Here is a 139,150-nt window from a genome sequence, read left to right as displayed (position 1 = left end):
ATAATATATATTGGGTTTCTCGTATCCACACGGACCGCTACATCGGAGTAATTTAGTAAATTAAAATATTTAGGCAATCTCCCTTTCTTCTTTTGGGAAGATAGCCCGATTATGTTCATCTTTATTAGTCTGATAGGCATGAAATATTATTTTTTTTTTTTTGACTTTTCCCACTCCTCCTCTCTGTACTTGATTAATTTCGTTTTTTTCGTTTCTTTTTTGAACGTCATTCATGCATCGCATTTCCCCCTATTTCTAATAAATTATCTTCTTGGACTTGCTTATCCATTTTACCGTTCTCTACAATATTTTCTGGGATGGAGGGATGTTTTTCTGAGTTGTCTTCTTCCATAAAGAGGACTGATTTATTCATATCTTTCCCTTCTACTGGAGTAGGTACATCGTTATTTTCTTCCTTCTGTTTCTTTTCACTAACTACTTCTTCTGTAATTGGGATCGATTTTCCATTGGTATCTTTTCTATTCATTCTTCTCCCTAGCAATCTTCTACATTCTGATGGACTTTTCGATTTATTATTGCATTCTTTTGTAATATGTCCGAAGTTGAAGCATCTGCTACATTGCGTTTCTCCGTCTCCCACTCTTGATAAAAATAGAGGTATCATGTACCAAAAATTTTCGTTATTAACTTCGTCCTCCTCTTTTGGGTTTCTGTTTTCCAAAATGAGAGGATTCCATTCAGGAATACCCTTCTCAATGACCTTAGTAAAACTTAATTTATCCATTTCGTTAGAAACTTTTTTCACTTCTCGTGAAATTTTCCAACAATGTGCCTTTATTGACATTGCTGCTGGATATTTATACATTGGATTCACGGTTATATACATTGGTTGTTACCTAAGTTTTGTCCACTTGCCAAGCGAACCCCAATTAATCCAACATGTATGTCGATTATATTGCGGCAACCTAAGACAAGTTCCAACCTCATGTGGATTATTGAAAGACTATATTCAATAAGTGTTGCCAAATTTAATTGGATAAATGTTTTTTCAATAACATTTTTCATTATACTTTTCTAATATAAAGTTATGAGGTTATGGGTTTTCTTCTTGATCGCCAAAAATTTAAACGTTAACCCAAAAATTAAGCAAATTTTATTTCTTCATACCCAGTTGACATAAACTCAAAATTACGTTAATTAATTATAACAACATTAGATCTGGGGATCAACAAGATATAGTTTATGAATATTATAGTTGAAATATTATAATCTCATTTTCGATATCAGTTATTAAAAAATATTAATTACTTTTAACGAAGTTTTGTTACTAAATATAAACTCCTGAACTTTGATGAGATTAAGTGTGATATATAGGTTAAAGCTGATATTACATTGGTAGAAATGCAAATACTTTAAATTAATAAAAGGGAAATAAACAAATTAATTAAATTCCCCCTACCTTGATTAAAAATTAAAAATAATTTCAAGAAAATACATTTTTACAACTAAAAAAGCTGTATTTATTCTGAAATATGGATCAGGAGCATATTAATGTTATTTCCACCATTAAATGAGTTTTTAACAGATTAAAGCAGTTTAATCAAATTTGGAGTACAGAAAATCACACTTTTTTAACGAATGGTTAAGGAAGTTTTAAATGTATAGCAAATACTTGTCGTATGTGTATGTAATTTAAATTTATTGCCCTTAGCCTTTTGTTTTTACTAGTATTTTCCCTTAGCTTTTAAATATAATACTTGAACAAATATTAAATGAACTTTCATTCCTATATCCCAATTATGTACTCCGATATAGAACTATTATTGAATAAAAAATATGTTCAAACATATTTAATTTTTTTAGATCTTGCTTGTCTAAAATAGATTACAATTTGACAAGTAATAAAATAAGAAATAAATTGTCAATAGTATATAAATATTCAATGATCTCATAAAACAATTTATTAACGAAATATTGATGAAAGTTTTTCTTTCTTTATGTTGATCACGTAAAAGCTCCAAACCACAATTTTTTATAATATGGAAATGGCTTTTCAAATCGAAGTGAATCTTAGTTAATCTGTGAATTGGGTTGCGTATCGAGTAGTGACAGGAACACTAGAGGTATCAGAATAACTATGAGATAACCCTAATTGCTCTACATGTAATTAAGAAAGTGAAACAGCTTCACACCTTCTTTGGGAGTAGTACTCAGTTTTAAAACCTGGTAATCTAATCTTGGAGAGCTGGTAAAGGAACGCTTCAGAGACTCAGTAAGCAGAAAGGATTTTTTCCTACAAACTTCCTATGATAAAATATATCGTCACGTAGTGATCATGAAAATTCAATTCTGTATCTACTCTATGAAAGCATCCAACTCCAAGTGGATAAATATTTTAATAAACTATATTGGCATTTTAAATACAATTCAGGTAAGGATAAATATTTATATATTTTAATTGTCAGATTTTGTAATATGTTTCCAGTATTTTAAAATCTTTAAAATAAATTTTGGTCATCAAAAAAAGAATTATAATATGGAGAGAACTTTGCAAATCGAAGCAAACACGCTGTTGAGAAAGGGCCTGGGGAGATCAAAGACGCAAAGGGACTCTGGATTGGCTCCAAGAGCACGACTACGACTGGATGTCCAATAATTGACCTCCTAGCTCCCTAAACATGAATCAGATGAATTATTTTGCCTTGATTTACCAGGAGTCACAGGTCAGCAAAGGTTTTTGCACTACCCAGAAGTCCCTGATCAATTCCATGGTTCTGGAATACCAGAACTTAGATACATCTCAAGAAAAAGGAGTTTGAGTTACAATAAGCACACGATATTTCTAAGTTACAAAAATTTTTATTTTATATAAAGTGTAGTGCTGAATTATTACTAAATGTTTGTAAAATTTTAATACAAATTTTATTTAAGTTTTTGTATGTATTTTCGAAGTAAAATTATTTAATTGTGTTGAGAAGTAACTTTTTTTATGAAATACATTGAAGTCGATTGAAATTGTTTGAAAAATATATTTAGAACAACAGAAAATCTGTCATTAACATATTTTATCATGTCCCACAAAAAATGTTCCGTCCTACTAAAAAATGATAATAAATATGCAAACCTTGTACGTATACTGCGTATAGCCAACCCCTTTTTAAATACTACTTTTATATAACAGCATAATTTTAGAATTAGTTTACCCCTTTTTGGTGAACTGGGATATTATATACCTCGAGATTTATAGAAATATTTTTTTATTTTATTGAATCGCAATAATTTTTCAATATGTATCTAAACATTATATCTGATTATATGCAATTATTTCTTAACATTGAAGATGCGTTGTGTAGGATTTAGCAATTTTTGATTGGGGTTCTTTAATTAATTGTTTGGCTAAAAGTGTTTCATTTAATTGCACTTTTGTTCAATTTAATGTTTTTATTATAAGAGAACAAATTATATTTTGTTGAAACCCCAAACTAATGTTGGAATTTTTTTTTTTTTGAAAAAGTATTACTATCAATCTCTTACCCCGAGGTGACACATGATTCTACCACTCATTAATGGCATTGAACAATGAGGCATCAGTGCCCCAAGCAGAAGTTTTTGCAATCGCAAAATCAGTGGAGACTCTTATCATACAAGAAAATCTATCACAAAATGTGATCATTCGACCAGATTCTCAATCAAATAATGAATTAGGGTCCAATAAATACAAAAAAGAACCGAAATCAAAGGCTATCCAATTTGGAGTAGACAGCATTAGAATAATGGTTCAAGCTTACGCTTGTTTTTGGCTTACCTTATCAATTTGAAGAATACAAGTTCGACATGCAATTTGTGTCTCGAAGAGCCACAAATGGCAGACTACCTCATCAATAGATGTCCTGCTCTCTCAAATGAGGGACATAAAACAACGCAAAAAGAAAACAAAGAACTTTGTATTTTAAAATTTATGAAATGTACTATGATGAAAAAAATTGAAAGTAACATTGAAATCAAATATGTTAAAGGAACGGCTGTAGTAGCACAAATACCCCTTTTGTGTGGTCGAGTTATCCACCGTATGTTTGTATTGTTATATAGCAAAAGATGCTAGAGATACATGAATATCTATACAACGACAGACAGTTCTTATTTCAACATGCAGAACCTTTCAAATCAGTCTAATACAAATGTGTAATTTTCAAGTTTCCACCTATTCAGTTTACAAATATTAAAAGTATCTCATTTTTCTAAGTTTATTTTTGTTACAACTATAGTGAATGAACAATTTTTTGCTTCCTTCTATTAATGTTTATATATACTTTACAATTCAATAAAAATGTTTCTATTCAAACTGTAGTATTTCTTCAAATGAAAAGAGCTAACAAACACAACGATTGTTTTTAAAAGAATACAAATAATATATTTATATTTGTATATGTTTTCATGTAAATATAACATAAATCACTGAGAGAAAGAGTTCAGTTTATGTTACATCTTTTTCTTACTTTTTGATTTATGATTAAAAACAAAAATTGTATCTTTCAATACAGTATTGGCCCCTCAATAGGAAAGAATATCTTTCAAATCTTTTTTTAAGATCTATAAAAGTTCAAGTATCTGAAGCCCGTTTGAATCTTGGATCCTTTTGTACATATAATAAAAGTGTACAACTTAACTCATATGTCATGTGGTAAAATCTTGAATAGGCAAAATTACCAGAGTCGAATATGTTGGATGCAAAATTTCCCGTCAAGTTTTTCAAGAAAATAATATAAGCAAGACTGATTGTTTAGTGATGTCCTCCCCTTCCTATAAGGACTTCTACAAGATCAAACTCATGATTTCAAAAGTACGGTTGATTTTCTACTCCGCACATTCAAATAAGGGGTCACGTCCAGTTAAGAGGGTAGGGTATTGAATATTTCGGTGTACAGTACGTAGAGAACTGATAAATTATTTACTGATCAAGAAAAACCTTCCAATATGAAGTTTTTCAGCTGGGCATCTGCAAGGTGGAGGGACTGGAGGGCCTGACAGTTTTTTTCGGAACGTTATCAGTTGATGACTCCTAAGACCATGATTCTTACAGGCCTAGATAAGTTTGTCAGAAAATAACTTTATTTTTTGGAGAAGTTTGGGGTAAAGGAAACCCTTGTATTACCTAGGGATAGACTCAATAATCAACCTGTTTCATATTCCTTGCTCCTACTTAGGGTCGGAGGTTTTAGCTTGTGTTTATGCGTTATCTACTACTAATCAAGTGCTCATTATTATTATTATTATTATATCATTTATTTTATACAATAACTGTCCTCATATACAAATATATATATACCCTACCACAACCTATCCTAAAGCTTGATTAAATTATCATTTACATATTACGTACAATAATCAATTCATTTCCACTACTCGTGAAAGAATAAGATAATAGAAAAAAGAACGAACAAAAAAACTATGGGAAAAACTGAAGAACCTGTAGATCCAGAGAGGATCACGAGCCAGTTTTCAAGAAAATATGCATATAAACATTATTATTTATTCCTTTACATCTCCAAACCCACCGTTGCTCCTCTCTCGTCAAAAACCCAGGAATTCTTATGTTCATCTTCACCAGCTCTTTCAAACCTCTAGGCATAGCTGACTCGGATGCCCCCACCCCATACGTTATAAAGAACACCTTCGGTATGATTGCTTCAATCTTAAATCCTTCCATGGCCCTTAATTTGTGGCCACCAGCCAAGCGGATTTTTTTGGCACAATCCAGTATGCCACACGGATCAGTGCATTAATCACAGTCCTTACTAGTGTAACGTATTTGCAATAATAGAATAGATGTCCTGAATTTTCCCTCTCATTTTTCCATGCCCTTTCAATATTCGAGAGATCCAAACCCCACTTTCCTATGGGAGTCTCCATTCTGGAATTTGAAATAAATGACCTTTTTTGAGTGCCACAAAAGTTTGGTTCCGTGCAATGATACTTTTAAGTATGTACAGTTGGAAAATGTCCAAGCAGTTTTCCTTTCAAATCTTACGTTATCTTTTTGTATTAAGATTTATAGCGGATTCTTGTGCATTTTTGGAGATATAAATCCCTGGAAGAGTTGTATGAAGTTTTATCATCATATCTGAGAAGTTTTTGTTTTTTTTACCACGGATTCCATAGAATTTATCACCTTAGTCTTTTCTATGTTTATTCAGAGTCCAGATTTGACCTCAAATTCTTTTAAATATATGGATATTCTATTCATATACTTTGTGATTTCTTGTTCATTACCTGAGCAGATAATGGAAAGGTCGTCAGCGTATAAAAGAGCCTTCAGGACCTTGTCCTTGTCGATTATAATGCCTCTAACACTTCTATCTTCCTGGATCCGATCCCATAACACATTTATTGACATGATAGACAATGATGGCGAAATAACCACTCCTTGTTTACAAGCCCTTAATATATTGAATTCTCCTTGTAGACCAAGTACGTTTAATTTGGAATTCCATAATGTAATTGCTATTTTTTAAATCAAATCCCTAGGACTTTTGTAACTTTGGAGTTGATTTATTAGAAATTTGTGAGATATGGAGGCAAAGGCTTTTTCGAAATCAACGAGCAACATCATCTCCCTTTTCTTTTATGCTATACATGGCATATTGGATAGAACGAGGAATGTCTTACGCGTATCTTCGTTTCATAAATCTTTTCTGCTCAATTGGTATGTTGAATTCCAATTAGTCCTCATTATTTAGTTTTTTTTTAAATAACGATGTTAGGTCCTATGTTTTTAAGCTTTGATTTCGAGAGTATGAGACTTTATAAGTGTTGAAATAAATTGCTGTTCCTTGAAAAAAATGATAAAGGGAAGAATCATCATGATGTTGATCCTCAATTCCACACCGAGTCCAACAAAGACTCACACTTATAACTCCTGAGTAAAAAGTCAGTGTTACTTTCCATCTTTCATGAGCACTCCAACATGTGGTTACTGTTATAGGTTTGATAATTGTAAATAGAGCAACACTCGACTATGTTAATTGTGTCATTAAATATCTAAATAATAACAGTGATATTCAGTAATATATAATATACCACATGGTGCAGTTAAAAAGGAAGAAACTTATTAACTAAAATTCTGAAAATTTGTATTATTATTTAATTATAAATTAAATAATAATGATAGTATTTGGAGAAGAAGAGAAAAAGTCAAGGATAGACGACCAAAGGTGCAAATCTATCAGGACTCTTCGTCGGAAGATTGGACAAGCATATCATCAGATTGCAATATCCATAGTGAGTCTTCATGAAACTAGTAGTGAGGTTACAAGTATCCCAATAAAAAATGAGGTAATTCTTTCTAAATTTGCTGTTTTTGAGCAAGGACTTTGTGAGGCTGACTTTAAATTTAATAAATGCAAGGAACTGATGGAGGAGTGTGCAGAATGGGAGGATATGTCAATATAAAATCTTTTAGAATCTCAAAATTGCTGAGTTGAATTAGAAAATAATTCAAATTCATCGGGGAACTTGTTAGAGTTGAACCATATAACTTTATTTATTTTAGATCTGCCTCTACTTTTACTCAGAGTATCCAAAATTAATGTCTCAATGAAAGATTGAGAAATTTCAATTTTTTTTTTTTTTTTGAATGAGCCAATGGGGGCCAATATAAGTTCCCTAAATCAAAGAAAATTGCTCAACTATAGAAAAAATAATTTGCTATCTCAACTCATTCTACACATTTGAATAATAATCTTAGCATTTACTACAATTATGTCTATGAAACATTATTTCCAAACTATACAGTATGAAGAACAACCCCTACATTATGATTTTTCTCCTCTTCTTCATTTTTGTTCAAAATTATTATAATTTATATCACCCCCTTCGTGGACCAATGTGAGTATTCTCCTTCTCACACTTGCCCAAGGTCATAATAGTTAGTACAATGTTTTTTTCGTTAATACTATTGTATTTTCTTTTTTTTAAATTGAATTTTATTGAAAAGTCCTACTTTTATTTCTAAAGCGAGCTTTTTTTTTTAAAAGATGTGAAGGTATAGAACAGTTTGACTTACGAATTGAATCATCAAATTAGATGTAATTCATACAACATTTTCTGGCGGAGTGAAAAAATAAAAGTTCCGGAAAATTGAAGTTGATAGTCCTGATAATTTACAGAGTGTTGGGGAGGAGAACAGCTAAGCTGTCATGACGTTCTAGTACATCACCTGGGAGAAAACAGAAATTTAGACATATCCGACACATAGTACATAAAGAATGAATTTACTCTGATGTCAATCCTCCATTCTATTCTGAGTCAAACAATAACTCTCACTTATAGCTCTCACTATTACTCTCTGTCAAACGCACTAGTTGTCCCTTTATTGTTAGATTTTCCGTTCTTAAGAAATTAAATAGTAATGATTTAACAAATTTAGAAAGTAAAAAATCCCTGTTCCTGTTGTAACTCCAAAAAGTATCACACGTTTTCTAAAAAAAAAGAGATTAATTGAGTAAACTACTTATAATTTGTATGTAGTTAAATATTTATGAAAATGAGTGTTGAGTGTCAGACTGAAAATCCTAGATCGTTTTGAGACAGTTGTAATTTTTTAATAGATCGAACTGATTTGAGCTTTTAAATAAGGTCAGTTCGGGCCCGTCTCAAAGCAATTCAAAACCTCAATTAAATTTAAAAACTTCATATGGGGGTCAAAACTGTAAATATCGATCTACCATGACGTCATATGGAGTTAAATTTGTTGCATAAATCATATTTCTATGACTTATATATCAGAAGAAGGTAGAAAATCCCAATATAGATTGAGACCAATAAAATTGTTCCAAATATTGAGACCAAAACAATCGTTCTACGATTTGAAAACAATTCAATTTCGGTCGAGGGCCGAATTAGGGCCGAGATTGCTGTCTGGGCCGATATATCCGTCTAAATCGCTGTAGAAAAAAAAATCACTTAAACCAAACCGAACCAAAAAATCGGTATTGAACCGAGTATCAATACTAATAACTAGTAAAAAAACGTTCTTAGATCATATTCATACGAGAAATAAAATTTTTTCAACGTATTCCTTTTACAAGGATTTTTATACATGGCTACCCTAGGATTTCAATCAAACTCTCATTATTTTGAAACCACACTTTTTGGCCTTATTTTATTTCCTATAAAATTAATTTTTAATTCATGATGGATGGGATGAAAGAACAGGAAAGGATCTAGAAAAGTGAAAAACTAAGTTACTTTATGGAAGCAATTTGTTTTTTAAGCTTGTAAATATTTTCCATATTTGATTTTCATTTTATTGCTCTTTACGTGTTTTTAAACCATTCAACTTATAAAGGCGAATGAAAAAAATCCAAAAATTATGACAAATGAGATTTGTGATCTTGGTTTTGGTTGAGTGAAGGAATATGGATCCACATCCATCCCTCCCGTTGGTAGGAATAATATCCCATTCACACACACCTTCTAAACTCGACTCTTAAGGGGAGATCTCTTGACTGAACAAGTGATTCACTCTTTGGATCTCATCTCCTTTAATGGAAGGATTGTTAATTGTGCATGTGCCTCTCAAGGTCAATGATAGTGAGTTCTAATCTCATTAATCATTGTATTTATACATAAATTACTCAAGATCTTCTATGGAATCCTCGTATGCTTCTACAAATAAGAACTAAGGATTTCCATAAAACGACAGAAAGACGACCCAGTGAGGAACAGAGAGAGTTATCTTCTAACATCCACAGTTCAATCTTTGAAATTCTTGAAAGTCAACCCTGCTTCGTCTCTTACTCTAGAAAAAAAACATTATTTCATTACAAAGAATCCTTCAGTATTTTTGATTTATGTACAGGAGAAATCACTCATCATATTTATATCAATTCCATTTATAAGTTGGACTTTGTGATATACGGTCCATACGGATAATTATACAAGAAAGACACTTCAATCTCACCCCTGATTTCTTTATTACTACTGAGTCTCTTTTGTCATTGGAAAACAAGTGCAAGATGATTGTAAACCCGTCAAGAATATGTGCTTCTCTTTTCTCGGTATTTCGGTCTACAATGTATATTTCATTCTGATATTACATATAAATAGTTCTTTTTCCACAAAAAGAAATAATTCCCGAATGAATTAATCAGTGATGAACAAAGAGTTTTATTTCTCAACCACATTTCCTTCATTGAAACTCTTGAAGTCTTTTCCTTCGAAAGCCGACATTTTTTCTTGTGCTATTCTGAGAAAAATATTTCATTGTTAAGAATCCTTCAGTTTCCTTGATATATATAAGACAGAAATCCCTTGGAAAAAGTAGAAGTCAATCTTAGAATTTTAATGAATATGGACCCTTTTTTCTCGATACTTTTGTCTGCAATGCATATTATATTTTGCTGTTATCTGCATAAATGGATGTTGTAAATTGTTGAATGCTAAGTGATTATGTGATAACAAATTATGAGTGACCTCTTAACTTTTGTAGACTTATATTGGAAAACCTTCATATAATTTCAATTTTGAAACTTAGTTAGTCTTAATCATCTTATAAAAAGATTAATTGCTAATCACCATATTGGAATATTACCATTAAGATTTAGGATCTCTACAATAATAGAGATTATTAACCAATGGTTACCATAACAGCTCTTATCTTTCATTATCAGATACTTTAAAAATACTCATTGATGACATAGAAACTGACTTTTAAAATTAAAAACTAAATATTTATCACGCTTTTCTTTTATTTACACCTAAATATATATTTTGAAAATGTATTATTATTTTAAGATTGGAATAACAAACTTTTTTTTTTCAATAGTAAATCCTTTATTAAACGAAACAAAAAGAAAATTCAAGATTTAGAAGATAACTTAATAATTTTTCTGGAACTTGCACCAACACATTTCTACCTTCTTTAACCCGGGGGTATGCTACTATTAGCTTCATTTATGAGATTTTTGCCGGATATATTTAATTCTAACTTGAGCAATAACATTGTCAAAATGATGTTGTTTCTGACATTTCAACCCAATAGGAATCACCTGTTTCTAATAAATCGACAAATAGCTTGGTCAAACATCGTCTTAGATTTGTCGAGTTTTGGTCGCTGAGAATATCATATTGTAAAGCTAACTAACATGTAACGTAGTTAAATTTAATAAATCTGAAACCCTTTTCAGATCACCGTTATTAACACTGTCTTTAAAAGTTTCAATGAGATTTCGATCTTTGCCAGAAAATTCAACAGCATGAGTTATTGATTTCTCACAAAACAAAAAGTTCGTGCATTGTAATCCTTAATTTTGAAAAACTTAATGATATAAGAGGCTATCTATTCCAATATATAAAAAAATAAATTGGCTTGAGATTCTTCCATAGTAAAATTAGAATTAGAAACACCGAAAATAAACTTGGAATAATTAGATCAGTGCTTGCAAATTATATGATGTTTTTATTTTCACATTCATACTTGATGTGAAAAAAATTAGATTTTTATTTAATATTTTTCAGTTTTTTGTATAAAATCATTTCTTTATGTATTAAAAATATGAACGTAACATTAACACTATGATATTTGCTCTCTTAATTAAAATAAATGTATTGAAAAGTGTTTATAAATGACTGAATATATCCCTTCAATGCTACGGTATAACTCCGTAATGATTTTCCTACTTCTTTCATCTTCTTCTTTTTCTTCTATACCTAGTAAGGTATCGAAGAAAATAAGATGTAAGTCCGCCTTGATGTAGGCCCAGATTATAATACTTTTACTTCGTTTCCAAAAATACAGGAATATAATTTATTGTCGAACCCTCGTCATAATATATAATATATATATTGGCCATTTTATATATTATTTATAGATTTTATTATAGATATGAAATTTTTTGCCCATCAAATGTATAGCCAAACTATTACATATATAACGTAGTTATTAACTATGTCCTTTTAGCTGCTCAACATTACTTCTTTCATATTTATAGACGGAGGTGCTTGGCTATAACTTATTATTTTACATTCTAGCTATCATTGTCTTTGTTTTTTATTAATCAATCATAGTTATGGGTGAATAATAGCCCGTAATGAATAAATAAATAATAGGATCGTAGGACTGAGGGACTAGGATATTGGTCTTTAGGACTGTTAGATATTTAAAAAGATCAGGCCAATAAAAAAAGACCCACAGAAGACTAATGAGGCAATACATCCTAGTACTGATCAAACACTACGGGTGGAGATAAATAACAGATGGTGTGATTAAATGATTTGGCGAACTACCAGATGGTTTCGATCCGTTTTTCAGTTTCTTTTCGAAAAAAAAAAAAGTTGCGTGATACAGTCAAGGTAACAATGTGGACATGATGAACCCAATGTAGGCACAGAAAAATGATCCATAGGTTGAGACCCCAAAAAATAGGTTTATAGTTTGAAAATGATCAAATTTCGCTCTTCAGTCTGAGATCGCGGCCAAGACCAAAAAAATTGGTGAATATGACTCCAGAAAAAATCACTCAACACCGAACCTGATTAAAAGTCAGTCATTGACCCAGTCTCAATACTAATACATTCGTAAACGATCCTTTGATAAGATAATGATTAATATTGACGTGACCGTACCGCACACTATTACTCTCTACCAATCCATTCTTATCTATCTAAGATCTACACTGATTCAATAGATTAACTGTTTATGACGTTAGTTGTGTTTTAAAACTGTGATTACCGATTAGATTTAGCTCAACAATCTGAAATCGCAGTCTGGACACAAAAAATAACGGTCAATATTGGTCTAGAGAAAAAAAACACTCAGTACTGGAAAAGGGAAAAAAGTTAATCATGGACCAAGGCTGAACAGATATGAATTCATAAATGATCCTTTGATAAAATGGACAAAAAGTGAGTATGTACCTATTAATTTAAAACTTGTCAACAGATATATTTGATGAAAAATAAAAGAACAAAAAATGTTCATGAAAGGGATTTTAGGATGATATGGGTTTTTTATAGATTATTTATATAGGATATATTAGGAGATTTACATGTCTTCTGCCTAAGGATAATGTTCTGTAGGTGTCATTTCCTTGGTTCTCATTAATATTTTATTAAATATTTTTTTTCTTATTCAGAGACATCCATCATCCAAAGAAATGTTTAATCATAAAGACAACGACAGTTTATTGTAGACTACAATAATATATGTAGGCACGTTATTACATTTGCAATAAACTATTAATATGGTCTTTTGTCTACTTTATATTCTATATGAAGAAGAGATTTTGTTTTTTGTTCCTTCTTTTGTGCCTTTATTATTTCGATTTGTTTTTTCTATATACGAGTATAGTAATGTTATTTATGAAATATTTTCCTGCTGCTGTTATTGTAAATGGATCTAAAAGATATAAAGGTAGTGTTGTGCCTGTCCAATCAGTCCTTGGAACTGCACTTTAGGACTCCCAGTACTAGAAATGATTAAAAAAAAAAGGAGAAAAAGAGTTGAATTACGTCATAGAAATCAAAACTTTATTAGTTTTTAGGGCTGAACTGGATGGGACCGATCACGAAATGTGAAGAAACGCAGGCTTCAGTTATAAATAAGCACTTTACTGTATGTTTAAAGAATTCAAATAAACCGATAACTACCAAAGTATTAAGGGGCGTCATTAGTTCTTATTTCGGAGGGCTTAAGCCTCTTCAAACAGTTTCAAAAGACCCGACCCTCAGAAGAAAAAAAAACTATATTAAAGGTTAGGGAAAAAATTATTTTGTATTTTTCGTTTTATTTTAATGCATTGTAGGAAGTGTTCCAATCATCCGATTTGAGCCTAGTATGCCTCGTTCTGTTATATAACTTGTTACCTACAAGAGCCCAACTTCAGTAGCCCCTTGTCATAGAAGCCCTTGCCCCTATTGGCAAAAGACAGAGACAGGTGGTAATCTGTACAAGCAAATTGTACAATTTTTAATTTTTCGACTTGAAATACATCATTTAATTATAAAATTATTCATTTTAATTATCAGCTCTACACTGATACTATAATTTCATTTTGATCACAAAAAATTAGATGGTTATAATGGATATTTATGTAATATAATGGTAGGTATTTGAAGTTTATAATGTCCCAAAGAATAGTTAAATTTTAATAATCAATTATTGTATAATCATCATCCCATGTACTGTCAACCCTTCATTTAAAAGTATTCATCTCACTTTTTGTTTGCCATCATAATCATATATTCTGGGCTCAGTAATTGTCCTTCTTCTCCATTCCAGCGAGAGATTACCCTACATGTTTACAATTTTTTACTGTATATTCACAAAAGGATAATTGATAAGTGAGCTAAAGTCTACCTAGTCAAACATCTTCCTCCATTATCGTCTTTTTTTGCAACTAAAGAACTTTCTGTTGCTTTTACTCCAGGAAAAACACGAGTATTGTATAGGTCTATTCTTTTTTGTATATTTAATCTCCTCTGGAAGTTAATTTTTGGATCTACTTTTGAATTAATTTGGTTCTAGTTATATTTATGGATAGCAATACTCTCCCATGTGATGTCTAATATACCAAACGTAATTTTTATATTGCAGCTCCTAACTTTGAGATTTCGACTAGAATTCCATGAACCGATACGCATAGTAGCTGTTTTGCTCATATTTAACTCCAAACTGGAGCTCTTCTTAATTTTTCCATAGAAATTGAATATAATTTCTAGTCTCTTTATTAATTGAGCCTCTGAATTTGCTTCCACTATCATAGTAATATCATCTACAAATATGCCGTTGAGATGTTTATCCCCCTCAAAATATACCCCAAACCTGCTATACTTTTTTGATATCTCTATTAAAGCTCCTCAATCGAAGCAATAAAAAGAAATGGAACCGATGGACATTTCTATCTACAGCTTTTATTAATTTAACTTGTGTTCTCCATTCCATCTTTAGAAATTGTTGACGTCCCAATATATAGCAGTGCCCAAACTGGATTAAACCCCGTTATGGTAGCAACACCATGACTACTCCTCTAAGAATTTGCCAATGAGAAATTGAATCGAAAGCTTGATAAAAATCAACAGCTAATACTCTACTAAATTGATCTCTTTTCCTTACATAACCAAAAACTGGCAGAACATTGCGAGAAACATACTATATTTTCCTGCACTTTAAAACATTTTTATTCAAAATTTGTTCCATTTGACGAGTTAATACTCCTGAGATAATTTTATAGGATTAGTTGAAAGCTTGAATAGGCCTCCAGTTATGAAAACCTGTTCCTTTTTTTTTTTTTTTTTTTTTTTTGTATGAGACCAATCCTTCAAGTTGTCTGCGTTTTTGGTATTTTCCTGAATCTCTCCATGAAGTATCCAATTGTTTGTAGATAAAGTGAAACCTCATGCAAAATTTCAGCCTCCTAGGTTCAACAGTCTGGGAACCCATAAAGGACAATACAAACTCTATTTCATATATATATATATATTTACAGGTATTACACTTTCGGAGCTACGGCTCTACACTACAGTCAAAGAGAATATATAGAGATACAATTTTTTTTATTGAGGAGGTTATTATGGACTCATAGGGTTAATTTGAAGAATATACACTCAGCTTGTTTTTACATGAATGAATAAATGTGAAGAAACCCAGGATTAATGAAATTGCAATAATATAAAATCGACACCAATGCAACGTAGGTGAATAAAAAAACCATTTATATACATTGTTCATTCAATTATTAAATACATGTTACTAATATGTAATTGAAGAAATAACCAATGTCCAGTATGCGTTTACCTTAGCCAAAAATTTGAAAAAAAAAAGTTATATGACAACAGCAAAGTCATCTAACAATAATAAAGAAACCTTAAAGGCCCTGACTTTGTATTCAATAACTATTAGATTTAATTGAGCATAGTAAATGTCCATTAATTATATGTATTAATTTTTTTTTTTTTTTTAATCTCTATAAAAGTAGATTTTTTAATATATTTTATCCTTTCAATTACTTATCCAGTTAAAAAAGAAATAGAGTTAAGTAAAAATTAAAAAAATAAGGAAAATGTTATTTAAAATTACATGTAGAAACTAAAATATAATTATTTAAAAAAATCCTCAGCATGTAGTAATTTATTGGAATAAATTAAACTTACTCCATAGAGTTTTAGAAAAAATAACTTTTAAATCTTTTATGTAATAACATAAATACATATGGGACATTAACAATTCTAACCATTTTGAAAATAAGAAGTTGAGAAGTGAAAACTGTCGAAATCCTCATGAGAATTCATTTTTTTCTGAGGAAACGTTTGTTACCTTGATGATATTAATGATTATATGAATAACTTCTCAATATTTAAAGAAATTCAAACGTTTTAGCGAACAAGGAGTAGTGTATGAGATGTATTCCAAAAATAAGATGACTCTTCAAATTTCACATTTGATATGATCGATTTTTATGATAGTCAACTTGCCCCGAACATATTTTTACTGTTTCAGCTATATGATATGTTTAGTTTCTTTTGTGAAAGGCATAATGGTTAAAAGTATTTTACTTGTTCGGCGTTTTTTTAAATTGAAAATATTATATCAAAGAATTTGCATAAAATTTTGGTTAACAAATGAAATTAAGTGCTCCAAAACAATTGAAATGTTGACGGTGACATACGGTAAAACTGTTCTGAGTAACAATAAAAAAGTGTACAAATGTTACAAACTCTTCCATGATGGCCGTGAATATTTGCCAAAGACAATCCTCGCTCAAGACGCCCAAGCACGTCAACAACAGTTGAAAGCCTTGAATAAGTGAAAAAAATTATTATCAGAGAAGTTGCTGAGGATATGAACATATCGATTAGCTTGTGCCATATTTTTTTCCCCAAGCGTTTTGTGCATGAAACGAGTGTCAAATAAGTTTGTTCCAAAACTCCTTAAACTTTGACCAAAAAGAATCATTGCATTTTTGGCTGAAAAAACATTAAAATCATGCCTCAGCCACCATATTCACCGGATTTGCCCCCATGTGAGTTTTTCTTGTTCCCAAAAATGAAAAGAACTATGAAAGGACGGAGATTTGCAACACTTGGGGAGATAAAGACTGCATCGCTAGAATAGCTTTACCGAAAAGTGCTCATAGGAAGTGCTTGGAGGATTGGAAAATATTTGGCACATGTATATTGTATCTGAGGGTGGATTACTTTGAAGGGAACAACACAAGTATTGAGGAATAAATATATATTTTTTCTAAAAATACGAAGTACAGAATAAAAAGATATATTAGCAACCTTGATAGACAACATATCAGGATCATGAGGGATGCACAAACATGTCCTGCCATATGTAAAAATAAAAGAATCCAAAAATATACCTGGTAATCCTGATAATTTTAAGTCTGTTTGGGAGGGAACAGCTTGGCTCACATGAAGTTTCATTAGATCTGCTGTAAGGAGCTATAAGAGGAATTAAATATACTAAATCCCACTCTGTATGTAGCAAATGCAATGGAGCAGTCCTCAATTCTACTCCAAGTCCAACAAGGACTGATTCATGCAACTTCTGCGCAAACTTTAATTCTTACTTCCCGTCTCTTATGAGCATCGGCAGAGATTCAGACTATATGAAACGGAGTTATGTTAAAAAAAAAGTGAGAATAAATTATGATAATCATAACAATTTGTAGAATTTTTAAAAGGAGAGGAACTTAGAAACCATGAAGTTTCCCCACTCCACTCCGTATCTAGCAATGGTATACGTCTCAACTACGGCGAAGTCAATCCTCTATTCTACTCCAAGTCCAACAAATACTTACACTTATACCTCCACAATAAATCATCATTGCAATTCTTCGTCTTTCACGCACGAGTAGTGATTTAATATGTATTGTTCCTCTTTAAAATAAAGGAATAATTATGAGAGCTTTCGTAAATAAAAAATATAATAGGGTAGAATTTACAAGAAAGCCGTATCTTCAAATTGCATTTGAGCACAATCATTAGTTATTATTTTAGACTAAGACGTTTTCCCTATAAGAATTGAATCTCTATGATTACAGTTTTGTAAAATAAATAATCTCTTCGGATTGCCAAATAGAAAAAGCCGAGTCTACCATTCAGGACATATTTTATACAACTCTACAGATAACCATAAGTAATATGGTGCTTGATAGTTTCTTATACATTTGCATGTTCAAAAAGAGAAAAATAATAAATAGGAGCACTAATATCTTGTAGATTAAAAGTTTATACTTTATTTAAAATGTATGTTGACGAAAATTTCGATAATTTTTAAATAGATAGTAGTGATCTCTACAGGGTTGATCATATCTGGTGGAAACCATAATTGAAATTTTAAAGCATCCGAAATATAATCATCGGTTTTGTGACCCAAGATTTCATATTTAAGTTTCAACTCAATTAAAAAAACAAAAACACATGTGAGAACGAGTAAAAAAGAACAACAAAAAAGCAACATGTATCTCATGGCCATATTCGTGGAGCTAGTGTCAGCTTCAGTAAGGCATGTCTTCAGAACAATAAATCCAACTGAATATTGATATTGGGTGTTGTGGCCAGCGTAGGCGAAGTCTTCCCTCCGATTTTTGTGGAGAGGAAGGAGCGGCTCAATGCAAATGATTAAATCAAACTTTTCAATAATAAAATGCTACCTTGGCCCAGAGAAAAGTAGACAAAGCTCTGTATCATTGCACTGCTAAAACGAAGGCCTTCCTGAGAGACAATCTTCTGGACTTTTGGAACCTCAACATGTGACCACCCTCCTCTCCAAACGCAATCCCCTTTGACTTGTATATCTAGGTGCGTCTGGAGGAGAGGGTGTGTGTTTCTCATCACAGGATTGACTAGCCTCTAGAGGCCTCCATAAAGAAGGAGTGAACCAGCTCGAGTTTGACTACATATCCAACGTCTACAAGGGATTTAGGTCATATACTAAGGAAATAATTAGAGTTGACATCTCACATATTGAATAAAAATTGTAGCAAACGTTATTTTCAAATTATTTTCTAAAGTAAGTTCCCTCACTAAACCTCTCGTTTAAATTTGACTCTCGGAAAATTGAAAATAATGAAATATGTACCGCTAGTAGTTATTGAATATATGACAAGCCGGTATGCTAAATAATAAATGCAAAAAGGACATGGTTACCATGAGAGTTTGAATAATAATGGGGGGATAAACAGCGTAGTTGTCTTAACGTTTCATTAGATTAGATCCAATTAGCTATTAGAGGGTGGTAATAAACACATTCCCACTCTGGTTCTATGAAGCACATAGATGTTTCAACACACCTCTAGTAAAAAGTGTTAAAGCAGGTTACCACAACGACAATTGTAAATAAATTCCACGTTTTTTAGAAGAGTAACTAAAGTCACGAAGTTTCGTTAACCATATTCGTTGACCCATTGATTGTGTAAATACACAATGATATAACTAGCCAAAATGGTACTTTTATACAAAATTAAGCCCAAATAAAATAAATTAAAGTATGCTACTTTTATCAATGGAGTATCCACATATGTAGCCTGTCAACAAACAAGCAAGTATTCTTTGTATTCTTCGACAAAATCAATCGTTACAATAAGAAAATTACAAATTAATTGATTTTATTTAAAAGGGCTCATATCCGGGTTAACATAAGTATCTTATATCAACCAAAGGGTTTAAACTACAGACAAAACTCTTTGGTATCTTAATTCATCCAATAAATATGAATACAAAGCCTAAATTGACTCAAATTTGTTCATGACGTATTTGTATGTACACTATACTTCAACTAATACTAATATCATAAATTACAGATTAATTGAAGGTGACACCATTTTGTGGGCTCATAGTTGGTATTTTTAATATATAAAATATACACATTTCCAATAAATATTGATAAAGATTCATAAAATTGATTTAAGAATAATAAAATACTTATTACTTTAATTGAATACTACGTTATACTTTTAATACACAATGACATTTGAATTAAATCAAAGTATTTTCTTCTAAAAATCCATAAAATTAGCCTCATTTGGACAATATTTTCAAATAGATAAAAGCTATGTTTTTTTGTAATTTTATTAGGGCTAAATAATGAAGTGCCTCATTTCTTATCAATTCCGTGAAATATAATTAACTTTATGTAGACGGGCATTTTGCCGTACAAATTTCAGATATTATATAAGAAACAGCTACTGGTTGTATGAAAAGAACAGCTTTTAATTGTATTTAATTTTAAAAATTGTTGTTTATTTGAGAAATGTTATAATTAAATTCATAATAATTAAATGTATTAAATTAAATCCTATTGGACGTTCATCCCCCCCTCTCAGTTGAAATAGAAAAAAGGATTAGAAATAAAAAACTACCTCATAGGCTCTGAATACGTAACTCTCTACATCTGCAGATGGGAAAACTATCAGCAAATCCTTAGATGGGTCAAACGGTATGAATCGGTAAATTCTCCATCAATTCAATAATTTGATGGATAAAATATCTGATTATACTATGTATAATAGTATAACAATAATCACGAACTAACCTTATTCTGCCATAATAGGGTTGTTCTATTAGATTAAGTAAATATATTTTTCTTAATTTTTATTAATGAATGGTTTTTTGTCTTCGTTATATAAAAACATGACATTATAAAATAGAAACAATAGAAAGTATATTCAATAATATATGTATAATCAAATCAATAATGAATATATAGCTATGGCGTAGGTCTAACCATTGTTTAAAAAATCTTTTTTTTTCTAAAATGGAAAATGGAGTTATGCACTTACGTAAAGGTGCAAAATTAAAAATTGCAATGTTTGCATTCCTATGTAAAATAATACAATTTGTGACCTGTCAACCCAAAAGTAACCTAGAATGATTTTTTTTTTAAACTGAATGTGAATTTCATTTGTATTCTTTGATGAGTTTATAAATACAAATAATTTGTTAAAGGACGTGCAAGTTGTACTTTAACTAAAGAAAAAAATTGTCCAATTAAAAGAATAACAAATGGATGGATTTTTCTTGATAGGGCCCATATTGGGGTAATATAAGAAAGGCTATATCAAAACAAAACTCTTAACTAGACTGGCATTTCAAAAAGAGAAGCCCCAACTCCCTCATCTGAATTTAAAAAGGGCTTTCAAAAAATACGAGCTAGAGAACAGAAACAAAAAGTGTCGGGAGGGCCATCAAATATTAGAGTGGGGACACAAAACTAGAAATAGATAGCATCACTTATTTACCAAAAAAGTGATCTTTATGGAATGAAGAAATCAAAACTTAAAACCAATTTGTGATTCTGTTTAAATACTCTTTTTAACAGTAATTTTTAAATATATGTATGTTCTTCTTCACAAGCAAGAACTGCCTCGACACACCGGCGATAAAATTGGCAGCTTCAACCATGAAGGGCTTGTCCCTGGACGTGTTACTAGACTGTCATGATGGCAGCCCTGAACGAATCCAAATTTGTATGAGTAATGCAACGGAAAGTCTTCTTCAACACACCCCAAACTGCAAAGTACAGGGGGTTAATGTCATGGGTGGAAGAGGGGCACATAAAGACAGGTCAGTCATATTATTGCGGCAGAAGTTTTGGTTTCTTCTTGGCTGTAAGGACTTTAATTGACTTATTGATGTTTTACGGAGTCCAGATTGAAATGAAAACAGTTTGTAATGCCTTCCCAGCATTGACACCGGCACTAAGAAGATCACACACGCGTTGATATTTGTTGCTGTTGCTCTGACAACTTTAGACTTTGAGACACGAAATAAAAAAAACTTGTTCATATCTGGTTAGCTGTTGTTTGTTTGTGTAATAAATATGATAACTTAAATCATAAAAGGGATAAAATCCTAAATATATGCTACTGAATGTTTTGGGTCCCCACTCTTAATGAAATCACCACACTATGATCTGAGGTATGGTGATGGACATATCAGCAACAATCATGAGTAGGATCACAAAAGTAGACTTTGAATTTACAGCAAGAGAGGGCTTTGTCAAAACAAAGAAGAAAAGGGCTGGCCAGATCAAAATGTCTCATCAACGTAATGAAAGAAAGTGATTATTAATTCTGAAGAGAAGTTATTAAGGGTTTACAAAATCTGCTCCAGCTGGACAGATGGCTATATAAAGACTAAGAAGCCAAATGAGGTACCTGACAAAATAAAATTCAAACATTAAGTTTTAATCATGGTGTTTGGGAGATATTCATGTTTAAATTTCTTGTGGAAAGACATTTCGACCAAATATTTTTTTTTGCTTCCATTTTGACCATGTCCTCGATAGAAAAACTGAAAACTAAAAAGGCAATTACTTCTAGGTACGTCTTTATCAAGCAATAACAAACCCTGTTTCACCTTCCTTGGGCACTCATGAAATTCAATCAGATTATAAAAAAATAACAGAATGATATTTTTTTATATCATAATTTCTTTATATTGGCTGTAATTGTCTAATTATGAAGCTACCAAAAGCACTCCATTTCATGAAAGGGGACCAGCAATCTTCTCTTTATAAGCATCCATTCATTCTCGAGGTAGTGGCCAACATGTACAATGAGTTTCTCATCAAGGGCTGTGCAATATTCAGGGCTAAATGGGGAACTTTGATCAAAGCTGGAGGTTGTGTGTGCAAGTGATATACTTCACTATAATGGGTTCCTACATGTAAGAGCAAAAGATTTTTGAATTGCAAAATAAGTTATTGAAAATATATTACAATATACAACGTCTTAAATTTACTTTGTATACCTCATTCTACAGTAATATAAATATTTCGAAAGTACTGGAATATAGTCATAATTTATTGAAGATTACAATACTGGTATTCTAGAAGGTCTGTGACCTTCATATCGGCTTTATTGAATATTTCTTCCCCTTTAATTATCTTTCAATCTTAGGATGTCACTTATATATTAAAAGAATATTAAAATAAAATGTTCAGGTACTCAATAAAATGTTTTTTGATTCGCTAAACGTGCATCACTGGGTTCTTGACTTAGTATATTGATGTTATTAAAATATCTTTTTTAGAATTTTAAAGTTTCCCAAAAATATTCAGTTCACCGATCAAAGAGTTAAATTATTTACTTTTACGAGGTGGTTCATTGAAATCTGAACACTTGCCAATTCAATATTTAATTTGGGTTTAGTGGTTGGAATTAGTTCAAACTTCGATATTTTAATGTAAAAACAATTAGTTACAAAAAAATGGCCTGAAAAAGTGTTACAGAAAAAAGCCCAGCCCAATACCCTCAAGTACATAAGGGCCCATGAAAGAGATTTTGGTGTTTCACATCTGACTGTCCATAGAGCTATAGAAAAATTTCGGTGGAAGGAGCTTTGTAAGGGTAGAGGGGCCACTTTTGACACCAGCAATGAAAAAACCCATGTCCTTCGTTGCAAGACTCTTTTGAATCCATTTTTTTTTAGTTCTTTTGCACTCTTTTTTCGCACTTTCGCCCCCCCCGCCCACAGTGCTAAAGCAATCCCCCTAGACTGCACTTGTTTAGACACACCTGCTAATAGTATAAAAATTGTTAAAGTTCTATTGGTCATTAATAAATTATATATCTTGTTGAAGTTTAAAATTCAAAGTGTTCATATTTTAATGGACCACCCAGAAATATGTGTTGCTTTAAAATATGGAAAATGTTGAGATTGATGTTCGATGTATTTCTTATAAAACAATGGAATTAATACCGACTTAAAACCAACAGACATAAAACAGAAAATAAACGTATATAGAAAGTATATCACAGACTGTCTTTTGTCATAACTATGATGATGATTGATGATGCACGAGGCATGGCCAAGAAAAATAATAAATGAAAAGTAAAAATAAGTAACAGGGAAAGAAAATAAAAATAGATAATCATATAATCAACTTAAGAATTGGAAAGGTTGTCCAAACCTTTTTATATATTTAGTGGCTATAACATTTCATCTAGTCTGCTTCTCAAAATTTGGCTTTATGTTGAACATTCTTTTTATAACGTGGTTACTGAACTGCGTAAAAAAGAAACCCCAAAAATAAAAATATATTGCATTACATTACAAACAGTTTAACACTTAAAATAATTACGTCATATATATTTTGAATATTTTTTTAAATATTTCATTCATTTTGCATTGGTAAATATCATTTAAAAATTCTAAACAATACTTGTATGAATATAAGACATGTATAATGAACTCTTATACTTTATATAAAACAAAAAGTAATGACCTTAAAATTTTAAGAATAATTCTCATGTAGGTTTTATGAGTATGAGACATAGACGGATTAATATTTTATTAGCACTCTTCTTTTGGGCTACGAAGAAGAGGCTGCTTAATTCTTGGGCACGTAACAAACTCATAGTCTTGCAGACGCTTCCCTGAGCATCAAGGAAACCTCCATATATCCCAAAATACAACCCACCTTACAAGTTGTACTGGTGAAGCACTGGGCCAAAATGCAGTTTGAACTCTACTGTCGCTGTGTTTCTAGGCACCAAGGAAACCTTCTAATATGCTATAATACACTCCAGCGCACGGGCTGTGCAGGTGAACTTCTGGGCCAAGGCAAGTTAAATTGCTCCACTGCTGATTCTTGACCATCAGAAAACTCTCCTAATATCCATAAATGTACCACGGCTCTCAGGTTATAAAGGTGAAGTGCTGGGCCGAAAAATAGTTAAAACTCTAACACCTTTGTGTTTTTAGAGGTCAAGAACCCGTTCTAATATTTTTTTGATACACCCCAGCCCACGGATTCTGAAGGTGGCTCCAGAAGGAGTACATTAAGGTCATGGAGTGGGCTAACTAGTCTCATGGCTTCAATCTTTATCAGTTGGCCAACTTACAAAACATAGCAAGGGTTAAATACTTAGTTCCTTTACTGAGTCAGCATAAAAACTATCTTGAACAAAAATCAAGTAAAGAAAAAATCCACCGGTCCGTATTAAATAAAATCTAATTCATATTTTTATTGTAACAATCAGTTTTGGCTAATTTCTATGCAATTTGCAAAGCTTACAAAGGGTGAATCAAAATAATTTGGAAGTGCAAAAATAAATAAGGAAATTTTTATTTAATTTTGTTCCTGATTGTTTTTAAATTAGCATAATGCATATTTCGAATAATTTCTACAGAAATGCTAAAAATATAGTGCTTACTTCAACTTTTACATCCAAATTACAACTTCATTATGCATAGTTACAAAATTTCCCTGACAATTATCCATTTCTGTATAACTTGTTAGTTGTGAAACTCCTATTTGACAAAAAGTAAGAGCATTTAAAATGAAAACATATTTTAATGACGTTGAAACGATACTGAGGCTAAAAAGAAGCAAGGTGAATAATCAGGAGTGAAAAGAGCCCTGCTGAAAAGATCCACTCCAAAAAAGAAGCGTAGTAATTCATAATAATTAATTTTTGTTATGCAAAGATAACGTGAAGAGTGATTTTTGTTTTATACGTTTGGGTAATGAAGTAATACCTTGATAAACTTTTATATTAATAAGAACGTTGATACAAATTTGAGGGCGATATTTTCAGGTTACAAAGACTCATATACAAATATAGGAAACTACATATATCATGATACTATATTACAAACATGAATATTTACTAAATATTTTTGGTCAGCTAATTCTCTACTATTAGTCTTACCTCTCATTAATGTAATAAACGTTTCTCGTTTATTACGAATTATAATTTATTATATTGCTGTGAACAATTGGAAAAAATAGTATGTATCTCTACGGCCGATAGGGGTCTCTTTCCATTCATTATTAGAGTAGGGGAAAATGTGGTATCATTCGTAAATCTTTGATTACTTTCAGAGTGACTTTTATAACAGTTTAAATGAATGCATACTTTTATTACAAAAGAACTTTTCAAAAATAGGTAGATAAAAGTATATTTTATACATAAAAAACATTTATAAATAAATAACAAAACAGTTTAAGAAAAGGGACCCAAAAAGGTTTTATTTATGAGCAAACTCAAATGGTCTATAATTTACTTTTAAAAATAAATAACTAAGTCACCATATTTTGTCGTCAGAAAAATGAGTTGTTTTTTGGAAAATTTCAGGAAAAAATATTTCGTAAATTTTTTTATTTCATAGGATCTGAGTTATCATTTTAAAAAGTTACAGCCCCCCTTTGTCCTCTAGGTTTGAAACCACAACTACATTATTTCCAATTGGCATTGAAAAATAGTTAAGTTGAGTGTAAATCAATTTCTACCTCTATGGATATTTTTCAAATACCTAATGCTATAAATATATTTTTTATTTTTTTTCTAAATAGCGTTATGAATAAACAAAGTGTCCATCATAACCTCATAGCCTTACCCATCCAAACCTCAGAAGGTCTACGAGTATCTACTGAGTGCTGAATAACCCTTATATCCTTTGGGGAGGCTCCAGCCTTGAGTGGAAATGCAGATACGTCCCTACCTGAGGATATAACGGAGTGACGACGCGTAGAGCCTTTACGTCCAGTACGGTTGAGTGGAACAATGAGACCAGCTCTACTTTGACTTGTTCGATACACAGGACCTGAAAAATTATGATAAATACAATTAATTGGAATGTTATGTAATTATATATAGAGGTATTTATCTTCTTTATGATACTTTTCACAAAAAAAAAAGAAGCAAATTACGTTAATTTAATTTCACTGGGGTAGGAGCATTGTTTACTTATTGGTAGTTTTTTGTGGTGCCATCTTGGATTTGTTATTGTGTATTAGTAGTTTATTGCTTATTGGCTATTACGACAAAATTAGTATATGTATTTGTGCCATCTTGTGAATCTATGTGTAAGTATTTTAAATCTCCTCAATCCCTATTGGGCCTTCTTGCAACTCTCTCTCTCTATCTATCTCACTCCCTTTGTTTATTTCAAAAAGCTAGTCACCAGAACTAGCTTTTTAAAATAAACAAATATTCGGTGTATTTTATAAGATTTGGATGCTTACATTAATTTATACCATTCAAGAGCCTTCGTTTAAAAACTCGTTTTATTTCCAACTCAAATTTGAAAAAGAGTTGCCGCAGACATTCTTCTATAACACACCTCAAACTACTAAGTATAGGGGGATTAAGTGCCGCCTAGAAGAGGGCCACAAGGAGGTAAAAATAAATTAATAGAGGGATCCACCTCCGAGCCACACAAACAACAATTTTCTATATCCTTCTCTTACAATGAAATATTCGTAAATAATAAATTTCTAATATTGACTCTTAAATGGGTTTTTGAAGAGTTTGCTCGAGCCCTCTACAACATTTTATGAGCAAGACATTGGAGCCTCTCTTGACTAAGTTAGTTTGCTAGGGTATCCTTTATAAGGATTCCATTGATAGAATAAAATATTCGTTTCAAAGGCACAATGTCTAAATAATATTTCAAATTGTCAAGCTTACCATATTGAGTATCAGTTTGTTATTTTAACATAACTGATGATGAATCACTATTTATTAGATAAATAACTCTTCACGTAAGTAAAAGTGTACTTATATAAAATGATATAAAAGTCCACAGAGCTGTTAGTAACAGAACCCGAAAGAGAGAGAGAAAAATGTCGTATCAGAAGTTTGTTTATATATATGCCATTCTCTTTACCCGGTGTCATTTGTAAATACTACCCAATGCATTTTAAATGAATATATATGGTATTTATACGTACATACAATAAGAACTAATTTTGAGCCAAGAAATCGTTCTCAGAATATTAATTTTCATACGAGGATCAAAGAAATAGATAATATCACAACTATCAGATTCTAAAAGTACAACCTTACCTAATTTATCTTTTTATAACAGCAGTAGTGTTGTGTCAAGTAGAAAAATCTTCGATTCGGTTAGAACACAAATAGAGTTGTTAATTTTTTGACAAGAATCAAATAGGAATGGGCTGATATCAAGTCTAGGACACTTTACCGACTGGGCTCATTGCCAAATGACCATTATGTATGTCGAACGGACACTTTGTCCAAAAAAAATAATAAATATATATTTTATGATGATTATATTATTATTTATCAATTAGACTACTCCAATTATAAACAGATGTTCATTATAAAGTCAGAAACGATCTTGAGATTAAGAAATGCCGATCAGACCTTAACCAGTTACAGAGGAGCTCCTACACATTCGATAAAAACGATTGATCTGTTCATATTGTCCATTGAATCCTATTCATTTATTGGTGGACTCCTATAATTCTAAAATCATATTTTCTCTTTCTAATTTATTTGTTGGGAGGTTGTCATGATTTTTGGAACAAGGGTTCTAAAAGCGGTCTGTGACAACTTTTCATGGATATTAATAAATAAATTAAACATTTATTAATCAATCGACACTTAATCATTGGAGTTAGTGGCAAAATATTTATCTTTTAACATTGGAGTAACATGACTAAGAATCATACCGAGGTGTCCATTAATTTTAAACACTTTTAATTTTATACTTCAACAAGATAAAATTTACTCATTAACAATAGAATTTCAACAAAATTAATAATAGTAATGTGTGTGCCTAAAATTCTTAATCATTAACATAGCCCCTCTAGAGGCAATGATAGCTTACAGCCGGCCTTAAAAGAACTTGAACCCACTGCAGATGTAGTACTTCGTCATGGCGCCCCAGTGCTGGCTGACAGTAGCTTTGAGGGTCTAGGTGTTTGGATGACAGACACTGAAGACCTTCTCCTAGACATGTCCTCAAAAGGTGTACTCGAGAGGGTTAGCATCAGGGCTGTAGGGGGGCAAAAGTGTCAAAAAAAGAGTTCAAAAGAACTGAAAGGAGTCTTGCAACGAAGGAGATGAGTTTCTTTTATTGCTAGTGTCAAAAGTAACCTCTACGCCCTCATAAGGCACTCTTTCGTCACATCATGGATTTTATCAATGACTTATGGAGTAGTAACCACAACCAGGCGTGCAGAACGTTCAGCGTCACTTGTGCCCATATGGGCACTCTGAAAATTTTTAAACCAATTATTAACTGTTCGGTTGCTTGTGGCGGTTTGTCTTTCATAAAGTAATGTTTAATCAACATACAAAATTTTTTTTTTACCTGTTTTGAAAAAAAAAAAAAAAAAAAAAATCAACTCCCATTAGAAGAAATGGCGAACAGAAAGAAATGGACAAATCTGGCTTAAACATGGTTTGTGTTCTTCCAAGAGATGCTAAGAACTAAGCATAATCTCAATACACACCAGTATTACCTTCTCTTGGACTTTGCACGAACTTTTTGTACGACTCTCGTATCTGTATATATATGTATGAAAAAAAAAATCAAGAATCAAAACATTATGTAATTTTTGTAATGTAAAAAATAAGCAAACATATTGTTTATTTCCTCAAAATTTTACTAATTTTTAACCATCACTAATATAGGCATAATGAATAATATTGACTGCATAGTTTCTGTCGTATTTGAATCTAAATTTAGTGAATCATAAATGATAAAAAGTTCATCTTTATGTAAAGTTTAAACATTTGCTTATTTTCACATTATTTTTTTTTTCATTCCCACGATATTTTCATCAATTTATAAGTCTTTTCAAAAAAATAATAAGTTTCTAGAAATAATTATTCATATACATACTTTATGGGGAAAAAATCATACAAAAGTAATTTTTATTACTTAAATTTTTTTTTTCTTTACATTACCATTTTAAACATTATTTGAATTACTCATAGCTCTAAAACCACTTTTAACATATTTTTGAAAGGTTAGTGCCACTAAAATTTTAATCAAGAGAACGAAAAAAGTCGACTTGAAAAAGACAAAAATGCTTCCCTGAAATAACACAATCTCCTTTGTGTAAGACACAATACTTATAGAAAATGTAAAGAAATTATATTTCACAAGGCATCGTCAAATTAAGAAAATTTAATTCATAACTACAACCCAGATACAATTTCAATCAATATATCCCCCTTTTCCTTAATAAGCAGCTCCAGCCTGGTGCAGAATTTTGCACAGCAGTTCTTTACAATGCTTAGTTCTAAGGGGTCATCACTCAAGCAGTAATGACGATGGTCCACAGTTAATCCTTCTTGGGGGTTCAGACTCTTATTAGCTTCCCTTGAGGTTCCTGGAAATACTTAAGTCCAGGAGGGAACAATCGGGGCAGCGGGGAGGCCAAGAGTTTGCTTTTCAAGCTTTTTAAGGAGGTCCTTGCACCGGGTGACACGTTTAACTCAATCCATTGGTTTCAAGCATTTACAAAGAAATCTCTTGAAGGCACTAAGGTTTAATCTTGCTTCACCAAGCAGTGCATGATGGTCTGGCTGATTTCAACTTCACGAGAAATATAATTGACCGTCATCTTTAGCCTTGGTCTGACCTTGTGGAATCTTTTGGTCTGCCTCTTGGGGTAACCAGGTACACAGTAGAACGATTTCATCCCAGCACATTAAAGATATCTGTAGGTGATTTTTCATGCACGGTTAACTCTATAATTGCAGTTCTGCATTGCTCCATGGTTTTGGTGAATGCACTTTTATTTCTCGGTTGACTTATTGTATGCAATTGTCTAAAAAATTGTAAAGAAAAAAATTGCAAAGTTATAATTGCTTAGCTTCAACGGTTTTCTTTCCCATCAAAAAGTAGTGTAAAATTAAAACAAAACTGTTTTGTAAATCACAAAAGTAACGCCTCAATTGGCACAATCACTCACAAACTTAAATACAGATCATATTGAAATTTTGAGAGCTGTCTTTTCAAGGTTGGTACAAACCAAAAATGAAGTGAATTAAAATATAAATTGTGCCATATATGTGTTCAGATCCAGACTTTTCATTCCATGTTTATCGTAAAGAAAAACTGACAAGAGACTAAAAAAACTACTTTTCTTCTGTAATAATCTTTATTAGAATATATTTATATATAACAATGTTTAAATATGTAACAAGGAGTCAAAAATATTGTATAAAAGATTTATAATTATAATCGTGGAATGTATATTCTATAAAGTTTTTAAATCATAACACAAAAAAACGATATCCGTATGATACTAACAAAGGTGCACCATTCAAATAAGTACTGCATTTTAGCCGCAGGGGCCTGTATGATGTATTATTATGCTTTAAAAAAATTATAACTAGAACTTCAATATTTGTCAGTAGATCTAAATTTTCAAGTTCCACTAATTCTTAAGTATCTTGTACACCTAGTACAAAGATTTAGGAATGGTGTACCATTTACTCCTCCTTATCAACAAGATTATCGAATCTTTTGTACTATATATGTACCTATTACTATCTTTATATTTGCTTAATTTATACTCAAACAAGAAACATTTAATAAAAAGATTATTTTGAGATTTCTTTATTTTATTTTTTCCACGTAGCAACTAAATCCCAGATAATTAATCTCCTTCCAAAATTACATTAAATCAATTATCTCTTTATCTTTAAAGCGATATGCATCTTTTAAGGATGAAACATACGAAATCTGTTCATTATATGATGTGTAAACAAAAAGAAAAGAAAAGAAAATCCCTTTGTATCTGTTCATGTACGAGGTTGTTCTGAAAAAAAAGGTAGTCGCATTCATTTAGTTTTTAATGACAGTTACCTACCAAAGTTTCACCCATTTTGTATAAAATATATATGAGTAAAATTTTGTGTATGCGGACTTTGCACCATCATTTATTAAAGATAAATTTTGGGGAGCTGAATTTTCCATAAAATTGTCATACAGCATTTGAAGTATATAATCACATCTTTACATGTGACCAATATTCTATAAAATATGGTTTGTTATACAAAAATACAAAAAAACTTTTTCCCCAAACCAGATATTTATATATTAGCCTGATCCAAAATGATATAGACAGACTGTTTGAAGGGGAAGGAGAAAGTTAACAACAAAATTCTACCAGTATCGATTTTCTCATGAACTTTATGGTGAGATCATTTCATAGTTATTAGAGACTAAATAGTCAATGTCTACATACAAAAAATATGAAAAAATTGTATAAATATTCTATTACTAGAAAAAAAACAAAATAGTAATTGCAAATGAACACTTTTGATTTGTTTTTAAATAAAAAATTTTTAATGAAATTTAAAACAATCCAATATTACTTATTAACATAAAAAAATATATTTCTAATGTTAACTCCTTCCTTGTTCTCGGCCTCAAACTACCTTGGTGCTCATTTTTTTTTTTTTTTTTTTTTTTTTGTAAAATTAGTTCTTAATAAATGTTTATTGTCATATGTTTTTATTACATAATTTTTTTGATTTATTCAACTAAAACAAAGTTATACAGGTTTTTTCTCAAAAAAGGTCAACAAGTTTAAAGTCAACCAAATTTTCACATTTTCTTGTTAATCTAAGTGAAAAAACAATTTTGCCAATTTTTGATAGTAATCAATAGCCGCTTACTAGCTGTGATTCGCAGAGGAACAGACAGAATAGGCACATTTAATTTAAATAGTTTTATATTTCTTTTAGAGACGTAAAATTGATCTATCACAAACTTTTTATAGAAGGTTAACTCAAAAAATATGTTAATTTTACAAACAAGATAGTTTGTGTAATATACAGATGATATTAAAACAAGGTCACGTTTTTTCCAAAAATATAAAAATTTCAAACTTTATGAATATTTTTGGAAATTTTTCAAACTTTCAAAATATCGTATATTTTTTGAGCTCTCAATTTGTTTTACTTTTTCACATTTTTTTGGCACCCTAATGTTTATCCCGCATTGACCAATCTCATCTTAGAAAAGGGCCACAACTACCAAATTTTGAACTCATGACCCGAGATTAAAATAAAGATTAGATTTTGGACTAGACATAAAGTCAAATTTTTTACCTTCCCTAGTTTTTTCCCCTTCTTTTTGAACCTTTTAACCCTTTAAGTAATTATTTATGATTAAGTACCTTCAAAAATAGAAGGATTTACTTATTTAAATTATATACATAAATAAAAATTCTTCGTAATTTCAACATAAATATTTGGTTATTATTATTAAATACGCTTTGAACTATTATTTTTATGTGTCATAGAAAACTTTTCAGGGGTAACTTTTGGTTTATATAATTACTAATTGGTTAATTAGAAAAAAAACACATCTAAAAGGGTCTTTTTTACATTCAAGGAACTTAAAAATAAAATATGAGAATATTTAGTTTGAAAGTTCAGAGTATAAACAAACGTATTTCAGATATATTTTGTTGTATAAGAAAGAAGTCAACAAAATTTTAAAACAAATTTGAATTCTGTACTCAATGATTGAACAATATTGATTTAAATATTTTTTGGAAGTCGACATTTATTGAGGTGAAGTGTTTCAATTGACAAATCTTTTTACAAAGAATTCTGAATTAGTATGCCCTAATTTCATTATGGGATTCAGGTCTAAAAAATATAGAAACCGTATGGAAATTGTTAAACTTTACATGGCTGATTAAACTCAGAAGCTGTTTGGATTTCTAGTCAAAATGCTTGAAAGACAATTTTAAAAGGAATACGGGATATCTATTCAACGAAAGAATTTTCATGGCTCCTGCTGAGCTGTTCAAATCTTCAAGTATGGTTAGTGCTTACTAGAAGAAAATGACCAATTAATGGAAAGTAATTGTCGACTCCGTTCTTTGTATGCTGGGCGTAGACGAACCATTAAACTTTAACCACAGGTTGAACACAAGAGATGAATTCACCACCTAAACATAGATTTCACTTCAAAATAGAATGCTAAATAACGGAGGTACTATTTATTCTCCATGTCGTAAGAAGTAAAAACTCTTGCATACCTACTAGTCTGGACAGACTCCTTTTAAGATCTCACGAAGGGCTGGAGAGGTCCGATATGAATGGAAATGGAATTGCCTAATAGTTTGGATTTTTAATTTAATGGTTTAGTAGATTTTCGATTTACGTTAAGATCTTATTTTTATTCTTTTTTATTGTCATATTCATTTATTAATATTTATTTTGAAGTTGCTATGTGGTTTTTTGGAATATATATACAAATTAAATTAATATACAGAGAAAAAAGAAAATAATTTAATAAAATTAAATTAATATTTAATAAAGTTTTTATAGAAGGTCGTGCAGTACAATTGGAACAAACTTGGACCTCATCCAGATTCTGAACAAATGTATTTTGGATAATTATTTGGATTTACTTTATAACATATATGTCTAAATTCTCCAACGGAGTGACCAAATAAAGAAAAGTATTAATCTTCCCAGAGTTGGTAATAATAGGTTTACGGCCAAACCATGGTTATTGCATTAGTAGATCCTTTGAACCCTACTTAGGGTTGTTTAAAAATCCGTGCAAAGTCCGAGAGATGGCACTACTGGCGTGTTTATTTTTTGTGAGTAGTAATTCCCATGGAAGAACACACACCAACTTTCAGCCAGAGCAGTTTATTTATTTATGTTGGGAATTCGTTTGAATCGAGGAACTGGAGTAATTTTTAAAACAAGCAGAAAGAAATAGACCAATATGGTTAAAATTTGGTGTGCGTTATTCGAAAAAATGCTACAACTTAAAAATAACCTCCATACGCGCCAGTAATTCACTTTGCACGACTTTTCAAACGACTCTCCAGCATAGTTTTGAATAGAAATAAGATTTCCACTGTCTAGCCTAGACTTCCATTTTTCTCTGTGTTGCATGGATACATATTGAAAAAATTTCTTATAGAAAAAAATTAGGACGTGTAGTAAATTTTGAAAATATTCGTATTTTGTCATTTTATCCAATTTCAACGAGTCTTATTGGTCAATATTTGCATTTATATGTAATATTGAGTACAAACGCTCGCAACCATTTTTTTAATTTACTAACTAGCTAATTTTAAATTCTTGAAATTACAGGTCATCACATGAAGTCCATAATAACATGATTAATTGGCATCCGCAGGGTTAAGAATAAGGGGCCCCCCCAAAAAAAAGTAAGCAATTTTAAGGTTTCTACTAGATAATTTAATATTTGCATTAAATTTTATATTTCGAATTTGTTTTCCAAATATTTGTTTATTATATCTCGAAATTTTTCTCATATCAATTTCATATTGAAAAATCAATTTTTGAAAATATTTGCCAAAAAAAAGTAATTTTTTTAGTAGGTGTAGATTGTCAAAATTTGTGTCCAGAAAATATATATTTTTGAGAATAGGTGTGGATTTTTAAAATTTTGTTAAAAAAAAAAATTAAACTTCTTTGACCAGGTATGGTTTTTGCAAAAATTTCCACAAAAAAATTAAATTTTTATAATGAGCTGTAGATTTTTGAATTTTTTTCCCAAAAAATTCAATTTTTGAATTATTTTCCCAAAAGATTCAATTTTTGAAATTTTCTTCCCAAATATTTAATATTTGAATTTTTTTCGAAAAAATTTAACATTTCTTTCCAAAATATAATTCTGGAGATGCCCCTATGATGAGCGTTTTTCCATTTTGACAAATTACTAAAAATGCAAAAAATGGAAAATATATTTTATTATATACTATTAGTGAAACTTCGACTATGATGTACTTATAGAGGGTATAAAATAGGTCAATCCTATAAAAGATTTAAAAAAACTCCTTAAACTTAAAACAAAAATACTCAACAACCAAATTTATACGAAAAATATGAATTAAATTTATAATCAACGCACTATTCGAATTGAACTTTGAATTCAAAGATTTTTGAGAGAAGTATTTATTTTTTTAAATTTTGTAATTTGACTGTAGATTTTATAAATTTTGACACTCTTTAGTCATAATTAGGGAGATCATATTTTGATTTTCCAAAAAAAGGACATTATAATTAATATTTTTAATGATGATTCATGCTGAATTACACGTAATAATTTAATTATTAGTCAAGAATTTCAATGATTAAATTAAATTTATAAGCGATGTATTTATGCAATTAGTTACCACTTATACCAAGTATTGCAGAAAGAATCATCAAGAAACATATATATATATTATTATTTTGGCAAAGTGTCTTTAAGCAAAAAGATGTTCGGTCAAGTCTCCGCACACGTCCTTAGATATTATTATTCTTAAATGTCTATAACTTTATTATAGTTAGACGGAGGAGCCCTGCCCCATACTTATGGCCTAATTATATAAGGTTTTTTTAGTTTTGTTTTTAATGAAAACAAAGATTTTGTGAGACGATATGTATTTATATTAACATTGCTTCATAAATAAAGTCAATATTATAGTTCAAACAAGCCATGTAAATAAATAAAATGCTCTCATGAGAATGATAAAAAGAAAGTTGTAGATCAAAAAACCCCAAAAACAATCAAATCAACAAAGAAAGAAAAAATGTGAAAATTACATAAAAGCTTTATGATGACATTACTGAAGGTCCAATCTTTTTATGACATCTATATGTATGTAGGTGCTTAAAGTAAACGAATTCTGCCATTGACTCAAATAACAGTTGGATAAAAAAATTGTGTGTAATAACAAAAAACACCAAATTTGATAAGATATTTTATACATTATATATATGGTGCGTCAATCTAAAAGTAATATTAAACGCAACTTAAGAAAATGAGAAAATTCCAATAGGTGTTTACGTTCATACAGACTGTAGAAAATGTATTTAGACCTGCTTCTAAGTAATTATTAAAATACTCATAATTGATCTGGATGATGTTGTACATAGAAATTTTTGTTTATATTGTTTACTATAACAATGCACATCAATTATAAATATGGCCATCATCCACCTCAATGACAGCCATTTAAATGACCCCCTTGCACACATTGGCAACGTAGTCTTTTTTCATGATCCTATACTGCTGGTTAACGGAGGTCTTCAAGGCATCAATATTCGGGTGCCGGACTTTGCAGACCTTCTTCTCAATTTGACACCAAATGAAGTAATCTAGTGGATCCAGATCTGGGCTCTGAGGGGGCCAAAGGTTCTTGGAACAGAAGTTCATGTTGCTACCCATCCAGTATTGTACTATATTAGCTGTATGGACCGGAGCCCCGTCCTGGTGAAATACGTATGTAACCTTGTTGTACTTTTTCTTGATCTTGGTGATCTATGGGACCATATTTTCCATAAACACCATCAAGTAGTCGGCCACGTGTATCTGGTATCCATTAGGAAACCTAATTGGAGGTACTTCTTCTCAAGTTGATGCCACAACCCCCAGCATCATCTCAGAGGACGGATGTTTGGTCTTGGTGACTGTCCTGATACTGTTGTCAGCCTTGCAAAGGATACAACACAATCATTTTGCTTGTTGTAGACGGAGTCAACGGTAAATGTCTTCTCATCAGAGAAAAAAATTTCCGGTTGCTTTTGTGCTTCAGATCATTCAAGAGTTGTTGACATCGTTAAAAAGACGGAGATCTTTTTGACATTTGGACAAGAGTGGATTCTCAATTCTTCAAAGCAACCTTTGTGCAGCCTTTCGGATGACCTTGCCCACAGTAGACCTATCTCCCCTCTTCTTCTTAGCGTACTCTGCCATATTCATCTTTTGTTGGCGGGTCCCATATATTTAATAATATTATCATTAAGCACGTGTGTCACCTCGCTAAAAAAATAACCTATTTATTTCGTTGTCTACTGTCCATTGCCTTTTCTGTCTTGATATATCATGGCTAAATCTTAATTTATTATTTTTGATAATTAAACAAAGTAATTAGATGCAACAATTATCCAAAATGACAGAATTGCAATGTCCTGTTGATACATATACCGTTTATATATTTATAAGCCATCGTACTATTTTATGAATAATTCTGAATATCATAGAGGAATACGAAGCTAAGCTTTTAATAAAATATTACAATGCAATATTATACAGTATCGAATAAAATCGATTTTGAAAAATATTCTGTAGGAATTTAATATTATGAAATAGAATTTTATGTGAAAAAAAATCATCATGGATGGATTTGTTCAATATATTTTTTTATAGTGACGTAAACAAGTCGAGTTATTTGGTAATAAAAAAAGCAAAAAGATCTCCCCTATCCTGGATACTAAATAAAAGCTATCTGTTTCACAAACGACACTCTCCACTGAAAACACCATCTACCTACCAAAACTAAAGAATGACCTTTTTAAGTATAGTTTCTATTACAGATATATTATTCTTTGACCACAAGCGATTTTCAGTAAATTCTTTTTTTGGGTGACACTTGCTTTCTTTTTTTTCCTCTGCAATGACACGTTTTTTTATGTTTTTGTCTTTTATATTTTAATATCTGTATTAGAAATTAATCACTATTATTAAGAAGAATAATTTTTATACTTTAAAAAATAATACGACCTTTATAAGTTTTTTTTATTGCTGCTGGTCGAAATAAATCAATTAAAGAATAGAATAATTAGAGTCATTTTTATTGTAGACAATTTTCTCTGTATAAAAAAAAAAGATCTTCAAATTTTCGAAAGACAATATTTCTATGGCAATCTTCCTAGAACCGACATCAAGGCAGTAAAAATCATGTTTGGATTTAAATAACAGAGCAAAACGAATAGATTTTCCAAGTGTATTGAAAAAATCAACAACATACATCACTTGTATAAATCTTTGCAATTTAAAATTAAATTGCTCCAAAACTAACAACAGGGAATAATAATATATATTTTAACATTATGTTATGATTGAAAAAAGAAAGAAAAAAGAAAAAATGAAGAAACAATTGGGTCATTTTAACATCATTATGGTAAATGAGAGTTAAAGATACACTATTTCATCCAAGACAATTAAATAGTAGTATTTATAGAAAAGTTTACCGAATAACAACAAATATTAAACATATCAATTTATAAAAGCTTTAAATATATTTAAAATAGCAATAACTTTGTTTTTATACAGTCCATATAATCGGTTGAAATAATTAAAAATAATTTTGAGGTCAATTTTGTTTTGTATATATGGTATGTGGAGGATCAACACAATAGCAAAATTGAGTGTAAATTAAATTTGTATTCTTTGACAAATAATTATTGTCAATTTCTAGTAAGAAAATATTTTTATTACCCCTTTAATAGCACCACAAATAGCACTTGGACAATAAAGATATATTATCTAATATAACGGGTGGGACAAAAGTCCCGCTACCATTTTGATTGATTGTGATCATGTTTATGGGACGTTTAGCTCAGTTTTGCTTTAACCATTGTGTTGTGTAGATGCCCAAATTTAACCATGGATATACATACGTCACAAGAACGAGCAGAAATAAAGACAATATTTATTGAAAGTAATTGTTCCATTATTGCCACTCAGCAGAAATTTCGTCAAAAATATCCTAATCGTACAGTGCCTCACAAAACCAGAATTTATTGTTTACATGCGAATTTTCGACAGTGTACGATAGCAGACAGACCTCGTTCTGGAAAACAACAGATAATTGGTAACGGTGAAATGTTCAACAATTCAATTATTGAATGACGTCTTTCCATTGAGACTAATTTCGCGAAATGGCGATTTATCATGGACAGCCAGATCTCCAGATTTAACAGCACCATACTTTTTCTTATAAGGTTTTAGTTTTTCAATTCAAAAGCTTATGTGAATAAGCCCTAGAAAATTTGACATCTTTACGACAACATTCGTAACAAAATTGAAGAAATTTAGCCTGAGATGTTGCAGGATGTCATAAAAAATGTTCTTTTCAACTCAGCCTTGCGAGTCAATTTTCTTTGAGATGAATATGATAAAAAATAAATATAGTACTAAACTCCCGCATGAACACTTAGATCAGATATAGAGGAATGTCACCATCAGTCTGGATTAGAACTTTAAAAAGACAGGTAAGAAGTATATAAATATATTCTATTTCTAATCAAATCAAAGCCAATTAGTAATACCGCGAGACGAGCTTTTAATCTCATTTTGGCTAACACTTAAATACTTTTGAAATCCCTGAAATTAACCTTACTGTCTATCAAAAATATGATCCTTCATATTAGACATATAACTTAGACTTTTCTTATGGATTGATTTTACTACATAGTACTTTGATTATATTCAAATATCAGTGTTTATCGTAAGCAACAAAGTGAAAAAAAAAAGTGTTAAGCATTTTTTTATTCATTAAACCATTTGTTGGAGCATAATTCAGATTTATAGGAAATTTATGAATTTTATGTAGTAAATATATTGACTTTGAGCCCCCAAAATGCCATCTCCTTCAATGATGATACAATTCATGACGTCAGTGAAACGACTCTATAAAAGGTGATATCAAAGTAAAAGATTCCAATTTTCTAATCTTTGTAAGTAAGAACCATCCAAAAATTTTGTTCCCACTTATAAAGGTTTTCCCCATATGCTTATATGCCTCCGTATTGATCAGATAAATATAAAAAACAGATAGTTCAGCAGCACACCTCCATTTATCAACACAGATACAAGATCAAAATCAGAATAGAGATATGGAACATTTTTGGTGAGGCTCTTTTTTTATAATTAAAATTCAGACTTTCAGCTATTATATGAGATATTTATAAACTTTATGAATATATTTGGCTTGAAGTTATGTGTCTCTGGATAAAAAGGACCTATTTTGAACTTTAAACAAAAACAACTCGAGTTATAAAGATGATACAGAGATAAAAAATAACAAAAAATGTATGGTTTTTTTCTGAAGGCCACGAGGCTAAAAGAGAAAAAATTCTGCCATATTTGGAATCATGGATCAAATTATACTTGATCCATTTTGCTGTTGAGCAGTGTTACTGATCATATCCAAGCAACCTAGATGTATTTCAATAGTACTTCAAGCCTTTTAACATAATAGCAATCTGGGCCTTTTTTTTGTTGGTGAAACAAGTTTTTTATTTCAATGAAAAAAAGCGAAGATTATTTTTTTAAGGAGTAAAATACAATATTAAACCACTGAAAAACAGTCCCACAAGCTAGTAATATGATTGATATTTGTTTAAATTTTTAGATAAACATATTATATACAAGCTCATTCAATTTGATTGTGCTGTATTTGAAATTTAAACCTAATTTTGATATCATCAATTTAATCAATTTCAGTTGGTGATTCTTGTTCTTAACCAACTAATCCTTTTTTTTTTTTTTTTTTGTTATTCTCGCAACCTGAATACTTATACACTCTAGTTAAAAATAATTTTCAGGTCATGACGTCTCAGTATCTTTTATGATAGGTTTTTATTAGGTTAAATTACCCTTAAAGACTGCGGCTCCTAAGAACTTTATCACTTTTTTTTAACTAATATAAATTATAGTACTCATATCCAAATAATCAAGAGAGGAGAAAATCCACATATTTTTTTTTTTTTTTTCACCTGTTCGTCAACTATAGTCTCTGTATTCTAATTTATGGGATGAGTGTAGATACCCAATAATTTTAGCTATAGTTAAGAACACTTATTTGAAGAGACCAGAGTCTTTAAAAAAAAAACTGAACGGAGACTATGTTTTCTTCACTCACTCCTGGAGAAAAATGACTTTTCAATACCGTCGCCCGTTCCAGATAATCTACTTGACGGAGGCCTTTAGGGCAACTATGTTTGTAAGGTAGATAGAGCAGACCCTTCACTCTACGTGCATCAAGAACGCAAAGTCAAGTGGCTAAAGTCAGGGTTGTAGGAGGGCCACATCGACATGGGTCCGTAGTTTATTTCACTTCCCCTATCAGAATTGACATTTGAGAGCTTCCTCTTCAATTTCACTCTTGGCAAGCCGCTGTTTAGACTGTGTTTGTTGACACTTCAAGCTGGTCAGAAATGTTTGTTTCTGAACTCAGTTTACCATGAGAGTGATGTGAAAAATAAATATAGACTCAGCAGTTCCTGTGGTAATTTCAAACTTTGAAATTGGTTTACACGACCTCGTCTTATAAGAGTTAATATGAGTGTCCTATATTCCAAGCCACGCCCCGTACATATAACCCAATATTAAATAAACATATTTGAGTCAAATATAAAACAATTACAATAGAGTTATTTATATTTTGACAGACCGCATATTTTAAATTGTGGTGCATCAGCATAAAAACAATCATTTATAAAAATCAAGGATAAGAAAAACTTCAAATTTATTATTTAATCTCAATTATACATATACAGGGTGAGGACTCAAAAATAGAAAGTTTTAAAAGCCTTTTCACTTCTACATATTTTCATTTAGTACCATTTTTATTGCAAACTTTATGAGGCAAAGTTGGTATTTCAACAATTTTCTACAATTTTTATTCAATTTTTTCCCCCTTCATTCTGAATTATAGCTTCAATACGAGGACGAACAGAAGCAAACCTGGCCTTGATGGAGTCCAAGGACAAATTGTTCCCGTCCTTATTGAGCACAACCTTCAGAGCATCGACATTCGGGTGAGAAGTTTTGTTCATCTTGTTCAACCCTCCAACTTATCAATATTATACAAAGATTTTAAAAGTAGTTTTATAATTTTTAAACGTTAGGCTTTCAAATACATTATCCCTATCTTCAACACCAAAGGGTTAAAACTGCTTTGGACCTTAAAAGTAGCCAAAAATAACAAGAAATGAATGTCTTTTTCTGAAGCCCACAAGGCTAAAAGAGAAAAAGTAAAGTCATATTTGCAATCACTTATTTTTTTGCATCAAATCCATTTTTTAATCATTTAAGATTTGAATTTTTTGATATCTTTACTGTTGATAGATTCAAACAACTTTTAAGGAAGAAAAAAAGTCAATTTGACACTTAAAAAAATTGATATATATTTGAAACGCACCACCATACATAAATATATCCCTTACTGGATATATTTCCTTTTAGAATATTCTAGGTACCTAAACTTAGAAATTGAATCATATGTAAATGTTATTTACGAGTTAATGTAGTTATTTGCATTTTGAACTACTTTACTTAATTCAATTCAATGCCTTTTCTGCAAACGGTATTAGGAAATACGCTCCTAAAAAATGTAATGTCTCTTTTTTATTCCCAATATAATTTACTTGGATTTTAGAAGATATTTTTGTAATATACTATGCAGAGTTGACAGTTGAGTTGATTCTCATTGTTATAATATTTTGAAAAATAAATACAAAACCATCAAAAACAACAACAGCCAAACAATCTATTCAGAGAGTTGTGGAAAATATGATATTTTTATAAAATAAGTTTTTACTCTGGTAACTAATTCAGCCCTTTCAGTTGTGGTCTATAGTTTGAACGTCATATTGATCTCCTCATCATCCTCAGTTATCAGTTTTACTTCCAAGAACTTTCGAAATTGATCAACACCTGAGCAATTTTGGCATTGATGCATTAAACACTCGTCGTAATTTCTACTGCAAACCATTTCTTTATAAGATTACCATCAATATTCTCTATATTTGCAGATTTAATTTAAAAAAATCGTTAGGGGATGTTGCTTATACGCATATAAAATTGTTCCAATTTTCTTCATGCACTTATGACAATAGAGCATGGATTTGGAGTTATTACCGATGAAGACAACAAAAACAAAGAAGATGATATAAATTTTTTTCTATCCTTATTTTCTATCTCCCTTTTATCATTGGCCCCTAGAGGTTATGTCTGTTGAGTTCCCAAAATACATTGTGTAAATGTGTTAATAGCACGAACAAGAGCAACAAGGCGTCAGTTCCAAGTCTAAAAAACAAATGAACATACTATTTTAAAATTATGTCCAGTTTTATATACAAGGGATATTTTATAATCTATTAATATTTTTTTGAAATTTGTCAACTTCTAATCATTATTATGAATTACTGTAGATCCGTTTTCTTTTGTAAGTCTATTTAGATTATAAAATAAGGATAAAATATAAACACACACGTAAAATTGCCCAAATTTCTGGAGAAAAGTAACCAAACTTTGAGATCCCAGTCTGAGAGCTATGATAAAAAACCTAGGCTAATTTTTGGCACAGTAATACCCCTACATAATTAAAAAAAAATGTTAGCAAACTTTCAGTTTCATAAGGGTTGGGCAGTTTTTATATTCTTGATCAAGTACTTTTTTGCTTCTACTTATATCAAATTTGATGTAATCAAATTAAGACAGTTAATTATTATACCTATGACTTCATTTTTGGAATCCTCACACTTCAAAATAGTTCATTATTTTCAAAATAATATTTAATCATATTCTTTTATTTTCAATCAACTTCTGCTCAAACGAGCAAAAAAATAATTCAAGTAAAAGCTTAATATTGTAAATTAATCATTTTAATTATAAAAGTAAACGAGGAAAATAAATTTTAAAAAACTATGTCAGTAATATATCATATAATATATTATATGGCCAATATAAGTAGGCATTGCATGTTGACTTTTTTTATTGAGTGTTACTATTGATTAAAGAATTGAATTATGTGAAAGGAATTTCGAATGTACCTTTCAAGGTACTTCATAGAGAAATGATACAGTGATCCCTCGAAAAATGTACTAAAAACTAGTGTTGATACTCAGACCGAGACCTTTTTTTTCGATTTGGCCCTTACACTTTACGTGCAAGAGCCACTAGGTACATATTTACTGCGTTGCAGGATTTTATAGGTTCCACCATGTTAGTACTCGTAACACAATTGAGTTGGGAGGTTGTGTGAATCATATCCTTGGTAAGTATTAGTGCTATACAATGTTTTTTTGAAGTTACTTAAATTTTTTGACAATCTAAACTACAATCTCAGACCATAAACCGAAATCTGATACTTTTCGAATATTTAACTGATTTGTTTGGTCTCAATATACTGCATCGTTACCTATATTGTAGCCTACAATCTTTCATCTGAAACGAAACTAAACTAGGACAAAAATTGTCTGATAGTTAGCCAATGAAAAAGTGACAGTTGAGAACAAAAACACTGAAGGCATATTTTTGTGTTACTAAAGTAACACCGTGATGTAGACATATTTATTTCGGTCTCAAACTATGGACCATTTTATCCTCTATCTGCATGATTAGTACAACACAACGTCGATGTTCACAATTTAGAATCATATTTGACGTCAACAACAATTCACCTATAGAATGGATCTAGACCGGATGGAACTACGTAGCTTAATGTATAACGTGCTCTGGATAATTTATCCTCTTGAACTCAATGTGAGTACTTTCGCGCACACGTCATTCCTAGAGAAGGAAGTATACTTCATTTATATGGAATTCAATGAAGATTCCGAATTCCGATGGTGTAAATGTAATACTATAATGTTTAATTATTCTTAATCCGTGAAACTACATCCTACCAATTTAAAGAAGTGGTAACCTTGACAAATTGAAGAATGTTTTGATGGAGAGCAGCTTAACTGGCATAACGTTTTATTAGATTAGCTGCAGTCAGTTTGTGAGCAGAAGTAATCAAACACCAATCCATCTTATATATAAAGCAAGGACAATAGGCTTGGATTACTCTGATGTTGATCCTCAATATTACAATTTTTCTAGCAAAGACTGACACTTATAACTTTCAAATAGACCCTCATTATTACTCTCCGTCATTAATGACTCCACACACTAGTTTTTTTTTTTTTTTTTGTGTATTTGATATTCCATCTACACAAATTAGCTAATGATGATAACAGCATTGAAAGATAAAAAAACCTTTAAAGATTACCAACTAGTAAAAACCATTTCTACTTTCCAGAATATATTCTACGCATCTCTAAATATTGGTATGTATGTACCTTGTTTGGGATTTTCTCATTTCCTGGATTTTTGTGGAAGATTGTTCTTGTAATCTTGACAATTTGAAGAATTTTCGCCAGGAAAGCAGCTTAGCAATTAAACTCATGACGTTTTATTAGATTTGCTATGAGAAATCATAAAAGAAAGGAAATAAACTCTTTAGCAAATAAATGTTTTTGATTTACAATCTCTGTAATTGATATTCGCATTTGAGAGAGCTTACATATTTGATTTATTTAGTGGCTTTCGGAGGAATGTATTGAGTCAATTGTTTGTATACAAATAAACAACATTACCCGTCATTGTAAGTCTTATAATTCTATTTACTTATACCACTGAATAAATACACATGCATATGAATATTTTCACATAGTTTACACAGCCAATTTTATTTGTTATGCAATGCTTGTACATACTACTTATAATGTATATGTATTTTCAATGTGCACAGGTAGAAAATGATATAATATACAATCATATATATTTGTATATTCAAAATTGTGAAACTTACTTTTAAATCAATCAACTCTTTCAAATAAATAAAAAGCAAATACAAAGTTTTTAAATAAAAAAAAAGTAGATAGGTGGTGTGTCAACATAAAACCAATATTCAATAAGTATCAAAAAATGAAAAAATCCTAATTTATGCATTTAAGTAATAATAAATCAGCCTGTATTTTTATATGTATTTTTTGCAAATGATACAGTATGTATATGCATCGATACTAAATTATGGGCCAACAAAGTATCTTTTTTTTCTTTTCTTTTTCCTGACTTTAGTTCGAGATGTTTTTTATGCTAACGAACTAAATGTGGTCCTCGACTGACAATAAATAATAACTGATAGTCCTTTTATGATTCATGACTTCAAATAGTTCTATTTTTATAGTACAAAAGCTGTTAATATGTTCACCAAAATGCAATATGTTGGTTGTACTTGTAAAGGAGAACAAATTCCATACAAAATATAGCTAAATATTATATTTAAAAAACTAACTCTTTTTTTTTTAGCTGTCCTTTATTAATTCCATAGAAATGACGTTTTTCGTCATTTAGTCATACCACTGCAAGGTTAACGTCCCCACCTTGTACACACGATCATTATTTTTCTTAAATTGGAATTAATGGCTAATTACAAAGAATAGCTAAATCCTTTACTACTCTTTCTAAACAAAATACTTTCAAGATCCTTTAAATATTAATATATAACAATTTTAAACCAATCAGAAACAAGAAATAAATTCGTTTGTTCCCCATCTTCTGAGTGTTTACTCTTTTCTTTGAGTCTTTTCAATTGTACTGTGTATTTTGTTGTCAACTGCGGAGTTTTGACTTCTTTCCCCTTATCAGAATTAAAATGTGATTAGTTGAATTCCAATTAGTTATCGATAACCTGTGAACCATTCCCAAAAACTAATAAAAAATAATTTTATAAAGTAGGAGACGAATAGACTAACTACAAAAAGTATTTTTTCAAGTATATATTTTGTAGGAAAGGATTCTAGATACAATAAAGGAATAACGACGTGTTAGTATGAAGTTTAATCACGATTATTGGTGCTCATAAATAACAAACACTTATGCTAATGTTTTGTTGGTGAGTTATAAGCCTAAGTCCCTCATAGACTCAGGGTAGAATTAAAAATTAGAGTATTTTGCTTCAAAAAAATTATAAAAAAAGTGTTTATCAATATTGAAGCTGAACTTAACATTATATAACTATTTACTCTTTTTGAAGTAAAATCTTATTGAATCACACTTTAAATAAGTTCATGTGACGCAAAAATAAATGAAAAACTAAGGTAATTTCTTTTCAAACAAAATCTTTAAAATATAATGGTTATCCAAAATTTAAATTACATTGTTTCAGGATTTGAGGATTGTATATCAAAAAATGCTTATATTTGAAGTTAATATAAAATTTTGCAAATTTGAAGTAATGTTATGACGATATCAACATAATTGTACCACTTATAGTCTGGGAAATTTGGAGTAACGAGTCTATTGTAACTTTATTACATACTAACGGCAGTACCCGGCATTGCTCGGAGTTATGAGGCGTTGATAAACATACAAATGTTGCTTTAATAACACTAAGGAACAAAATGCAAGTCTTGGAGCCCTCGCAGGATGAAACCCATATTTATCATTTTATTTAAGCCGTAGAATACGAAAATGACCATTAAAACTTTCAACTTCGACAGGTTTTCAAATCCAGTTTTTAACATAAAACTATGATTCTGTGCAATTGTTTGACATGACAGAACTATATAAACGCAGTTGAAATTAAATCACACATTGATACAAACATTTCAGCATTTGAAAAATAAATTATTTATTACTTTATATTTATTAAAAATAATAAAAAATGTATATAATCACAAAAAAAGTCGAGTAAAATGAAGGACTTTACTTAGAAGATATTATATTTTTGATTTTTTCTTCATTTCATTAAAAAATGCCTCTAAAATAGGTTGATTTTAATTCATGATTGCTCAATTTAGTTTTTAATATTTATTAAGATATTTAAAAAAATAAGGTGGTCAGTTTTCGTTGAATAATGTATAATGTTTACAATAATATTCGGGGGGAGTTGAACTACTTATGAATTGATAGTTTTCACCCACTTATAAATTACCTAGTTAGTTATAAGCTCATAAGTGGCTCAATTTTGCTGTAGCTTGGTTTAATATAGAAGATTAACACCCCTACAAATCCTTGGTGCTACTCTTCATTTTTTATGAGCACACTCACACGGAGCCACTCACTCAATATTTATCTCCTTAAAAATAAAAAAATAATAATAATAGATTGGGGGGGAAAATAATAATAATAATATTATTTGAGGAACCAGGGAGTACTTTAACTCGTTTCTACCGAGAATCCTTAATAGTTTATATTGAAAGGGCCTTATTAAATTCATTTCACAAAGTTTTTTAAAGAACTTCAAGTGATGGAAGAAAAAAAAAAGTATACATTGATAAAAGTATGTAGCTACCTGAGGTTGGAATGGTGTCTGGAGGTCGATGCATTTGTTCCCATTGTCGAAGAACCGACTCTTCTTTTAAAATTTCCTTCAGCATTCTTCAACAAAATGGTTTGAATCGATGATGAGTACTTCTAAAATAAACTATTTCTTCTTATATAACGTTTAGTCGATGAGTGCCTTCTGAAATAAATTGAACAAAATGTGTCAAAAATATGTAAAAGGTATAAGAAATACGTGGTGTATATAAATACAAATAATAAAACAATAAAAGGATTTGAGGAATTCAGGATTTTTAATTAAGATTTCCAAAATATAAAAATAATATATGTTTTACGTATAATGAACATTTATATAATATGATTTATACATAATAGAAACAACGAATAGGTAATACCAAATAAAATAAAGAAACTTTTGAATGGTGAATGTCTAAATATGCTTATATTAGGAAAAATTATTTTTTTGTGTTTTAAACTTTGACGAAAACCAAATTGTGTATCCAATATGAGCCAATATTTGAATTTTTATGTAAGGTTTCTCATTGGTTATTAGAATATATCTACATGAATATATTATTCTTTTATAAATTCATATGTTCAGGAGAGATATAAAAATGAAAGCTTATTATGCATACTTAAATAAATGAGTTTGAAAAACAAAAGTACATATTTTATCTTTGGTAAGAAAGATGTGTTGCTTGGAGAAAGAAAAAAAAACATTATTTATTACGCTATCCAGGTATATGGATAATATTTGAAATGTTGACTCTCTTTTATTGAAAGGGGCAATATCCGGTCCGATATAAAGAAGTTGGACAAAGACTTAGAATAGTATGACTATGATGTAAATCTGGTGGTTTTTTTATCTGGCCCGTTAATTTGTAATTGGTAGTCTAAAGACGGATTTTTTTTTCTTTGCAGTTGTCATTATTATTTAATTCCTGAGTTGTTTCCTAAATAGATTTAATTATATTCAAAAATTGATAAAACGTTCGTTTGTGCTCATGAAAGATGGAACGTAATCGTGAGGATTTGTTGTGTAGTTGTATTTGTAAGTCCATGTTGGAATCAGAGTCTAATATGAGAATCAATATTAGAGTAAATCTAGCAAATATCCTTGTTTATATCCCTTCTCCTACCTCTCTGGTCACAGCTAATCTAATATAATTTTTCAAATTGTCAGAGCTACTAGATTGATTTTCCGTTTCGTTTTTTTTTAAACATCCCCATTATACACTGGATTTTCATCATTGAATAAAGTTTTTAAAAAAAACCTTCCCTTTCATAAAAAAAGAGACAGAACTTGAAGGAAGTCAATCTAAAAATCTAATGAATGGTGGGAGGAGAACGGCTTAGGTCTACTGTTATCCTGCGTCTAAGGGAGTAAATAAAAACAAATCTCACTCCTCATCTACTAGTAAAGATAAAGACTGGAATTTTACACCGCGTCAATCCCCAATTCTACTTATAATCTGACAAGGACTTACAGTCAATAAACCCTAACCAATCCTTATGTTTACTTTCCATGAGCACACGCACATTATACTAGTGATGGCAATCGGATGTTTTTTCTAGAATCAAAATCCGGAAAATAATTTTTAATTTGCAATTCCAATTTTATATTTTTTATGACTGGCTATTAACTATTTATTACTTTATGAAAAAAGACAGCCCCTCTTCAAATTAAGGATTATTTACTTTTCACTAGATAATTTGATATAATTTTGTAATTTTTTTTTTTTCAGAAAAAATTTTATATTTAAAATTTTTTTGATGCACATTGGGGATTTTTAATTTTATAGTAAAATAAAATCCCTTTACAAATAGAGAATGTCGTTAAAAAACATTATTTTCAAATAACTATAGAGGTCATAAATACTCTTTGAAGACTGAAACTTTACAAACATTTATTTTTCATTGAAATACAACTAAAGATTGAATTAACATGTCAATAAAAAAAAATGGCTGCCCTAGTACACAAGCTAATTGTTTTTAAAGAGGAAGTTAATCTTTTTTTGTCACCTTTGACTTTTTATATGACCTTAAAACAGTACTTCATAAACTCTTAAATTGTTATATAACGATTGCTTTAAGTATAAAAAGGCTTTTATGATCACGACATTCTCGAGTTTCTTGTATTACTTTTGAAAATATATTAAAAAAATACACATTCATGATGAAAAAATAATTTTGGAGTAAGGGTGAGAGAGGGGGCTGGATTTATTTATTTTCGAGAGTGCCAAAATATCTCTTTGGATCCGAAAAGTTGTGTTAAAATTTAATTTGCTCATTTTCACGAATTAACACCTCACTCACATCCTACTTATAAATTCCTAACAAACCAATACTCATACACTTGATCTTTTATAAGCACACTTAGTACTTATTACTCTATAATTATATGTTTTCTCTTTAGTAATTAAATAATAATGATAACAGCTTGTGACAATTTTAAAAAAAAACATTGAGGTTACCAACTAGAAAAAGCCACTCCCACTTTCAAAGACATATTTCCTTCACCTCTGTATATATAATAGTATAGTTCAGGGTTATAAATTACAAATATCCTGTGCTAAACATAATAACATTACTTATTTTTTTGGTATGGTTATGTGTACAAGTGGAAATAATGGTTCTCTTTGATTTATGTTAATAACTTATATTTCTATCGTTGAATGGAAGGATATTTTTTAGTAAATACATTATATATTCATTTGTTTTAGGACAAACGGGGATGCAAAATCGAATGAGCAAAAGCTGGAGTAAGGTACTTAAATATGTCCCTTGAAATTGATTTGAATAATAATATTGAATATTGAACTAATGTCAAAAATTGTGAGTACATTCACATATCCTAAAAATATGGATATACTCTTAAAGTGTCGTTACCTGACAGCATTATTATGATTGGTATATAAGGACTTACAAAAATTTCAATAAAATAGTGGGAATAGAGGTTAATGGGAACAGTTGAAACTATAGGGCAAACACTGATTAAATTTTTACATAAATATTGTTCCTTAAAAAAATATGTTTTTTACCAACTTTACACATTTACTGAAAAGTTCTGGGCTTAACGAAGAAAACACAGTATTTTTCCCCTCAAAATTGGCTTTTTTAAAATTATAATTATTAATTAGATATTTTTAGTTTTTTTCCCCCTTTATGGAGCAGAGTCCTTTTATTACTTTTCAAGCCATTGCTTGGACTCAACGGTATTCTTTTCCATCAAAAAGCAGTGTAAAATTACAACAAAAAATTTTGTAAGTAAAAAAAGTAACGTCTCACTTGGCACAATAACTCACAAACTTAAAAGCAGATTATAATGAAATTTTGACAGCTGTCCTTTGAAGACTGGTACAAACCGAAAAGGAAGGGAATTAAAAAATAAATTTTGATATCTATGTGTTAAGACCTGAACTTTTCATTCTATGTTTTATCCTGAAGGCAAACTGATAAGAGACTAAAAAAACTCACTTTCCTCTGTAAAAATCTTTATTACAATATGTTTATTCATAACAATATTTAAGTATGTTTCACAGAGTCAAAAATATTGCATTAGAGATCATTAAATATAATCGTGGAATGGCTATTCTATAAAGTTTTCAAATGATACCACAAAAAAAAAAAAAAAAAAACAGATCACTCATAAGTGAATAAACTTCATATAAATAATATAATGATCAATATTTATACACAAGTATATTAATATACAACCCACACAAGGGATCAACAAGAAAATATATTCATGTACTATTGAAAACGAAGCATAAGTACCGAGTGGTTCATTAAATTCTGAGCACTTTGAGTTTTAAACTTCAACTTTATATAATTTACTAGTAAAGGGTTACCCGGCGTTGATCGTCTAAGGAGAGAGTGATAAAACACATAGACATTGGTCAAAATAATTGAAAAATAATTATATATGCATTATTCTATTATAATAATAGTTATAATATAAATTTTCCGTTGTTGTGGAGAAAGATCCCCATAATTTTAATATTCTTGCTATGATAATAACGATGAATATCAATCCGGTTAGGTAAGGTAATCTACAAAGTTCCCTCATAGCACCCCACCCGCTCCAAATAATATTACTATTGGCTCTAGTAGCCTTAAAACTATTATTATGATTTTTTTGATTTTATGATTGTGTTATAAACTTCAATTAACATTCCAAAAAATTTTAATCCCCTAAATTGTTAAAATAAGAATTCAAAGATAATTGCCAAATAGGAATTTGAGAAGAAAATTGTAAAAAACCTTTTTGGAAATTTAAAATAAATGGTGTATAGCAACTGTTGACATTGTAAAGAAAAACAAAAACCTTCTGATATTTTTCCCGTAATTCCAAAAACAAAAGAGTTATCAAGATTATTGTTATCGAAAAAAAACCTGCAATAACTTGTTCATTTTTGCAAATATTGCAAGAAATGAATAATAAAATGTTCCGAAAATTTAAGATACTTATTTATATAATTTAATTCTAAAATTGTACTTACAAAATGCATTATTTTATAGTATTTCTTCTTAAAAATTAAAAATTTACGTTTAATGAAAAAAAATGAAAAATTATCCTGAAAATGACAGACATTTCAGTTAGACATATAATTCTATATCCAAACAAACTGCAGACAAACTTTATTTTTTTTACGTATCCTATATTTCATTGGAAGTTCATTTTTTTGGATCTGGAGGCCTGTAGGGGGGAAGGGAGTGTAAAAAAAAGAGTTCAAAGGAATTCAAAAAACTTATTCAAAAGGTCTTGCAACGGAGGTGATGGGTGTCTTTGGTTGTCTTTCATTGCGTGTGGTGTCGAAAGTGGTCATTCCAAATTCACAAGACTCATTTCATCTACAGTTTTATAGCTCTCTGTACAATCTGGTGTGAACCCCCCCAATACCTCTTGCATGGCCATCATGGACTTGTAGGGATTGGCTTCGTCTATTTTTTTTAACTCCTCCAGATCTAGTTTGGCCTTTTTGACAGATACCTTCCCTCTCATTTCTTATCATATATTACAATGGGGTGCCTTGAGATTTTAGCAAATCATTTATAATAATAAAAACCTTTTTTTTCATCAATATAGTTCTCAAACTTTTAGATGTCAAAATGGGACCAACAAATAAAAAGACTTGTCTACCAAAAATATATTTTGCTATTGCCTAGTTTTATTATACAGGGTATAGAAAAAGTAATGAGACCTTCTAAAAATACAAAACAGGTTGAACAGGTGTTGTTGATTAAATCTTAAGGCTCTGATTATTTTTGAATAGCGTATAGCTTAGATTCTAAGCCTTTGATTGATGTACAATTTGTAGACAAAAGTTCTGTATATAGCTGGGTGGAGGGAAGAAGAGTCATCATAGGCAATTTAATACGCACTGGGAGGACCACCTCAGACATCATGCCCTGAAGACCCCTATTAACCAGTAGTGGATGATCATGAAAAGGGACTACGTTGTCAATGTGTGCAATGGGTTCCAGAGGAGGTTGGAAGTGGTCATTGAGGCTATTGGTGGTTAGATTAATAATGAATGTGTATTGAACTATAGTAAAAAATATTATAAAATAAAGCTTTACTATCTATTCATAATCCTGTTCAATTATGAGTATTTTAATGACTACTTAGAGGCAGCTCTCAGTACTTTTTCTACACCCGGTATATATGAGCCGAAAATGTAATTTCCTTGTAATACAATTACAAATAAAAAATTGTACAAATCGAACTATTTTCAGGGATATTTAGTGCATGTTACTTTGATTATATTCAAATATCACTTCTAATCATTTTCATCAAGAAGTATTCAATGAAATTGCTAAGTCTTTAATATTAATAAAGCCAAATAAAAAAGTTTCGTCATAATTTATTATAAATTTGTCTAATTTATGTAGTACAAATATGAACTTTAAGCGCCCAAGATGGTGTCTCCTTCAATTATCGATAAATAATAGTTATTCGATTAGATTGATGAATTAACCAAGCGTCAATTGAAACTGTCATTTGCAATTTTTGCAACAAAAAAATATTCACTAAAAAAATAACTTTTCAAGACAATTAGGATCAAAGTGAGTGGTAAAAAAAAAAAAAAGCTTAGGGTTGCATATTTTCCCAAGTTAATTGTTTTGTTTTTTTCCGTTTTATGGTGGGTTATTCATTAATATTTGTTTTTGTTATGATTTAAAAATGCTTAACAAAGTTTTAAACTCAAAGAAAGGATTCTCAGGTTCCACTCCTGAGTATTTATCATAACATCAACTCTTACTTACTTCAATCTAAAAGGATGCCCCATAAGTAAATTAGGGCATTTCATATCTGAGCATGAGATACAATTTGAGTATTGAATGAGCTGATACAATTTTTCTTAAATGAGTGAAATATCAGTTTTTAGCGAATAATCTCCTCAAGAAAAAGTCTTTAAAAAGTAACATAGATTCAAATTACGAAACATCTAGTTAATAAAAAATAATCTATCGATCTTTGAATGAAAATATATTATATTCTTATAAATATTTTTAAGAAGAAATTCGATAAAACTATCCATTTAAGACATAAATTAACAATATATTTTTTTGAATTTCTGCAAAAAAAAAATTATATAATTTTTACAATATTCGCGAAAATGAACCAATTATCGAGGGTTATTGTATCGATGACATTACTCTCTATAACTTCTTTTTATGCAAGTACGAAATAGAATTACTAAAAAATATTGGAAGGTTTGGTTTTTGCAATTGTCTTTACAAAATTCCGATTTGAATTTTTTTAAATATAAGATAGATTTCTTATCTGGACAGACGAAATTTTACACAAATATGTTAGTGTGTTATTTGAAGCAACAACGGGTAACACTTTGCTTGTATTATACAAAACACGGTGAAAAAAATAGACATTAAGGTGGTTATATAAATTCATACAATGAAACTAAATATAATACTTCTTTAAGTTACTCAACTCAACGTCTGAACCAGTATTCAACATGTTTAGTTTCTTTTATGGTTGCGCCACTGCTGTTGCTCCTTTCACCAGTATATGGCAATATTTAACCAAATCAAGAATTTAAGAAATGTTTAGTTACTTCACGAACAAATAATCTATGATTCATATTCAGAACGAATTTTAGTTTTTTGTACAACAAAAATGAATGTATACATAAGCTATTTTAAGAATTGTGGTGTTTTCCTAATTGCTTGTTTTTAAATGGGTTGCTATATTTGAAAGGTAGAGAACCACAGCTTTAGGACATTTGCATGGGAGGTGGGAAGAGCCTTCTTCTAGATGCCACACCAGGGCTTATAGTCAAGAAAGTTGTAGTCTGATAGGACAGTGACCACATTGACCATGACAGAAATTCGCCAAGTCATACCACTTTCGAGTTTTTTTGACGTTATAATTACTCTAAAGGTATGGTATTTCTTATAAATGCGTTATAAGTACTCTCCTAGGGGCTACAATCATCTATTAAATTATCGTTTTCAAACAAGAAAAACTTTTATTTATATGAAAAAATACTAATACTGAATTGAAAAACGATCTACAAAAAATGTAATATAACATTTTTTTTATGTCAGTTAATATCTTCTATTCAATTTATAAATAGATTTAATAAATATTTTAATGTAGAGATCATTGAAAGTTAGTTAAAAGTATTAATTATTTCATAACAGTTTTTATCAAAAATTAAATTATAATACATTTACTATAATAGTAACAAATTATATGGTGTTGATTCCCAACTCTTATGTTGTTATAATTAATTAGTGTAATTTTGAGTCAATGTCACATGGTATCAAGAAAAAAATCCCTTGATGTTTAAGTTTACGACGAATTCTAGCTCATTAACTAAGTCAAAAAAAAAGGATGTTCACTAACAGAGTGTTGACAATGTTAATATCACGTAAAAACGCTAAAATAATTAAACGTACTTAATATTAATAATATGTACATTGTACAATATGCTCACAATTGCAACATTTTAAAGAAATGATCCGGATGAAATCTCAACACCAAAGTAACGAAATGTGTCTGTTATCTTGCAGTGATACATGGATGTGAAGCTATATTTTTTTTCCATGCAAAAGATGTTGCTTTTTGTTTTACTAGGAATGACGTCACAAAATGGTCACTTGTCCTATTCCCTTTATGCCGTAGGCGTTTTTTTCTTCCATTCGCGGAATTTATCTTGATAATTGAGTCAAAGGGGTAAGTTTATAGAGGTGGTACAGTTATTTATACAAAGTGCTCGATAAAGTATGATTTGTCAGTATATAAAATTAAAAGAAACCTAAAATTAACGTATAATCCAGACAATTTTAAAAATAATTAGGAAGAATTCAGCTTGGCTCACATGACGTTTTATTAAATCAACTGCAAACAGCTGTAAGAGGAAGCAAATAAACCCAAATCAATCTAGACTCTAATTACCCCCAATCTTGATCCTCAATTTTACTTTGAGTCCAACAAAGATTTATACTTACAACTCCAGACCAAACCCATAATCTTACGGTAAAGTTCAGCCCTGGATATCAGTCCTAAAACTTATAAAATTTGGTTCTTGATGAAGTCACTCCACTAGTATTTCAACGTTCAATTTTTAGATCAGTTTTCGTACTCACAGTCTGAAGGAGCGATACTCTTACGGCCAGTCCTAAAACTAGACTGGACCAGATCAAATAAATAAGGACTGAAACAAGACTACTTCGTATGGATTAAACAATGAATGTAATATTGAGGATTTGCTATTTGAGGTTATTCAAGAAAAGGTAAAAAATATGACTTGTCGGTTTGTGGAAACAAAAAAAGCCTAAAGTTAACGTGATAATCGAAGCAATTTTAAAAATGTTTGGTAGAAGAGTAGCTTCACTGCCATGGCGTTCTATTAAATCAGCTGCTAGTAGCCATGAGGGGAAGGAAATGACATAAATCCCACTCCGTATAAACAAAGATTACTCCGGGGATAATACTTAATTCTACTTGAGCCCAACAAGATCTTTCCAAGTGACATCAGCTTCAGAGTGTTACTCTCCGTCTTTCATGAGCAGACACACTAGTAGTTACTTTATGCTTAGATGTTTTCTATTCATAAATGAACCAATAATTATAGTAAATAGTATACAGGGTCCGTGGACAAAATATGCTGCATTTTAAAGACGACATTACTCCATCAGCTGATGTCTGATCCGTCTGTTTTTGGTGTTAAAATTTTTCTCGGTAATAGGCATCAGTTATTGTTGACCACTTGTAGCGATAGCATCATTTTAAGTGCCCAAGACAAGTCATTATGTTCAATGAGAGAGATCGTAGGTGCGCTGCTATTCAGATTATGCTTAGGGATCACATGAAATTAAGCAATGCTGACATCTTTGGCCTTCTGTCAATGCCAGTTAGAGGGATCAGAAGTCTCAGGAATTAGTTGGAGGAGTCATCGGGCCCGAAGGCCGTTGTTGATAGGAAGAAGAAGGAGGAGAAGAGCCCCAAGATTGCCCGGGACGTCACCTTCTTCAACAAGGTCAGGGACATCATCGATGAGCACCCCCAGCGTTCCATGAGAGCCATGGCGAGGGAACTGGGCGTGGCAGAGTGGACCATGAGGGCTTGTGTGAAGGAGGACTTAAGGTGCAAGTCCTACAGGCGTCAGACAGCCCAACTTCTGACTGAAAAGACTCAAGGGTTGCAGTTACTCATAAGATTCAGGCTGCTGAACATCTTGAAGAACCCAAAGTTGCTGAACATGCTCTTGTTCTTCTCTGATTTTTTTCTTCTTTGGCATTCGTACCCTTCTCCTCTTGGCCTCCCTCATCACCGGATTTGAACCCGTTGGACTACTTTGTCTGGTCTTACGTAGAGAACATGGCCAACCACTCCCCCCCCCATAATACCAAGCAGTCTCTTATCACCTGCATCAAGGAGAAATTCAGTGAGATAGAAGCAGTGCAGATCCAAAATGCCTGTTCTCGTTTTCGTAGCCACATTGAGCGGGTTCTGGCAACAGACGGCGACTACATTGAATAGATAGCAGGTCTATATCCTAATAAAAATATTCGTTTTTATTTTATCAATAAATATTATAAAATAAGCTTGTTGTTGTTGTTTTTTATAAGCCGACAGTTTTTGTCCACGCACCCTGTAGTTGTACAAGATATTACCTTAGACACATGCAAAATATGTTTCTAGCTGTCAATTAAAAGAATGTTTTTATTTTTTATTTTCCAAAGCTGCTATCATCATTATTTTATTCTTGGTGAGAGAAAATTAAAGTATAAGAAATTATTTGTAGGTGTGCTCATCAAAAGGGATATGAGAATTGTAGAAATACTCGTGAGGGGGTACATTTAAAAAAAGTATAGGTTGTCAACGTGCAATATATTAGTGATCATATATATTGTTATCCCTCTTTTGAAAATTATAAGGTATCCGAAAAGCAAGTAGTTTATTTAGTGATATCTGTCAGGAGATATCTTCTCCTTCAATATAATTATATTTTTTTATCACATCTTCCGAGGCATGGTCTTCACACTCACCAAAAAAAAAATATATATATTATATTACATTATTATGTATCAAAACCATGAGTAAAACGTGTAAAAAAAAGAGAAAGCACTTTTCAAAGGGGAGAAATAAGGTCTGTCAATCAGTATAACTACATTAATTATTAACTTTGTAATAACTTATTAATGAGAGAAGTGTTAAATACCTTTATAATATTCAACTAGGTCAGAATATTTACTATTTCTATGAGCTCCAATTGAATTAGTTTTGACCCTAATCTGTACCTAATTTAATAAAAACCCTATTTCTTAATTGTTCTAGAATCATCTTCTAGAAATGTTTGAAATATAGAAGTAGTTCTCCGGAGATACCATTCATATCCAGCTTCTATATAATAAAAATTATCCATCAATAGCGCAAACAAAAAATCCACATTATGAAGTTCAATGTGTGTATAAATCATATTTGTACTACTCATAAATCAGAAGAAAATTGGTCTATTGATTTAAACCGAAAAAAGTTAGATTATTGAGACCAAAAACAACGGAAACATTTAAAAACAATCAATTTTGGTCTATTGCCTGATATCGTGGTCTGGATCGAAATATTAGTCCAAATGTTTCTAGAAAAAAAAAACATTTAACATAGAACCAGGGGGGAAAAGCTGGTCTTGCACCGAGCCTCAACACAGATCTAAACAATACCAGCCCTCAGAAAATTTGCCGTGGGAGAATTAAGTGTGTATTAATATAATACTTGTATACAAATTTGTTCGAACTAATTACATACGTTTGATTTTATGGGTATTAATTATTTATTTCAATTTTTTTTACAGCATCGGAGATCAAAGAATGATTTCTTATAAGTATGGTAGATATAATATCAAAATTAAACATTTGGCAAATTATATTTCTATAAGAGATGAAGTAGAAGGTTTAATTATATAAGATGTTTCAGGACGGTCCTTTAAGTGAATGTTTGATCATCTTTCATGGTTGTAGTAAAACGTTTCACAAATTTGTGTTCATGTATTACAAACTAAATAATCCCTGTATATTAGAATGATCATATTAGGATAAATAGGAAGGGGATTTGTTATCCGGAACAAGTTTAGACCTCAATATATCTATAACCCTGAGATCTATGATTATAAACGGGGTTTTTTTCATTTACAAGTAACATAACTGTGTAAGGAAAAATTCTTGAAATGGTATCTAGATACAAATCATGTGCACCATTATTGCGTGCCTCCGTACCGGATGTATGCCCCAGGACGTTAATAACTCCATCGAGTAAGATGCTAGAGAGATTAAATTGATTTTAACAGGTCTGCTATCATAATGAAGTTTTAAATTGGTGCAGTTTTGTCCAAATAAGGAAATTGGAGCCGGATTTATTCCGAAAAAAAAACATATTTGTCAGAAGTTCTCAGTTTTGGACAATTTGCCTCCTAGATCGTCAGATTTGAATCCCTTGGACTACTATGTGTAGGGCAGTCTTGAAGAGAAATTGCAAAAAACGTGCCCTGATTAGTGTTGCCCCACAGTGTGCTTCAATTCTCGAGGCAGTGACCATCAGGGACAATGAAAGCTGCAACAAGGTTGGTGTATGAATGCCTTGATTAAATTTGGTAAATGAATTGAAATATCCTTTAGTTTTAAATTTTTCGGATCTAAAATCCACAACCTGTAGAGCTCAAATAAAATGCTGAATATTTTTTTTTCCTTACGTCAAACTTTCCATATGGCGAATTTTGTCAAGGCAAGTCTTCTACAAGACGAGTAATCCCAGATCAAACTTTCCAAAGGGTTTTGTTTTATTTATTTATCTACTGTTTCTTTTATATGTTCAAAGCAATTACGTAGATAAATATACATAAACAAACATTATAGTTTAAAGTAATTGTTTCATCAAATAACTTTCAAAAATTTCTATTAAAGAGGCCAGTTTAAAAATAAAGACACAAAATGGCCTATTCATCCAAGCAGTTTATTCTAGTGGGGGAAATTAAGTGTCATTGATCTAAAATTTAAAAAAAAATGAAGTACATCAATAATAATATTTTTTTAAACATCTAATAAAAAATATCCATAATTGTTACAATATATAAAATTAGTTAAAGCCAAAATAAACACAAAGCAATCAAGAGTCCGGGTTAGAAATTCTACAACTTCTGAAGACTTACTTTATTAACTCCTTTGGTTGGAATATACCGATGAATATAATTTTACTTCTTTTGCCGCCGAGATTCAGGATGTATCATCAGCATAAGGGGATTTTAAGGAAAGGGTGGTATATCTAGCAAAAGATGCCATAAAAATTGCTTTTAGTTAGTAGTGGTATATTGGCTCATAGGATGTAAGCCTTCCAGCAATTAATGCCTTAGAGTTTAATAGAGGAAAATCAAAGGCTATAGACTTCTGAGGAGACTACTTCTTCCTTTGAGATTATCCGAAGAGTATAGAAGCTTTGATTAAATTCAAAGGTCAATTTCCAAACCCTTGATGTTTATGGTGACAAATCTTTGCAGAATTTTTACAGCCCTGCAATCCAGAAAGGCATACAGTGTATTATGAACAAATTTCCCACAATCTTTGCATGGATTATAAAATATGATACAATTGGCAGAGATCTGAAATTGTGCGGTAAATTTTCCACAATCCCAAATATACATAAAGGAAGATAAAATTATTGTTCTCCAATTTTCTCAAAGTCCTAACGAATTTAAATAGTTTTGAGAAATCGATTGAGCTTCGTCTGTTAGTTTAGTAAAATTCATGTTAAGATGCGAGGGTCTAGAAACAATAATATATAACGTCGCTCTTTTAAAAGGGAAGTAAAAAGGACCATCCAAAAAGGGTGTTTACGCCATTAGGTGATGAAAGGTTAAAATAAGTTTTTTTCCAGGGCTTCTTTGTCTAATATTTTTGCAGTATTAAGATTCCTTAATACTGCAATTCCAGGTTTCTTAACCTTGCGTCAGATTATATCCCAAATAGAATCCTCGTTGAAAAAAGGAACAGCTGGCCAAAGAATGAGTTGCTCAGCAGCCCATACCGAGAAGTGAGCAGTAATTTACTCATTGGTGAGGTCAGTACCAATCATGAGCCTATGTTAAAACTCGCTGGATCAAACCTGTCTCTTCCATTCAACGTCCGATTTCCTGGACATATTGATAAAAATCTTGATATATAGTTTCGGAATTATATTCACTAAAAGTACGATTCCCCCTCGCTGGAGGGATTTAGGCCATTGTATGGGGTCAAATAGCATTGGGAAATAGCTTTTTAAGCCACTCTTATTTCTCTTTCCTCTTTTTCATAGCAAATTGAGGGGAAGCAATGGCTTTGTATATAGCTTGGGGAACGGCATGCGTGTTATATAGATCAATACTTCTCTGAATATTCAAATGTCTCAACCTAGACAGGTTTTGGTAAATACCACCATTTATAGAATGCCAATTCAAAATATGAGCGCATGACACTCCCAAATGATGCCCAAGATCCCAATTTTATTTTTGACTTGACAACTTCTTACTTTTTCATCCTCACTTGCCTTTCAAGTACCCAAAGGAAGAATGAAGGTATTTTGCCTGCTGAGCCTTAAACCAGATCTTTTCTCAAACTTTTTGAAGAAGTCCAGTAGGATATTGATTCTTCTAAGAAGCTGTAACTCTGAATTAGCTTCTACTGTTCAAGTGAAGTCATCTACATAAGCATCGATCAGATGCGGTTTGTCATTAAAATAATCACCAAGCCCATTTTACTTTTTTTAAATATGTATAATTAATTATTCTATAGATGCAATGAATTTTAGAGGCGCGGTCGGGCAGCCTGCTCTGCACCTTTCTTTCAGATAAATTGGTTCACTTTCTAATCAGCTTAACAAAATAGTAGATGGACAATTATTAAAGGTCCCTCATAGGATTAAAAAACTTTTTGGAGAGAAGTATCTCAATAGTTTTAAAAAAATGGCAATTATTTATCGAATTGAATGCCTTACTAAAGTCAACTCCCATAATCGCTTCATATTTTTTTCTAGTAGTGACTAATAAAAAAGCTGCTTGGATGTTTCGTGAAACATCAGAAACTTTATTTTTCCTCAAGAAGCCTTTCTGGTTCATTCCAATATTTTTATATAATATGGGCTCCATTTGCACACCCAAACACCCGATAAAATTCTGTAAGAGGCGTTCAATAAGGTAATAGGCCTCCAGTGGTTGAAATCCGTCCCATCTCCTTTTTTAGAAATAAAAGCTATTTTTCCTTTTGTGAATTATCCAGGCATTCTACCTGTCTTTTCCATCGTACACTTCATTCCATACAGAAAGGGCTTATTTTCATCCAGGAACATGGTTAAAAGGTCTCCAGAAACTCCCTCTCGGCCGGCCACCTTGATAGTTTTAAACTTTTTCATTATAAAAATTCTTCATATTTTCTATTGAATAGATGTTATCATTTAGGTCTCATCCATGCCATTAAGGGAGAAAATCCTTTCTGTTTGGACACTGATTGAAACCCCGAATGAAAATATTATAAAATATATTTTGGCTTATATTTACTTTGCCATTAGTAATAATCTTTTCTATCCTAGGAGCTGAGTATTTTTTTTTGTCTGGGTAAATTTTTAAGTCTTCTTCTTGAATCAATCTCATCCATTACTTTATCATTAATCTCTTTCTCGGCAATTTATGCTATTCTAAATAAATTAAAAGTATCTGCCGTAACGGTTCGAGTAAATAAAGAGCTACAATTTAATAATTGTTTTGCGTTGAATTTCGATTTATAACATTGAATAAGATTTTTTCGAATTTTTACTCTAAATTTTTCTTCACCAAGAATCCATCATGATAAAATAAATGAACGCCGTTTCAAATGACAATAGTAGATTATCTCTATTAGTTTATGATCAGATGCTGGTTCAGGTATATATATTGTTTTGTGTAGGCTATAGGACATCAACGCCAGGTCAATCCAAGAAGACTCTTTGTTTCTTTGTCAGGATACTTTCTCTTTTGAATTTGAAAGCTGTCAAAGTCAACGTTCAAGTCTCCAATCAATATAAAGAGAAACGAGTCTTTCCTTTGAATATTGATGATAGATTGGAAGAAAGGAATAGACAGCTCATTAGGTTCATATGCATTAATGAAAGTAAATGTCACTCCATTGATGGTCAAACATATTTTATTCCATTCACTCTTGTGAATAACCCTTTACAAAAATAACATCATTAACTTTTTTCGTGACTAGCGTCTGAACACTTTTAGTGTCGTTATCTCCTGTAAAAACGGCATGAAATTTTTTTGGAAGGTAGAGAGGACAATTTGGATTATAAGAGGATGAAACTTTTGATTTGATGTCTGAAGATCAAAAGATGGTGAATTAAGGCATGCCTCGATTCCCTATTTTTTCTGCCCCTGGTGTTTAAAGGAAGTTTTTTTTTTAATGTCCATATTCGATTTAAAATCCCTGGATAATGGTTCCAAATAAAAATTTGTGATTCTGGGCGTTTTTGGAACAAATGCGCCAGACATTGATTCATATCGATAGATTTAGAAATAAATATTTATTTGTCTTGAGTTTGAGCCCATTATCATATTGAAAAGAAAAGTAACAAAAGACGAAAAAAATACACAGACTGAATTTTTCCTCAGTATTTTTTTAATTGAAAGTTTCATTTTCAAAAAACACCAAACAGAAAAAAAGACTACAGGAGCGTTCGACCATCAATCAAGAAGCACCAGCCTCAGAGCTCTTTGACTGTTTCTTCTCCTTGACAGGGGAACGATCTGTATCCGGTTTACTTCTTTACACGAATTTTCCTGACACCCATCAACACATCAATTACGATATAGTTTTTTAAAATGACGATAAGTAATTTATAAAAACCACAGCGTGTCATTTCTTCAATATTTTTCTTTAAACATTTTATTTTTGCACTAATCTTTATATATTCGTTTTGCTCGAGTAAAGAGTTGTTTAAAGAGGTCTAACAAACAAAATATACACATGTCTGTAAAATTTTCATTTCCATTAAATTTAATCTCATTCATCCTAATCGATTACTCAATGTTACTTTGCACAAATTACTGTAAAGGACACTATTAGTTAAATATGATTAACAAACTTTCTTCAAGTGTAATTACAAGAAGAAGCACACAAAAAATTTGCAATATAATTAAGTATAAACTTTGTTTAATGGTTTATCACTCTAACTTTACAATTTTTTTCTGCCATTTTTCTTAAATGCATCTATTTGCTATAATTTTATTCAATGATACCATTTTTTAGATATTCTCAATTTGTGACATAATATATATATTTTTTTAAGTTCAATAAAGTTATATAGGAGGCTGTGATCGAGGCTGGAGTGAGTTGTTTTGAGTGATTCCCTTTACGATAAATACCCAATCATATAAGCGAAAAAGAATTGTGAATTGCTTAATTAATTTTGTTAAATAAATTATATTATATATTAATAAAAAATATCAATTACGTTGTTACCTTGAATGTAACATACAACTTTTCCTCCAGAAAAGGGGTTTGAAATCAGTTGGTAGTTAAGGAGATAAGTCAAATATACTAACTGTTATTTATTTTTTTACTACTCTTGTACTATCATTGTGCTATTATTTCTCCACGATTTTAACAAATGAATTAAATAACTATATTTCTTAATATTAAAATCCTTCATAAGATTTTATTGGATACTATATTTTAAAGTTATTTTCTAATATTTTATTAAAAGGGATGTTATAGATTTGTGTTTGTATATGATAGCCAAAATCCTTTTGGTAACGTACCACAAGTAAATTATTACTTTCTTTATTTATCAAAAATAATAAATTATGATATAGTCATGACGTATCAAATTAGACGAGGGAAGGGATATCTAACAACAAAATTGAATAGTGTTTTTGTGTTACGGAGGTAACACTGTCACAAAGTAGGGGTTCAAATTATTTAAATACAATTTTATACCTGTAATTTTGAACTGTAAGGTTTTGTTATGAATTCAAACGACTATTGAAACAAAAATTAACAAGTTTTGTTTTTATATATTGACTCTTAGGGTAAAATGTCGTAGACACAACATAAATGCAACTAGTGAAAGATATCATTTTTTCTCGATGTCAGTGCCTAGAAGGCTTCAGAGACTGTTAGCATCTCCCTCGAGACAGCATAAAATATCAAGAAGTCAATTTTCGTAGCTATGTAGTCAATTAAAAAGAGAAGAATAAGAACAGAAATACTAGTTCATGGAGAAATGTCAGTGAAAAAAAGGGTAGCCAAACGGTTGGACAGACTAGTTCTCCTGAGGTTTGACATCGATACGAAAACTCTGTTTTAAAGCCCTATTTCTTTATCTAAGCAAAAGTGGCTCCCCTACAGAATCGCCACCTCATCAATTTAACCGAATAAATCGCAAAATGAGGATGAGCGTATAAGCTGGGCATTCTGTAGCGATAAAATAGAAACATACGGACTTATTATATACGAGATTGATAAGATAAGACCTTTGCTACAAATGTACATGTAAAAATAAAAGAAAATCTACAAGTTTCGACATCAAAAACTGATGGGGTAGTGGCAAGGAAACGAATCTTCCCAGGGCTGTTCAGGTGGAGGCCATCATCAGCAAAGTGGAATTTATTATTTGGAGATGCAACAAGAAACCTATTCCAAAAATTTGGAAGGCTTTATCAACAAAGAACTCGACGTATTACCAAATTTCTCTGACATTGGTATTTAATTTGGCCTTTTAGGTGCTTGTATTAAAAAAAATATGAAAAAAGCTGTGTTTTTTAGTGTTGTTTCACCTATTATTGTTTTTTTCTTTTATTTTGTCTTAATATGTGTAGGGACTGTATTATACTAAGTTAGAAATGTTTTTTTTCTTGTCAGAAAAAAAAGATAATCATAGTCTAATAGAGTAAAAATGAAGAAAAACTGATGCATCAATAATATGCCCGACTTCTAGTCTAGCTTTATGTGACCCTCCTCCAGCCTTGACCTCAATCCCTTGTACTTGTAGGTATGAGACGTCTTAGAAAAGAATGTCTGCCACACATCTAATTCAAATTTGGATGTGCTCCGAGCTGCCATCATGACAGTGTGGTAAGTCATGGACACGTTATTCATTATCAAGAGCTGCCTATCTGTTTGCCGATGTGCCGAGGCTGTTATTGCTTGTGGAGGAGGACATATTGATATATAGCACAATTTAGAGTTTTTTTACAAATCGCAAATTGATTTTGAGCGGTCTTTTCTTGATTCCATATTGATTTATTTATTTCCCTAAGTACACCCATACTATCCACTTGTGATAGAAATCTAAATAAACACAAATTAAAATCCTTATATAGCAAATAAATATAGGCTGGAATTACAACAATGTGGTTCCTCAATTATACTCAGAGTCTGACAAGCACTTACACTAATAACTTCCGAGTAATCATCTGTTATTATTCATAGTGTTTCATGAGCACAGGGATTAGTGATTACCTTATACTTGAAAACAACTTAGGAAAATAAAAGTGCATCATCATCAGATTGCCAACAAGAAAAATATATATATCTCACACGTGTTCAGGTAATATTTTATACAACTCTAGTGATACCAAGTACTTTACAATTTATATTTCATGATTAAATCATTTACTTTACTTTGTTTTCCCATAAACCCTTGTCGAAAATAAGCATTAATATAATACAATGAGAGATTTAATTTTTCAAATACAGGATTTCAAATTTGTAGATTCAATCATATAATACCAATCTTTATGTGTATAATAAGTTTAATAAAAGTACGAACTTTCTCCAAAAACCTTTATTTGACCACGGTACAAAGACATATTGGTACTTAGGGTTAAAAAAATGTACCAATTTTCAGGATTGTAAATTGTAAGTATTTTCAGCATTTTCAAAAACAACAACTGGGTAACCCTGATAGCTTAAATAATGTTTGAGTGGAGAGCAGTTTTGCTGTCATGATGTTTCATTAAGTTAGCTGTGAGATGAAGGAAATAAACACAAGTCTTTTTCCGTTTTAAGCAAAGAAAGGCAGGATTTACTCCGTTTTCGATACTCAATTTCATTCTGAATCCAATTGGGAATTAATATAACAACTATCCAATAATATCCACAGTAGAGTTGGAGTGGAATCGAGGATTGGGCTTCCATAAAATTATATAGCTAGCGCCCCAGGAGGGAGACAGGGCTGAAAAATATAAATTAGTGTATTCAGATCTTAACATCAACCATCCGTAAACTGGACTAGAAGAAATAGCCAAGTGCCACTCAGTATTTGAATTTTGTTCTCAGGTTTGTAGCATCGAGGAAAAGGAGGATAAAGAAACTCTTTTTTCCTCCATTAGATGCCACTAGGATATTTCTAAATATGATTCAAAGGACAGAAGTGCTTTTATAACCTTTATATATGTGTACCATTTTGATTCTAATAAAGAGAATAATATGTTAATAAACAGTGAAACTAGTGGGCTGTGTTTCTCATTTAATACATCCTACACGTTTATAAAAATATTTTTGATAAATTTTAGGTAAAATTCTTGATGGACGTCTCCGTTTGAGAGTTAAGCCTTCTTATTAATTCTATGTACATTTGAAGAAACAACTTTCCAAGCCATTTTTATTCTTCCATCACTGCAACTTCTGCTAATCTGGGTACAGAAGTAGTATTCTCATAAACTACCAATGGAATCAGGAGGTGATTGTAAACATTCATTCTTTTTTGTAGATTGAAGAATCTCTAATTTTCGATTGTATTTTTTAATTCAGGGTAACCAATTGGAGTTCACCTCAGTATATTTTTCCCATACCTATTAATTCAATTTGGTTTTTAATAAGGGAGCCTATGCGCCTAAAGGAAGAATCCCCGTTCTTTTTATATTTATTTCCAGTCCTGATTTCTCTCCGAATTTCGTAAAGAAATTCATGACTATTTCAATTCTTTTCACTAATTCTTTTTGAAAATTTGCTTCAAGCATAACAGTTATGTCATCTGTATATAAATCAAAAACATGTTTAGTGTCGTGAAGTTATATTCTTAAGCCTCCATACTTTTTTATGATGGATTCGGACAAGCTTTTTAACGCCAAAATGAATAGTAAGGGAGTGGAAGGACGGCCTTGCAACAAATTATTTTCAAATAAATAAGCATACTTCTATTTTCACCTACTCTGTTCATCTCCCTTATTCATAACCACTCGAGATTATACTTTTTTCTTGAGTGAATGTCTTCCTTAAGAATGAAAGTATAATGATAACAAGGTTATAAAATAAAAAGTACTATTCAGGCTGATAACGACAAAAAAAAACTAGCCTGATAAAAAACGCTTAGGATTTACAAGCCATTTTTAACAAAATACCTCAAAGGACTCACATTTCAAAAGTCAACTCAATGCTCCCAGTCATGTTAGAGTCTCTATACTGAATATTTATTGCAAAATATTTTTTCTTATGTATATTATATAATTTACGTATAGCCAATTATTCAAGTTTGAAATAAGGTTATCTAATTATTCCTTGTACCTAAATGATCCTAATTACCATACTGGGTATCAAAAACCTACTTATAAATACTACTCATTTTATGTGTGGAAATAACTTGATAATTATCCTCTCATAACTTGTAAAAAGTACGAATTTCTAAAAAACACTAATTGGTCATATATGTATATATATTTTTTAAATATGCGAAGATACATATCATACCTTAATCTTTCGATCGTTAATTATCAGTCCCTAATATATAATGAAGGAAATAATTATTTGATCCCTTGCCGATATTCTAAGTATGCCCACTGACAAAGAAAAGAACATCCTTTAATTTTAATGGTAGGATTATTTTAAAAGTAAGATTAATTATTTGCTTATAAAAAAATGTTTAGATCAGGAAAACTACAGAGTTGATCTTATCTATTGGTACACATCAAGATAAACTCCTTTGAGGATTGACACGCATTCTCTCCTCCAGACTCAACTAGATACAGTAGTCATAGGAGGTTGGATCGTGAGAAGAGGGTGGTCACATTTTTAGGTCTCAAAAGTCTAGAAGGTTGTCTCTCAGTAAGGCCTGGGGCTTGGCGGTGCAATGACACGGAGATCCATCTTGAGTGAAAATAAAGTTGTCCTCTAAGTTTTTTCTGTCCCAAGGTGCACTTTCTTATTCAGAAGCTAATTGTAAGCATCTGCATTCAGCCGTTCCTTCCTCTCCGCAAAAATGGGAGGGCAGACTCCACAACGCACAAGACCATGGTTTGGGATGGATTTTTTTATTCTGTAGACATGTCTCACTGAAGCTGAGATATTGTCTGGATGTTTGATTGTACTTTAGCGAATGTTTTTCTTATTCAAAGTGGCATCAACAGTAAAAATTTTACATCAGAAGAGAGAAAATATTTTCCCTATTTTTTCCCTCCGAGTGACAAATTTCCGGAAATTGGGGCCTCAACATTTGGCCACCCTCCTCCAGAAGCGAACCCCTTATCCTACTCTATCTAGGAGCGTTTGCAGGAGACGGTTTGTGCTACTTCTTACAGAAGTGGCCAGTCTCTAGAGGCTTCCATCAAGAAAAAGTGGACCAAGAAAATTAGGATTTTTTTTTTCTTTCTTGAATTTTTGTTCTATATTTTTCTTATATTGACTCACTAAATTTATGGAAAATCTACTAACTTATATATTTATTCGAATATCATCAATATAATTTTTTATATGTTGGTTTGCTAGAGCAGCTTCGAAAAATTGACGTACAAAAATGGTGCAAGTGTCCCGAATATTATTTCCCTTACAGATGTTAGAAAAGTCTTCGAATACTTTAATTGTACTACAAATAACCACGCCCAACAGATCAGTATGAGACTGTACAGTAAACCTTCGTCATATTTTTTTATTTGCTCATTATAAAGATGTTATTTATGAATTGATTTCCATCAGGTCCAATTAAAGCCTCCTGACGAGGTCGGAAGGCAGTACTTCATAGAGAGTTTGAGGTTGCTATTTGCAGACATTAGAGGCTTTGGACTCAATTATGTCTCAGTATTGAAAAATTAAAAGGATTCACATCAGGGGACTGGGTAGGCCAAAAGTCGTAGGCCAGGAAATTTATGTTTTCTTTGCTACAATTTTATTTGTCTAACACTTCTAGGTCTGTTTCTGTGCTGCTTTCTCCATCCTTCACAAAATTTCTGACTTTGCACACAATATGAAAGTTAACCTTTATCCTCAGAGTTACTATGACCGGCGAAGACAAATGTAGCAATCTCTTTTTGCATCCATTTTTATCAATAATTCACATATAACATTCTACACTATTTCTATACATAACTACAAAATTCAGTTTCAGCTCATGTGTAAATTGATAAATATGTTTGGAAGCTTATAAAACCTTTTAAATTGTCATCAACAATTGCTCCAAACTTATCAAACGTCCAATATATCAAAAATTATATTTTAGTTGTCAAATTATATTAACGGTAACATCTTTAATTCTTCCGAATCCATTAAGTGCACTAACAATTTTTTAAATATTCTTTATTATTTTTACATAATATATTTAAAATATTTGATGAAATAGAAAAAAGCAAGTAGTTTGATTGAAATATTCATTTTTTCCCCTTCAAATATCTGCAAAAAAATAGAATAAAAGAATCACAGCTTTTTTTTTCTTAATATTACCGTAAGAAAGTATTTTTTAGGACTCTAAAGAACAATTGTAAGCCGTAAAGTACAAATGTATATTTTAACAAAAAAAAAAAGAAGAACAATCTTGAAAAAAAATCAAGAAAAGTGGAAAATCCCAATTTATGCTTCTTTACTAACAATATTCATACAGTCCAATATTTCATAAACATATTTTAGTCGATAATAGGCTTATTATTCAAATTTATGCATGAGTTAAGATACCTATGAATTTTACATATTTTTAGAACTTTTATTTACCTTTAAGAGACTTATATTAGCCCCAATATGCTCCCGTAAGAAAAATCTACTTCTATCGGTCTAATTTCAAATTCAATCCTAACCAAATAGGAATAATCGTTTGTACTGAAAACGTCCTAAATGTTTAAAAGTAAAAATGTTGCCTCAACATCGTCAATTCTGATAGTTTCGTGACGCATCTTTCTTATTGGTAATAACTTAGGGTGTACCGACGCATATGAATCGGCAAGAATCTGTCTTTTTGGAAGTATTAGTTATCTGAATTGTCTGAATAATGCCGGTTCCATCGACAACTATGCATAATTATATGCATATATGAATAATTTGACTTATTTCAGCTCATTTTTGGACACATAATTTTGGTTATAAATCAAGAAAAGGACAATTGAATGTGATTGAAATATTTCTAACCGCTCACTCGAAGCTGTCGGTTGTGTCCAGGATCACCTTCTACGCCATCAACCTGTCCCAAACGTTGGAAATGAAGAAGGGCTCAGTCAAAGAGGCCAAACTAGAACCGGCGGAGTTAAAGAAAACAGCCCAGACCAATCCCCTCAAGTCCTTGAGAGCAAATGCAATAGATCTCTGGGTTTCACACCAGAGTGTCCATAGAGCTATCAAAGTAAATGGAAAGGGCCTTGTGAGGGTGCAAATGCCATTTTGACAATAGGAATTTAAAAAAAAAAAAAACATCTCCTTCATTACAAAGTTCTTTTGAATGAGTCTTTAGTTATTTTGAACTCTTTTTTGACACTTTTGGCCACCCTTAAGCCTGATGTCTGCAGACTCCGTCATCCAAATACTGAGGCCCTCAAAGCTACTGTCAACCAATACTGGTGCGCCATGACAGATGAATACATCCACAGTGGGTGACAGGCCTTCCGCCTCCCCCTGGAAGCTGTCATTGCCGCTAAGGACGGCTACTTTAATGATTAAGAGAGCTCAGACACACATCTATTTATAGAATAACTTTTTTTTATTATATTGTTCATTAATATGTATATTATATCTTTTTAAAGCTTAAAATTCAAAGTGTTTAAATTTTTATGAATCAATTGGTAAAACAATGTCATATGACATTTAATATGTTACATAAATCATATTTGTACAGTTCATAAATAATGAGGAAAGAGGAGAAATTGGATCCACTGGTCCTCCTCAACACAAAAATATACTGAGTGTTTAAAAAGTATTTTACCATTTTGATTGTGCTACAAATAACTCATTGTAACAGACCAAAATGAGGTTCTACAGAAAAATTGAATAAAAACTAATTTATTTGTATATTACCACATTTACTATTGTGATAATTTGATTTCCACTATCTTCAATGTCAGATTTCAGACTAAGTTTAAAGGCATTTGTCCTGGATATCCTCCTCCAATTTGACTCCACAGAGGCGGTGAGGTTGCTGTGGTGGACTCTACAGGTTTCTGAATCAATATGCCACCATATTGAAAAGCCCAATGGATTTACATCACGCAAAAATATTTACGCCAGAAGTTCATGTTTTCTCTCATCCAGACTTGAACCATGTTTGCTGTATGAGCTGGAGCACCATCAGGTTGGAATACACACGACTACTTCCCAGACTTCTTAAATTCTTGTGGATCTATGGCAAGATTTGGCTCTGCTGTTATGAACGTCGATGGTTTAATTATAATTAAATGTTTTTAAACTGAATAATTACTAACAATTCCATAGTTATTGGCAAAATACCAACTGATTTCGGGCTTTTTATGTTAGTTGTCGGATGATAATTTGCATGATACAATAAAGGTTACAACTTGAGACGGATTATTTTTATGAATTGTTGATTAAATCAGTTGTGTTTCAAAATAGATAATATCGACCATAAACTGAGAGTAATAAAATCAGTCAACGGTCTAGGATCGCAGTTTGGACTGAAATATCGTTACAAATAAGCTTAGAAAATCACTTAAAACCGAACCAAAAACAAATGGGTCTAACAGTAGTTCATATGTAAAATGTATACATGTAAATTATGGTGTTTCTGATTTTGTTGAGAAGTCCAGGTCGCCGGGTCAAAACCTGTTGCTATTGATAAAAAAATAAAATTGGCAAAGTTTCCGCAAAATTGAAAATAGTTAATAGTAGCTCAACTGCCTCAAAGTTTTGAAAATTGCCAATTTTTCAAAACAATTGACTTCTACCTCGATTTTCGTGAAAACAGTTCACAATACCACTTTTTATGCTCTATAATTTTTTTTAAAGAAGACTTAACTTACTCTAAGGTATATTTATGCTATTATGAGAACCAAATTTTCATTATATGAATTACAATAGAAAATATTTGAAGAGATAACTGACTTGTTGCTTGCAAAGTTTTTTGGTCCTTCAAAGGTGGCTTAAATATCACAGCGCTTTCTATGAAGCATAATTTTTTCTATGTACATCTAGAGAACTTTTGCTTACACTTTAAATCTATTTGGCATGGAAATATGTTCGTATTATATTTATTAATTATGATAGTTGACACACATTATGAAATTACTAATTAGCTCAATTTTTTATTCATGCACTTCTCCCGAGGCTCTACTCTTCAATATATTCCAAAAAAAATTGGTAAATTATAGACAAAACTAATTAATAGCTTGGAACTGTATATATAGAAGTAGCATGTCAAACTATTTATCTGAGAAGAAATTATCATCTTCAACAGAATCTTTCAAGCGATGTTTACAAAGGATTTTAATACCTCCCAATTATATTTCCTGGGGGTACTCCAAAATGTGGAATAGAATTTATGTATCTTAGTACAATAAACCACGCCCGTTGGTTCTCTAAATTATCGTATTATTTAAAAATTTGATTAATTAAGTCATAATTTAAATTAACTTCTAAAGAAATACAAGGATTGTGGAATATTAATATCTTTATTATACAAATATAATGGAAAGTATGGATCTCAGCTCTATAGCCTCAAATGCTCCATTTAATTATTTGAATTTAATGAAATCACTGAATAATTATTCTGGAATCAATATTCTAACTTCCAAAACGGGATCTCAAAAAATTTCAAGCTATTTATGATATTTATCTGAAGAGCTAGTAGGTTTTGCTCTATTTGTTCGTCGAGTGATTTTGGCAACAATAAAGAAAATATTACTTAAAATGAAAATAATTGAAAAAAACACCAAAATTAAATGCAAAAATTTTTTCATCAAAATTTAGAAGACTTTTTTTTACAAAAAAAATCATTGATATGCAGAAACTTCCATAAAAAGTTTTTTAAATTCTGCCCAAGTAACAATGATTATAAGAAATCCCTTGAATTAATCGATGATCTTCAAGGTCTGTTAACAACTGAAGAATTGTAGCTTCAATTATTATTACAATTTGTTGAAGAGCATCATCAAAAGATGTATTCGGACTCGAAAGAAAAAAAATATGTTTTTTGGATACCTTAGTATATTTGACATATTTCTCAAAAAAAGATAACCATTTATTAATATGCATATTGTATGTAGCTATAATGCTTGATAGAGTAGAAACTATTATTTTTATGATATGAATGATCTTATATTTATAAAGTTATAAACTAATAAAATGTATATCACACAAAGAAAAATAAATAATTATTAAAGATAATCATTTTTTTTAAATTATCAATGTACAAAAACACTCTATACAAACACTTTACAAAAGATATTATTTTTAATTAAAAAAATTAGTTGTCATTCTAAAACTCTAACAATTCAACCAAATGAAAATATATCCTAAAATTTAAATGTTATGTAGGAACAAACAAGAAAAAATAGAAGGACACAATAAGTTATTTATGTATTATTTTTCTATTCAACTATTTTTCGTTAAAATTAAAATTAAAAATAACTCTTACGTATATAAAACATTACTATATATTATAGTAAATTTTGTGATCTTTGAAAAATTATGAGATACAAAAAGCTGTGTTTTTTACTGTTTTTTGGGTAATTGCAGAAAAAGTAACTTTTTTTTTTTCATGGACAATTTTTAAAACTTAGGCCGTTGAGCTACCTCTAAATATTATTCAATTTCGCTGAAACTTTGCCCATTATATTTCTTTATACATAGGAACGGATTTTCACCTGCGATCATCTGGACATTTCACCAAAATGAAAAATAACAACACCTTAAAGTACATTGTACATCATAGAAAACGGGTGATAAAGACCATTTCGTTTATGATAAGGATAACATTTTTTACTCTTTTTATCGTGTCTACATATTTTCAAAACGGTAGACAACGTCATATTACAATCATATGCACATATAATGTAATTTATATATATATATGTAAGAAAAACACATTCATAAGTACACAAAGTTGTCATGGACTTATGGTAATTATTATATCAATAAATTTTTCGTCTTCGTATTTGATGGTTTTTTAAAGATATTATTTAACATAGTAATACCAATTTTTTCCCATAAGTATATTAATGTATATTTTACATAAGAAATTACTAAGTTATCAAAATATATCATCACAAAACGTTCAAATTGATTGAGGACAATTTTTCAACTTCACTCACCCCTGATGAAAGTATGGTAGTACAACTTTTAGGGATGTAAAAAAATAAATAGAAAATGAACATGGAAACCCTTTGTATATTATTAATATATCACTTCCGTATAAATAATTATATATAAATGTATATAATATTTTGTTAAATTATTTAAAATCAAATATATTGTAAGTTAATTAGAGAACGTTAAACCCATCATCACATGGCACAGCCAGAAGTGCATTAAAAGCATATATAAGCGTTTGTGAGACCAGACATATAAGAATATCTTATATTTGAGGACTACTTGAGGGATCAGATGATAATTCATTAGAATAAGGGCTTGCTTGAATAAAAAATTATAATTTGATAGAAATATTAAAACCAAAATGAAACTCTTTTTTACTGGTTTTAATAGCATTTTTTGACGTGTTTCTGCATTTTTATTTGTATATCTAGCTTCATTTTTACGAATTATTTAGACTTCACTAGTCATAAAATTATGTTTTATAACAATAAACCCCCTTTTCATTGATTTTAAGGAAAATAATCAACTATTGGCTATCAAAATGAGTCCATCTAATAAAAGGACTTAACCTCACTGCCTATCAAAGTATTGAAAATAGGTTGTTGACAATATTATTCCCATAGTCTAGATAAAAATTAACTTTTATAATGAAATACTTGTATAAATTTGGTCATTTTTAAAGATTATCAGTACATATTACTTTGATTAAATTCATATATCACCGTTTATGAATGACATCAAGTAGTATTCAAGCAGAAATTAAGTTTTATTTATTCTTAAAGGCATATGAAAGAGTCTAATTAAGATTTATTGGAAATTTGTTCATTTTTTGTAGTAAATATACCAAGTATATGCAGAAAAGATGGGGGTAGATGCGTTTGTGTATGTTTGTTTATCCATTATGGGTGTCACCACGCCGTTGTTAGATCTAGTAGGCTGAAACTTTGTATGGGTGCTTCTTTTGAATCTGGTCAGGATAAGCAGGGGGTGTCAATTTTGGGGGGTCATATAAGTGTTCTTATTCGTTGCCTAAATCATTAAAATAGTTGTTTTTTTAAACCCAAAAGAGACTAGATAGGTGGGTGAGTTATCAATAAAAAGTGACTGGTGTCTCAGAAAAACTTCACGAATTTTTCTAAATTTATTCAAAATAAAGAAAGTATAGTTCTAAAAAATAGATCGGTGAAAATTATATTTTGGTAGGTTTGTGACTCCTCTCTAAGATGCCAATAAATGATAGACAAAAAAATGAAGGGGTCATTGTTGCTTAGAAAAACAGGGCGGCGTTAGAGTTTAAACAGCATTGGGGCCGCATTTCACATGTACAACCTCAGAACCGAATTTATTTCTCAAGATTAGAAGAGGCCCATGATGCTCAATGATTTCCATAGTTCGATTGCAGAATATAATATCATTGCAATGAAATGACTAACAATCATCATGCGCACAATGAAATTGCTTTATGATGATATTATCCACAACAATTTTGTCATACAATAATAATGCATATCAGGATTTCACCATGCAAAAATATTACCACAATAGTTGTGTCCGCTAACTTTTTACTACACCATTTTAACGGACACCGTAAATTTTATCAAAACAAATTCATATCTTCTTTAATTAAAAACATATATTAGTAAAACGAAACCCAATGTAAGAGTGATTTTATTAAGTCTTAGTCATTTTTAAAATAAGTTTCTCTAGACTTTTTTCTGGCCGCATAGAAAAAAGACGCGGGCTGTAGTCTACCCCCTTATTCCCTGTTCGTCGACACCTGATAACACAGAGCAATGCCTAGTATCCCAACCAGTAGTAAGTAATAAAATATGTATTAATAAAGCAAAGTTTGTCTATACTAATGGAAACGAGTCATCAAATGTTATTTTCATACATTTAGTGGTACATGATATACATATATCATAAACATATTTTCAATGGAGAAGTAACAATTTAGTAGTTTAGATGAAAAATTATAGGTTTGTGCATATAGCATAGAATATGTATAAAGAATGCATTCTATACAGTGTTCCTTGTTGAAAAATAATGTAATTAGGGGTGTGCATGTATGTATAACAAGAGCACTGTTTCTCTTTTTTGGTTTATTTTTTAGTGTCTTAAGTATTTCATAATTCAGGGGTATTTTCATTATATGTTAAGATTGGAATTAAATATAAACGATTGGATGTTAAAATTAGATTTGTTTGTGAGCCCGCTAAAGACTAAAGTACTCATTAGTCATCCCAACAGTTATTTCTTTCCCACCAAGTTCTTATTATTATTTCTTGAGAACCGAATACATATGAATTGATGTAAGTTTTGAACAGTTAATTCTGGAGAGTTATCTTCTATATTATTACAGCATAGTTTTTTTTAGCCGATGCCTAATGACTCTGGACAATGCTGGATACTACAGGAGTATTTCTAAAAGTAGAATATGATTAGAAATGACCAGTATATTTTATAAAAGTTGCGTATTTGGGAAGATGTTTGTCCTTATTTTATTGCAAAACTAGAGTAGGTCTCTTGGATACCCCGAGATATTAATTAATTAAAATTTATTCTGAGCTGTTTTGCTTCATATAAAGCAAAAAGTGTAAAATTTTAAGAATTATGTTCGCTGCATTATTTACACACTTTTTTTAGTAATAGATATTTAGAGAAAATATATTCCAGTAGAACTGTCGTTTGGTTAACTTTTATATTATTTTGGAAAATCTTTTTTTTTTATTTTCTCTTCCCAGTTCTTTTCGCTATCCCTCAAGTGCAGTATCCATTATTTAAAGGAATGTTTCTTCCAGAATTTTATTCGATAAGGAATCCTTATCACTAATTTGATTGAACCACGTAAAAAGTATCGTTTCTTAAAAATCTAACAAAGCTAAAAAACCAAGTCCGTCAAACTTCTTGGGGAAATTAATACGAGTCCAAGATAAGTTTCTATTTTGTGCACCTTCTTGAATGAAATAACTAAGAAATAATTATAAATAAAATATAATTTGCTTCAAAAAAATATATATTATTGGTTTGGCCGTGATTCCCGGACACACACCCACACATATAGATGAAGTAAAGTCCCTAAAAAAATGGGGGAGGAAGAGAGGGTAGAATAATGGCATTTGACCATTAAGAAAAAAAAATAAAATAATTTACCATATAGGAAACAAACTCCATCTATTCCATTAAGTAATAAGAAAAAATACGAGAAAAGAAATAAAAAAGTGTAGGAATTTTTCATTGTGTACAAGTATAAAATTATTTTATGGAATTCGTATATTATAAAGAATCCAAGCCCCAAAGAACTCTCCCAAGAAAGTAGCAAACTTAAGAATACAATTGGAGATTGAATATAAATTTACAATTGATAAATGTGACGTATCAACACAAAAGCAGGCTAGGATCAAAGATAAGAAATTATGACTCGTCTTTTTATAGCAATTTTACTTTACAAGGACGTATCATATGTGGTATGCCAACATAAAAACAATATTAAACAAAATTCAACATAGGGAAAATCAAAATTTGTGGGAATAACAGAGAAAAGCGTTCCTTTTTTGTATGTAAATGGTGTATAAAATATTATCTATAAGTTTTTAAAAATTCTAAAAATCGTCAAAAAAAAGTGGTAATCCTGACAACTTGAAGAAATATTTGGGAGGAATGGAACTTAGCTGTCATGATGTTTAATTAAATCAGCTGCAAGCAGTCGTGAGAGGGAAAAAAAAACACACAAATCCTAGTCCCAACAATTTAGCAAGAACATATATACAGAAACTGCTCCGAGAACAATTCTCAATTCTACTCTGAATCCTACAAGGACTAACTCAGAATTCAGTTGTTATTACTTTATGCATAAATGTTCCCTTCTCAAAAGTTAAACAATAATGAAAGTAGTATTCAATTCAATTTAAATGTATGCGTCCATTAACTATGAGGCCCTAGATGGAAATTTATGACGTCAGTGAAAACATTGTAAATCTTTAGCATTCTCGGTATGTCAAAAAATTAACGAGATTATCCTGACAATTCGAAGAATGCTTAAGTGGAAGGAGAGGAGCATAGCAGTCATGCAGTTCCATTAACTTTGCTTCGATTAGCTATAAGAGGAAGGATATAAATACAAATAAAAAAAGACTGGAACTACTCCGATATCAATCCCCATTGATATATTTGAGTCCCAGAAGGACTTACAACTATAACTCTCGAACAAATCCTCATTCTTACTCTCCTTTTTTCATAAGAATATGTAATTGTGATTAAATTATACTTGTATGTTTTTTTTTTCAAGAATTAAATAATAATGATAACAGCTTTAGAAAATAATAAATCCTTTTGAGGTTGCAACTTCAAAAACGTAAAAAAAAAACTTTTAGGACGTATTTTATACAGCTCTAGTTATTCAAGTGTACTCGACGTCCCTAAGGGACAAAGAAGTGTCGCCACAAAAACCTGCTTAGTACAAATTATGATCACGTGGTCTTCCTATAGCTACTTTTTTTTAACGGTTTAGTCGTTTCTATATATTACTTTTTCCATACCTTGGTCATTCGAGCCTTCAAGTTGCATCCTTGCAAAAATAAAAATAATGATTTACATACAAACAAAGTTTGACCTGAAATAATTTCTTTTTTTTTTCTTAATGTGTAGAAACAAACCACCAAAGTTATGTCGTAAATAACACGCATTGTTAAAGAATCTAATATTTTCTATATTGTTACTTCCACACATATGCGCTACGAAACTTCCTCATATTTTGCTTATTGTGTAAGAGAAGAAGAAAGAACCTTTGAAGACAGGAGGTTCTCAATTGGATTTTATTCTTATAATATGAACTAAGAACGTAGGTAGCTTGTGGCAAAGCCATAAACAAGTGGTGAAAGGAAGACCACCTGATAAAAGGCTCGAAGATGAAATTCGCCCTCTCTCGTATTTACTAAATACAACATAAAATCCAGAATTTTTAATATTTTAAATAAAAATCAAAGTAATTGTAGATAATGTCTCTTGAGGCTTACTGGCTATAATTGCCTCCAGGCTAGATCACGGCCTCTGAAGCAGAACCAGGCCCTGACAACAATTTCCCTGGACATGGATGCAAGTGCTGCTGGATGGCAGCCACCAGACTTGCCTAATTTGCTCGGAGACGTCCAATAGTGTGTCTTTCAATGTAGTCCAAGACAAAATAATCAAATCGTATTAAGTTTGGGGGTGCTTGGGGGTAAAGATCTTGCCAGTTTGTACCTTGTAAGACTGGAATTGGAGATCCTCTTTGACACAGACCCTAACTATCTTGTCACTTACTTCAAAGTTCTATCTAATCGAGATTAAGTACCTCGTGAGTGACCAGTCAATAATGATGCGCATCTTCTCAAGGAACTCAACGTCCCTGACCTTCATGGAGTCCTCTTGTGACATATACTATTTCGAATTAGACCTCCATGTATTTCTTCAAATCTATCAGTAAGATGTAAGACATTGTCAGTCCAGTGGGGTTACAGATGTCAGGCTGACTTATTTGTCCTTCATTATTAATTAGAAACATAACCAAGGTGCATCTCCGTTCCTCTTCTGTGAACTGAATCTCCGGTAGCTCTGAGTATAGTCCTTCCATTGTGACAAAATTAGACTGAATGAATGTGTTTTGTCTGTATATTATGCGAGATTTTTAAAAAATGATATGAGGACGACATTTGGCTCTAGGGCGACCCAAAGAAAGCAAGGATTATATCTTTGAGCCCTGTAGTGGTTGTAGCGGCACTTTTTGTCCACTAGGAGCGTTGAATATTACTACATAACATTCTTTATTGGATTTGATACTTATGGTATAGTATGTTTATACTGAGTATATTGTAAGCATCCGTATGTAGGACTGGTCTTTTGTTATTAACCCACTATTCTGTGATGAGTGCCAACGTTTTTAATGCATCCATACATAGTCTTCCCTACCATTCTAAATTGCTGGGTCAACTTATAAAAAACTATCAGGCAGCTCCTATATTTCTATTTTTTTTTTACTTCTCATGAAAAAGTCTTCATAACTTTTAAGTATAAAATCATTGGTTAATTTATTTGGTATCATCGAAGAAAGCGAGTCCAACGATTTTCTCCAACAAATACCATAAATGTTGGGGAAATTTGTAAGAGGCGGATGTAGAAATATGGCAATTAATTGAAAACATTCGAATAACAACTTCATTGGAATAATGATATCGTTCAAAGGAGAATTGGAGGCCTGAGATGCATTGAACCAAGTTTTGATATATACTCTTTCAATGAAAACACAAATATCACGTAATTGTCGTTCTTCCTTTGAGTCAATTTGAATTATAATCTAAATATCCTAATCTTGAGACTATTGAAAATTTTGAAAGCCAACAGACATAGTGCATTGCACCAAGAGACATGAATTTAGCTCCACGCTCAGGTCATCACTATGAAATATTATTAATAGTTTTAAAAGTTGTCTATTTTAGTCTCTGGAATATTTTTTAAAGATTATCTTGTGCAAATTCAATATAACTACAGTTCTTGGTTTATTGTTAGTTTTGTTGAATGATGTTTATTTGAGTTTTTGTACAAAAGAACATCTGTGAACGATATGGCACCACCCATACACTCTTGGAAAACAGTTCCAATAATTAATTCCATCATGTAATGCCTTGAAGTAAATCTTAGAAGTTTCTTGCCTCGTAATTTTTCAAGTAGACCACAAGTTCTGATATCCTTGCCCTTATTGGAACCTGTAGTGTCAAAACACATTGCCTTGTTTTACTAAATATTAATACACTCTATGTTCAATTTAAATCTCTCTTATATTTTATTCGATACATCACTATCAAAAAGAAAAAAATGTATTTACAAGATATTTTTTTTGTACGTAACATCTTAGACAAGGATAACTTAGATTTTTATTGTTGGTTTTATGTGTTAAAATTAAAATAAAATGATCACTTTTCGTTAGAAGGTGATAAAATGGTGACTAAGGTTGAAGTAATTAGAAATTTAATTTTTTTCGTTGAATTATATTTCATTTAAACGTAATTACAAAATTTCATATTTGTTAGTCCAATAATTGGGTTGCAATATGCCAAATTAGAAACCTTTTTTTAACCTATGCCATTTACTTTTAAACAAAATTGATTTTATTATCAGCCTAACACACGACTTCTTCTTTGAAATTATTCATAGTTAACTATGTTTCGTCACCTACTCTTAAAAAAAATATTTCATTAATAAGAGTCGTTCCGTGCCCTTGATGTAATGTATTTGATGCAGACATCACTCATCGCAATCAAATTTACCTCAATTCTATTTTTAAGTTGGACTTTGTGATATACGATCTATACAGATAATTTTATGACATTGACACTCGCCCCTGATTTCTTTAATTAAAACTGAGTCTCTTTTGTCATTTGAAGACAAGAGCAAGATGCTTCTAGACTCGTAAAGAAAATGTGTCATGATCTTTTGATCTAGAAAGGATATTCTATTTTGATATTACATATACGATATATATATTTATAGTTGTAGGATTTTGACTTGTTTTGATGATATTAATTATTCATCATAGTGTCATGTATTCTTTTACTAGTTTTTTCTTTTTAATTTTCGTATAAAGGAATGATAATTTTTACTCAGTTAGAATAAAGTTATTTAAATCTTAACATTGGTGACCCGCGGTAATATAACACCTCCTAAAAAAAATCATTCCTATGGTCAAGACCATGCAGTCAATGTCCCTAAGATCGAACAAAAGCACTTAGCGGAAGAGGTCAGCAACTTAACTCTTGTCGTAGCAGAACTACGTCTTCCAAAATTCCCGGTGATGGATCCGGAAAATTGGTTTCGAAGAATTGAGCTGGATTTTTTGATGAGGAAAATCAATGGCTTCACCATTTCCTGGTGAAGTTTTTAGGTATATTCCTATTAAAAAAGAAGGTATCATGTATGATTGTGCAAAAAAGGCAATTTTACAGAAATATGGTATCTCACCTTCAGATATAATTAAAAAAATGTCCGATATGCTGTGCGATTCAGCGGGATTTTCCACTGGTGAAGTTATAGATGAAGTTGAACGTCTCCTTGACAAGGAATACATTCATGATTTATGTAAACATTTACTAAGGGAGGCACTCATCAGAAATGTGCCTAGAGACCAACAAGGGTACTTGAGAGCACTGTCCTATTCAATTGAAGAGTTGAAGCAAATGTGTGTTTCAGCCAAAAAAAAATAGCAATTCACATATTTCCACTGTTGAAGACTCGTCTGCTTCGCCTCCTATCAATCATATTTTCAAAAAACCTCTTCATAACAGGTCCAAATTTACTCATTCTCAGGAGAAAAAAGGCATCTTCTATTATCATTCTAAATTTGGAATTTATGTTCAGGAGCTAGTTGCCATTTTTTTGTACTTATTTCAAAAGCTAAATTGTCCTCGATTGCACGGTACCCAAGTTTTAAATAAACTGTCAAACTTCTTTTTCATCAAAGACAATCCAAATTTGATTAACTTTCCGGTAGATACAGGAGTGCATGTGTCTGTTATTCCATTTAAAAAATGTAAAAGTCTTGTTCAAGAAAAACTCTCCCATATTATTCGATATGTAGGAGCCCCCGTTGATGTTATTAGTACAACAACTTTAAATCTCAATCTAGAAAATCTAGGAGATTTCCAATGGAAATTTATTGTGGTAAAAAGTGGTCGTCCAATTTTGGTTGCAGATTTTTCATATAGTTTCAGATTTGGAATTGCTATTTTCAATGAAAAGTTATTCCGAGATTAACCTTGCGTCATTACAGAACTATTGACGACTCAAGAAATCAAATCGAAATATAATGATGTCTTTGATAATAAAAGTTTCATTTAAACTTATCCAGCTCCCGGATTTGAGCACAATATGGAGACGAAAGTTTCTCCTTGCTTTGCAAAATAACACAAGTTAGATCCCCTCCCAAATCAAAGAGATTTCTGTGGTTAATTTAAAAAGTATGACTGTTTTTAATAAAATGGATTTATACAGAGCGTATAACCAAATACCTATGAATGGCACTTCTATAAATAAAACTGCAATTATTACGCCATTTGGCTTATATCGTTATATCAATATTTGAAGATGCCTTAAAATGTTGCTCAGATATCTCAGAGACTCGTAGATTCAGTTTTACGAGGAATTCCAAATGTGTTTGTGTACCTTGATGATATTCTTGTTCGCTTCGGAGTCGATAGATGAGCATTGGAGAACGATAAACGTGGTTCTATCCAGACTTAGAACAGTGGTATGATCATCTGCCCTAAAAAATGTAAGTCTTTCATGAAATCGGTGGACTTCCTTGGACATTGTATTTCATCAAAAGGTTTTAGGCCTCTAGAATGTAAGGTAAAGGTAATCCAAAAAGTACCAACTACAAAATCAAAAGATGAGGTGCATAGATTTTTTGCCATGGCTCAATATTACTCTCAGTTCATCGAAAGAGTGTCTCAATGAACAGTTCATTTATACCCGCTGCTAAAGAAGAATGTATAGTTTAATTGGAATACAGAACATGAACACGTCTTTCAAATTATTAAAAATAGTTTGGCTAAAAATACTAAATTTGAATTCAGGGATAGTTCATTGCCTTTAGCCCTGATGACTGATGCATCTGATACAGGAATGGGAGCTGTTCTCGAGCAAAAGGTAAATGGACACTGGCAACCTGTATCTTTTTGTTCTTGGGCTCTTTGAATGACACAACAGAAATACTTTACATTTGATAGGGAATTATTTAATGTTAAGGAAAGTATCAAACATTTTCTATGGGCATTGGATAGACAAGCTTTTAAACTTATCCCGGACCACAACCCTCTAGTCACTGCTATTGGCATTCGCAATCCCTCTTAGACACCAATCCAGTTCCGTACTTTTGCATTCATAGCAGAATTCAATTGTGATATCGAACACGTTTCTGAAAAATTAAATTATACTGCAGACATTCTTTCTAGAAGTATAAATAACATCACAATAGGCCCAACCTTCATTGAAGATATAATTGAGGATCAAAAGAAACAGGATCTTAATTGTCTTAAGCTTAAAATTAAAACTTATTTAAAATACATTGCAGGAACCCTACTTACAGGTTTTTGCCAGTGTTGACGAATTCTGTGTGGTTGTGTCATCTCCAGAATTGCATCAAAGAATCGTGAATTCTGTACATAAGGACAATCATCCAGGATTCAAAGATACGTTAATGAGGGCTCACTTTTTTATGCTTCGACTATTTTCGAGCAGACGCCAGAAACTTCACTAGAGAGTGTTCAGTGTGTCAGAAAACAAAACCTTTCATGACATCAAAACCAACATCGTCCTTTGATTTTCCATTTGAAAGACTTTCTTTCTTTACGTACACCATATCGGTCCATTCCTACTAATTCAGGGACAGCGCTATGCCCAAACTATCATGGATCGTTTCACTAGGTGGTCAGAAGTGATACATATTCTGGATATAACTTCCAAGGCAATAGTTCATCATTTTTTGAGTGGTTGAATTTCGAGGTTTGGAGTTCCAGAAACCATTGTAGTTCATTATGGATGGGTGTTTGCAGGGCACTTGGGATTACATGCATGAACACAACCACGTATCATCCAGAGTCCAACAGACCATATAATGTTTCCACAGATCATTTAAGACAGGGCTAGTAGCACAAATGCTGGAAGAAAAAGAAGACTGGATCAATGCACTACTTGTAGTTATTTGTGGATTCAGGAGTTCATTACCAATTGACTCGGGCTCTAAATATTATCCTTTTCAATTAGTCACAGGTTGCTCAGGATCCATTGCCTTTAATTTCTTTAATGCGTCCACCTTTACTTTTGGGTACCTTGACGTCGAAAGTTTCTTTAAAACAATGGAGAAAATAACACACGTTCCTCCAAGAAACTTTAATAAAGGAGCCATTAACAATCAATTAAAACAAAACCCAATTCATTATTTTTTTTAAATAAACCCATAAAAAAGTATCTTTCTCCGACTTTCTTGGGCCTGTTTAAGGTGATTGAGATGCACGATCGTTACTATAAATTGGACTTTGGATCAAGAACTGACAATATCTTGATGGATAGACTTCGACCTGCATTTGGAATTCCAAGTACCCTTCTAGGGTCTCCGACTATAAGATGCACAAGTTCTACAACTGGAAAATGATCTATTTGTTTATTTTTCAAAGTTATTATGATGCATTTTATTGTTTATTACTAATTAGACGATCTCTTTACTCACTCTGTCGTCTAGGAGGAGTAGTTTTGGAGTTCGACTTACTTAGAAGATATTAATTATTCATGTTAGTACCTTGTATTCTTTTTCTAGTTTTTTCCTTTTTATTTTCATATAAACGAATGATCATTTTTACTCAGTTAGATAAAGATATTTAAATCTTGACATAGTTATTTGGAACTGGAGATTTCCACAAAAAGAAATAATTCCAAAATGAATTACCTAGTGAGGAACAAAGAGTTGTCATACCTCATCCACAGCTCCTTTGTTGAAGCTCTAGAAGCTAGTTCCTTCCAACGTCGACTTTTTTTTTTTTTGTCTTTTATTCTGAGAAAAATATTTCATTGTTAAGAATTCTTCAGTTTTCTTGATGTATATAAGGCAGAAATCATTTGGAAAAAGTAGAAGTCAATCTTAGACTCTTAATGAATATGTACCCTTTTCTTCGATACTTTTGTCTGCAATACATATTATATTTTCCTGTTATCTGCATAAATAGATTTTGTGAATTGTTCAGTGCTAAGTGATTATGCGAAAACAAACTATAATTGACCTCTTAATTTCTGTAGACTGATATTCGAAAACCTAAATATAATTGCAATTTTGACACTTAATTAGTCTTAATCATCTTATAAAAAACTTAATTACTTATCACCATATTGGAATATTACCCACATGAAGATTTAGTATCTCCACACTAATAAAAATTATTAGTGAATGTTTCACATAACAGCTCTTATATTTAATTATTATTTACTTAAAAAATACGTATTAATGACATAAATACCGACGTTCTAAGTTAAAAGCTAACTATTCATATTTTATTCTGCTTTTCTTTGATTTATACATATATAAATACTATGAAAATGTATTACTATTTTAAGATCCTTTTTAGGGTAAATCCTTAATTAAACGAAACAAAATGAAAATTCAAGGTTACGAATGTAACTTTATAATTTTGTATGGAACTTGCACCATGAGAATTCGACCTTTTTTTTACCATAGTGTATACTACTATTAGCCTGATTTATGATATTTTTGCTAGATATTTTAAACTATTCAAATACAACTTATCAATATAATTACTCAAATGATGTTGTTTTTTACATTTCCATCCAATATGAAGATAGGAATCTCCAGTTTCTAATAAATTGACAAATAGCTTTGTTAAGCATCGTCTTGGATTTGTCAGGTTCAATAAAATTTGTCGAGTTTTGTTCGCTGAGAATATCATATTCTAAACCTGACTAACATGTAACGTAGTTAAATATAATAAATCTGAAACCCTTTTAAGATCCCCGTTATTAACACTGTCTTCAAAAGTTTCGATGAGATCTCGATTTTTGTCAGAAAATTCAACAGCATGAGTTATTGATTTCTCAGAAATCAAAAAGTTTGTGCATTGCAATCCTTAATTTTGAAAAACATAATTAAATAAGAGGCTATCTATCCGGATATATAAAAAAATAGATTTCCTTGAAATTCTTCCATAGTAAAATTAGAAGTAGAAAAACCGAAAATAAATTAGGAATAATTAAATCTGTGCATACAAATTATATGATGTTTTTATTTTCACAATCATACTTATTTTTTGATTTTCTTTTAATATTCTTTAGTTTCTAGTATAAGATCATTTATTTATGTATTAAAAATATAAACTTTATATTAACAATATGATATTTGTTCTCTTAATTAAAAGGAATGTATTGAAAAATGTTCATAAATGACTTAATATATCATTTCAATGCTACGATATAACTACATAATAATATCCATACTACTTTCATCTTCTTCTTTTTCTTTTATACCTACTAAGGTGTCGTATGCAAATAAGAAGCAAGTCCCCCTTTATATAATCCAAGGTTCTTAGTTATTACAGCGTGCAACTGTTCTTAAACAACGGATTTTGAGCTCCTGCAGCAACTGTAAATGCGCAGATAGGACGTTGTTTGGTGTTTTGGCGGATAGACACAAGTGTTTGGCATCAGCTATAAAAAACGGCATCGATGAACGAAGTACTTAATCCACAATCGTTGAAAAAACAGAGCGTACTGGTTCTAATACGTGCCACAGGAATTGCAAACATCTTAACCTTGGATATGTCCTATATCTGGATAGTCATCGAGGAACAGAATGGTTCTGAAGCTGATTAATATTCCTTTGTTGGACCCAATGTTTGGGCTCCAAGCTCACTACAGCTCATCCATATAGACTTCTTTGTGTTGTCCTAAATTGAACGGCACAAAATTCAAGCTGATGTACATGATCTGGAAATAATTTCAAAATCTGCTAGGGACACTATCCTCAAAACCTACTCCTGTTTCCGAGGTACAGTCGAGGCTGTAATTAACGCAAAAGGCAATTACATTAAATAATAATAAGAAGAAAAATTAATCAACTTTTCATTTGTTCCTGATTTTTATTAAAATCAGATGATAAGTTTTGTAGAAATTTTATTTTTCAAATTGGTGTAACTTAATTGGATAAATTTGCTTGTTTAGCTCCACGATACACCCCACGACACCAAAACTCAATCCGGTATCAGCCGGTAGAGGTTCATCGATGAGTTTCTAACTTTACTATTACAAAATTTAAAGTTAAATAACAAATAAAAAACCCTAAATAGTTGCTCTTCTATTGAGCTTTTCTGTTCCGCAGACTACATAGAAAGTTCAGTCATTTCCTGTATTGGGTTAATATTTAACTTATAGGACTCTATAGAGAGGTCGTTCTTCGAATCTTTTGTGGTTTGAAACTTATTTACTTCAAATGAGTTCATTTAATATATTCTTTGGACTGCTTAGAAGCTCAACAACCTCGTCCAATATACTGTGTTTCTTCTTTTTGACTTCCTGTACACTTCGAACTTTTTTTTCAATGTTTTTACTTTTTTTTTTTTTTTTTTTTTTTGCCTCATCCTAATTAATACTACTCCACTCAGTATTATCCTGGAGTCTAACTTTTTTCCCTTTCTCATAAATGTGCTCTCTTTTCCTTTTCACTGTGTCATTGCATTCTGCCTCAGTTACAGAGTCTTCACATACCATAATTTTTCATCATGATGATGAGGGTTTACCATAAAAGAAATCTCTGTGTTGTTTGTCTTAACATCTAACTGCTATGAGTATCGTTTCTAGTTTCAATTACTTTTTCTGCACTATTTTTGTCTTGAGTCTTTTGATTGATTATTTCTTCATTGGTGATATTTTCCACGAATTGATTATTTTCATTAGTTTTAAGTCTTTTTAAAACACATCTCGCGTAATCTTTGTAAACTTTCGGCTGTTGATTATATTTAATGTTTCTATGCCCAAAATTGAACATGGCTTGATGGCATTTGCAAACTCCATATGAAAGATCCAACTGTTTATAGGAAAGAATGTAGGAATGTTTTTAGGTGAGCCCTTAACTAAGACGTTTTATGAAGAGCTCAGTTGTTTTCGGAGATGGGAAAATTGTTTCAAAATTGAGGAACATTTAAGCTCCGCCACTTCATTAGGCTTATACTCAGCTACTATAATTTTTTCAACTTTAACAAAAGGAGCCAAGTGATAAGGTACTTCATCATAAAATACCGTGCCCCTTAAATTATTCAATCTGATATTGAAGTTTCTGTTTCTTTGCATCATGTCAGTAATGTCTCGACAATCTATTTTTGCATTAAGGAATCGCCTTCTTTGTCTTTCAACTCTGCCATTAGAGGGAAACATATTATTTTACCCAAAAGAATAAGGGATTGAGGTTTCATTAGAATGATTTCATGCTTATATGGGGTTTCACAGGAGACAGATCTAATATCCATTAAATTGAGACCTAAAGTTTCCCTTGCAATGACAGCAACGTTTTCCAAATTCATATGTTGAAGGTTATTCTTCTACGACTGTTTGCATCGCTAACAAATAGTGAGAACTTAATCTAACCACTCTCAGAATTTTTGATGATGTATATTACTTTACGCTTAAATGCCTGAGAGACAAACAAATGGGAAAAGTCGTTTTGGTGTATTATTATTTTTTTTTTCCCCAAACAATATTAGAGTAAGAACATGCATTACCCTCCTTATCTTTAGTTGTGGGAGTATCAGAAAGTGACTTTGAAGCAATGTCTTCCTTTGATATTACATCATCATTTTTGTTACTAAAACTTTTTTTGTCATTAATCTTATCAACTTCTCCTCTTTGATCCTCGGAGTCAAGATTTCCTTGTCTAATGGCAGTATCGCACGGATTATTTATTGCTTTAACGGTATCCAGGCCACATTTCCTTTGTCCAAAACATAAAGGTTTTAAAAATAAATCCAGTTCCAATTAACCAATATCGAGAAACTGAACTACTTAAAATTCTAGCACGCTACCAAATCTGTTAGCATCAATTTAAGCTCTCGGGCATGATTATGTATGGAGTTATTTTTGCCTTTGTGTGTGAGCCTGGCAAGAAGGCGCACAATAATAGCCACATGGCGTTCATATTTGGAAGAATTCTCAAGTATTTATTTTTCACAGATTTAGTTTTGTCAGTTGAATCTGATGAGCAGATTTTCATAAACATAGATCTGAGGGTTACCAAGATATTGAGGTCTAATTTATCCACCCTGTATATAATAACTTCAGTAATTTGTTCAATACTGAATATAATCCCATTTAGTAAGAAATGCAAGATTAATTATTATAAAATTATTTCATAATATATATATAATTTTTCCATAGTGCCTACAGATGGATGATGAATTACATTCAAATTCAATAAAAAGGATGTCGCAAAAGACAAAAGAGTGGTTATCACTTAAATAAAGAGAAAATATTAAGATAAAAACCCCATATACAATCAAAATGGATTTATCTACGCCTAATGTGATGCATTTATAGCTCTTATAAAGTAGTAAACAAGCCTATGTTTGGCCTTAACTATGAAGGCTTTTTAAACATTCAAAAGCTACGGCATGGAATTTCAAAATAAGAGCCTGTTTTTTGTAGAATAGTATTTATCAGTAGAGTGAACAGATCTCTCCATATTTAGAAGTATGTCTGGCATTACGAGCCCCTGGAAATGTTCTTACTCCAAAAACAGGTTTCTCAGGAAACACAATTTCAGCAGAACTGTACTGAATTTACAAAGGAAAAATAAAAGCTGAATATAATTTAGTTATTTTACTAACCTTTTTTAGTTCAAAAAATTTGGGGTTATGTTATTATATTTTACGTGGCTGACGGAACACTATTATAAGCTTCTCATATTAAATATCCAGCAAAAATCTATCTAGCACACCATAGCAGAAAATTAAGAAAAGATCCTCTGGCATTATTACATACGTTATAATCATAAATGAAAATAATGCTGTCCACCGGTATGTTATAAAAAGAAAACGAAAATTAATGGGTTCACCATGACAATTTGAAGAATGTTTAGACGGAGAGCAGCTGGGCTGTCATGACATTTCATCTCATGGGTGCTCGCAGAAAACCCCCACTCCGTATCTAGCAATAATATAGATAGGAATTACTCCGATGTCGATACTCAATTCTATTTGAAGTGGGCCAGTACTTACACTTATAACTCCCAAGCGTTACTCATTGTCATTCATGAGCAACCACAGATAGTTTATACTTATAATATGTTCTCTCCTCCAGAATCAAAGAATTATGAGAACAACTTTAGAAAAAAAACACAATTTATATTCAGCTTGAGAAGATAAATGATCGTGCTGATATCCTTTTCTCCATGCCAGATGTTGCTTTTGAGGATATCACAGAGGATGTAACTTTCTCATAAATACTTTTCTTTTTGAGCTAAACTAAAAAAGAATGAGACAATTTTCATATCTCTAAACATTTTGTTCTTGTTTTTTTATCAGCAAGTTTAGGGCTGAAGAATTAAAAACGATGATTGGATGAAGTGGCAAAATTTATGTCAAATCATCTTCGTTATAGCAAATCTTATTTGAACCCCTAAGATACTAATATTTCCTTTCTTTTAGTCACATCGTAACCAAGATATTTAGAGCAGAACTATCAAGTATCAATAAACACTATTAAGAAGAAGTTTTTAATGCAAGGATGTCAAACATCAATCCCAATAGCCGAATCTGGCCGATTGGAGTTTTGTTACGGCCTGGGAGATAAATTGGCATCCCTTTAATTAATTTATTTATTCATTATAATTTTCTTTAAAATCTGTGATTCATATATTGCCGCTAGGGACACAGCGTTTTAGTACTCGTACACAACATGAAAGCAACAATGTGGCGAAACTCTAACACCAACAGATGGTAGTATTTCAGTCTGATTAGCATACTTTTACCAACAATTGAATTGTTAATTATTGTTTAGGCTCGCATCTTCATCAGCGAAATGTGTTCGTCAAAAGGATAAAATAGACACAGAGTGAAGTATTTTTCAACAAAAATTGGCATTTTCTTTTACAGTTTGCATGCTATGCCAACAGCAAGTTTCAGTGTTTAAAGAATACGCTATTGTGTGGCATTATAAAACCCAGCTGAGTAAAAAATATAACAGATCGCAAGGAGAAATGAGGAAAAAAAAAGTTAAATAAAATGGCAATGCATCTGAGGAAGCAACAATCTCTTTTCCTCCGGAGGCTAAGGAGTGGTGATACGGTAATGAATGACAGGTACTTAATTGAGAGCAAAAACGGCTTTAGTATCATAGCCTTGTAGGGGTGGGGAATACGTTCAAAACTATTTCATGCACACCATATCAATCAGAGGAGATAGTGGACAGTTTAAAGAATGAAATCATTAGAAGCTGATGGATTGCATTTGAAAAAAAAATCACCTTCTTTGTTTATCATATAACATAAAGTAGGGTACCGTCATTAAAAATACTTTAGAGGATCATCATGAGTATTTCTTGGCAATTTTCTTGTTTATTTCCTTTTCCGCTTGTCACAGTTGATAGCAGCTGATCTGCTCCAAGACATTATTCAAATGGATGAAAGTTGTGTGGATACTGGACTTGTTAAAAAAACAAATCGATGATCAAATTTCGTAACCCTAACAATTTTACGATTATTTTGGAGAAGAGTAGATTAGCTATCTTGACATTTAATTAGATTAGCTATAATCATCTGTGACAAGAGAGGAAGGAGAGATTAATTCTGCTGTGAGTCTATCAATAACTTACAATTACAACTTCCCAACAAATTCTCATACTTACTCTCCGTCTTTTTATGAACACACATGAATGTTCTATCAGGTTTTGAATATAGCGAAAGAAGTTCACTAATGAATTATTAAAAAATAATGGCAATTGCTTAGGAAAAGAAAATCCATGTTTCAGATGAGCAATTACAGAAAGAAAAAAAAAAACGACCAACTAAAAGATTCAATGGATTTACACAACTACCAATAACGCATCCTTCAAAGAGAGAAGTTAACACCATGCGATCTATTGAATAATGAACAAAAAAAAAGAAAACGCAGTCCCAAATACTGTTTTTTTCTTTTGTAATTATTAAAGCTCACATTGTACTTCGTTTGCTACTTTGCTTAAAGCTTTAGTATGAGGATTTCGTAGAGGGCCAAGAGAAGGAGGGATATAAAGTATTCCTGACAGAAAATAGCGTTGCTGCAGTGAAGATAATATTTCTAAATATATATTATTAGTATGATTCTCAAAAACAAAACCTACTGTTTTTTCATTTCTAGTTTTAAAATACCATTTGTCTCTACATTTTGCCCATGCCCACTTAAAAAGTGAGATTACGGGGGGCACATGGTCTATTCTCTTTTATAAAGATCAACTCCTCCGTTTTGATCCGTTTTCAACATATGTGGCTCGTCAACACAAAAGAAAGCTAGAATAATTTGTCTTAACATTAAGTGTAGATTACATATGTATTCTTCAACGAATGGTAGTCAATTTCTTTCGTCGAATTGTCCTGATTAACCCTTTGCTTGTGCCGCAAATTGCACTTAGAGCAGTCAAAAGGGCTTGTCAAAATAAAAGAATGAGCAATTGAGGGATTTTATGGTTGAAAGGGATTATATTGGGACTAATATAAGTCTTTTTGATCAAATAAAGGTTTGAACCTATACCTCAAATCATTGGGTGTCATAACTAATAGCATTAATTTGAATAATAGTTTTATAATTGACTCAAATATGTACAGGAAATATTTTGGGACTGATACTTTCTCTTAATTTTGTTGAAGATTGTTCTAATGTTAAGACGCCAAATACATAAAATCAAAAGGAATTGAAGTAGATTTTTTTTAAATGCTCTCAAGGATAAACGATATTGAAGCTCACACATTTTGTGCATTCTAAAGTTCAATTTGTTGCATAGGATCTTAATATTCCCTTATTCTATATATATTTAAAAATAAAGAAATAGAATTTAATAATAATCTTAGTGCATTACGATTCAATTATTTTTATTAAAGTAATGGAAAAAAATGCATTTTTTTCCATTACTTCTCAAGACCAAAGATTATTGAATCTAAACTCAATTTATTTAACAATTTTTCCCTATCATAAATCAAAAAATATGTTTTCCCCAAAAACCATGAAAATTACGTTTCTAACTCGAAATTTCTTTTTTTGTTCCATACCGAGTACCTTGTTGAAAAATAATGTTTAACAACATCTATTTGATTGAATATGGACCACTGAGTAGCTAATTTTTTTTATTTTTTACCCTTGTAGGACCTACAAATCTTTTCAGCCCGGATGCCTTTGATTAGGAGACTAAGAATGTCACCTTCCTTTGAGTAAAGTTTTAGATTAGTACTTGAAATATTCTTGGAAGAGTCAGTGAGGATTTTCATTTTGTATGCATAAAAGAAAGCTTTTCTGTCTGTCTGTTCGCGAAAGACACATTTTAGAGTGTTTGTAATATTTAAACACTATGTTACGCATTGATCTAAGAAATAAAAATGTAGCAACAAGCGTATGCACCTAAAATTTAGCTGGTCATATTGAAAAACTAAATAAAAGTAGACTACATATTTATGGTATTCAAGCAAAGTGTGTCTGTTTTCTTATGTCTGTTCATTGACGTCTAATAACTTGAAAGTAATGTCAGGTACTTCCGCTGGGTATGAAATAGATAAAAAAGACAAAAAAAAGTTTTGAATTTCCACAATGGAAATAGATATTTCTACAACTTTTATCGAAACAAATACTGAACCATTGACTCATATACCTTTGAGTAAGTTTTTTGGATAGACCTTCTTCCATTTATGTTGGACTTCAGCAACTCCCTCTTACACACAAAGGAAGAACAGAAAGACAAAAAAAAATATTTATACACTAATGTAGATTTTAAGTATTAGCTTTCACAAAGTATTCTTCTACAAGAAAGTAGCAATAATGCAATCCCTTGCTAACTTCTTAATCTGCAATTTTAATAATAAATTTATATATATTTTTGTACTTTTTAATTTCCGGTTTTCTTTTCAATATAATGTCAAAAACAGTAAATTTCTTTGCATAAGAGTCATTAAGAAATAAATACACTTGACTTACTTAATAAAAGCAGGTACAAATAAATACCTTCATTCATATTTTCAAACTTGATTTATGAAATGTTGTAAGGTTGTCAATTACAAATTATGAAGTGTCTACTGATTTATTCCCTTCTATCCCCCCCAAAAAAAAAAAAAAAAAAACTGTTTAGACATATTGACAAATAATTCAAGTAATAATGTAATTTTATATTAATTGAAAAATTGCTAACCTTTCACCTTCAAAACAAATCCAAAATGAATTATGTAAAGCAGTCGAATTTTATTACCCTCTGCTGAAAGCAGCTAAGTTTTATAAATTCCTATATCATGACATTTAAAGATGTTCCTTCAGACTCCTGGAGAGCTCTTCTTCGTTCATCTACTTCTTCGCCCACTGAACGCTGCGTTTGAGGTCTTCATAGTGTTTAACAGACAGGTTGAGGAATAAAAACTGGTCTGGATCCGGGTAGAAATAATCAGGGCCATACGGCCCTTTGCTCCCTCGTACTTGTTGACCTGAGAGAGGGAATTGGGTACTCACACACTGAGGAGGTTTTTGAAGCGGAGATTATCCGTCAGGATTCTAAAAACTGCAGTGGGTGGTAGGGAAAGCTTTGTGAATACCTTTCGAACGCTCAATTGGGGTTTGTTCTTTTCCAATTCCTTGACTTGGGCAATATTTATCCGATAATTTCTTTAGCTCAGAAAGAGAGACAACTTCACGCCTTTTGTGGGCGTGTCCAGTTTTAAAACCTACTTACTCCATTCTTGAAGACCTGCTAAAGGAATACTTCGTAGACTTGGCCAACAAAAAGTACTTCTTTTTTTTCTTTTTCTTTTCGTGAAAATGCTATTCTACTTCTACGCCATACAAGCATCCAGCTCAAAGCTTGACAGGTGTGTGATAAATATATAGAAATATATATTGCCATTTTAAATACGATTAGACTTAGGTCATGAATATTTTATTAATACTTGTAGGTGCCTATCAATAATTGTTCTTATTTTTTGGTCACCTTGAAGTTTATATTTAATTCTTCCTGGGTTTGGGTCGATTTATCAATTTATTAAACAAGAAACTTACAAGGACAAAGCTTTTGGTTCTTTTGGAATAGTTTATACTATGATTGCAATTTGATACATCATTTAATAGCTACCGAGTTAGTTAGCAAAATACTTTAAACATTTTTTTGTTATGTTATAAAAAAGTATGTTTGATCTGGACCATATTTTTTTTTAATTTAAATATATTAAACACCATATCATCCATGACTCATATTTATATATACAGGGTTGATCTGATCTATTGGTACACATTTTATTAAGTTCAATTTTTCAAGATTAAAATTTAAACAAGAGGTTTTGTTGAAACATTTATTTAATAAAATAATCGGAAAATAATGCTCAGCATTTTCTTTTTGAAGAATAAACGAAGTTAGAGGTTTTTTTGCACTTATGCTCCGTTTCTAAAAGTACAGGAATTCATTTCTTGTGTTAAACTCTCGTCTTATATATGAATATATTGGGCATCTTATAATTCCTATGAAGAAAATTTTGGCTATGATATACAAATACAAATTGGCTTTTATTTATTCACTCCTACAACACCAATAAACTCTATATATATACTAATATATAAACCAATATACTCTTTGCTTCACAAAGCATCGCCTCGCCTCAATAGCAAAATTATTTTCATATAGATAGGAGGTTACGATAATTGAATTTCAATTTTCCGGTGTTTCTATCTCCATAAAGACTACTTCGAGAAAGAAATGAAAGTATGACGTGTGGTCAAACTTATACAATGAACCCCTCGAATACTGAACTACATAAAAGTATTTTTTCTAGGTACCCTTTACTTTCTAAAATATTATTCTACTTGAAATGAGCTCAATATAAATCAAAGTACTCGATAAAAGTATTTAAGAGCTTGGATTTGTAAGCAAAGACTTGAGCCTTGATTTGAACTTAAAGTATAAATACTTTTTCTAGTTATGTAGAATATTATGCAGCTTTGCACAAGGACACTAACACTTCTCACACCGAAGTTATCGTCGGGACGAGTTACAGAGATTAAAGTATCACCGGAAGACATATCCAGAGTTACAAGGATACTCAAGGAAAAGATTTTTCGCTGATATACTCGAAAAAATGCTCTTCTTTTACTGAGTGTCCTTTCTTTCCCTTGAGTCCTTTAGTCATATCTTTCTAGCCTCAGTTAACAGTTACTCACCTAATTTCAGCCCTTTTTAAACACGCAGTTGTTATATAACAGTCGATTGAGTTAATTGATGTGAGTGTTTTTGTCAAAAAAAAACTCTGATTGTTTTATTCAACATTGTCTATTTGTAACTCTACACACTTTAAAAAGATTTTTATTGTTTACAAACAAGCATGTGGGCCTTCAGCAAGTGTTGCTTAAATCCCCCTTCATAAAATTGACACTGAAAGCACCCTTAAGGCGGGTTGCCGTATCTATCTTGTGTGTACACGTATACATATATTTAATCTTATTATTTGATTTAATAATTATCTGTTAGAGCAACTATTCTTCCGATATCATGTATTAGTGAGGCATTAAAAATAAATCGAATATTTTTCCAAAAGATGGCATTCATAATGTGCATCTAGCGTTGTATAAGGTAATCAGTTTATAATATACAAGATTTCGTACTAAAAAAACTTTTTAGACCGTTTTATAATTGCTTCTATCAGGTTTGTTTCATTGTGCATCAAAGATGGACACCAGAAAAGAGAAAATACGCCTTATTTTCTAATTTTTTTCAAACAAGGTGAAAACGCAAGCTAAGTAGCTGAAAATGGGAATAATGTTATGGTCCTGATACTGTAACAACCAATCACGTTCAATTCAGACTTTGACGATTTTTATCGTCGGTAATTTTGATATCAAAGATCCACCACACTCTGAAAGGTCAATTGTCGTAAAGGAAATGGTCGTTCCGACTGTCATCTCAGCATTATTTTATGTTTAAAAAAAGAAAGAGAGAATCACCATTAAATAACCGTGACAACAGGTTTGGGAAAGAAAATTCATTCTTCAGTATGCCAATTACAAAAAAAAACAAAAAAAAACAAGCTAAACAATCTACCCTTTTAGATTACTTTATTTACGCGACTTTCGTGCAGAGGATCTTTTAGGGAGATGATTTTTAAAAAGTAACATATTTTTTTTAAATCAAACAATCACATTTTCAGAATTTAACAATGAGCACAAGTCAAAAAGTTTGAGAAATGACGTAACTCAATGGACAACGCCCTAGTGAAAAATATTTTCTTCCACTCAATATGTGCAGGTTTGTCCTCCAGTCGTTTCTAGAGAAATAAATAGTGACTTTTCAAATTTTGCGCTCAACGTTAATTTAATTTGCTCGATTATTCTTCTTTTTTTTTATGTTGGTACCCTTTTTACAAATATATATTTACTAATTCAGCTATATCATATGAATAGTTTGTTTGTGAGAGGCATAATGTTTAGAGATATTTGCGTGTTCGGCGAGTTTTAGCTATTGAATAAACATCGATCAAAGAATTAGTAACAAATTTTGGAGCTAACAACAGATGAAAACATTGAAGCAGTCAGGAAAATTACTATCAGAGAAGTTGCTGACGATATTAACATATCTGTTGACTCTTGCAATAAATTTTTTTTCCGAACCTTTTGGGAATTAGACGAGTGTCAGCGAGGTTTGTTCCCAAACGGTTCATTTAGACCAAAGGAATCGTAGCATGAACATCGCTCATGAGCTATTGACAGAAGTCAATAATGATTCTGATATGCTCAAAAGGATCTTAAATGGATATGAATCAAAGTTTTATGGTTATGATATCGAAATTAAAGCCTATAGTTCCAATGGAAGAGCCCTAAGGAGAAAAAATCACTGAACACGTAAAATACTTCTAACTACTATGCATCTCACAAACAAACTAAACATATGATATAGCTGAATCAGTATGTCTGTGGCGAGTGTACTATCATAAAACAAATAAAAAATCGAGCATATTAAATATACATTGGCTTCGAAATTTGAAAAGTCACCTTACTTTTTGAATACACCTCGTATGGACTTCAAATTGGTTTCTAAGGTTAGAAGGAGTAAATAAAATACTATAATGTTTCCTTATACTTAATCAATGCATCTCCATTTGACCAATTAAAAGAGCATTATCTACTCTACATTCAGGGATTAAAACAACAAGAAAAGTATTTTAGAAGTGTGTATAAAAAATATTTTCATTTTAAATTTGTTGCTTAATATAATCCTCTTGAAAAGCTCTTTAATAGATAATAATTATGTCAGAGCACTTGACTGTGTTAATTATTTATAAGAAAACAATTTACTCGCATTTTGTAAATATATTTTTTAACTCTATACGTGATAGAAAAATGTAATTGACAGGTACTTACCTCTGTTGGCACTCAGTGCAACAAGTTCAATTATTATGGTAACAGGAGTACCAATTATTTCTCAGAGTTTTTAAACGATTAGAAGAGGGGAACAGACAAACTTTACTTTATAAGAATAAATATGTACTTCCCTTTTCTTTTCTTTTTGTATGACAAAGCTGGTTTTAGCCACGTAGTTATTTCTTAAACCAAGTGGTAATTTAGTTCTAAGATATTTAGGGTACATTCAAAAATGAATTTATGGCAGCCAAAATCGACATACGGAAAAACTTGCTTTATACTGGGTATGGCAGAAAAACGTGGACTCGGGAAATGGATGCAGAAATACATCAATAATTTTATTTGGTCTATAATAGGCAAAAAAATATGTTAACAAAACATGTAGGCAAGTTTTTTTTAAACTTTTTTCTCACAATATGGTACCTTCATTATCAATCACAGCCTTAACTCGTCGCCTGAAGGCTATGCAGGAGTTGATGAAAAACTCGTCTGACAAATTGTCCCATGGAGCCACTATTGAGGACTTCAGTGAGTCCACATTTGGGTGTGAGGTCCTTATGGTTTCCTTCTCAAACATGCCTCAGATAGAGCATTCAAGTGGTTTCAAATCTTGTGAGGAAAGAGGTCATATCTATTTTGAATTAGAATATAGACATGTTTTCTGCTAGAACTTTTGGCACTTGGAGGACGTGTGAGAGGGGCACCAATCCCCCATCCACATGTAGTTACCCTCTGGAAAGTTGCTCTGCAACTATGGTTAGATGGTCTACCTAAGTACCTTATAGTTGGTCTCCTGGTCGATTGGATGTCCAGTCTTGAAAAATAACGGAGGAATCTTCTTTCCATCAGAGTATATAAAACCGAGGGGCATTGTCTGGGCTGGATATTTGGTGTGGTAAACCCACTGGCCCAATTACTTTGTTTCTGCAAGCCAGCAGTTGTTTCGGCCAATGTGGAATTGATCAACTGTGAAAATCTCCTTGTCCAAGAAAATTTTGACAATTTACCTATTACCCTTTATGTGAGGATTTTCTCACTTTCTCGCACTTCTCAAGCCTGCTAGCTTACATGCCCTCTGTCACAAAGTGGCGTGGCTCCTTATGAAAGAAACTAATCCAAACGTGTGCCTTTTTGATGGTCCTAGGAGCCACAATGAAGTCGTTGGCGAAGCAATTCATCAACTTAGTGAGATCCTCACTTATATTCTTCTCAAAACTTAAGAAGAGCTTTGTTTCCGTCTTTTAATTATGCCTTCTACTTCCTGACATCCTGGAGAAGTTTTTTCCTGTTTTTTTTCATCCTGGTCAATTAAAAAACAATGTTCCTAGAACACTTAACAATGTCCAAAATCTTCATCAAATCAACTCTATATTTCGGAAATCAGAGATGTGCTTCCTTATTGCTTGTACCTTGCACATGGTGATGAAATGATGAAACAATTTTCATAGTTTGTTTATGTAAAAAGGAAGCTGTAACCAGAATATCAAAAAATAATCACTAAACCTTTTCATAGTAATGAGAAAAAATAAACATTAATTGACACTCCGCAATTTGCTGCCCTCCCTTTATATGTTGTGTAGAAGTTGTGATATCTGTACAAGTTGCAACTTAGATAAATATATTGAACACGTAACCATATCTTAGTCTGAACATACATGATTGAATTAGAGCATGGGTCTTGTAATTACCAACTATATGCATTGATTGTTTCGTTACATTTTGATCTGCATGGTTAGTATGTGTTTATAAGTAAACCTCCAAACTGTACCTTTGAGTGGCATAAGATGTCACTAACATGATGGCAGGTCGGAGTGAATTTATATTTTTGAAAAAAGGCAAAAAATGTATGATTTGCTCGACCCTCGACAAAGAGATCATGAAGCTCTTAAGGTGCCCGCAGATTCTTGTTTAAAAGATTGAAAAAATGATGGCTTTAGGTCAGAGTAATGAGAGGTACATTGGCGGCGGTAGAAACGGGATCATGGAGGATGCGAACACTACAATCACCATAATTCTAACCAAGTTGATGAGGCAGCGTGTCAAGACTCTCTGTCAGTAATTGGACTGTGATGAGGTATGGTAAGGATTTTGGGGAAGGCCTCTTATGTATGACAACATTGCTTTCAACAGTAACCAAGGCCAACTGGAGAAAAGGAGGCCAGGAATTGTTGAATGGGTTAATGCATAATGATTCTCCCTGTTCCCACTTTGACTATACTATTTGGAACGTAATTGAGAAGAGAGCCTGAGCTATCCCTCACTGAAACTGAATGATCTTAAGGCCTCCGTCGAACAGAAGTGGGGGTCCAAGGCTTTCATCCAGAAATTCTGCAGGTTGGAGGCCATGGTAGCAGCCAAATCAAATTATTGTGAAAAATATAAAGATATAATAATAAGGATGTCTGTGATAAAGCCTCAATTTTGTACTCTTTTTCATTCTTGGAAAAGTTTACCCCATTTGTTCGTTATCCAAAAAAAATTGTATACTCTATGCAGTCCGGATGAAGATGTCAACGTTTTATTTAGCCATCTTAGCACTGACACTTGCATAGAGAAGAACGTACGCTCGTTTTCTTTTTTCTTTTCACTTTGACATTATTTTACACTCAAATACTCGGAATAAAAACAAAACATGCAACTTGCCTGTTGCAACTGTCTTCTCTATTATCTGTAGATTTATAGTTTAGACTCAAATAATGAATTAATCTAATATACCTTACGGCAATATTAATAAAAAGTTTATCTTGATTAGGAAAAGAAAAGAACAAATAATGAAAATGTTCATTCTCATTAATCAAATTCATTTACGTATTATCATAGTTGTACATGTTAAATACTTTATCTCAAGTAATAAAGGATTGAACAAAAATAAAAACTTGTTTTCTGTTGTTTAATGAAAGCCTATTGTCTTTTTGTGTTTGTTTCTTAAACATTAAAAGCTGTAAAGAGTTTCACAGAATATGAAATAGCATGTGCCACAAGATAGCCACAGACAAAATAATCCACCAGATTAAGAATTGGGGGTAATGGGGGAGCGCTGGTCGTAGGCCACAAGGTCAAGTCAGGCAAGAGAATTGCTCATTTATCCTTGCTTATTAATTAGCAACATAACGACGGTGCATCTCCGTTCCTCCTCCGTTAACTGAATCTGCAGCTGTTCCGAGAAGAAAAAAGCAGCTCTCAAAAAGTATGATAGATTTGGATTGATTTCCTTCAAAGACTTTTGGAATGTCATGACATTTTATTGGTTTAGTAGATTAATGGAAAATGACTCCAATAGGGTAGGATTTTCCAGATAAAATGAAAAACATAATAGGTCCTACAATTGAAGAGATGGGAGATAAAGGCCCAACACGAGTAATTGACATTTCGAGGGAAAATAATCCCTTTTGGAAGAAGAACTCTCAGATAAACTGAAAAATGACAATCCAGAACATAAATATCATGGATTGACAAGAACCAGTAGAATTTAATGTGAGATAGTTTAATTTTAATAATAAAAAAATTACAAATCTTTTGCTGGATTGTAATAATAATATGAAATAAGTTAAATATATTTGATTCTACGCTCGTACAAAATTAGCACACTTATAATTATTAATTTACTGAGTTTTCAAGATAGATGATGAAGTCACAAAAAAATAATCAGAATAAGAGGGTTAAAATTAAAATGGTAACCCTGACAATTTAAAGATTATTTTGGAAGAGAGTAGCTTAGCTTTAATAGCGTTTCATGAGATTAGCAACACACATCAGCTACTAGATGAAGGAAATAAACACAATGATGACACACATAAGGGGTCACACTTTATACTTTCCAAAAAAAATGACAACAGCTTTAGAAAATAAAATAAATATTAAGACATAGTTAAATCATGTGCACCAAAACATAATTTAGTTCAAGGATTCTAATGGAGGAGAAAATAAACATTTTATAGACGTTGAAGAATAAAATAAATCTGTAATTGACAATATTATGACATTTCAAAATGTGTTATTTTAAAAGAAATAAAAAAACTATATATGTTGCTTGTGAACACACAAGTAAGTATGGAATTATTTTTCTTAAAATTGATTGTGGATGACATTTGTATTCTTCGACGAATATATATCGTTTATTTCTATAAATAAAATAGACTTATTAAACCTTTTATTGAGCTGTAAATTGCATTTAAAGTAGCCAAATCGTCACAGAATGAGAAATTGAGGGATTTTTGAATGGGCTAAATCTGGACCAATATAAGACTTTTTAATCAAATACAGGAACTAAAAAAGAGTAATAATTTTGGAACACCTTAATCCGTACCAGAAATTTGAATACAAAGCCTATAGCTAATCTAAAATTGAGTATGAATTATTGGGCTTTATTGAAAGGGTCGTGCACTACAATTAGAACAACTTTGACCACATCCCCATTCTGAATTATTGCATCACGTCTAAGTTTTTTCTATTCATGCAAGATCTTGGATGACTAATAACAAACATTTCTGTTGGTTTTCATTTTTAGTCAGTTGATTCATCTGATCGCAGATCATGCCAAATTTTTATTTTTCAAAACCTTATACATAATAAAGATATATAGAAATTCAAAAACCATTATTTGGCTGTAGAATCAATATTCCCCACTCTCAGACCAATTAAACTATGAATAAAATTATATGTGTGTCCTGTCAAAATTAAAGCAAGTAGGAAAAAAAAATTCTTAAAATTTTATGTGGATTACATTTATATTCTTTGAAGAATATATATGGTGAATTTCTATATACAAATAATTCTTATAAGCCCCTTCGTAAATTTAACTTAAAGTATCAAAAAATGATTGTCACAATAAAAGAATGTGAACTTGATAAATTGTAGGGTTATATGGCCTCATATCGAGGGTAATATATGCTTTTAAATCAAAAACAACACAAAAATTATACTCAAACTCTTAGGTAGCTTGAATCATCCCTGTAATTTGAATAATAATGCCATAACTGATCCAAATATATCTATAAAATATTGGACAGCATATATTTATATATGAAGTAAAAAACATTGATTGGTATTCTTCATGTTCTTGATTTTTGTTCAAGATTGTTTTGATGTTGATGTACCATATACACTTTTTTTTCTATGACAAATTCTCCGTAAGAGTCCTTTTCTTGACTCCAAAAAGTATTAAGACTTTCTATAAGCAAAATAATATGTTCTATCAAATGAAATCCTTAAAATGTTGGCAGGTATAATTATTATTTCAATAATACTATCAAAGAATTCAAAAAAATGCATTCAGATATTATAAGGTATGTATATGTTTATTTGATTATTTATGAGATTAAATATAAGGAGATAGTTTATCACTCTATAAATTAAGAGTACTCATAATATGATTATTAGTTCTGTTGTCTAAGTATTGTATTTGGTTAGTTAACACAAAAAATATCTATTTCTAAAATCAAGATAAGGAGAAATTGTCTAATTTTTCCTTTTTATATAATATAAAATTTTCTTTTCCATGATCCCATCTCTTTATAAACTGCCTACTTTTAAAAACTTCTATTGGCCACGGTTTGGCCTATCCAATTCAATATGTCAATTTATCATTATTTTATTGTGACGATTAATTTTTGTCTTTCTATTGGAATTTCCGACTCTTTCCAATGGGTTAATAAGAATATATTGTGGGTGTAAAGTACAATAATTCATCAAAGTGTAAAAATGTAATACATACTATATTTGAAAAAATTCATTTGTTTGTTGAAGAGATACAAATGTCAAACTTGTCCATTTTTACATAATATTTAATATACACATTTTAGTAAATTATAGACTTTATATTGTAATTTCAGGAATGAGTTATGTTATTAAAAAACGTTAACTAAAGTTTAAAATATTTACTTAATTTTTTAAATGTATGTTGGGCCAGGTATGGCCGAGTAAATTTAATCTATCAACTTATCATTCATTTATTGTGACGATCTATTTTAGCAACTTTTAGTACGATTTGCGACAAACCCACAGGATTAATATGAATAATTTGTTCATTGAATTGAATTTGTTTTTTTCTGCATACGCCCTGATATGCAACAATAGTCAATGAAAAATGGATGACAATTTTAAGAGTTTATAAATTTGTAATCTAGACTCAATATGTACAAAAGTAGGTATGAGATTGTGTAACTTTTGTGTGAGTTGCATCCTGCTTCTTAAAAAAAAAGGTAACAGACCATGCCTTGTAGAGCCCAAGGTTGAAAAAAAGGATTCTTAATCCTTTGAATCTAAATTTTATGGCTGCCAATACTTTGCATTATGCTCTAGAAACATTAAATCTGGTAATATATAAGTATATTTTTTTAGTAGATTTAGCCATTTTAAAACAATTTTTAGTTATTTTAATTCACTGTTGCCATTAAAAGTCTTTCTTTTGTTTAGCCTTTTTATTTATTGAATTTATTTTGTGCATGTTTAATATTTGTTCCAGCATTATTATTATTTTTAAATAGATATTTACGAGTACAAAATGGATTTTTGGGGTTTCTTTTTTGCTAGTTCACTAAACGGGCTATAAAAAACATGTTCACAAACGGAAAGTTAACTTATTTTACAGCCCAGGCCTTGAGTCCAAATAAGTTTAACAGCAAGAGGGTCTACAACATTGTCAAACACTTCAAGTGTATCGAAAAGACAAAGAGAAAGCCCTATTTGCCATGATCGGGCTAGGAATGAGCCCAACATTTACAAACTGTCAGAATAGGTCAGTCAAGGCCACCCCTGGCTTACCCACGACCAAGCTTTCTAGCATCCTCAATATAAGCTTAAATGATAACTTTGGGCTCATTTCTAACTGTTTTAGTCAGTGACACCTTTTCACCACGACACAAAAGGGAAAAATACTGGATCATTATTAGTTTTTTTTTCTCCCTGAAATCATCCCCTAGTCACATTTGATTCTTTGTAAGTACGGTAAGCTTTTCACTACTGACAGTAAGACGAACCCCATTTCCAGCAATGATCTTTTCAACTTGACCCAAAAAATATTTTCTATAAATATCGAAAACAATTCCCATTATTAAAGATTTTTGTGCATAGCTGGAGAAATCTAGAAAAACAAGTTCCATTATTTTAGCTTGCTCTGTAGCCTTCCTCCGTCATATTTTTCTCAGCTGTCTTTGGGTAACCGAGGAAGAAATTATAATTTATAAGCCTGTCTTCTTTAAATTTTGTTATAGTCAATCATATCATTTCCATGCTACATAATTTTTAAAAAAACAAAAAAACAAGGAAGTACGGGTCCCCACACCCCATTTTACATTGCGTTGGAGGCTCTCAATATACAATATGTTTGGAAGGAGATTTAATAAACAATGTATATGTTGTATAATAAAATAAATATATTTATATTTAAATATAACTACAATATTTTACTTGTATCAATGTTTTTTTTTAAGTAGAAGGCTGTCCTCTTTATAGCAGTATTTCATTTTCTCCCCCACTATAATATAACAAGTAGCTGTTATTAGCTAGGATCTTAATTCATGTAGCCTCCAAATTATAATTCTGTTGATGCCCCTGGATTTGACTTGCTCTCGCCTTCTCCTTGCACTCTTTATTTCATTACAAACTACTCAAGTCTAATTATAAGTATATCTTGATGAGCCACAAAGACAGGATTTCAACTATTTATATGGTCAATATTGTGTTTTTGACCGTTTCTGTCAATGTATATAATGTATACTTATTTCTCTAGGAAATAACGGGGAACGAACCTACACATTTTGACTTCAAGAGAATAATTTCTCCCGAGCGCGTTGTTCATTGAACTATTTCGTTTTGAACTCTGAAAATACTAAGATCCCCATGTGAAATATTGGACGGTCGTTGATTTACGACTCAGATACAAATATCTACAGGTTGTAATTCCTTTTATGAACCGTGTATAGGCCGCGGGAAAATGTAAACCTCGGTCATCCACGCATTCACTGAGTGCACCTGTAATGTATTTGTGTATCCTTCCCTCTGATTCTCTTTTATTCTATTTTTTTGTATGTATTTATATTTGTAAAGTACTGCTTTTACCTTTTGATTAGTATAAATAATTTTATATTCTATGTATATGCCAAAGTAAGTTTTTGTTTTACTAAGAATATAGATGTTCCTATAAAAAGCCTTGTCTTATTCCTCCACGCCTTTCCTTCTCCTCATTTATCTCGGTTGTCCTGGATCCCTCCTCCTTATAAATAATTGATACCTCGGCCACCTTCGTCAAGACGCAACAGCACCCACCCGGAAATACTTGGACTATTTGTATCTTTAAATATGACGAATTTCATAAATACAAAGTCAAGTAATCTATCGGCCATTATTCTGTTTGGATTATCTGTGAGAAAAAATTTGCGTCCCAAAAACCAGGGCACAATATTATCTAATTTAAAATTCTTTCTAAAAACTCACTTTGAGAGAGCCAATCAGAGTACAAGATTTTAGAGGTATTTTAATAGATGCCACTGCAAGATATGTTGCTTTTAGCATCAAAATCCTGAGAATCAATGGAGAATTATTGGACTTTGCCTCCAACATACCCTCTGAATCAGAACCTCGCCTCAAAAATTTAAACCATATTGTAAATGTTTTTAAAAAACGTCATCGTCCCTCAAATAAGTTAAAGCTGTGAAAACTTTTGTTACTGTAATTTTTAACGTTTGATTAGTATTTGTGTCCATTTTTTTAATATTTTTGTTAATTCTTATTCTTTTTATTTTTGCTTCGAATATTGTTAATTGAACACTTTCTACTTTTATAGGATTTTTGAAATTGAGATATAACAAAAAAGTACGGAAGAATTGGTCTATCTCTGGAGATCTGATTATAAATTAAAATGATTATGTATATTATAATAATGCAATTCCTTCTGGCATTTTATTTTATTAATTATTAAGTGTGGTAAAATGAAATAGTGAATAATAAAAAAAGACAATAAAAATAAATGAATGGTCTCTTATTGTGACCATATATACTATATTCATATCAAGTTAGATTGCAATTGATTGGTAAATTTCGCCGTAATCCTGGTGACTAACAAAAAAGAAAAAAACAACGATATTATTTTTGGGAGAAGGTTGTTAACATAATTTTGGCTTAAGAAGACATAGCTCTGTGGAAAAATTGAAGGACTGGGCACATCTTTTTTTCAGGGCACAAAAAAACCATCCCGATTTGATGATATTTAGAAAGAAAATATCATTTTAAGACTAAAAAAATGTGTTACATCAATTTTGTTAACCTTGTAGTTTATACAAAAATATTTATATATGCATCGTCTTGTCCCACAAGTTTGTTTTATAAATGTAAGAGAACACTCTAACGAGATAAATAAAAATTGTTTTCGGCAAGGAAAAAAATGGATTGGATGACCTATTTAATGAGGAGGATATATCCCATATACCCTTCTACGTATATATTTATTCATATAACAATATCATAAATAAATAAATCTGTTGATGACAAGACAATATAATTGACTTCTCAAAATAAGATGCTTTATATATATAAATAAGGCTATTTATTAGTTTGAGGAAAAATAAATTTTGTATTTTCCACCTCTTTTTTAATAACTAAGTATATCTTATTTATTATTGGTCACATCAGATGACCAACATTGTAAATGTGTGAGTGTATACTACAGCTGCTTTCACACATTATTACGCTTTGGGTCGAGTATGGAGGTCTCAAAGTAAAAAGGTTAATTATTTTACATTTTTATTGGTTTTTATGGGAAAAACGCATCGACAGGACCAAGGAAATTTGCAATGTCGATAGGCTCAATACTCCTTCGATTCATGTTGCAATTCAATGACTCAAGCAATTTTTTCCCTGCTCAATTCTGCCCTCTACTGTGAACAACTCGACCTTTGGAAGCTGACGATCCAACAGAAGCAACCTGCATTGGAGAATAGAAGACAACAGGACAACACTAGGCTGCACAAATCTTTGATGACGTGCCAGGCGTGCACAGTTCCTGTATATGTTCAACGTGCTGGGGTTAAAAATGTGGCCACACTAGAGACCCCTGAAAAATTGTTTCTAGATTTTTTTGCCCATAGGGACAAGAGCTTCTACGAGACAGGCATTAGGAAGTTGAATTCTCGTTGGCAACAAGTTATCCAAAAGAAAGGGGAATAATTGACTTAAATTGAATGATTATAACACATCTTATAAATCATTACAATTGAGCAAAAGTACAAATCATTTTTCCCAATCTCAAATGTAGATTCTTACCACAAGAGCAAGCTATAACTATTTTTCTCAAAACTGAATTACATTTTTACTTTTTAACGAATCATCCTCAATTTCTGGCAAGAAATGTCTCTTATTTACAAACGAATTGCATTTACAGTAGCTTAAAATTCATGGATCACGTAGGATAAAATAAATGAATAAATATTTTGATGACAACACAAAATATTTGACATTTCAAAGTTAGATATTTTAAGGAACAAAATCTATATAAGTGGCCTGATAATAAAAAAGCAAAAGCAAATTGAGTGTATAATAGATGTATATACTTTGGTGAATATTCGTCAATCACCAAAGGATTCTTATTAACCGTTGAAAATGATGAAGAACGACACTCTTCTTTAGACCCTTATAATCTATTCATCATCCATAGTCAAAAGGAATATCATAGCTGATAATATATTAAAAATATTCAATTTTAATTTAAAAAATATACATGACGAAGAATTTTTGATCCATTGTGTATTTTGTAAGTTATCCCCTTTTTTATGGAGGATGTAAAAGCAAATAGGTAACATTATTATCATATTTTCCCCCCCCCCCGATTTAAATGCCAATTTTTATCACGTCAGGCCACGTAAAGGGAAGATCGAGGCAATAGAAGGAAGATAAGTATCTAAATTAATCCTCCATCTCAAGAGATGTTCGAATTCGGATTCCGAATTCCACAAGGGATGACAGGAGGATAATTTATTTAAGGAAAACTACCGCACCTAATAAAGGAGTGGCCTTCTACCTTGAGAATGAGATACCAGGATCGAAACAATACAGCGATCTATTTCCGATGAGTAGAGAATTTTAACATTTCAAAAACTTAAAAATTACTAAATAAAACACAAATCCTTAGAGATGCATACTTTTTAAGTAGATCTTTTTTTTAATTCTACGTTTTTCATCATTTATCAGCCTGAACATGGAAATATAACGAGTTTGAAACAAGATACAGAATATAAAAAAACATTAAAATAATAAAAAACACTATTACATAAGTTTAGTAAATTCTACATTAAACTTGGGGATTGTTTTATAATAAAAAATTACTCTGAACAATAATAGTCCCGAATTACTATAATCCAATATATTTCAGAATTTGGATAACTGAGAGAAAAACTGAGATAAGTTTTGGATTTTGCATTCAAAGATAAATTTGGCTTGAATTCATTTCTACAAAATGAGTGTTCCCTGTGTAATCAAAACAGGGGCAAAAACATAACCTTATTGTAACGTCGTTTCGGAGGTAATTATTAATTTATGGATTTTATTGTTCAAAGGGTAGAATATATAACTTTTAAATCAAATAAAAGATTCTATACTTTAGCTTAAATTCTTAAGCATCTTAACTCATACCACGAATTTGATGTTTCTTCGAATTGAGTGTGGATTACCTACATTTGTTTTCTTCGAGAAAAATTATTTTCACAAAAAAAAAACTGGCAATACACTAAATATTGACAGAAAAGAATCCTGAACTTTTTCAAAGCAAAAAAAAAAACAAAAAAGGTCATAAAAAAGTTATTAAGATAAGAATGAACCAAAGTAACTATTAATAGTCATATTTGAGTAGGAAAAAATTAGATTGCAGTTGGAAAATATGCATCAGATATTTACCAAATTTAAGTGCCACTCTAACTTAATGTATATTTGCTTTATAATTATCTAATAAAAACTTAATCGGGCGTAAGGAGTGGAAGCAACATTTAATAATGATAATATTTTGTCAAATCTAATTTTTCAAAAAAAAAAAAATGAATGCTCATAAAAAAATTTAATATTCTTTTTGTATATTTTAAATTAAAAAACGACTTCAATCAAACTTATGTTACTATTGGTGTACAGGGATTAAACAAAAGGCAGTCCTTTTATCTTTATACACATAATATTTTTATAAAATCAACCAGTCTTTACTCAAATAAAAATATGTTTAACCTATAAAGTGACAATTACTTATCGACTTAAGAAAATAATGAAAGATCAAAGAAAGCAAACTTAATTTGCATATATATATATACATGTAATTTTTTGTGTTTCTTCAAATGATTGATGTTATGGGGGGTATGGGGGGTTGTTCAACGGAACACCTGTAGCGGGCCAAACGTTATTATTTACTCATATCTATTATGGAAAATGTCATTAGGTTAAGTCATTTTTCTACAATTTTCCCATAACAATGTTATAGAACACATAATTGGCTGTCGAATGCTCAAAAAACCATTGTCATAGTCACCACCATTTGCACAGAGTACAAAAATAGGATTGAGATAACGAAATTGACCCAGAAGACTATCGGGGAGCAGACTATGGCCTTATGGAAGAAGTCTTCCATGCATGGAGACATAATAAATCATCACTTTTGTGCACTAATTTTTCAAAAAAAAAAAAGTATTAAATACAATTTATTAATATTCTAAAGAGAAACTCACATCTACCCCAAAAAAAATTGTACTACCAAAAATGAAAAAAGTCAAGGAGAATAATGTCGTTGAAAAAATTATCCTCAATAACTGGTCAATTTTATAAAATATTGAAAAACCTATATTACAAAAATCTTCCAGAAATTGAAAATACTTTAATAAAATAATAAAGTCTAAAATTTGATTCAAAAAATACATCAAATCCAAAATTGACGCTTTAATGAAAATACGTGGAAAAAAAAGAGCAATTTTTTGTAAATGACTGATATTTCAGTTAAAGATCAATTTTTAGGTGTCAGATTTTTATACAAACAAATCTTCAGACAAATTTATACAAACTTTTTTTGAACGAATCTTATATTTAATTGAAAGTTGTGTTTTTTTTTGCCATGAAACAAACAAAATTGCAATTTTCACGATTTATTTTTTCGCACATAACTTTTTTGATTTTGAATAGATTTAGAAAACGTAGTGCGGTTTTGACACGTCCTTCACTTTTTAATCTATGAAAATTTCACTGTCCTAGGTTCAAGGCTGGGGGCACCCATAAAAGATACACACAGGGACAGATACGAATTCAATTTTATATATATACGGATAGGTGTCTGTAACTCTCATAGAGTGAAAATTATTCTCAAATTGCGTCATTTTTTTTAAACAATAAGCTACAGACAGTACAACCACGATGCAGAAATTATATATTGATTAATTTTCTCATGGGCAATTAGTATGGTCTCATATTAAGTACTTTCTTAAGTGAACTTATATCAACCTTATCAGTCTATTAAAATATTAGGTATGAGCCACGTGTGGGGAAAATTAAAATAGAGAATTTGAATGCTTAAGAATGGAATGAGAATCCAAAATTTTATTAAATGACTATCTAAAAAAATTGGAAGGTCTTTTAAAAAAATTATATTTGCAGTGAGTAATTTTATTTCCCTTACAAGTCATTTCCTGAATACTTTCTTCTGAAAGAAACAGAAAATAAGATCCAAAATAAGTTGTTTGTTGGTCAATTCAACCCAACTATGGACTTAATATTCAATAATTGTTGGAAATTGTTCACAGCAACTAAAAAACAGCTGATTATATTTCAATGGAACGACATAGCTCATTTATGGACAACACGCTCGGGAGAAATTATTATTTTGAACTCAATGTATCGGCGTTTTATTCGTTTCAAGGGAAAGAACTATGTATAACGTACAAAGACCATTTCTATGCCCGATGGAGTGAATGTTATACCAGTACGTTTACTTATACTTAATCAGTGCAACTCCGTTTGACCAATTAAAAGAACACTAATAGAAAATAAATTTCATTTTAACCAATCAAGGTTTAGAATACTGATTAGGGGCAAAAGATGCAAGCACATCAACAGTTGAGAACAAATGCATTGTATATTTTTGTGTCAGTGTGGTTACTCTAGTGTTGTGTCGGTACTTGTTTAGAACTGAAGACCGCAGTCTTATCCAGTCCAGTATTGCATATCAGTCATAAAAACATATAAAGTTTGATCTTTGACGACGTGAATCAATGTTATTTCTTTCTTGTTTATCAGTTATATTACTGATAGTCCAAATTACCGGAGGCCCAAAGAACTTGTCCCAAGGACTTATAAGATATGTCCTAAGACGGGAATAAGGACTGTCACAGTACCTAGCAAGGCCGAGATATATGTAAACAGAAGTAGGTAATCGTATTGAATTGTGTTTGGTTCCACGTAATTTCATATCTCTGAATGTTTAATATTGCTTATGTGTGATTTTAGAATTTCAATTGAAAAAAAATTTTTTAACTCCTTTGTGTGTCACAACTTTTCCTCAAAAAAAAAAATACCACAAAACAGTTGATAGGAGTGAGTTAATTCCTCTTTTCCAGACTGGAATTATTATTTTATTCCAATAGATAGAACGAAGGAGGTAATATACCTCTAGAGACGTAGATAAAAACTTCTTCCCGATGTATGTAAAAAAAAGAATAATCATTGTAGTTTGACCCCTGCCTAGCACGCTCTTTCATATTTTTTATCTCTTCTTAATTTTCTCTATTTATTTAATTTCAGTGTAGAAAAATGGGCACTTTTACTCAAAAAGGTAAAAATGATATCAAAATCCTTATTCAAAATCAACTATAAAATACTCAAATCACTTGTAAATAACAAAACGTTATTATATAGTCGATATTTTTAAATACCAGGGAATCCACTAGATGGAGCACTCAATGCGTATTTTCTTTCAGGCTCGAAATATATGTAACAGCCTATGTATGTTGCTAATTTAACTATCTTTATTTACATGAAATTAAAAACAAAGTGGTATTAAGATATAAGGTAAGTAAAAAAAATAACTAAACATGAGTGATGATTATTAGTTAAGTACAAATAATTTATGATTTGCTATTAACTTCATGTTCTAATATATACGTGTATGTTGTATAAATAATTTTAAAGCCATATGTATACTAATAAACTTTACGATATTCGAAATAAATATCTTAGATCTCTTTTTGAAAAAAAAGAATGAATTTTTATTTATCCTCTTTTTCCAAAAGATGTATATTGTACTCGGCTCAAAATAGAATTGTGGATGATGCATTACAATCATTCGTTTACCCATGATTAGTCTGGATTGTTTAGTAGTTTGTTATTTATGCATGATTACAACTACAGAGTAGGAAACTAAAACTCGCAGTAGCATGACTAAAATGTGCTTCTTATGAAGTCCAGAAAAGACAACTCAAAACCAATTTGTGATATGTATAAATATTATATTTAGTTATATTTCATATCAATAAATATGACCTCTTTTACAAGCAATAACAACCTCAATACGCCGGTGTATAGATTGGCAGCTCTTGACGACAAAGCCCGTATCCATAGTGAACCATTATGACATGATGGCAGCTCGGAGCGATTCTGAATTTGTATGAGAGGGGCGGCAGATATTTTTTTAAATATATTTATTAATTCTAAACAGTAGTTTATAAAACAACTGAAACATTAAACCAAAAAAGGAATGACAATTGCATGTTTAATTAATATTTGGGTATCAATCCAAAAAAAAAAAAAAACAGGAAATCCAGAGATCTAATAAATAAGTCATATCATGAAGAAATAATCTTGAGCTAGTTCTGACAAATAATTAGTGAAAAATATTCTATTAGTATGGTGTATTAGTATTTTTAATCGCTGGAGAAGGAAGTTGATGAATATTATTGCCTGAGAGGCGTAATAACGGAGGCACGAAGGAGTTCCTTGTTCTTGCGCTTTACTGCATATATTATGCAGATGAGTCACACACTCTTCCACTTATCCTTATATCGGGAAGATGTTACATGGAGCCTATTTTAGGGACTCAATCTTGCCTCAAAGTTAATCCATATGTTTTCCTCCACCATTTTAAAGATCGGAGTGGTTTTTTTTACATTCGTAGAATAGATGGAATCAGGTATCCAACTGTTTATGGCAAAAATAGCAATTTTTCTCTTTAGAATCTTCTTGTGACTTGTTTTTGTAAAAACACAGGACGTTCCTCATCAATACTTCAACCATTTTTGACTTGTAATGGTGATGGGATTCTTCAAAATGATGTTTACATCTTCATGTTCTATGCCATCGCTAGTACCAAGCCGTTCGAAACTTCGCTTTTCCGATAGATGAAGGGCCCTTCTCCACGACTTATACTAACACTTGAAGCTTACTTAATTACTTTGTTTGGAATTACTTCTAAGTGTATGAATACAGGGATCGGAAGACCAAGATAATTAATTGCAAAGACTATGAAGTTGACGAAAGGGCTGGATGAGAGCAACATGAAGACAGGCCAGAAGTTTACAACTACCTGCTTCAATAATTTGGAGTCTCAAAAGAGTTCTGAGTGATTGAGGAAAAAGGGAGTGGTTAAAAAATCGAAGGATAATACAAAATATGTCTGTACAAAAATAATAAAAAACTTTTTTTTCAACACTGTCAACAAAGGTTGAATAGAAAAGATAATAATATTTAAAGAAAAGAAAATGAACACCCAGACAAAATTCCTTAGAGAATAACAAAAATCAAAACTAATGCAGTGACATTAATATTTTTCCCTGATTTCTTAATATTTTCTTTATATGCAGTTATAAAATAGTTATATTAAAAGTTTTTACTAAATTTTCACACACAGACTTATGTTGATGAGTTCTTCTTTTTTTCAAAAGTCAATAATTAATGTGTTGTTGTTTTTTCACAGTAATATCGTATACAAGCATATGCTTGGACGTATCTTTGTTTATGTTTGTTCCATAGCTTCGTTAGTAAACGTACTTTTTATAACGTAGTTATTCAACTAAGTAAAAATAAATCCCCAAAATTATAAGTATTATTTTTCATAGTAAACAGTGTTACGATTATAATAATTACGTACTTTAAATGTGTTACATTATTTTAACTATTCTATTCATTATGTACTCAGAAATTTCAACTAGTATCCTTCTTTTTTTTTTAAATATGCATTGAGTTATGCTAATTTTAGGAATCAAGTTAGTACCCATCATCATTGATGAGGTTGAATGTTTTATATAAAATAATAGCTACAATTTTACATTTTTGTTGCAATCATTGTAAGCCAGAGTTTTCACATTAAAAAAAGAGGAATCCAATAAATCAAAAGGAAATACTTTTAAGCCATACAGTCAATTAACATCACTAAACCTGATTAAAAAATTCTAAATATACAAATAAATCCTAAAAATAGCATTTTTAAGATTAATAAATAATTTATTATAATCTGACTGAATGTTTCAAAAGGATTCTGAGAAATATCGACGATAAAATGTAGATTTAAAGAAATAACATGCATTTATATAAATCTCTGGGTTTATCAAGTCCCATTTCACTAACAGAGGATTGAAATAAGTTGATAAGCATGGTCTTGCTACGTTTATATACATGGGTTAAAATAAAAATATTTCATAGTACCTTTCGTTGTAAATGAAATGTAATATTTAACTCTAATTAATATTTATCTTTAAAATTAAATCTCTCAATTGGAAATTATATGTAATATTTACATTGACACAATACGAAGGAATTGTCCTTGTTTCATCAACAGTGAAACGCCTGATGCACGGTCTTAAATAATATAATGTATTATAATGAGTAGGCTCTCATCTAATTAATATTTTAAAGGATAATATAATAAATTATTATTCCTTACTCTTCAGTTACCCATATAAAGATTAAAAGAACATGTCCCTTATTTGATAAAATTTCACGGATTCAATAAAAGAAGGGACCGAATACTGATGAAAGAAAATATTTAAAAATAAAAGATATGATGGAAAAAAGGAATAGAAAAAAAGTTCCCTATATATAATATTCCTTTTCAGGCATGTAAACGACAATATCACCAGATTCTTGGAAGATACCTTAAGGGCATTTAAGTTAATGAGATAAGTTTGTTTACCGACAATACCTGCCTCAGTAATGTTCTAGGCTGATGTGAGCTCATACTACAAAAACAACTCTATTCTTCATTCTCAAGAGCCTCAAGGTCAGTTCAACCGTGAATTTGGATACGATGAGGAACAAAGTACTCAATTCACAACACTGATAGATTTCATCCGTTTTTCAACAGAATGATGCAACTTCCACCTTAGCAAAGAAGATCCAAACCTGGTATGAGAAGTCGTTTCTTCATTTTTGGTCAAAGAAAATATAACCACTTTCCTCTCTAGTTCACAATGTCATGAACTTTAACGATTACCTCGATCTGAAGAAAAATTTTGAAACTAAAAACTTCAAGAGGAGCGAAACATCGAGGTTGATCCATCCGATCTTGACCCAGAGGTAATTCGTAAATCATGAATGGTGGTGCATCGACGTTTAACAGTTTTCATAGGGTACAAAAATTACAATAACTTTGGCAGTTCTCAAAAATTAAATTTTTAGCAAAAATTTCCAAACTTCACAAAAAAATTAAATTTTTAGGAAATGAAATTCCAAAATCCACAGCAATTTTCAGTGATCTCTCCGAAGTTATTTTTGGTGATAGCTTTATGGAGATGTGCGCTAATTATAAACAGTAAAGCTAAGTTTTTATTTACGTGTCATCATACACGTTTTCACAAGCAATTTTTTTTTTTATATGGCTATATTTTTCAGGATATGATGACTACTATACTTATGTGTACCCCTCCTCCTAATGGGCAAGTAATTAGGCCAAACTGCTGCTGACCTTCCCTTTACTGTTTCTCCCTCCCCTGTTTTTGTGCGATTTTGTCTCCCCAATAAGATTTGTCTGGCCTCCCAGCATTTAAACCTTGAAGCCCAATTTATTTTTTAATAAGTTAGGTCCAAGACCTCTCTCCACTTTTTTTTTTTTTTGTACACCTCTAAGTTGCCCTCTTTATTTATGGTTGTCTGTGAAGAGTTGCACTGTTGTGCACCCAATAAGTTCACGTTCGGGCTATCTATAGTATCTCCTCATGAAATTTGAAAACTACAATGCTTCTCTGATAGCACATACCATCATATAAGTGTTGTGTTGATTTGTCAACAAATCTTGAATAACCTCATCACACAGTTTGATTAGTGGTGGGTCTATAGAGAGTCAAGGAAAGTTTGGATTGATATCCAAACCAGTTACCAAGTCTAGCAGCTTTTCTATTTTTCCAGATAATCTGTTATTAGACAGAATTAAGCCATCAAGCTCATGAATTGTGCCGCGTAAGAATAGTGCATTAGTATGCGGACTACACTCAAAACAGACCAGTTTTCTCTCATACTGCATTTCAAGTTTCCACATAACTCCAGTATTTTCAGTAATGCTCACATTTGTTGAGTCCCCTCCGATGGTTATGACTGTTTTATCAAAACCCTTCTCCGTGAAACATCGAAATATAAACTATGCAATTTGTGCAGCGTGAGATTCTTCCTTATTTGCTTTATCTGGTTTGAGGTGGAACAAGTTATTATTCTCAGGCTAACTACCAACATTATAGTACTCTTGCTTGATCTCACCCATAAATGTTCACTACTCACTGCTTCCATCACCACATTAGTCAAGTCGATTCTTCCATCACAGAGAATACAGGAGATTGGCTTCCTCTCTGTAAATATCTTATGAACGTCGTCTCTCATCTTTTTCATGAACTTCTCTTGTGGTATTCTAATCGTATTTTGGTCAATGATTAACATTATCGTCTTATTAAAGTAATTCATGAGTCTATTTTTGGGTGTGTTAACAAGTATAAAGTCTAGGTAACTTATGTTGAAATAGGTTTTGGGTATGAATTTACAAAATATTTAAAAGATCACTTAAACTACCAATTGCACTCAATTATTACTTTCATATCTTCTCCAATTATAATATTATCGAATCGTAAACTTACTTAACTCAATGTTAAGTTATGATAATAGTTTTTTCATATTTGAACTTTTCACATCAGGAAGAATAAATTTAAATTCCTAAAAATATGAATATATGTGCATTACATAAAGAAAGCCAATACAGAAAATATAGAAATAACCCGAATATTATCTAATTTTCAGATTGAAATTGATGTAGCTTGGGGTTATCCTATCTTAGTGAAAATTACACTTTTGGATTGGAAGTCCCACTGATCACAGTAAAAACTGAAATTATAAAAAAAATATATATCTGGTTGAACGAGTGGCGCGGTGATCCAAGTTGTCGGCAAAGAAAGTACTTTTTTCCTCGTCTTTGTGAGGGATGGAAAATATATAAAGAGAGAAGAACATAAACTAAAAAGGTTCTAAGTTTTGTGACTGGTCATATTTCCTTGAAAAAACATCTAAAGAGGATGAGTTTGGTGGAGGATGACTTACGCAGATTGTGTGGAAATGAATCAGAATCTCCTGTACATCTTATAACGAGATGTGATGCCCTAGAATGCATGAGGATAAATATATGAGATTTTAGTCGAAATCTGCAATGGAACATTGGAGATGTTTTTATAGAAGTTTGTAATTTTGACAGTAATCGCAAACTGTCGTGAAATGTCATTATGTGTGTGGATTTTACTTTAACAGAGGATCTTTTTTCATTGTGGTGTGTTTATGTTTAATTTATTTTTAGTTTATGTTTTGGTTTGGGAGTGGTGATTATTTTAAGTCTTTTATATAAGTGTTCCCTTTGGGATTTATTTTATTTGTAACAATGTGATGATTGCATTTTGATATGAAATATACCTCAACTTCTTGGGTGCATGCTATACGCACCGGTTGCTGCATTAAATTGGAGTTTCCCTGACCTTGAGGCAGCTTTGTCGTCGCATATTCTCCGGTGGTAAGAATAGAAAAAAAAATATTAAGAAACTGTATAAAATAGGACAATTGGAAACTAACCAGGCAGTCCGAACGGAAGTTCAACAAGGCAAAAAAGTGACAAGAAGAGAAATCCCACATTTCTGCCGTGCCTCAAACGATCGATTGAGGCGCAGGTAATTTAAATTATTATTCCCCGGTACCTTTTTGGCAGAATGTATATAGCATAAAAATAAATACATTTGAATTATTTCCTTTTTTTACTTTTGGTCAAGATGGTTTTTATGTAGACATGCCACATTTATATTCTTTGAAGAATATTTGTCCATTTCTATCACCAAAGTACTCTTGGTATCCCTTTGCAAGTGCCACAAATTGTGCTTAAAGTAGCTAAAATTGATCGTCACAATGAAAGTTTGACAAATTGATATATTAAACTTAAAAGGGCCCATATTGGGGTCAATTTAAGTCTATTTTATTATGTAAAGATTTTAAGTAATAGAAAAAAATGTGTATCTTAACAAATCCCAGAAATGGGATTAAAAATCATATACCTGACTCTTATGTTTCTGTACAATATTGGGTTGTATGCATAAAGAAATAAAAAATTAGTACTTTCTTGGATTTATTTTTCTTTTTATGTTGTCGACCCACTTATATTAGATATTTTAAATAAATTGATTTTATAGAATGTGTAAAAAGAAGCATTTTCTCAGCATTAACTTTTTTTTTCACAACATTTTATAGTCAGTCATAACACATAATTAAAAACAAACAAAAACGATTATTGCTTTTTCTACTTTCCTTTGATGTATATAAATTCAAAAGTTTTAATTTGAATTTATTTTAATTTTATTAGAAATATTTAGTTTATATATAAAACTTCCAAATGTAAGAAAAATAGCAACCCCTTAGTAACAATTAAAGAGTATGTTTATATTTAAGCAAACAACAGTAATTTTTGTATGGCAAATAGGTTGCGTGTGAGAAAAATAAATGTATGTGTGATCATTTTATTTCCATATTTATTTATCTTATTTTGACATGAGTCGATTATTACTCTTATTTTTAAAAGAAACAACAAACATTTGGGACTTGGATAGTTTATAAAAGATGAAGGATTAGGGATGCGAGTGGAAAGATCAAAACGTCTTGATTGTTTATAAATGTTGGAATTTATGATGGAAAATTTATAAATATATATTGAAAAAACTATTTACGCTGTATACATGTAGAGATAGAACGGGTCTTTGACCTGAATCTGAAGTACCCGAGTAATAAGTGAGCTGGTATTATCTGAAAAGATCCGATAATCAAACCATCTTTGAGTTCTCCAACTTTTTCTGAGCCAAAAAAAGATCTGTGAGATTTTCCTAATATATAAACAATTATTATATTCCCTAACTGGAATGGGCACTCGGTGAAAGGGTCAAAACTTCTCCAAAAATCAAATTTATTTATGTTTCTCAATTTGTTTCAATGCTATGGTCGATTATACAATTTTTTACATTTTGTTTTCCATCGACTTCTAAAAATTTAATGGTTTCTTACTCACACCAAAAACAATCTTTGTACCAATAAACAAACTAACAAAAAAACAAAGGCAAAAATATAACTTTAGTTCCACTTTGTTAGGGGAAGTAATACAGATAGGACGTGTCTTGGACCAGGATCCATAGAACGTAGGTAATGTATAAGTAAAGTTGTTTATCTTAAAAGATGTGAAGGATTTTCCGGATCTTAAAAAGCATATTCCTTAATCACAAAAAATACGGATCTTGGATCCAGATTAAAAGTACTCGGGAACAATTAGGGTAAATATTTATTTTCCGTGATTCAAACAGACTTCGGGTACTCGAACTCATACGGATCGTGAAAAAAAGCTAAGGAATTTTCCAAATGTAAAAAAGAAGATTATATTCTCTTATAATTATAGAACAGGTATTGGATCCGAAGTACCTTGTTACGGTAAAAGTATACTTGTATTATCCAACGCCCGAACCGGTTTATGATAATTGAAATTTATGGATCTTAAAAATAATCCAATTTTGTATCTGTGGAGACTTTTATTATCCTAAAATAATTCAAGACCGAACTGGCTTTTGGTTGTCAAACTTTTAGAGATCTTAAAAAGATCCAACAGATTTTTTGAATCTTTAAAGACTTATAATATTCCTTAATAAAGATAAGACGGGTTTTTGGATGCCAGATCCTAAGTACTCGAGTACAGTATAGACTTAATTCGTATTATCTAAGATCCGAACCGCCTTTGGATACTCGAATTTTACGGATCTTAAAAAATATTCAATGATATTCTAGATATTTTAGTATTCCTTAATTTAGATAGTATGGGTCTTAGACCCGGATTCGAACTACTCGGGACGGTAAAGGTAAATTTGTAATCTCCGGGTTTCGAACAGGTTTCGGTTACCGAAACCTTTTAAGAGGCATAAAAAATATCCTAGGTATTTCTTGGATCTTAAAAAGCTTAATGTATTGTTTAGTAATAGAAACTCATCCCTTTTGTATCTTGTTCTTGAAAAAGTTTAATAATATTAATTGCTGAATAAATACAAAATCCATTATTAATAGAGTCAAAATATTTATATACAAATTTTTAGAAATATAAAGTATTTTTTATCTTCTAATGCCTTATTTATAATTTTTTTTTTTTCTTTTTTTCCTTTGACTTCATTTTGAAGTACTTTTTTGTACACTGGAACTTTGACCGGATGGAGGGTAACGGTTTTTGATGGCACAGAAAAAAAAAAAAAAGTCATTACCAACACCTAAACACATCTCGTGATTCATTATAACCTTGAATTTGGTCAGCTTTACAAAATAACGAACACTTAGACTGTGATATGAAAAAACGAAGAGTAATAATAAGGATTTTTTGTTGATAGTTTCTATATTATTAAAGCAAATTTTGTTTGTTTGTTATAACCTATTAACTCTAGGCAATGACTTGTACTAACACTTATGAATGATGTTATCTCAATCATTACATTATTGACACTTAAGTGTAGTACACAGAAAATTACTTATTCGTTTGAATCTCTTTACTTATGTAATTTTATTTTGAATGTGTTCGCTCAAGATAAGAAATATACTTAGATAGATAAGTAAAACAAAACTCATACCTACGTACAAAATATGAAGTAAATGTAATACAAGAAGTGGACTTTAGTTACACTTTAATTAGTTATGTTATGTTGCGGATAAGTATCAAGAAAATATATATTTTTTTTTTTGTGGCTTATTTTTTTTCTTGTAGATATATGATTTTTTTAGTTATCATTGTATTGTAAAGCTCTTTTCTGGAATATCCAATTCAAAAATCAACTCAAAAATTAATGCAAAAAGTATTTTACAACAATTGTGTGACCCGTCAACACAAAACCAATCTTTGATTTAGTTTTAAATTATCTGTGGGTTACAGTTGTATTCTTATACGAATTATCGTCAATTTTAACAACAAATTATTGTTACAAAGCCTTTGAAAGGGCCGGAAGCTGCACAAAAAGCAGCCAAACGGGATCTTTACAACGAAAAAAAGACATTGAGGCTCTGAGAAAACAGAGAAAAAAATTTATGTAGTTATTTTCTAAAAAAAGAAGGTAATTTGATCAAATTGTGCAGCTGAGTATTCTTTTTAAATTTTTTCAACGAAAAAAAATCAATCCGGGTGACGCCCCTGAACAGGGCTGTTGGACTGACCTTTTTTTAAGCAATTTGTCATTGAAAAATTAAATTTGGCCTTAATTTGAAATAAACCCATTTTTGATGCAATTTAATTTAATAGTTTCTGTGAGCCATTAACAATTTTCAAGTGGCAATGAGACCCACTATACTTAAACGTTGAATATCCTTGTTTTCATCTAAAGGGTATTCTGTTGGATATTTTGACCCATCCAAAGAAGTTCACTTAAATTAGCTAAAAATATTTTCACAATAAAGAATGAGAAATGTATACATTTTATTGATTTGAAGGAGACCATATCGGAGTCAATATAAGTCTCTTAAAACAAAGAAAGTTTCCAAACTATAGGGTAAATTCTTGAGTACTTTAACTCATCCCACAAATTGCACTTAAAGTAGGCAAAACTTCTCGTCACAATAAAAGAATGAGAAATGGAAAGATTTTATGGTCAATATGAGCCTTTTTCGATCAAAGAAAGTTTCTTATCTATAGGTTAAACTTTTTGTATCTTATTAATACCACAAATGGTACGTAAAGCAGCCATAATTTGATCTTTACATTATAAGAACAACAAATACATATATTTTATGTATTTGAAAGGGGCATATCGGTGCCAATATAAGTATTTTAAATCAAATAAAGGTAAGTGCGATTGATTTAGCCTTCTTTGAAGGAATTAACTTATTTTTGTGGAGCCCAAAAAGAATTATGGCCCAGATGTGGTTTGGCAAGATGTTTATATATCCTTCTAAGTTCCATGCAGCAAACTTCATTGATTTCAGCAAAAACAGACATTCAGCAAAACCATGAACAATTGAGTTGAACACCTTTTTTGGGGTTTGGGTTACTTACTTTGCAAAAAAAAAGTTAAGCTTCAGGGGACCAAAGATAGCATGGAGTTAAGAGGCATACTTATTGGACCTGCGTCAAGATGCATGGCTTTAGGTTTGAAAATCCCTAAGTACAATACATTGAGGTTTGATTAAGCAGTAGATATTGCACTGTATTTTCTGAAGAACTTTATAAATATATTAAAATTTTAAATCGTTTTATCAAGATATTCAATAGACATAAAAATAGGACAATCCTAGGTACTTAGTTTTAGATTTCTGAATTTTTGGGTATTGACGGTTTGTTTTTGGGGTTTGTATTAATCTCATATTTTTATTGTATATTTATTGTATAGCTTTTGTAACTAAAGAGGTCTTTGACCTTGGGAGCTAACTTTAAACTACAATGTCTATATATATTGTTACAAAATGTAATTACACAAAATATATGAAGTATATTAATAATATATGACATGTTTTAAAATAAAAACCTTTTTCTAAAAAAAAAAGACCCTGTAATTGACACAAATATATCTATGAAATATTGGGCTGTATGTATATATGTTGTACATACTTTTATTGCTTTTTCTGATTTTTTGTTCAAGATTGTTTTTATATTGACGCAGTAATTGTATAAATTATACATAATATTAAATTATAAACAAATTTAAAAAACTTTCCATAACATTGTTTTTTCTTTATGAATTATAATCTCTTTAAAACTACTAAAGGGAAAAATCATTATCACAGGATATATTACCGCAATATACAAGTAATTATTTTTTGAATATACGTATTTAGAAAATAACATTTTCCATCATTAATATTGGACGAAATCTTTTATTATTAACTTTTTTTACATCTATAATTCTCAGTGTTAGCTCACTAACACAAAAATACCGTATGTATTTGTTGTCAGCTGTCGATTCCTTCGTCTCACTTAATAACGTTATGGCTATTTCATAATTTATTCTTTTTGAAATATAAACAAAGTAATTAGTTAATTTATACTTATGCTCCGTTTTCAATAGGACATTAATACAATTTCTTGTTGATTCCATGTCGTATATATAATTTATTTATTGACCATTTCATTCATTGTATCAAGAAATTTTGGCTATCATACACAAATAATAAAGTATGGCCACAATTTTAATGAAATATGAGTAATCAATATTATAACACAGTATCGAATGAAATACTAAGGTAGGTGTTTAATATTAGAAAATATATATGTATGCTATTCGTTTTATGAATTGTGGAGAAATAATGATAGTCTGGGAGTGTTTATGAGATAGTTAGCAATTAGGGCGATTGCCTTATTTGACTAACTACCAGAAGATATCTTGCTTTTTTTCTGTTTATTTTTAGAAGAAAGGTTGTGTTATATAATAAAAGTAACAACTGTTATTATATTAACCAAAGAGTTTGATTTTAGACAAGGGTAGGTTATTTCTTTGGTTGCAACCCGTATAGGGTTTATATTTTCCAGAGTTGTTATCATTACAAAGGGGAACACTCATTTTGTACAAATGAATTGTGGGCAAAAAAAAAGGAATGTACCTTTAAGCACAGAATCCAAAACTGATCTCAGTTTTCTCTCAGTCATCTGAACTCTGAAATATCTAGGATTATAGTAATTTGGAGCTATTATCGTTCAGAGTCATTTTTTACCCTTAAAACCATCCCCAAATTAAAAGTAAAATTAATAAAACTTATGTCAAAGTGTTTTTATTGATTCTGTATCTTCTTCTAAACTCGATATATTTCCATTCTTAGGTTGAAAAATTATGGAAAACGACACTCTTCTTTAGACTCTTATAACTTTATTTATAATACATACGTAGTGATGAAGGTATCATGGGTTAATTTATGAAAAATATATATGTAAATTAAAAAATATGCATCTTGAAAGATTTTAGAGGAAGGAAAAATGACTATGAACGGTAATAATCTGAAATTACTATAATCCCGCATATTTTAAATTCAGATGACTGAGAGAAAATCTGAGATCAGTTTTGGATTCTGTGCTCATACATAAATTTATTTTTTATGCTTGAGGGGGGAATATTATGAGGAATAGACAGTCACTCTGAGTATTGTTTGGAGATTTGTATATGTAAGTTTTTATTGGACTAATTATTTATTAGAGTATTTATTACTCCAATATTGATCCTCAATTCTACTCCTGAGTCCAAGAATTACTAACACTTAAAACTCCAGAGCAAACTCGGATTGTTAATCTGCCTCTTTCGTGAGAAAACGAACTAAATATTAGATAATAATTAGAAATTCTGTTTTCAAGAATTAAATAACATTGGTAGCGGTTTTGGAAAATATACTTGGGGTAAAAAAAACAGGGGAGCTAAAAACTACAATCAGTTTGTATCAATGATTATTGCATTGGGTTTATTTTGTTGGAGGGAAGGGGGGATATAATATTATAGGTCGGGGTGTATAAAATATGTTTTGTCGGTATGTAAAATAAAAGAAACCGAAATGGAACAGAGTCATCGGAGAGTTTGAAGAAATTTTAGGAGAAGAGCAGCTTAGCTGTCATTATGTTTTATTATATCAGCAGCAGGAAATATATGTAGGGGTTATACGGATGTTGATTCTCAATTATATTCCTAGCCCAGCAAGGACTTACAATGGTTGATTGTTTGGCTATGTCTTTCGATGGGTGCACACACTATATAGTTCAATATTTGAATGTCCTCTCCTCATTAATAAAAGAATAATGATAACAGATTTTTGAAAAAAAATAAAGGATATTATGAGCCCACGAGTACTTTAGTCTCTACAACGCTACTTGACTAAGCTTTAGCTACTCACGCCTTGTTGCAAAACATCATCTAAAGTAGTGATGAGGCGATTAATCGGAAATGGAGAATCCGGTATTTTCTCTGGTATCAGAATCGGTATCAGAAACTAATGTGTAATTTGCGATTCCGATTATTATTTAATACTGCTATTTCAATTTATTACTATTCTAGGTTATGAAAATAATAGCCACCCTCCTCAAATTAAAGAATTTGGGCTTTTTACTAGAAAATTTAATATTTGATTTTTTTTGTCAAATTAATTTAATATTTGCAATTTAATTTAGTTTTACGAATTTTTATCTGAAAAATGTAATATTAGAAATTAAACTTTTTTGAGACTAGTTGGAGGTTTTTTGAATTTTTTTCCAATAATTTTTTTGTGAATGTGTGTGGATTTTTGAAAAAATATAAATATCAAATTTATATTGAAATTTGAAATATCAAATTTATATTGAAATTTGAAATATCAAATTTATATTGAAATTTGAAATCTCAAATTTGAAATTTAATTTCTTAAAAATTTTATTTATCAAATATTTAAAAAAAAAAGAAGGAAATTAAATGTTACACGCCCCATTATTTATTTTTTTTTTCAATTATTACTTGTATATAATAATAATAATTTTTGGTTTTTTTTTCAAAAAAAATCTAAAAACCAAGTTCCCCTAAAATATAATCTTTTGGACGCCATTGATTGCAAAATCGTATTTTTTTAAATATTATGTAAAATATTAAAGAAGTGGCATCGACATTGGGAATTTTTACTACAATCGCATCGAAATCGGCATTGGGATTTTTTTGCAATCGTCCCATCACTAATCTAAAGTAACATTATTTTAAATTATATACTGTAGTTTTTTTTTTGTTTTTTTAATATGAAGCTAAATGCAAGATGCCTGTGAGATTTCATTAGTATGACTATATTGCTATTTCATAGCTCAAAAATGCTGACAGTGATTACAGACATTACATATATCATTTTGTAATCGCTAGATGGATCCTAATTTTGATCAATATTACTTAAAGACTTTTTAACGATAAATATGTGTAGGCGAAATATCATATCTTTCACTCAAATCAGTCTAGTTGAAGTAACTTTCTTAACACTCAAATTTTATCTCCTAGCCTCATAATGAAAGGATCTAATTTTACAAATGGAACATTCTTTTAGATTAAAAGATGCAAGAGTGTATCTTATTAGAAATATCCAAGAGTGTACGTATAAAAAAAGAAGGAAAAAAGGGGGTTGTATTCACTATGGAAAGTTACCACACTGGATCAACTATAGTATCAGCTGATATTCCATACGATGGGCTTTCTAGGGAATGTTGCTTTACGGCCGTAACTTAGAATGGGTGCGCGCAGAATGCTTATAGATGAACCAGGGTAATAGTATTTTGCGTGCAAAACACCAATTTGGAGATCACGGAGTTCAACAACATCCCTTACAACACCGTTAAGGACTTTTAAACGAGATTGTATAAAGTATGATTGTAATTCTAATGACGTCATGCCCCCACTTACGCCCTCCAGTCTGGCTTAGAATAGAAATAGAAACAGAAACTAACTCTAGAGCGCTCACTGACTGTGCTTAACCTTCACCCGTAATATTATATATGTATCTCTGATGTGTAACAAAGAATTTGCAGACATCGAAGATAATGAATGTATTTATCAAAATTATGACATTTTGCAATTTAATAAATGGTGTGTATATTAAATCTCAATCAATCAAAGGTTTGTTCTTAATATTGAATTAGTAATTGTGAATATTTCGAAAATAGGTTATTTATGATTGCAATAAATAAAAACGTAGAATCTTTTCTTATATCATTCCAATTAGATGCTCAATTATCTTTATATCAAATCAAAATCTCTATACTTACACAATACATGCATCACGTTATAAATTTAAAAATCAACTAAAATTGATTTACATAAAGATGATTCATTGAATATCAATTGAGTTACAGGTATATATAAATATTTAGGCTTGAATATATTCTTTATAGTTTTGTTTTCTGTTTTTTTTTTTTTTTTGTGAGTGTTCTGCTTTTCAATTGAATTGAAAAAGAGTTTGGAGTAATATAAAAAAAAACAATTTATTTTAAGTAATAAAATTTATATTCTTTTGTGATTCTACCATACAGCACTTTCCCTTATATCATAAACTGCATTAAAATCGAAGGCAACACCATCTTGGAGGCTCATATGCAGAGTAAGTATTTTAGTTCCAAAACAAGTGTACACATCAATATCTATGTTTATGAAGTTGTGCTTATTAGATTCAACCCATATAAGTTAATACTAAATCCTTGAGATGTCCTCTGAACGAGACCTCCGTGTGGATATTATTGTGAGCATCCGTGTCGGGCACCCACCCAAGTTGTAGATTGTTGAGCCTACAAAGCTACCATCATCCAAGGTTAATAGAAATACAAGGCTTATCATCATGTAACCAGGCATGCCAGAATTTTCTATTTGGTGTACCGTACTGACTGCTGGGCATGACAGACAACTTTTTACGATATATGATTAATAGTAACAGTTGATGTCAGTATTAAAAACAGTGGGGGGAAGTCAAACATCAGTCGAAAAAGCGTTACGGTATAACCTTGTTTTAACCCTACCAATCAACTGTTTACAATGTGGCTAAGGATTTCAAGGAGTCTGTTGAGGCGGGAAAACCTGCAAAGATGACTCATGGTCGTTTTGGGCTAATAATAAATTAATGGAATACACGGTTAAAATGTATGGACATGTACCTTCCTAGCTCGCTGGAAGCTGGATGAGTGGGGAGTCCGATAAACATGCACATATTAACATTGTTGACACCTTGCGGGCTTCCATTCACGAGGCAGAATGTCCTACTTGGACAAAGAGTTCCTCATCAATGCTATGCCAGTTTTAGAACCAGGTTGGAGACTGTGGTTGAAGCTAGAGGTGATGCGTTTGTGTAATAAACCACTACATGTTAGAGCAAAAGATTTGTTAAATTCTGACTTTATTTAGGGAAATAAATTGTTATATACATTATCTTTAAATATCTTCTGTATTTAACACAGGGTATTTTTCTGTTTTTTTTGTTTGTTTGCTTGATTAATGGAAGAAGATTGATTTTGAATATCGATTGTATATAGCTATAGCTCAGCACAATAGGCATCGATATCATAGGGGTCATTGGCGTATGAGGAACTAATTAAAGTTTTAGCAAATAAACATTTTTTGCCTTGGCAAAAAAGATTAAAATGGCAAAAATTTCGAGAATTTTTTTTCAATTTGTATTTAATAAAAAAAAAGTTATTTGGTCAAATTGTATCTCTTCCGAATAAATTAAATCCTTTTTTTTTTTCCAAAAAGTATTGTTTTTAGTCTAATTTTGCACTCATAAAAAAGTATCCTTCGCCTTTAAATGACTTAGACGGGGTTGCCGATTTTTGAGGGGAGGCATATAAGTGGTGCTTATTCCACATCCAAAACAAACAAAAATGTTTTGAATATAAATTTATTTTTAATGATTTTAAACAACTCTTCAATTCTATGCATATGGCCGATTACATGATTAAAAAAACGATCTGAAATCGGTAAAGGCCTCAAATCGTACAAGTTAAGTTATACTGCACCCAAGTACTTTGGCTGCGGATACAAGATCCTAGTCTATATTTGTAGTCTGAGACAGTGATGTAACTCCAAATGCAATAAGAAGCCCATATCCTCCCAACTTAATTATAAATACATATAAGAATGGTTAAACTCTATTTTACAAGAATTGATATCACATCCTAATTTTTTTATCATTGTAATGGTCCAAACCTGTGTCTACAGAAATTTGTCAAAATAATTACTTTAATGTTGAGAAAATTATTTTCAAAACAAATATTTTCATTATGGGTATTTTTAACATTCATTAAAAGATTTCAAAAAAAGATAACTTTATATTTTATTGCAAGCTTATGAACCCCAATAAATATATTGGTTGCGGCCCTGGTCCAATCTTAGATATACATAGAACTGGTTATGGAACTGACCTGAGATAAGAACTTGATTTTTTTTTTATGGACGATTTAAGCCCCCATGTTTGTCCGTCCTACTATTTCTTAATCAAAAAGAAAGAAGGTTTTGTATTCTGATAAAGTTTGGATGTTAGTGCTTCCAATACAGCTGAGTGCCATACTTTTGGCATCATGCCAAAATGCTCCTTACTTATTATTCTTCCAATTGTTACAATTAGTGGTGTGTCATAAAAAAACCATTTTAAACATAAATCAAGAAAAAGAGAAAATCCCAATTTAAATTTGTATTTGATATATTGTATATGTAATATACAGACCAATATTTATACGTACTTTTCCACTTAATTACAGGCTTATTACTCAAATATTGGGATGCAATAAAATATTCCAGGGTTTTATCCGTAGTTTTAAACCTTTATTTGATTTTAGAGACATATATTGCTCAAATATGGGACCTTTCAAATATAATCTATTATTTTATCATTCATCTATTTTAACGATTAACTTTGACCTCTTAGAGAGGGCAATTTGCAGGTCATCCAAAGGGTAATAAAAATATTTTCTTAATAGAAATTGAAGATAATTTAGGAAATACTATTTTTTCATAGAAAAAACTTTCTAACATGCTTTTGAGATGACGGATCACATGTACTCTTACTATATTTGTAATACTTGTTAAATTTATTTTTTTATTTTTCTTATTGTAAAAAAAACTATTTTCAGTCTAAATATGTACAAACAAAAAATACAATTTTTTCTGCTCTTTCAAATTAAATACTATAAAAGGATTTACATCAGGGATACATGAGAGATTATGAACAAATGCATTCATTTTTATTGATAGGAATCGATAATGATGTATCTATTATCTATCCAGAAATTTCAATGCATGAAATATATATGTATTTTCAAAATTTTAGATCAAGAGTGAATTATTAAAATAGAATCTACCTTGTCAACTAATGAAGAATAGTGCCTTGAAATTGTAGTTAATAAGTCGACAAATGGCATTCCTCATGACGCAATAAATCACTCATACACTGCTTATTTGATTTCTTTTCTTAATGATTTTTTTGTTAGGGAATATAATAATAAAAAAAATTAACACAATATGATAAGACAAGAATCTGTATTGAAATGAAGCTGTATTTTTCGAAAATTATTTCCTTTGGTAATTTTTTCGCGCTCTTTTCTCCACTCCCCCTTTTTTTTTTGAACGTTTTATATTAAAGACGTGGGAGAGAGGTTGTTTTCTTGAGTGAGTAGGCTCTCTCCGTCAATGGAAGTCTCTTTCTAACATCTAAACGGAAATGATTTATGTTCAATGTAGGTTATTTTGAATTACATATTATGGAATTAATATTTATTAGGAATGAATAATGTTTTGAAACTGAGGAGGAGACAGTTGTAACACTATTGGTTGTAGCTAAAAAAATATGATCATAAGACAATTGGACGAAGGTCAATTTGCCGAAGGACAAGTTTTGGACATTTGGTCAGAAAATGATATTAAATTTATTGATAATATACCATTGCAAATTTTAATTCAATTTAAAATGATGGTATATAAATAGGTATTCTCATATACTATATATGGCATATATTTAAATTAATGAGTGTTCTTTTGCAGAAAAGTATATTCATAGTGATTAATGATCATTTTATAAACCTAACATAGTATTATGTTGATCGAATGTAGATCGAATCTACCGCTGACGCGTTTGTAAGCACCAAGGATACCTTCTAAAATGTTGTAATAAATCCTGATTAAAGATTGTGTAGATGAGCTGCTGCGCCTCGACGTAGGTTAAATTCTTCTGGCGCCCTTCCTTGCCCGTCAAAAAATCCTAATAATATCCCAAAATAAAGCTGGCTCTCATCTTGTGCATGTAAAATGCTGGGTACCGAGACCATTTAAACTCTACTCCTGCAAAAATCACTTATAATGTGCAGGAATACCCCGGCCTTTGGGTTGTGCACAATTGATCCCATAAAATCGTATATGTAAAATACTTCACTAGTCTAATAAATAATATAATAACGAATTCAAGAATAGTCATTATATTTCTAAGTATGTGAACTATTATTTAACACCATACATGAGCTAAAAATTGAACAAAAAAGAACAAAGTCCCTACGTAGAAGTAGATGGTGCACAACCTGTAGCAGGAGAATTGTCATAGCATATTAGTAGGGTGCTTAGAAACGCTATTTAATAAAGTTTGGAGTATATACATAATTAAAATAAAACTCAAGATTTAAGCTCTCAGTTGTCATACATTTTTAGAGAGCAAGCACTCCAACAAGTCCCACAAATTTCCAATTGTTGAGAACCCAACATTTGAGATTTTTTTTTTTTTTTTTTTGAGATGGTACAATGAGCACCATCTTGTCGCCAAAAAAATGCTCCATTTGGACCATTGGTGGCAATCCAGGGCTTGGCAAGGTCCTTGAGGACCTGAATGTAGGTGTTGGAGTTAACTTTAAGTCCATTGACAGGAAAAAAGTTATGTGATGCCACCCAAAACCATAATTAAGTCTGTAAATTTGGTTTGGGTGACTCATTCTACTTACTCCATGGTCCCAACAATCCACATTTTATTATTGTTGTTAGACAGAAAAAAAAAATATTGTGGGAGAGCTAGATAAACCCAAATTGGCGTAGAGTAAATCGCAACTTTGTTATCTTAGATGTTGTTTCTACAACATCTAATGATCAACTGCAACGTGGCAGACCTCTTTTGAAAGAATAAAGTCTAAGGATTCCATTGATGTCATTAAGTTAGAGGAGTATAAACTACTTTAGGCTTAAAATGTTATTACTTAACCTTAAAGTGTTTTTTGCCCACCTTTTCTGTATTTAATTTTCAAGTAGCTTCCAATGGCGCAAATTATCTTCTCAATCCAGTGTATGAACGCATTATACATATTTTATATAGTCCATATCCGCTCTTTTCTTTTCACCAGAAACCAACAAGTTTCATGTTTTATGCTTTCTTCTGGACGGCATCCCAAATTTCATAGTACAAGGATTACAGTTTGGGGTGAAGGATGGCCACATTGTTCATTTGTTCAATTGGCCAAGTTGCTGGACACTATATCTAAGTCTTCTTGGCCTTGTGCCTGAGTGCCGAGTCCTGCTGCCATACATAGTTGCTCTGACTTAAGTCAAGTCATTGCCAGCATTTTTAAGACGTCAAAGTACTCCTTAGCGCAGATCTTGAGGCCCTTAGAGAACTAATAAGGGAGCATTCTTTTGATATCTGATGCAACGAATCCGAACATTAACACATTAGGACAGGTAGTGCACGTTCCAGGTGTTCCCAGACTGGTCCACGGGTACGTGTATCCTGTTTCGGCGTCAAGAACAGATGTTACCCTGCTTATTTTAGCTTTCATCTGGGAAACCGGCTCACTTTTTTAAACAAACAAAGCTGTAGTGTATTTTCCTTGCAAATGTTAACAATAACTTCCAAAAGTCGACGCTTGATTATTTAAAGAAGGTAACTCTAACTATCATGAACTCAAATTAGCAATTACTATTCTTCAGCAGAATCAAGGCATTCCAGGGGATCAGATTTGTTACATGATCAGATTGAGAAATTTGAAGATTCCACTAACTTAAAGACTATGATGACTTCCTTTTACTGGAGAACAAAAGTTTGAATTGCAAAAATCTTTTAAAACAAGTGATTGTTGAGCTCCCTGAAGAAATAGACAATTCTAATGTTTTTTTACAGATTTAAAAGATAGAGTAGGACTGATTTATCCATCAGATTTGTATTTTTGACTACTCTTGCTTCTGTAAAGTTAAAAGGAGATATATTTTGGGAAGGAGCCACAAAAAACATTATTTTTTTCTTTTCAAATCCACGAGATATATTCATAAGGGGGTTTCCAATAAGATTGAAGAATCTGACTGTTTACATTGTTTACTTTTCAAATTTTTTAAAAAAGGTCATTCTTTTTTAAATATATTAAAGAAATCGTCTAGAAAACTTTTAATTATATAGCCAAAAACTTTGTATCTTCTATGAATGACTATGTACATGAGAAAAGGAAATACGGAGCAGAAAACGATCCAGCTTCGAAGAGGCAAATAACAAAATTATCTAAATAAATAGTTGGTGTCTTATATTTTAAAATATTTAATTTTTATTGTCAAAATATAAAATCAATAAATATATAAATATTTCAGTATATTTAGTTGTTTGATTGATAGTTTCAGTTTCATTATAGTTATTTCGTGAAACATAAGTCTAATGGTCTCACCTTCCTGACTCAGGCTTTTTTTATTCATTAACAGGCCTACTTAAGTATCTCTTAAAATACACTGAGAGTAGAGGCGATAATGATGTGTTTCTTTAGTTAATACTCAGAAATCCTGAGAAGACTACATCACATTTATCAGAACACTCCATCATGCGATTATAATATACTGTGTTGTAGTAGTATCCCCTTTTTTCTAACTTACGTTCGTATAACGATTCCGGGATTACTCTACGGTCCTCATGGTATCTTCTCCTAGTTGAGTGATATTCATGAGACAAAATGAGACGAATAGGATAACCTGGAGGGTATTCAACTTGATAAAAATACATGGAGACGATATCTATCACTTTACACACAAAAAATATCACTTCACTATTATGTAGTCATACCATAAAGGAAAAATACTGAGTTAAATGTATGTTACACCGCTCTGAGATCGTAATTACCTCCTCATATACTTGATATAAATACAAAGACTTATTCACCCACGAATAGACCTTTTGGCATTCACGCAATACATCGTCCGTCCCATGGCACATAGATCTTCAGACGGGTATAGTACATATTTTTTCAGAGTCAAATTCCTAATGCTCCGAGTCCAATACGAATCCAAGTCATGATACCTCGGATGCCGCCTGATAACAAATAAGGAAAATACTAGGATGAAGTGATGTTTAGAAGTAAAATAGTATAAGAATTAAGAGCTGAGCTTTTCCATTTCCAGTTGAGGGATTTACGTTAATTAAACTTTGTTACAGTTTGTTGTAAATAGTGCTTCAGAGAGAGTTATGATCAGTGATGAAAATCCTGTGTATAATGGGCCATGGATTACTTAACATCT

At 31.0% G+C, this 139,150-nt stretch overlaps 1 protein-coding gene across 1 annotated transcript; it reads right to left on the bottom strand.

Moving 5' to 3' along the window:
* Positions 1-26,243: 26,243 nt before the first annotated feature.
* Positions 26,244-135,152, bottom strand: LOC121124464 (uncharacterized). The gene is made up of 3 exons (XM_040719618.2): positions 134,989-135,152; positions 48,587-48,757; positions 26,244-26,520 (listed from the first exon to the last, which is right to left on the bottom strand). Exons 2-3 carry the CDS (start codon positions 48,669-48,671, stop codon positions 26,294-26,296), a joined length of 312 nt encoding a protein of 103 aa, XP_040575552.1. The 5' UTR covers positions 48,672-48,757; positions 134,989-135,152; the 3' UTR covers positions 26,244-26,293.
* Positions 135,153-139,150: the final 3,998 nt, after the last annotated feature.

This window comes from Lepeophtheirus salmonis, chromosome 9 (assembly GCF_016086655.4).
Source record: "Lepeophtheirus salmonis chromosome 9, UVic_Lsal_1.4, whole genome shotgun sequence".
In the NCBI taxonomy this organism is placed as follows: domain Eukaryota; kingdom Metazoa; phylum Arthropoda; class Copepoda; order Siphonostomatoida; family Caligidae; genus Lepeophtheirus; species Lepeophtheirus salmonis.
This window is presented reverse-complemented; position numbering and strand designations above follow the sequence as displayed.

Excerpts from the sequence above, each read along its gene's own strand:
- LOC121124464 (XM_040719618.2), bottom strand. The coding sequence starts at position 48,671 with ATGCTGAAGGAAATTTTAAAAGAAGAGTCGGTTCTTCGACAATGGGAA. Across the intron at positions 26,521-48,586 it reads AGACACCATTCCAACCTCAG|GTCCTGTGTATCGAACAAGT; the intron begins GTAGCTACATAC and ends ATAATTTTTCAG.